The sequence below is a fragment of the Parasteatoda tepidariorum genome, chromosome 10 (genome assembly GCF_982258835.1).
Source record: "Parasteatoda tepidariorum strain Cologne lab strain chromosome 10, Ptep-v5.0, whole genome shotgun sequence".
Lineage (NCBI taxonomy): Eukaryota > Metazoa > Arthropoda > Arachnida > Araneae > Theridiidae > Parasteatoda > Parasteatoda tepidariorum.
The window spans coordinates 48,200,605-48,344,783 of record NC_141764.1 but is presented as its reverse complement, the minus strand read 5'-3'; the positions used below and the strand labels follow the sequence as shown (position 1 = coordinate 48,344,783).

Sequence of the window (144,179 nt, the reverse complement as noted above, 5' to 3'; positions counted from 1 at the left end):
GGTTTACCATTTTTTACCCAAAAAAACATATTATGGAAAGGTAAAGTTTTTTTTTTTTTAATTTCTTGATGGCCTCAAGCGAAAAAAAAATTTAAAAAAAGTGTTTCATAAGACTGTCGAAAACTAAAGATTTCAATTTCTCTGTAATTTTAGAAATTATGCTGATAAATTCGAACATCCTCCAAATATATTTCGCTTAATTTGCCTTTTTTTGGGGAAATATAAATTAATACAAACAATTCGTGTTTTCAATCTTCGTCAACCAACTTTCAAATATTTGCCAATTGGAGCTAATATTTCAATTTTTAATTCCTTTTATCCATTGTGTTACTGTTGAAATTCAGATCAGAATTTATTTTTCACGCTTTCATTGAAATGCAAGAACATCCTGGAGACAAAAATTGACAAACGGAATAAGTGAATAAACTTATATTTTTATTCAACCGTAACAACATAAATTTTGAACATAAATGTCATAATAAAAATATGTTTCTTGGGAAACTAAGTATTTTCCTGGAAAAATATTTTAACTATTATCAATTTTATTTTTATTAAGTACACGATAACAATTCTTAGTAATAGCTATTGCTTAAGAAACAAAAATTCTTGTTCGGCTATTGATTTATGCATTTAAGCATACTCTTCAACTGCTGCGGAATTTCCGTAGCATAAAAAAATAGTTTTTTCTTGTGGTAACATTATAGTACAGTGTCCAAAATAAAAAACGGACCACTCTTAATTATTTCTGATCTAATGATCAGATCTTCACGTTCTAGGACTCATTCTAATGATTTGAAGGAGTGATCTCAAATATGCTAATTAATTAGTGGTAGACGTTATTTTAAGTGTAAAATCAAACGCAAAAACGTACTTTCTTTTTCCGACGGATTAAGCCTCAATCTGGGAAATATGGTCCCAACAGTTCGGTCAAGAGAGCTGTCTAAATTTCGGACCTTTTAATGTTAATTTTACTTTTTGCCATATCTCGAGAAATTCTTAAGCGAAAAAAAAAGGCGTATTTTAAAACTTCGATTTCTCAGGAGCTCTTCAACCGATTTCATAATTTTATATTTTGCCTCGTAAAATTATATTCTTCAAAATGTTGTGAAAAATTGTGTAGTCTACAAAACTATACAAAATTTCATAATTTGAATTATAATTTATAAGTTTTTTGACTTTTATTATGTAATTTTTTATTTATTTATTAATTTTATAATTTTTTTTAACTTAAAAATTTTGTATTTTATGACTCTAATATTAAATAAAATAATAAAAAGTGATAAATATTTATTAAAATTTATCTTTTACTTGAAACTATCTTCGGATAAACGAATTTTATTAAACTTTTCAATTCGCTCTAAATGTTCTCTCGAGATATGGCGAAATAAGCGAAAAGTAAAATTAACATTAAATTGCCCAAAATTTGGACGGCTCTCCTGACCAAATTATAGGGACCAGATTTTCCAGGTTACGGTTACCCCTTATAATTTGGGGGTGAGAAATCCGAATCCATCCAAAAAAAGGAATGTTTATTCAATTATGTTTTGTGTCTGATTTCATTCACACATCGCTTCGTAAGCATGACATAAGCAGTGTGATAAACCGGAAGTTTACTAAATTTCTTCCGGTTTTAGGAAACTTGTTATTGTTTATATTCCGTCAACCATCTATTAACACTAATGTAAACGCTAAATCATTTAAATTACAAAAAAAAATATTTTTATATGTTAGAATTTATAAATAAATTCTTCTGAATGGTAAAATTACGCGTAAATTTAAACACAAATCGCAATAATAAAACTTTATAGAATATTAAGCCTGTTCACACATCGCTTCGTAAGCATGACATAAGCGATGTAATAAACCGGAAGTTTACTAAATTTCTTCCGGTTTTAGGAAACTTGTTATTGTTTACATTCCGTCAACCATCCATTAATACTAATGTAAACGCTAAATCATTTAAATTACAAAAAAAATATTTTTACATGTTAGAATTTGTAAATAAACTCTTCTGAATGGTAAAATTACGCGTAAATTTAAACACAAATCACAATAATAAAACTTCATAGAACATTAAGCCTGTTCACACATCGCTTCGTAAGCATGACATAAGCGGTGTGATAAACCGGAAGTTTACTAAATTTCTTCCGGTTTTAGGAAACTTGTTATTGTTTACATTCCGTCAACCATCCATTTAACACTAATGTAAACGCTAAATCATTTAAATTACAAAAAAAAATATTTTTATATGTTAGAATTTATAAATAAACTCTTCTGAATGGTAAAATTACGCGTAAATTTAAACACAAATCGCAATAATAAAACTTTATAGAATATTAAGCCTGTTCACACATCGCTTCGTAAGCATGACATAAGCGATGTGATAAACCGGAAGTTTACTAAATTTCTTCCGGTTTTAGGAAACTTGTTATTGTTTATATTCCATCAACCATCCATTAACACTAATGTAAACGCTAAATCATTTAAATTACAAAAAAAATATTATATATTAATTGGCAATAAAAAAATACTGTGGTTCTAAATATATAAATATTTTAAATTACATAGCAGTGACTTTGGGTAACCCATCATTTAGATGTGTTAATCATTGGATTGCAAAGAGTTGAATTGTAATATTGTTTATAAACAAATCAACTTCCAAAGAAGAGTGGTGATTGGTATGAATAGTATGCAAAAACATGCTCTGTCAGAATGACTTCTTTAAGTAATTTCTTCATCATAACCTTGCACATTTCAGATTGGAATTGGACGAGTGTCGACATATTTTAATCAAAAATCTACTTCAAAGCCACATTCCATAGTCGAATTATTTCAATAAAGCACTTAATATCTAACATTTCACCAATGGATTTGACCCTCGTTCATTTTTTCTTGTTGTATGTGTTGGTTAACTTTTTTTTATTTCCATTATCTTCATTAATAATGCTTTTAAGTGATCGATGCAAAGCAAATTTTGTAAACATTTCTGCGTAGTTGATGAGTTTTTTCTTTTTTTAAATGCTTAAATTTTCCGAAGAAAGTTTACTCGCAATTGCATCGGATAATCAAGTTCTTAATGTATTCTTAAAAGTTTGTTTTCTGGCTTTATTTCCATCTTTCGATGACGAATCGCTGTTTTAATCATTTGACATATAATGTTATACTAAATTAATATTTAAGCAGATAATGAACATTTTCATAATATGAGAAAAATATTTTCATTTTTTTTTTAACTATTGTAGTTTTGTAGTTGTTGTTTTTTCTAATGACAGGCGTAGAAGAGAAGCTTCATCGATTGGCCTTTTGCTAATTATGTAAGGAAGGTTCGCCTTTCGTTTGACAAGAGAGCACCGCATGGGTGAAAGCACGTCTTGGCTCAGAACCCCACGGATAAATTGCAGCACCAGTCATTCGTGAGGTCACTTCCTCAATTTAAACATAGATCTGAAGGGGAAGGAAATTTTCTCCTGATCACCGTAAACATAGTACTACTCAGAGACCGACCACAGGACTTTTGAATCCACAGATTTTACGAGCACGTATATCGCATGTTTTCGGTAAGTTATAGAGGAGTCAAGGATCGAACCCCTGCCCTAATGTAGTTTATAAACTTTGATACAATAGATCTTATGCAATTCAGCTTTACGGAAAAATGGTTTAGTGAGCATTTAAAAACCAAATATATGCAGATAGATGGCAATCAGCGGAGAAACTAAAAAGTGGCAGTAAAAATTTATGTTGACTAATCTAATATAGGGACTGCAGTATCCTATTAAAAATAGGAAGTGGTGAAAAAGTCAAGATATTTTTCATCAATTTCTGGGTGAAATACAATGTTGTTACTATTAGAACATGCTGTTAACTTAAAAGATTATATTAAGTTCCGAAACTCATGCTTTGAATGAATGCTATGCATTTTTCTTTAACCCCTTCCTTCTCACTCCCGTGAAAATGACGGGGTGAGGTTTTGCCCTCTATTTCTCGCACCCGTGATATTGACGGGCTGGAGTGTTCACTAGTAACGTGGTAAGAAGAATAAAAGGAATTCATTTCTTTTGCCCGGAAAAAATTTTATTTCTCATTTTACACACCAGAAGTCAGTATGAGGATATTTTTAAGGTAATTGTAGGTTATTAGTTTAATTTAAACTAGGTGTCAGCACTAATCAAATACGTAATACAAATACAAAAGCCAAAAAATAGTCACTTTTATGACCGTTTTCTTGAAAATTGACCGATCATTAAGGGGTTAAACATAAATTGTCAGCCAATTCCTTTTTTTTTAATAGGACAGTGTGGCCCCTACTTACAGAATCTAGCATACCTGATCCATATAAGTTTTAAGTAAATGGAAATGGTTTTTATTTTGAAATAAACAGTGATGAATAAAATAAGTTAAAGAATTTTTACCCCGCCTACGAACAAATTAGTAGCGAAATTTAAAATGCACTGTAAGAATTAACTATTCATCGCTGGTGTTGGTTTTTTTCTTTACTACGTAATTTACGTACACAGAGATCATTCGAAATGTTACCAAATTTTCCTGTTTTTCAATTTTGCTACCTTGAATGCATAATGCGTCGTGAGAATCATCACTAACGATATTTTTCTTTCTTTGTTTACATAACTTACGTACATTTAAAACCGTTTTTTTTTTCTTTCTTTTTTAACAAGAAAAGAAAGAAAATAAAATAAAGAGAATCTTCAACTGGATATTATTAGCAATTCCAGTTTTAAACTGTAGGTTCAATGGTCTATAAATTTAAATTGAGACGCAGATACTTTCCCTCTTTTCGTTTTTTTTTCCCTCTCTTTAGATTGACAATTCTCGATGACATCATAAAGTATTGGGCAAATATCCAATCTGCCGTCTTCAGAATCAAGCTTGACATAAATCGCTTCCCCTTTTTTGCGCGGTAGCCGCATAATACTTGAAACACGTCCAAAACTCTCTTTGCTAAGTGAAGAACAGAATTTAAGACAGCTGAAAATTCACAGACCGATTTTTAAAAACTGTTGAAGGTCAAACATAAATTTTTAAAAGTTTAGAATTGTTAAAAATGTACTTGCAGTATTAAATGCACAAGTATTTAATATCCAATTTACAGTTTTAGATTTTCAACACAGAGTAAGAAATTTAAAAAAGAATGATAATTCTGACTATTTGATCTTATTCTTAAGCATTGAAATAGTTTACTAGTTAACAAAACATAAACTTACTATGCTGAGTCTAAAACCTTGATATTTAAATTAAAAAATGAAAGCTAATGATAGAAAATTTGAAACTTATGCATGATACGATTGGCACCATTTTTTTAATAAGCTCCATGCACAACAAAATTAATCTCTCACAAAGTTCAAACGGTCCTTAAAAAATTTAAAAAATGTTAGCAAGAATAAGAAAATAACATGTATTTTTATAACTTTGTATCACCACAACTTTTCATATATTCAAATGAATATATTTAGTCAGAAAATCCCCGGTTTACTGTTTTTAATTTTAAGGTATCAATAGAAAGCCAACCAGACTGTGTAGAGATCAGGTAGCTGACTTCACACCAGATAGGTCCTGGGTTCGAATCCCTGACTCAGCATGGATGCTCTTTTATTCTCTGTACTACATGTCCTTACTGTGGAAGCAACGCTGGCCCACCTAATATGATGCCCCTGAAAGAGTGGCCAACAAATCTGCCCCACTGATACCTGAATGATGATGAGTGTTAATAAGGTGGGCATTGAAAAAAAGAAAGTATTAATGAAAAGAACTTTTGATTTTTTATTGCAATATGGACACGACTTTTTAACTTCTTTCAAGGACCTTACGAATCAATGTGAAAATACTAAATTGCTGTGATGTTGTAAATATCCTTAAGAAAAACATAGTCATATGTTTATACTGGATTATCACAAGACTACAAATTTCAAAAAGTGGTGACAAAAATTAAGAAAACTTTGATACTTTAAATACATTTGTTAATACCGCTGCATTATTATTATTATATATACACCGAAGAGCCATTACATTATGACCACCCTGCTAATAACATGTAGGATCACCTTTAGCCCTCAAAACTGATCACCCTCACATTGCTAGAGGGTAGCGTGGCAGCACGAATACGGTTTTCCAAGTCGGGCCACAAATGCTCTATTGGATTAAGGTTAGGTGAATTTGGGGGCCAAGACATGACTTGAAAGTCACTGGAATGTTCCTCGAACCAATCCATGATGATTCGACCCTTATGACACGGCGCATTATACTGTTGAAGAAATTTTTAAGACTTAAACAAAAATTAGAGCGAAATTTAACGAACTAAATTGATTTACATAATATTTTAACTGTGTAAAAAAAAAGCCTTTTTTAGTATATAAAAAATGTATCCCATGCCAAATGACAATTCTCTGTACTCAAGTATTAATCAATAGCAAACTATAATTATGTCTGTGAAGTCAAATATGTATAAATTTAACTGATTCGCAAAATATTTTATTTATCTAGAAAACGCTATAGCATTTTATTCTTACGAATAAAATATAAAAATTATTATTCTTAGAATACATAATGTTCTACCATATAATATACAATAATTATTTTTAAGGATATTCTCTAATGGTAATGACTCTTTAAGATAACTCAGAATAATCATGAGCATGACTCCTTTAGCAAACTACTTCTTTATCAAAAGTCTACTAGATAGGACCATGTTTAAAATTTGATTTTGCAATCGCAGATGAGATAAAAACTACCCTGATATTGATAGTACAATCAGTTTGAAAATACTACGATAACAACAGTGAATTAATTGACACCGATTGACAAGCATCACTCTATGATGGTCAATCTTTCTTCTTCTCCTTAGAACACTTGAAACAATTGCTTCTTCTGTTTTTCTTCAATTTCTTGCTGAGAGAAACGGAACAAACTGTGAAAAACTCAGTTATTGATAAAGTAAAAATATTGTTGCTGTGACTAGTCAAGTATTGAGCAATAGCAAACTATAAATATGTCTGTGAAGATAAAAATAATTTTTGTATGATAAAGACGTGATGATAATAATGAAGATTATTACTTCACACTCGCTTACTTTAAGCCTTTCAGGGCTGTTTGTACTTTGGAAAAGATAAAAAACTGGTAGTAAAATCATCTCATATCTATGTTAATTTTGGAAAAAATAAAATAAAAACTTAGGCTACAGAGACTTATCAAAAGAAAACGTGTTGTCAAGACTGTTTTCTTACATAAAAGAAATTACTATTAGTAAGTCTGATTATTGTGATAACTTCACAGTGCCAACTTTATGCCTTTGACAAGACTGTTTGTTCCTCAGAAAAAAAAAGCTGGTAGTAAAACTATTTCATATCCATATTAATTTTGGTAGAAATATAAAACGTAGGTCACTGTAGCGTAATTAGCATATTTTAACAAAGCGGAGCTAAGAGCAGGTTTTCTTAAAAAATGTCTCGAGATATAGTTAAATATAGTATAGATCTTGATCAAGTTAAGCACGATCTATCATGTTTTGTTTGTTTTTTTTTTCTCTTCTGATTTTTTTAAAAAGTGAAAGTTTGTTCTTTATTCCACATTTAAGAATTTGTGGATTTGTGTATTAAGTTTTGAAATAAATTATAGAACTCTCGTCGTATTTTCTGTCAGTTGTGACACTACACTACCATGACTTATTAAAAGTTATAATGTATTCACAAGACTGTTTTCTTATTTAGAAAACTGCTGTTAATAAATTTGTCAATAACTCTGATTATTGTTATAACTTCACAGCCGCCAACTTAAAGCCTTTGGCAAGACTGTTTGTTCCCCAGAAACGAAAAAAAAGGTGGCAGTAAAACCATTTCATTTCTATATTAACTTTAGGTGAAGTGAAGAACGTAAGCTACCATGACTTATAACGTATGAAAAAGACTGTTTTCTTACATAGAAAATTACTGATAATAAATCTATTAATAAGTCTGATTATTGTTATAACTTCACAGCCGCCAACTTTAAGCCTTTGGAAAGGTTGTTTAGGCCCCAGAAAGAAGAAAAAGCTGGTAGTAAAACCAATTCATATCTATTGATATTTTGGGGGAAATAAAGAACATAGGCTGCCATGACTTATTAAAAGTTATAACGTATTCACAAAACTGTTTTCTTGCATAGAAAATTACAGTTGATAATTATCACGAACATTATCATGGAGTTAATTATAACGGACATTTATTTCATGGATAAATACATGAGAAAGGAAATATTTTTACTACAAGGGTTTTCTCGTTTCCGGGGTACAAAATTCTCGATCTTCAGTGAAAATTGTTTTTCAATAGCAGTGAAGTAAAAACTTTATTAATTCGTTAGTATTGCGATTGTAGCGTAACTACCACTACCAATATTAAACATCAATTTACTGGTATATAAGACATGCTAACTTGATTCAATCACGAGGTACCTTTTGATAGATGAAGGTTGGCATGGTCGATAACTCCGCCCCCACAATGGTGATCCTAACGTGATACCAGGATGATGCAAAAAGTGCTTTCACGAAATAATTGGTGACGAAATTAAAAAGTGAAAGCATCATTCAGTTAATGAGTGCATTCACATACCTGCCAACTCTTCCGGATTTTCCGGAAGATTTTATTTTAAGTGGTAATAATTTATATACTATTTTTTCTTTTATAATCTTAATTTTTAAATGATATTGATCACCACTATTCTTACAAAAATTAAGCACATATATTAATATGCATTACTATCATGGTTGTAAACTTAAGTTTTCTCAAATAAAACGTATTTGTTTGCTTAAAATTGAAGTTTTAATTCCACTTTAATACCACTGGGAAAAATGATAATGGAAGGGATTAAAAGTTGGCAGGTATGCATTCAATATATTAGATTACTAAATAATTATTTGACAGATTTTGGATTTCCGAGTTTCAAAATATAAGAATAACCGCAATCTGAGAAATATGGCCATAACAGTTTCAGTAGCGCCAGAGCGGTTAGCATGCCTGACTGCGATTCCAATGGCTGCGGGTTCGAATCCCGCTCTGGACATGGATGTTTCTATGTGTTGTCCTCTGTTGTGTGTGATGTGTGAATGTGGCCCACCCTATGAATGGTTATTTGTGGCAGTGCGGCGTGGGTAATGTTGCTCGCCTCCATGACTTAGGTTCACAGGTGCCCACTGGGAACGTTAAATGAGCAACACTTCCGGCATCTTCTGAGATGAAGAACAAAAGTTCAGTACCTGCCGTTATTGAAAGAAACCAAAAGTTTTAATAGCTTGACTCCTTTAACCTTTTTGCACTTCGATGCTTGCACTCTGAGGTACCATAAGCAGTCGCCACACTAAAATTAAAAAATTTCATACCTTAATAACAATTAGTAACCAAATTATGTTCAGCACATTAGTCTTGAAACTAATATGTTGAGCACGTGATTCAATGATTTTAGTTATTCATTCATTTTAAACTTCTTCCAGTTATTTGTAATTCTTTTTTATATTCAAACTCAGGAAATAATTTTGCTAACACAAATTAATAATTTAAAATTTTCAGTAGTTGTACCATTGTAAAACGCCTGAACTACATTTCATGTTTTTTTTTAGATTATTTTTCTCTTATTTTTTTCACTTGTTCTAGATCCTAATCGAATGCAGTTGAAACAGTAACACTATATTTAATTAAAATAAACTGAAAATTCTGTTAATAGATATTGAATAGAATAACCTAGATCAAAACGATACAATTCTTCACATTTTTTATCCATAAAAAGTATCGCGATTTCTTTTAATAGATCACAAGTATTTAATTCACCGATAATAAAAACGTTTAAAAGATTTCGATAGCGTTAATGACGCAATTCAAGTTTGACATCCTTTCGATGTGCGTCAGATTAGCGTTATTATAATCAAGTGTAGTAGAATATTTTTATTTCCCTTCTGTTAAATATGAATCAACAACGTCACTTAGAGTGGTTATCTAGAATATTATCTACAGTGTATTTAATATTTCAAGGGGAAAAAATACTTATCATTAGATAGAATATGACTTTAAGACAGTAGATAAGAAATTCTGATATGGGTATTCCCTGTTAGGTAATACCCATATCAGTTTATACCGCTTTGTTCTGCTGCAAAAAAAGAAAGAAAGAGATTACTTTCTTTAGATATGATAGAACGCGTTTCAAAGACGTTTTGAAAATTTATATGTCTGCACCAGATTTTTTTTTCAAGTTCACATTGATCAGGACACGGTTTTTGAGAAAAAAATTTCTTGTGGCAGATAAGTTTATGGTTTAACGCATACCCTCCAACTTATGCGGATTTTGAAAATAATTCTTTCTAGTGGTAGCGAACCAAAGTAGAAATTTTTAAAGCAAATGGATCTCTTATCAAACTTTTATCAGAACTTAAGAATCTAGCCATATGGCCTGCACTTTTATAAGTAATAGTGGACAAGTTAGGCTAAAATTAATTTTTTTTAAATATTAAGACATTAATTTTGCTACCGTCTGAAAAGAAGATTTCTGAAACTACGGAAATTCCGTAGCAGTTGGAGGGTATGGTTTAACGTATTATTCTTTGTTTTGTAAATTTGATTTAAAGTTACTTTTCGCACATTTAAGTGTTGATTATTCAAAAGTTCATATGGAACGCCACTTAGTTGTCAAGCTTTCTCGTTCTGAGGCTTTTTAAAATGTTGGCAAAATTACCAAAAATTCTGAAAGATTTACTTTATGATTGTGTACCACTCTACAAAATATTTTGCTTTAAGCGTAGTTCTTGCCAGCCCTGATTATGTTGTATTTAATTTGCTTTATTAGCATTCACTTCGATAAACGCCTTTTGTGAATTTTAGTAAGATTCAGATGTGTTTTTGCTTTTAATTTCTTTTGCTTGAAAAATACCACAGTTTCCTTGTTAGCAACAAAATGTTTCTATTCCACGTGATACCATCTAGTAGAAATTTCAAAAACTTAGAAAGTACCTATCAAGAAACAATGTTAAAGAACAGTTAGGTGTAAAAATCTTACGGTTTGGAAAAAGTGTTTCTTTATATTTTATTTTATATTTAATAACCGTCGTTGAACAGCCGACCCAATTTTATGGGTTTACGACTACTAATGTTCAACTCCGTAACCCTGTAATTTTGAACACAAACCAGAGGACAAGGGAACTCCTGGATCGAATATTGGGAGAAATTTTACCTTCGTGGAGGACTTTTTGATGGAGCTAATCCGCATTTGCGTTACATGGAGAGGAAGACAACGAGAACCTCCCACGGTTAGCCTGACGGCAAGGGGACTCTAACCCATAATCCGTCTACCACTGAGGATATTTCACGTCAGCACTATGGTCGGTGCAAGCCGGATGCGGAATTCGTATCGACTGGGATTCGAACCCGGTTTGCCTCATTGGAAGGCGAAAGCTCTATATCCTGAGCCATTGCTGCAAAAAGTGTTACTTATCACTATATTGCATCAAGCTTTGCCATTGTATTAATATATATTAAAATATAAATGTGCTATATTATATTCAATTTAAAAAATTGGCCCTAACTTTCCGGACATTCAGTGTTTTTATTTTATTTACATGTTCATAGAGTCAACTACTGACGTTCCATTATATTGCCATACTATGATATTAATCTCATTTCTTCATTTTTTTTTCAATATCATTAAAAACTTAATGCTTTTTTATTAAATTTTTATTTTTGTCATTTGAAAGTGTATCGATTTGACGTACGGTAACTTAATTACATTACTTTTTACTTTGTATTTTTTTTTTTTTTACAATTGTTTAATTTTAATCACTAGCGTAAATCCCTTGAATTAATATTACAGTGATCTCTCACTTATGCACCACCTCTTTTATGCACCTTTTTCATTTATACGACGATTTTTATAGGTCCCAGTACATTAGATAGGAAAATAATGATAAACATCCTTCGTTTATGCGTCGCTCTAAAAGTCAATTTTTCAATTATGCGCCGAAATTTTAGGCTAACATTTTAATTTTTTAATCCTTTAAATATTTTTTCTTATTTAAAAAAAATGTCTTAAATTAAAAATGAAGCAAATAAGCAATTCTTGTTACAGATAAAAAGAAATATATGTTGTTAGATCCTATTGAATTTGCTTCCCCCTGTGACCTTTTCATTTTTGCTGTTTCTGGAAAGACATTATTTCTAGAATTTTGAATAGGATGTCTTATCTGTTGCACCAACAACAATAAAAGCCCATTCATCTTTTAGAAAATGACCATTCCTCTTGTCCGGAGGTTAGTTTTACTCCCATGCTGTTTTCTAGAGAAAAAAAAGACACCTGGAATACGAAAGATGAAAGAGACCGCGATCACTTACTTGCAGTCAGATGGACATTATAAGTAAATCAAAGGAGGCGATCTGTTTAGTGACATTAGTAATCGAACAACTTATTGTGCAGCATATTATGACATCAAGTACTTTTCTTAGAAATTTATCACGTGATGTTTCAGCCCCTCCCATAAAACTCAAATTTTTTGTGAAGAAGTGTTTATTTATATCTAACTAAAACTTGTGGACGATGAGAATGTGGTGGATGATACTGACGAGGATGATAAAGTTCCTCCAAATCACACAACAGTATTGGAAGCTTTAGACACTATTTGTGACTATTTACAATTTAATTTTGCTTCTGAAACTCCCCCTTATCGCATTTATATGAACTGGAGGAAACTGTTTTTGAAATAAGTCGGGAAAAACAAATACAAACATGTATTAAGATTATTTTGTAAGGATATAAATTGTCTTAAGGTATGTTAAATTTTTTTTTGTATAGGGGAGAGTCGGGTAGCCCCGCTCACTTAAGGAGTATTGCTTATATTTCTGTATAATACTGAGTAATAATCAACATTTTTGTATGTTTCTATTGTTTTATCATCTAATTAAATAATTCAAAAAGAATAAGCCAAAAAAAGTATAGTTAAACTTAAAAAAATAGAAATTTAAAAAAACATGTTTTTCAGCTCTTTTCAAAATGTGTCGGGTAGCCCCGCTCAGTTACAAAAATTATGTTTTTCGGTTATTTTTTCAGGTGTAAATGAGAATGACCAATGTATTGACAATAGATAAACCTCATTTATCATTTTTATCACAAAACTATTTTATTTATTACATATGTATATACTTTTAGTGAATTCTATCGTTTAATAATAACAAATACCATACTTTTTATCATTATTAATGTATATTAATATATTATAATATTAATATATATTTATATTAAATATTTAACGAAAATAACTTAATTTAAGTAACAATAATTAATAACAATAGTTGTTTTTCAATATAAACTTATTTGGTTGATCTCTTCTTATAAACTTAATATAAAATACTTCTTATAAAATTACAAATTCACTTTGTATTTTGATTGCATTCAAATGCTTCTGTAAATTGATTCGTTCACAAATAAGTGAAAATAAATAAGTAAGCAAATAGCTTATCATAATATTTATGATTTCTTGATATTAAATTTAATTTGGATACATCAATTACATTTTAAAAATATTTAACTTTTCATTTTTAAATATATAAATTTATGTTTCATATAATATTAAAACATATATTTGTTGTTAAAAATGCATATAACATTCAAATTTGAAGCAATAAAATAATAATCTTTGCAACCGTACATTTATCGACGAAATAAAATTGGGCAGTGATACCCGAAATCCAATTTTTTTGTAAATTTGTAATTACTCGAACAATTTTTTACATACAAACTTCTTTCTTCGTGCAAATTAAACTGAAGACTACATACTTTAATGCTGTAAGTATAGAAAAAATTATTTTTTTAGTATTAAAATGAAGCTTAATCGAAACATTCAACCAATTTTTCTTAATTTTATGACAATTGTATTCATTATATTTTCAAAACTATTGTTTACCATGTTACCAGCTGCATAAATACTTGAAACTTTGAAAATAATCTTTTTTTAATATAACAATTAATGTCCGATGGCCCATTGACTTGAAAAAATGTTCTATGCATATGAAATTGACAGTGGGCGGGGGTACCCGCTGGGCGGGGCTACCCGACTCTCCCCTAATTATATTACTAAATACCAAAACAGTATAAATATTAACGTTTAATCTTTAGAAACATATTTATTCATATTGTCACTGCAATTTACATTGCGTTTCAGAATTTTGAAGTTTTTCACTTATGCGCCTTTTTCTCTTGGCCCCTTACACCGGTGCATAAGTGAGAGTTCACTGTATTTCATTTATGATTAATATCATTATACTACTAATCACTGGCAACTTATAAGCTCATTGAGTTATATAAATTGAAAAAATTATTAAATATGAACGAATTTTAACATTTCAGCTGCTATTATCTGATTCTTCTTCTTATTATTATTATTTACAGACATTTATTCAGTTAATGTATGTTCATTGAATTAATGAATGAATGACGAGTTTTCATAACTTCAAAACTTTGAATAATTACAAGTCTTTCTTTTTTTAATTTGATATTTGAATTTATTAATTTGATATATTTTCTTTATCTTGCAGAGATTTCAACAAAATATTTTCATTAACGGTGAAGAACTACCAACTAGTTGAACTTTTACACATACCTTAGAAAGTTAGCAGCCTTGCATAAGACATTTTGAGACAAACTTTGTATTCTGATAAATTAAAATTACCTTACAATTCAAAATTTCTTAACCATTCTTAATTAAAATAATAAAAAATAATAAATATTTTCTAAAAGTTATATTTTATACGAATTATCTTTGGATAAACGAATTTTATAATTGTGTGCAAAAGTTTTTCAATTCACTTAAAAAAATTTTAAAATATAGTGAAAGGCGCAAAATGTGAAATAGACATCAAGGGATTCAAACCTTGGACCGCTCCTCTGACCAAACTATTGGGAGTATATTTCCCAAAGAATCCGAATCTATCGCAAAAAAGATATGTTTATTCAGAGAAAATACGTTTTTGTGCCCGTTTTCGTAACTTAAAATATCGTCTGCACTTATTAATTAGTATATTTGAGTTCACCTGTTAGAGCCATTAAGATTGAGTTCTAGAACGTGGTAACATTAGATAAAAAATTATTCTGGGAATTCCGTCTTTTTTTTTTTTTTTTTTTCGTTCTGTACGTCTATGTAGCATTATGTGTCCTTTTTTCACGTAGATTTGTTTCACTCATAAATAATAACAAAAAAATTCATTCATTTCATTCATTTTGTTTTTCAAAATGGTACTTTTATTAGTTTTTTTTTGTCCTGAATGTACAAGTTTATAAAGAACATATAGGTTTGTATGCATAACACTTGTCTACTTTGAATATAACACTTGACACACAAAGCATGTGACTTCATAGTATCACATCATGAACAGAAATGTATTATTGCCTTATTTTTACCACACCCTAAGTAGCAGAAAAGTGGGGACACTAAGTATTCACTCGAGTGAGTTTTTAAAAAAAATACTGATTTGGGCTATATTAAATATCAGAGCCGAGATGGCTCAGTTTATAGAACGTTCGCTTTCCAATGAGGTGAACTGGGTTTGAATCCCAGCGATGGATGCTCAATACGAATTGCGCATCTGGCTTGTACCGATCACAGTGCTGACGTTAAATATTCTCAGTGGTAGGTGGATCATGGGTTAGAGTCCCCTTGTCGTCAGGTTAACCGTGGGAGGTTTTCGTGGCTTTCCTTTTCATGTAATGCAAATGCGGGTTAGTTCCATCAAAAAGTCCTTCACGAAGGCAAATTTCTCCCAATACATGATCCAGAATTCCCTTGTCTTCTGGATTGGGCTTCAAATTATAAGATTACGGAGTTTACCATTACAACTCATAAACCCAAAAAAATTGGGTCGGCTGTTTAATGACAGTGATAAAAATATTAAATAGCAGGGTAGTAGTGGCTCAGAGGATAGAGCGTTTGCCTTCCAATGATGTGAACCGGGTTCAAATCCCAGCAATGCCTGGTCGATACGCCTGGCTCGCACCGACCACAGTGCTGATGTATAATATCCTCATTGGTTGACGGATCATGATCTAGAGCCACCTTGCCGTCTGGCTAACCGTGGGAGGTTTTTGTGGTTTTCCTCTCCATGTAAAGCAAATGCAGGTTGGTTCCATTATTAAATCCTTCATTAAAGCATATTCCTCCCAATACTTGATCCAGGAGTCCCCTTGTCTTCTGGATTGAGTTCAAAATTACAATATTACGGAGTTGAACATTAGTAGTTGTAAACCCAAAATTGGGTCGACTATTCAACGACGGTTATAAAAGAAAATATATTAAATTGCATAAAAACTGTAGCTTGAAAGATTTGAATGATATACGAATGATTTATGTATTTGAATGATATACGTGTAAGAATATCATGCTACAGAAAAAAAATTGCTCCCCTGTGTATTAGAAGAGCTGGTTAGATAATTTTCTAAGTGTGATTTTAATGAATTTAAGCAAATTAGCTTTGAAATTTATACATTTTATTTCATTTTTGTATTAAAAAATAAAATTTATCCCTTACTTTCATTTGGTAAACTTCCAATTTCTAAAATATATAAGTATGTAAGACTCATTTGTTACTCTCGTTTTTATATTCTACCGAAAACTTAGTTTGATAAACTCATCGTCGATTGGTTGTTGCCAAATTCGTTTGATATTTTCTTCCCCTCTAAAAACACTCCAATATTGTCACTTTCTCCGCAATACTTCTCAAACGGTCACTTAGAACCTTCTTCCACCAAATTGTTCAATTTACTCTCAAGTAAAATAATTGCTTTAAGAAAAACCAGCACTTCCTGTTGAGACATTACAAACAACAGAATTATTCCAAGTCAGCTGATTTGCAACAACTGCACAACAACAGACAAAACAGCACTCAGCCATTGATTGAGAAACCAACCACCCCAAACCCTTTGCAATCTCAAAGCTTTCTATCAATACACAGTAATTTTATTAATTTAATCACTACTTTTAACTAATTTATCATTAATAATTTAATTGATATCTAAAATAAATATCTGCAATTTAAAACCATAATTTTCATTTTATAAGTATTAATAATTCATAACTAATTTTAACACCAACCAAACTCCCCGATATGGCCCAACGAACAGCTACCATAATTCAAATCCGTAGTTCATATATCAAATGTTTACAAATTAACCTATATTTTTTTATTTGATTTGTTATTGTGCGTTGACATGAAATATTATTAGTTCATTCTGTTTAGCACAAAAAAAGCAAATTATCTCGAAATATCAGATAGACACTTTTATGAAAGTGAAAGAACGTAAAAATCAATGCGTTTGCGTTAATACATTTCATAAGAGCTTTAAACTTTTGGCTTATTCTTCTTTTCTTTATATGCATGTCTGATGGAATTGCAAATTAAGAAAGCATAGTCAAGCATTTTATTTTTATCTTACTACTACCCTATTTTCATTATTCATATGACTACACATTTTTAATCGTAATGATTCGAACGTGAGTATTTTCAAAACTGGATTTGTCTGGATTAGAAATAATATCCGTAAAGTCTCCATTCAGAGCTAGCACGTGAGTTATCTGGAAAAGTTTTCTCAGACAAATAATTGCAGACCACCAGACACAAACGATTAAAAAATCGATTGCAATGTCTGCTGCTATTATCATTGATTTCGCAAAATTTCCATTAAGGATTATAAATTATCTTCCTTTCAATGCTGTTTATAAAAACATAAATAAATTAGCTAGAACATATGAATGACTATTTTTATTTCACATTTTATTTAACTTTAGAATCAATAATTATTTTAGATTAAATGTGGGATAACTTCCTCGGCATTGTAATCTAGCGAGACAGTTCTATTTTCTCATTAAATTAGTAACAAGATATTGAACTAATTTAATTGAAGTTGCAATTTAAATATTTCACTGTAGATAGTGAGTTAGAAGTCTTTAAAATAAACCTTTTTTAGAACCTCTCTAAAGGATAGGATGTCTAAAAGGAAACAAAATCTGAGATTCTATCTCTTTAAAAAGGAAAAAAAATAACTTGTTTTATTTTTCACTGATGAATAATTTTAATTTTTCATTGCAGTTTTATCAAAACTTTGGCTAAAATTACAAAAGTTTAAATTAATGTTTTTTTACAAGATTTAAAGTTTCCTTTGTTTTAATCAAACTGTAAATGGCACTTTTCTTTTTAGTGGTAGCAAAACAGTTGAATTATTGTTAGTTATATGAGGAGTAATAGTTTAGAGCTCGAATACAGTTAAAAGAGTTTTCCTGTAAACTCAAATAATTTTTCAAAACTTTAGAAACTTGTGATTTTGAAAAATGTTTTATTGAGTCTTTTTTCCCAGACATGAAAATAAATAAAATCTTACAAATTTTTAAAACGAATTAAGCAAATTAAGTAAAAAATGAATTTAAAAATTTTAGACAGAAATCAGTAATGAATATAAACAAAGAATGTTTTCGTATTTCTATGATTTTGTAATAGTATTCAATAGTAAATTCTGACGACTCCCTATTGAGGAATGCGAGATAAAATAATATAAAAACCAGTTTGATTGTTAGATGAAAAACAAATGCTTTTCTATTTATTTTACGTTTCACTTCCTCACTGTTTCAAACTGGTTTTAATTTTAACTAATATGGCCTTACTCGTTATAATTCATTTAATTTTGATAATGATTTTTTATCTTTAATAATGATTTTTGAATATTGATTTTTTAATACGAATTTAAGACCCCAATGTATACATTATTTTATTTTACTTTTTGCAAGAATTCTTAAAATATATGTTAGAGTAGGTTGTACTGTTTATATTTATTTTAAGCTTAAGTACGAATTCAAACATAGCATCATTCTTATTTAGAAAAATCTAGATTATTAATAAAATGTTAATTTTCAACTTTAAAGATGTCTACCGATTAATATCAAATCAAAATTAAATACTTTTAAGATTTCAGATTTATCTTTTCCCAAGACATAAAAGCCAGAAGCTTTTTTAAGCAGTTTCACTTCTTAATTGTTTGCTTTATAAATTTTTATTGTGTTTCCGTTTTTTGTTTATTTGATCTTTGAATAGCATTATGATGAAGTCTGTATCGTCTGCTGCATTATAAATAAATAGAAAGAAATTTAGGATTGTGTGGCAACCGCTCTAATTCACCTCTCAGTCATTGTCATAGTAACGGCTTGGAAAAGGAACAATAACAAACATTTTACGTTTGTTGAGAAAGAAATGCGTTCCAATTGTCAAACGCGCATATGCGCGAATATTTAAATTTTTCTGCTTTATATTACAATTAATTATTTTTGAAAGTCACTAAATCGTAAAAATGAGTAAAAACCACCTAAATACCGAATAAAACAGGGAGAAGGCACATATAAAATCCTTAAAGTCTTATTAGATTTCAGTAAAAATAGAATAAATATCTTCTTTGCTTAATGCGTTGTTCACACTTTATTTGACGATCGTTTTCAGAAATATATTTTATTTCTAAATTGTTCATAAATGTCATATGAAATTTAACGTCAATCATATGTTTGGTAGTAAGTGTCACATTTTGACACAGTTTTTCCAATAAAACTCTCGTTAGCTGTAACCGTCATTTACTCATCACGACTTTTTAATATTCCCAAACAAACGAACGAACAAATTGATTTGTTATGTGAAATGTTACATCTTTTTTTTTGTATTACTAAATAATTAACAAATAAATGCATTATTTCACTTCGTACTAATGATGTTCAAATTTAAAATGGAGCACAGCGCTGGATGACAGTGCGTGTTTCAGTCATTTCCTTACCTTTACTCGCAGATTTTATCACCATGCACAATTTATATGATTAGCTGAAATTTCCGACTATGTCGAGAGCTCAAATTTTGAATTTGAGCACACGTACTGTTTGTACGAGTAAGTATAACTGTCCAACTGTTATATTAAAATTTATCAATCGAAAGTCCATCACCTTTCCGCCATAAACGAACAAATAGAAGCGAAAATTTTAAAAACCATTTCTTTAAAGTAAACTAAAACGAAGATAATAATTTTATTTGTACCAGTCCAATAACAAAAACATTGATTTTTAAAAAGTATTATTATATATATTGGAGCTATTATTGTAGCAAAAAAAAATTATCAGAATGAAATTTCATTTTAAAAGTCGTCATATTTTATTTCAATGCTCTGTGCTTTGGTTTTTCAAATACGTGGGTGTTTTTTTTTTTTTGTTTTTTTTTTTTTCATAACATTAAAAAAAAATTGCTCTACATTTGAAGAAAACTATTTATTTTAGAAAGTGGTATGCAAGATAAAGCGGTTATAAGATATCACATTGCTAAATAACATTCCTGAGATAACTAATCAATGAAATATTTGCTAACTTAAAATCTTTCTGATTCCTCAAACCTCACAGAAAGCGAAATATATTTACTATTTTACCAGTTCTTATATCTTATCTTTTTTTCCGTTTGTTCTCTTACAGTGTTTACAATGACATCATAATCAAATAATTCTGTATGGAATGATTAACCTCTTTGACAGAATTATTTTCTACCGTTATACAATTATAAATCAAAAGGCTGATCTGGACTGCGTAAAATGAATTTCATAATCAAAAAATTACGGCCTTGAGGATTAAATTTCTACTACTTCAATATTTTTGATCGAACTTTGAGAGCTCTGAAAATAGGACTTACATTCTTTATGTATCTTAATTTCGGTAAGAAGCTTTTAGTTGGAGTAGTATATATCTTTAAAGTAGGTTGTGCACAAATGTATGTTGCACATGAAGAAATATGCATCATGATGTCTGAAAAACATATGACCCATATGCACAAACATTTAATTCATTAGTGTAGACAAAGTTTGAGTCTCAATTATAAAAATAACAAAGGAAAAATTATTTGTAGAGCAGTAATTATATTAACAATGAACAGAATTTAGATAGGCTTAAAAAATTTAGGCGGGCTTATAAATTTACGTTTTATCCAGAAAGGAAAAGGAATCACTTTTTTTAAGACTACACTTTAACATTTAGAGATCTGTTAGGCAAATTTTTTAGATATTTTTCTTACAAAATAATATATAGTGGTAGTCACAAATATTTCAAATGATCGAAGTTCATCCCATTTCCGTTACCGCTATTAAATTTTTCTAAGGCCCATAGTAACTTTGAATAAAACTTGAAATGCTTATATAACAAATGGACTATAAAATACTGTCAAGGATTGAAACAATACTTAATTATTAAAAAAATAGTGCGTGAAGTCCCTCCTCGCGGAAGAAGTTAAACTTCGCAACCTGCGACGTTAATAGTAGAAGAATCAGCAGTCGTAGAAGGATCACTAGTTCTATTCAACTACTCTTTTTCCTGCTCCGTTCGCTTCCGTGCTCTGTAATAACGGTAATATTGTGCATTTTTCCCTCGTGGACCACTTGAACCAGTGGAAGTGCTTGTGGTTGCCTCATCGTCTCGCCCAGGAAAATGTATTTGTATTAATAATGTATGTGAATGCGTCATAATGTAATTTCAGAAGAGAAACAATCAATTGATATTCACAAGAGACGTACCTTGACATAACCTTAAATCCGTCGCATTGTCCGTGGGATTGCTTTCACTCATTTTTTACAATTGTTATCCACTAAATTTGAAAATAAAAAATACTACCCTATTAAATTATATGTGTATCAAAACAAACTAAAAAAAATATTTATAGAAAAACAATACTTTTATGCTAGTGAGAACCAAAACAATATAGAAATGAATGAGGGAAAACTGGATCCTACCACGTGATTTCCCGGCCAATAAAAATGTAGCGTTAAACATTTAACGCAACCTTGTTGGAAGTCGCATAAGAAGTATAACTTCAAAAAGTATTTCAATTCATTCAATGAAACTCTAATCATAAGATTTCAACAACTAAAACATGATTCCCACGACCTGGAAAAAAATAAATGAACGGAAACTAAGATTTTTCGAGACTATTGAAAATTTTCATCTTTCACTCACGAATTACAAAATTATTCGCAAGTTATTTTCTGCACCCATACATGTTTACTTTGTGCTAAATATTTATTGATATCTTAAAACCTCTAGATATATATCGCTATCGCTAGCACTTTAAAAAAAATTCTGGGAACCCTGTAAATAAATAATTTTAAATTCATTGCTAAAATTCATCAAATATTCAGGTTTTTTTACATGGTGCAGTCCCGATCTTGATAATAAAATTATACAAGCAAAATTAAAATATAATAAAAACGGAAATAAAAAAGTAGCATTTATACCACCTTTATATTATGTCGACTTTATTGAACATTACCGAATTACACACATTAATAAAAAGAATTCATTAATAAAAAGAATGTACAGAGCCTGACTGAGGCAGGGGCATACGGGGCAGTTGCCCCTGGCCCCTACATCAGAGTGGGCCCCCAAATCGAATAGAAAGCTTATTTTAAGTGTCCTTCCTTAATGAAATTTTTTTTTAAACAAAATATCAATACAGTAAAAAAATCCGTCAGTTTTATGTTAGCTTCTTCATTAATCTGTAATATGAACACAATCTATATTTCGTAAATCCATGGCTTTTCTAAGGAAAATTCACCTAAATTTTCCCAATCACGATGGACACATTTTATATTTTATAATTTTATAACCGTCGTTAGACAGCCGACCTAATTCTATGGGTTTGCGACTACTAATGTTCAACTACGTAGCCTTGTAATTTTGAACCCCATCCAGTAGACAAGGGAACTCCTAGATCAAGTATTGGGAGAAATTTGCCTTCGTGGAGGACTTTTTGATGGAGCTAACCCGCCTTTGTGTTGCATGGAGAGGAAAACCACGTGAACCTCCCACGGTTAGCCTGAAGCCAGGGGGACCCTAGCTCATGATCCGTCAACCAATGAGGATATTATACATCAGCACTGTGGTCGGAGCGAGCCGGGTGTGGAATTCGTATCGACCAGGCATAGCCGGGATTTGAACCCGGTTCACATCATTGGAAGGTAAACGCTCTATCCCCTGAGCCACTACTGCTCTGCTATTTAATATTTTTATTACTGTCATTAAACAGCCGACCCAATTTTTTGGGTTTATGAGTAATAATGTTCAACTCTGTAATCTTGTAATTTGAAACCCAATCCAGAAGACAAGGGAATCCTGGATCAAGTATTGGGAGAAATTTACCTTCGTGGAGGACTTTTTGATGGAGCTAGCCCGCATTTGCGTTACATGGAGAGGAAGACCACGAGTACCTACTACGGTTAGCCTTACGGCAAGGGGACTCTAACCCATGATCCGTCTACCACTGAGGATATTTCACGTCAGCACTGTAGTCGGTGCAAGCCTGAAGCGGAATTCGTATCGACTGGGATTAGAACCCGGTTCGCCGCATTGGAAGGCGAGCGCTCTATCCCCTGAGCCATCGCAGCCCACAATGGACACATTGGGCCAATCAAAGGCCTGTATTTTTTACATATCGCAAAATGCGGTATGTTTGCTAAAATAGACTTTTGATTAACTTTGATTGAGCCATCGTAATTGCGAAAATTTAGCTGAATTCCGCCCTTATGTCAGCAAGGACAGTGGCGTACGCAAGGGAGGGGTTTAGGGGTTTAAACACCCCCCTTGAGCTCTGACAAAATGGCATAAATAAAAATTTTAGTAGAAATTATGCGAGCTATTATTTTTTAAGACTATATATTTTTATTAACCTTATGCCTACTTTTTTCTCACGGTATTTCTCAGAATACTGAAAAAAACATTTACTATAATAGGGTTGTACTTTTGAAACCAAATTCACGTGATACTGTTATGGACTAATTCCTTTCTGTTCTGTCAGTCGCGATAGTTTTCGAGACTGGCTGTCATTCGCGAGGTCTTTACGCGATGATTCTGGAATCCTAGACGTCTTGTCGTCTTTGAGACAATTCGAGAATTCTGGAGACGCGGAGAAAAATTATATAAAAGGGGGGGAAATATATACAATAATTAGTAACTTGTATATATTTTTTCGCTTATTCAATGTTTCACTTATTTATGTACTCTTCCTTATATATTATTTAACCCAGACAGCGACATAGTGCGCCACTTATTTTAATTATTTTAATTATTGTAACTTATTTAATGCAGTACGCCTGCACACCCCTGACCCCATTCCTCCCTTATTGTTATTCATAATTCGACGAAAATGTAGATAGCCCCGTGGGCTAGTAGCATTGTAAAATTAATTTTAAATTGGTAGTCGTGACCTGTACAGTGGAGTTAGTTAGTCAGACTAAGAGTTATCTCTTCCGTTTGTCTTTCGGAACTTGTCGCTAAATCTGTTTTGTTTTGTCTTAACAAAAAGTTCATTCAATCGCCGAACCCGTCGTCGCCAGTATTTCGACTAGTGAAGAAATCAGTAACAATACCATAGATACTGTGCTCGTTGAAGTTATTCATTCCAGTTCGAAACTTTGAGATCGTAGCATAGCGGATATTTCTGTGCCAATATATACATATATTTGCTGTTCTTGAATCTTTAGGATTTAACCATTTTTAACGCAAGAATTTAGCAATTTTTAATTATTTTGAGAAAAAATCACGATCTGAAATTAGTGAGGTGACAGCATCTAATACCAATGTAAGTTTTTCTGTTGTACAGAAATGTGATACTTCCGTTGAAGAAAACGTTTCTAGCATAACAAAATCTGATGAATGTGAAAGTGGCCCTCAAAGTGTTACTTTCCACCCATATGACATTAAACTTTGTTCAGAAAATATTACATTATGTTCTTAAACTTAAAAAATTAAATCAAAATTTAACTAAACAATGTTGTCGAAATAAAAAGTCAAAATTGTCTAGCTGTCTAAATTAGGGAAATAATTGTGCTTTATAACAGATTCGAATTTCTTTTAGTAGTTTCAGAAAATTATGAACACCCCCTTGAAAAAATTCTGCGTACGCCTCTGAGCAAGGATATGAATTTTTCGTGGCTAGATGACTGAGTTAACAATCAGAAAACTACACCTGGTATGGTGGACATAGAATTGTCAGAAAATCAATAAAATGGACTGAACGATATTTCGTCTGACCATTGGAAGGAGGGGGACTTTATAGCTATTTTAGGTTCTAGTCAATCTTCTTTTTATTTATAATGAGGTGAAAAATTTAAATACTTCCATAAAGTTCGGTTCTTCATTAGTGAAGTAGAGGTGGGCCCCCAAAGAAGTTTTTGCCCCGGGCCCCGATTAGGCTAAGTAGGACCCTGAATATGTATTTAAATGATATAATATGCGTTAAGACGTTTCTGTGAAGTTTCACCGTCAATTTTTTACTGGTTTCAAGGAAAAAATAAGGATCAAATAAAATTACAATTTTTAATTATCTTTAAAAAAATGGGAAAACATTTTTAAAAATTTAAAATGGTAATAAAGTTATTAATCCACGAAAAAATTAAAAATTGTGACTAATTTGTGCGAATTAATGATACCTTTACGACAGCGAACAATAGTTTTTTTCGTGGGAAGATGAATATAGTGGATGAAGAGTAATTTTTTTAGTATTTATAAATCTATCATCATTTATTAAACAATACACTATTTTAATTTACCTCAAGTTACGAGGTGCGAAATTGCGTAAGAAACTTTTGAACGTACACGTAACGTGAGATGAACGAGCCAATGAAATGCTTTGTTATTTTTTATCAGAAAAGAGCGCCACCGAGCTAGAAGCACTGAACTAGAAAAGATGCGGTAGACATCGTTCGACTTTATCAAGAGAAGAAGTTCTTTGACTCCCGTCTTTTTCTTTGTTTTTCCTTGCCTTTATTTAGAAGATGGATAGCTGATGCTCTTCTGAAATTTTCATCGAAGTCAAAACATTATCTCTCTGTAATTTTCACCAAAGTTGCCTTATTTTTTTGCTAACTATGCGGACTTTAAATAGTGAACTTCGTTTTCAAAATGTTGTGGTGCTGGTCAGAGCGGAAACGAAACCTGGCGAGACAGTTTTTATTTCAGGAAATTCACCTGAATTAGGATCATGGAAAGTATCAGATGCTGTTATGTTAATGAAAGTATCGCCCGAAGGGTAAGTGAATAAAATTTTTTTTAAAAAAATATTTTAATACGTATGAACAAATTATTTTAAAAGATGTCTGACACGATTTGCTCGCTCGCATGTCAAATTTTTTGTGACCGATACGAGATTTATAATAGCAATGTTATTGTGCTTGATACATTTTTTCCCCCTTTTAAAAATGATATGTTAGATATAATTAAAAACATTTAAGTTGTGTGGAAATTGAATGATATTATTGAATGAAATTTCTCATATTGAGGGCAAGGTTATGACCGACGAATAAATTATGAATATATACAGGCAATTAAATTGTGAGCAAGTTTGATTGCAAACTATTTTTATTAAACTAATTTTAATATATTACGTTATTAAAAATGTCTTTTTAAAGCTATATGACTTAGTAAGGAGAAATTAAATAAAAACAAATACTTCTAACTATTAATGTTTATCAGATAATTTAATCAATTAAAAGTCAAAAAATATTCATGATTATTAATGCTACAAAAACTTTTCGCGTAACTAAGTAGTGCCGATACTTTCCAAACTAGATATATTTTTATTTAAAAAAAATTAATTTAATTTTTATATTTCTAATAAGTTAAATTCATCAAAGCTTAGGTACTTGTAAGCATTTTGTTTCTTCCTAGCTCTTTATTTCAAACTAAAATCACCGATTTCTGTTTACTTAAGATTATTCTTATTCTTCTCTATTATAATGTCATTAAATCACTTTAGTGTAATTAAAAAGTAATATTATTGTCTTCCCTATATAATTAAAACTAATTTTAATTTAATTTTTATATTTCTACAGAATGACAGTAACTTTGTCAAAATTGTTAAACTCTTCTGATCTTACTCTTCAATTTAGTTAAAAATGAATTATTTATGGGAAAAGTTTTGGTTACTGACATTTTAACCTGCTGTCTTCTCCACATAGCAAAACCAGTATTTCCATGTTATTAGATAAGAAAATAGTGTACAATGGACAAACATACTCCCAATTTTGCCCTTTTGCTTTACTGCCAGTGGGTTAAAGTGACAATAATCAAAGAAATTATATTTTTAATTATCAATATGCTGCTTGAAAAAAGCATTTTTATATAATATGTATTTTAGGTCAAATTGAAATGTCAATTTGTTAATAATGGGATTTTCCATTGCAAATATTGTTATATTTATCTTTTTTACTAACAAATTATTGACTTTCTAAGACAATAAGGCCTCTGAAACTTTCTTTAAATGCTGATGGTAAATTACTGGTAAAAATTTTTTTTTAAATTTTTGCTTTAATTTTATATCCTATCCTATATCTTGATCTGTCATAAGAAGGAAATTTTTTCTGTGTGTTAAAAAATTATTTGGTATAATATAAATTTTCGTAAAATTCTATATTTTGCCATTATACAGTTCATAAGTATACTTTAATACGCTTTTCATGATAATTATTTTAGTTTACTTTAGACAGTATTAATTCCCGAAACTATTAAGTTTTTATTTAAATAAACTGCTTAGCATGCCACAATCTTTCAATATTTTATTTATACTATTTTTCAAATGCACTTCTATATCACATTTCAAATAAAATACTCTTTTTTTTGAAAATTTCCTGAATTTTGATTTAATATTCAGGGTTCTGTCCAGGCCGAATTTACTACCGTTTAGCGGTACCTTCACAAATTCAATTTTAGGTGAAACGGTAGTTTCACAAATTCAACTTAAGGAAAAACGGTAGTTTCACAAAATACTTTTTCTTAAAATTTTATTTTTGTATCCCTTAAGAAACAATAAATCTATATTTTTACCATGTTTTTGTATTGATTTTGTAATATAATTTTTAATTTTTCACAAATTATGTCTAAATTTTCACAAAATAGGTACCTTTCAGAAAAACCTAGACAGACCCCTGATATTACTTCAGATCATGGTTGGGAAAAACAGAGGCCAAAATCCTTTTTCTTTTCACAGGAAAATTGAAAAAACCTTTGAGGAAACTTTTTTTCTGATTTAATTCTTTTTCTATACATTTTCTTTAAATTTCTGTAAATATGCTGTTTCTGTAAATTTAGGATTTTTCAGAGAGTCTCTGTTAGAACTTTTTTTTACCTATTATATCTAATTTTGTTGCCAAATTACCGACTACTGTTTAAATATATAAGTATAATTTTTGTTGTAGATAATATGTAAATGCTGTTTCAGATCTCTCTTTTATTAAATTTGTGTTTTTTCTGCTTTCATAATTCTAAATTCAATTCTAACCTATGAATGTATAAGTTAGAATTAAAATAAGATAATTAGTAAAAGAATATTCTTATATTTAGAAATATCATTCAAACAAATGCCAGAAGCTTAATTACCTGCAAAATAAGCTTTTGAAAGTCTACAAATCCATATTTAAAACTAAAAAGTCTGTTCATTTAACCAACATGAGATTAAAATAAGTTTCTAATTTGTTTAAAGAGTTATCAATCATATTTAAAGAAATAGCTTTGTTATTCTATAAATAGAAAAAATACTGTTAAGCTATATTTTATTCTTAAAAAATATCGAATTACTTCTTGTTGAATATTAGGTACTGTAATAGCTAGAGCCTGGATTTTGATGACTTAAGAAATCTCAATTAACGCCCTTAAAAAGTACAAAAAATCCCCTTACAAAGTGCTAAAAATACAAAAATTGCGCTAAAAAGCCTTATGAAATGACTTAAATAAAGTAAAAATACTGAACTAAAACAATGTTTTACTCTTTAAAATTATTATGAGTCATTTCAAAAAATATAAAGCAATGCAACACATGTTCTACGCTCATTATAGTTTGAAAAGTATGTTTTATATCCTAAAATAACAATAAAAAAAAGGAAAATTTATTGATTCCAAAACATTTTCATTTTGTATAGAAGCTTAAAATAATATAACAACTTCCATCTCATAATATTACTAAATATCAGAATTACCTTGGATTATTAAATGATTTTTGATATTTTGAAATGTAAACGAGCGTCTCTTGTCTGAAAGTAAATTTTTATACCCAGAGAAGCTTCTTTCAACGTCTAGTGATGTTATTGGTGCGTACTTGAAAAAGACGGTCTCACTTACTGACAATTCTTCTTCAACTTGAAAAGATGTTGCTTCACCTGTTAATATCCTAGAAATTTTCTTCATTGTTTGGAAGCCAGTGTTCTTCTCCAAAAATTTGTTCAATTTAGCTGCTACACTTTGTGCTGTCTTTCCCCTTGCTTTTTGCAACACTTGACTCACTACGTCAATGTAATTTATTGCATCGCAAAGTTCCAATTCATATTTCTCCAATCTTGTAATTGTGGAGGACACAATAGCAAAGTTAGACTTGATAAATGATATGTTTCCTTCGATTTTGTCAGAGGCCAACACGTTTTGCCCTATCTTAATTGATGCAGCATCTTCTGCATCAAGACAAGTCTTGCATTTATGTAATGAAAACGCCCCCCAAAAATAATAAAAATTGGAAAAAATTAACAAAAAACTTAAAAAATGCTTTAAAATGCAAAATATGCACCAAAATTTTTAAAAAATGCCAAAAAAAGGACAAAAAATGCAAATGTCATCAAAATCCGGGCCTTAGTAATAACTAATCTGTAAAGGTTATGGTTATTAATATATTCATTATAAGAATAAATATTTTGATATTCATACAAATGACTTCAAGAAAACTGATTCCATAAATTTTTATTTACATTAAGGTTAAGCTGTTATGGTTCACTGCCTTAACCATTAAAATGGTTAAGGCACTGAACTGTCATTGTTCAGGACTGGCTTTGAATCTGCACATTGCCATTGGTCATGAAATTGTCACAAATTTACTTTTAAAAAAAAATCGTTTAAAAAATTTATCGTGTATGGTGAGAAAAGGTTTTTAAAAAAATTATGAATTAATAATTAAATGAAAAAAAGGACATTATTTTATTTTTAATCTTTTAGAAACATATGGACAGGCGTTATTACTGTTCCTAAAACTCAAAATGTCCAATACCGTTATCTCATCTGCTCAGTTGTGGATAATGATGGGAAACAAGAAAATATTGTTCAGCAATGGGAGAGCCATTTAAGACCTCGTTTATTGACTCCTCTTAATCATATAGATGGAAAATGTGACTTGGATGTGTTTGGATATAAAGGTATGTCATGAATATACAGGTAGTTTTGTAATGTTAATTAAGTTCATTTTAATGATAATCTTGTTGAATCAAATATTGTCTGTTATGTTATATATATGCTATTATTATGTTCTATATCCTATTATTAATATTGGCAATAATTTCTTTCTATGGACTTTACACATTCTATTAAAAAACATTGTCAATTAGTAAAAGAAAGGGGAAAAAATTTTACTTTACTAAAAGTAGTAAAGCAATCATATTAATTACTAATTTTCATAAATAAATTAACATATATATCGAGTTAATGAGCTTAGTAATTTATTTAAAATGCATACATATATTAATAAAATAATAAATGTATGTTATGATTTAATAATTAAAATGATTAATAATAATTATGATTTAATGATAGTGGAAGTAACTGCAAACTTTCAAAGACAAGTGCAGCAAGGGGGTGTGATGGCTATTTTTCCTTTCCCATATAAATCTATGTATTGACAGCAATGACAAACTAAAAAAAAGTTGAAAATAACAAAAGTCTAAGAAATCCATTGTAGAGTTTGGGGGGAAAATAAAGAAGGGTTGAGGAAAGAAAGGACAAAAAGGATATGGAGTCTATTTAATCAGGGCACTAATTTACTTCAGGGGCAACAAAGTGGATTCTTTTGACTAAAAGGGCAGCAAGGTGCTGCACCCTGTTTACCGTGCCTAGAATGAGCTCTGGTGATGGAAGTCAAACTTTATATTTAAATGTACTCATTCTTGAATAATATGAATCTCATCACTGTATGTAAAGTAAAAAATTTCTTAATATCTTTCCAATCTACACTGGTGTAAGAAATTAAGAGAATTCTCAGACTTGGGCGATTATCTCAAATACTACTGAACCGATTTTAATGAAATTTGATATGTAAATACATTGATACAATACAAAACAGGTAACCATTCAACAATTGTAATACAAGCTCATGTAAAACACTCGTTAGAGTCAGAAGGTATGAAACAGTGGTTGCAGAATAAACCAAAAAAGAACGGTTTAATGGTCCTCTCTTACAGATATAAAAGTCTTGCAACGTGATTTCATATTTGAAAATAAGGCAGTTTATCATTTCCTGAAATTCTCACAAAATTGACAGATTTTCTTCCACAGTTGCTAGGCAACAGGTAGGTTTAATGAAGAATGTATTTTAACACTATAAACTGTTCTTTTGTTATTGAAAACTGAAGGACTATACATGTTTAGTAACTTATTTTTTATTGTGTATTTATTTAATATAAAGTCTGTGTATAATTTACTATTTGTATATGATGGATTACATTAATATTTTCCTTGTGAAAAGAAGTTTAAAAAACCTTAATCTATGTTAAAGTAGCTGCCAGTTTTATTTTATTTATTATTCATTATTAAAATTATTTCATTTATTAAAATTACTCTTGTATAGGAAGTTTAAAATAGATATCAACCAGGGTTGGCAAGATTTTGCCGCAGGTGGAAAAAACCATGGTAAATACCGGTAAAAACCGTCCTGGCAAAAACAGGTTTTTGCCAAGCAAATTGGCAAAAAGTGGCAAAAACCTATATTTTCCAAGATGAGAGGACAAAAACACATTTTTGATACAAAATTATTCCTAAAATTGAAATATATACTATAAATATAAATAATTACAAAAAAATTAATAAAATTATTATTCCATAATTAATTCATAATGTAATAATATATCATTTTACTAGTTTAAAACATTATTGATTGGAAAATTTGTGATTATTCTCTTTTTTCCAGTGAAATGAACTTATTTTAAATTAATAAAACTATACTTTAAAGCATAAAATATCTATCAACATGTGTAGTTAATTGTACAAATAATAATTTTTTATAATAAATAATAATAATATTATACAAATAATATTTATTTATTTATAAAAAAACATTTAATAAGGATTCTAAAATGAAAAGAGGTCAAAAACTTCCAATCTTTTAAAAATTATTACCCTTATATTAATTATTAATATGTTAAAAATAATTTTTTCCTGTAATGTAGCAAAATTATTATTCCTTATGATTGATTTAAATTTGTTTCAAGTATTTTGTAATAATATTTAATCAGCAATTTAGATAATTTGGTTTTTGCCGGTTTTTACCAGGTTTCTGCCACTGTCCTGGCAAAAACCCCTTTTTGCCGGCAAAAACTCCAACCCTGATATCAACTATAAAAACTATTTCTCCTCTTACAATTAAAGGGCTTTAATTTAATCAGATCATACTTTACTTTTTGATGGTTTTTCTGTTTATAAGAAGAAAGAAGAAAGAGAAAATGTTCAATAAAAATAGCTAATACCTTATCTTAAATTTAGAAAATTGAGTAGTTTTAGCTAAAACATATAATGATTTTGTAACAATATTGATGTTATTTTTAGATGATGTTGAAAGCATTTCGTCTGGCTGGCTCACCGCAGAAACCATAATTCAGTTAAAAATGTTCAATAATCCAGTCACCATCTGGAAACGCCGCTATAAAGAAAAACAAATATCTATTCATGTTTCTACGATTGATATTACCAGAAAAGATTCTACCGCTGCTGTGAGTTAATTTTTTTTTATTATTTAGGAACATTAAATTTGTGTAAATTAACTTCAAATGTAAAATTTCTCCATGCAATTTAACTTTTAACAGATTTCTACATTTTCTATGTTTTTTTTTTATTTATTGAAATTTAACCTAACTAACAAATGATTTGTCTGTGTTCACTTCTGTAGCATTTTGAAAAGAAATTTATTGTTATTATGGCTAATGTACTATGTTTCTTTTGCAGAATTAAACTATTTGTATTACCAATTGCACTCACAACTATGTTAATGCTAATTTATTAAAAAACATACTTGCTATGGCCTTATTAATACTGCCAAATCTTAAAATATCAGTAAGAATAAGAACTTAGTGATCATATGATTAAAAGGCGAAAACTATCATTAAAAATCACAAGTAATATTAAAATAATTCAAAAAAGCATATTAGGTTACAGTGCTATAGCATAGCTGAGTATCATTCTCATTGTAAAGTAAATGTAGAGAAATTAAAAAAGTAGTTATTAATGACTAGAAGAAACTAAACTAAATCAGTCTGTGGGGAAAAGAGAGTTAAATCTTAAAGATACATCAGTAGTTCCATCAGTAAACAATGGAAAAACCAATACAGAAAAAAACACACTTGTAGTGTCTTCTACCATTAAACATAAAAAGAGAATGGTGGTAGGTTAAAGAATAGAAGACTTTAATATATTGAAGAAAAATAGTTTGTGTGATAGAAGAGTCATTAACTAAAAATATATTATTTTTTTTTATGTGATAGACTTCCCAAAAATCTAGTCTGCAGTAATACATTTTTGAATTGGGTTAAAATTAGTTTCTCGGAATAACAATGAATAAACAACAACGTTTTTTTTTTTTTTTTTTTTGTAATTAATATTTTCCTAGAGTGAGAATTTCAGTGAGTATTTGGTTGGATATAGAGCTAACCACATAAGCAAATAATTTTGTAAATTCTCCTTGTACCTCTTTGCTTTTAAGATTTACTTGTGTAAATTTAATTATTTTAATATTTTTATTTTAGCTTTTGGGATTCGAAGAAGACAGTACTCTAACAGAAACTCTTGTTCAAAGTTGGCCTGTTGTTGAAGTTGCTGTAAGTCTCTCTTTTTTTATAACTTCTCTATTCATAAGAAAACTATTTTCCTTTTTTTTTTTCCCTTGCAAAGTTATACCTTCAAAATTTTAAACAGCTCATTCTTTCTCTTAGTTTTGATAGAATTGATTATTTTTCTTGATGCTTTGTTTTTATATTGAATAACTCCTTAGGTTTTTGGAATGTAAGCAGGTTGATTTATAAAATAGTATAGGGTTTAAAAAAAAGTTGTAGATCTTTTTTTACTTCTCAGATCTTAGATTTTTTAACTTGACAAACAATCACTGGTTGCACTTTATACCTACAAACATAAAGATAAATGTTAAACATGCATAAACATCAGAATATAATTAGCTGGAGATTTTAAAAAATTTGACTCTTGAATTTGTTATTAAATTCTTAATAGTTATGCTAAGATAATTATGTTTGCAAAAAAGACAATTAAAGGGAAATGTATATTAGAACTGTCCACTATTAATGTAAGCTTAAATAATTTTATTTTTTAACTTTCGTAAATTGGTAGTAATTATATCTTTTTAAAATATGTATTTCTTTGCAAGTAGAAAAAATAATTTCTAACACGAAATATTATGAATCCATTGTTCATTTCATTAAATTTCGATGTACAAGGAAACAAAAGTTCTGTGTATATAAATATTGCTTTGGGTAATGTTCGTAATCTGTCTTTTAAAAAAAATTTCTTCACTGCTATGACAGTGAAAGATAAGCAATTGATTGTAACATATTTATTTCAGCAAATGAATGATACAGGTTGGCAATTCAATCCTCAAAGCCAGTTCGGAATTAATTATGACCCAAATGATTACTCTATTTTTCAAGTGCAGATGCTAAGTCCAGAAACTATTGTAAGTAACATTATGAAAACATCATTTATTTTCAACCTTTAAAATTATATATGAATGTTCAATTGCTGTATGAATGTTAACAGTTAACTACTCTATTATTCAGTTAAAAAGAAATAAGTTTGAATTGCTGTCTAGGAGCTCTGGACTTGTAACTGACTTAACATTCATATTACATATCAAAGTTTAACAGCTTTTATAATAAACTGGCTTTTTTCCAGTACAGGCTTCTATCTATAGATTTGATGATTTAATATTCTCGCATTTTATTGTCATTCACAGGCCAAGGTTTACAAGGGGTGTGCTGGGACATAATTGTCCTGTCGCACCCTAAAGATGGACATACGAAGAAAATATCAATTGCAGCCATCTAACTTATGCCACGACCAACTAACCTGTCTTCTTCCTTCAGCAAGCTGCACATCTGTTGTTTTTAGTTTTGCCCCTGGAATTGGAACTGGACTTTCAATTGTACTGGACTTGCTTATTTGATTTAAATGTTTCCAGTGTTGCAAGAAGAGAGGATTGGGTGCATCTAGCTTAAAGCTAGGTGTTTTTGGTGTTGAAGAACCATGGTTTTTACCAAGTTGTGAAAGATATAAAAATAAATGAAATTTATTTTACTTTTTTTCTAATCCTTCGAAAGATAATTCATTCCTTGTAAGTAGTCCATTATATTTTAATCTTTCTCAACTTGTGTTTTTTTCATGGATTATTTTCTAAAGTGTTCTGTGCAATTTTTCTACTTCTGGATTATTTGCTCATTTGTTTTTACTTTAGTGATAACCAACATTACGAATATTTCTGTTAAAAGTATAGTTTTAAAATAATTTATTAAATTAAAATTATCTTAATTTTAAAATTATGATGCTGATGTAATAGACATTTTTCTGTATAAGTGCTTCAATTTATTTATTGCAATTTTTGATATTTTCTTAATATAACTTTTATTTTAATTATTCCAATCATAAATCGAAAAGGAATCAACTTTTCAGAATAAATTTTTTTAACTATATAATGAGTAAAATTGATTTCTCAGAAAGTTTTATTCACTCTTTGGTGCATGTGTGTGTGATTTTTTTTTTTTTTTTTTTTTTTTTTTTTTTTTTTTAAACATTGTGCAAGAGATTTACTATTGAATGTTTTTAGCCACTTCTTCCGCTACATCACTCATGAGATTTTAAGCTAATTAAAAAAATATCCCTGTAATTTTTCCAGCTTCAAAATGCTTTTCAATAACAGTTAACAAAACATAGCTAGAAAAAACTATTCGAAGGCACCATGCCTTATTATTATTTTTATTTAATGACTTAATGATTTTAATAGATTGTGAGATTTTTAATTGTGTTGCTGCTTCTCACACCTCTAAAAAGATTAGTTTTTTTTATGTAAAAATTTTTTAAAAAAATTTTAAGTTTTAAAAAAATGTACAATAAAAGAGAATTAGAATCAAATATATGAAACTTATATCAATTTTTTTTAATCAGTGTTAATTAAAAGATTTTCAATGTCTGAAATAAAAATTCCTCCTATAATGTCAAAAAATATATAAGAAAGTACATTTTTGTTATTAGTTAAAAATGTTTTTGTTGGACGCCCGGTGGCTGAGCGGTAGCGCTGTCGTGCCACAGGTCCCTGGTTCTATCCTCGGGCCGGGCAAGGTTGACTCAGCCTTTCATCCCTTCAGTGGGTCGATAAATTAGTACCAAGCATGCTTGGGAACTAAACACTGGGGGTTTCGCGTTCGGCTGACCACCTAACCGGAATATCTGCTCCTGCACCCCAGAGCCCAAAGGTCAAGTTAACTGAGATGGGCACAGTAGGCCTTGGCCCTCTTTGGGCTGTTGCGCCGCTGAGTTTAGTTTAGTTTTTTGTTGACTGTTCTGTCAAATTTTTTATGCTCTCAATTTAACTTTTATCTATTTGGTACTCTAGTGTTATTAGTAATTACTTAAAAAAATCTTTTGAAAGACATTATTTTAAAACTAGTAATGACTAAAAGTGTGACTGGAAAAATGTTCTTGAAGATTGAATATGAATTATTATTTAAAAGTATTTTTATTTTCATTAAGTGGATATAAACTCATTGATTTATTTTAATCTGATAATGTGAATTATGTCTGCTTTTGTGCTGCAGAAATTATTGATAGAATATTTTATATTTCTTATCTGTTACATCAACCACGTTCTTGAGATCTAAATTTTTTTTCTTTCATTTAAAGAGAAATAATTTTGTTTGCAATTTATTATATGAAAGTGAAAAAAAATTTAAAAGATTTATTAAGGAGTGACTATAGTGTATCAAATTTAAAAAAAATTTAAATCAACAAAAGTTTTGCTGAAATATATTGAAGATTGTATAAAATTTAAGATTCAGATTATGTATTTTTTTTATTTTTTTTTTGCAAGTTTTATAATGAAAATCATTTTATTTACTAGAAAGCGTTAATTTTTAGCGAATTTAAGTTTTCATTAAAATTTTGTTTGCATGCACTGAGAGTGCTTAAAATTATTTTCTCAAAAATCACATTTTTTCCCCTCTCCTACAATGTGTTCATTGCCCTTTCAAACTATTTTGCATTTTCACAGTTATTCTTACCTAAGCATCTTGCTGGTCTAAAAGTTATTTTTTAATGTTTTCTTTCTGATTCAAAATATTTTTTGATATTTATGTAACAAATGTTTATGCATTTTTTGTGAAGCACACTGGATTAACTTTTGTAAATTTACCTTGTTCTATTATAAAGGAACCTTATTCCATTATAAAGCTATATTACCTTACTCTATTATAAAGCCATTTTACCCAGAAAACTTGAAACTTCCTATGACTGTTAAAAAAAAAAAAAGTTATTAATAAATATTGAAAATATATTATTACTACCCTGTTCTTCCTCTTCGAAAGAATTTTAGTATTAAATAATTATTAGTATATCATTTTAACTATTACATTCAGCATCAATATATTTAGTTTTACTATTGTTACTACTTATAATAATTTCTCCAAAATCATTGCATACAATTTGTACTAAAAATAGATTGAATATTCTTTTGACTATTTATTGAATATATTTTTAGTACGTAGTATATCTTGAGTTTAAAATGCATATATTTTACACTGCTAATTTTTAAAATTCAAGCATGCCAACTGGTCATTGTTTTATATACTATTTACAATTCTCTGTTAGGCTTTTTAGATATTAACTTGCTTTATTTTATCTTCCTTTGATGTTTATTTGTTCCATTCCTTCATTTGATGTTTAACTGTCTCCCTTTTTATTTTCCTTTGTTTTAATCCATTTTGTTTCTTTGCTTTAGTTGCCTTTCTTTGGATTTATATCAGTTGTTTTATGTCAAGACTGTTCTAAGTCATTCTTGTAAGGAATAAATCTCTAAATATGTTTCTGAGTTCAAGAATCTGGTTGTAAAATAAAAATATCTAAAAGTTTACTCCTTTCTTGATATTTTAATATTTACCCTGCTCATTTTTTATCCTTTCCTGAAAGTATCTATTTTCCTAATTGTTCCAGTTATAATTTTTGCTTTCATTTTAGCATTGTCTTTCCTCGTTGCCATTAAGTATCATGAGAGTTTCATTTTGATTTTTCGCTCCATTATTGTTGTTTTAAAAGGTAGGATAAAATGTCTTCCTTTATTAAAATTCAATACTATTTTTTCGGTTTGAATTCTTTGGTTTATACTTTCTTTTCTATTTTAGTCTTATTTTTGTAGTGTCTTTCATTCATTAAGGTTCTTTAAATTGATTGCTCTTGTTATACTTATTGGCATAGCTTTTGTTTATACAAAATTAAATAAACTGTCTGCTTTTGTACTTCAATCATTAATGTCAGTTTAATATATTATAGATTTAAATAACTGTTCTATTATTTATGATCTTAAATTTTTGGAATAATAACTTCTTTAAAAAGTAGTAAAATAAAATCTATTTATATTAAATTTTATTAATTTGTTGTATTACCTTATGTTGCAGGCTTATATGGTAGATTTCTATGTTCATGAAACAGACATTCCAGAACACATAGGCTTCTGTTACATTTTGCCCAGTAATATGAGAGACACGTCTGGTACGTGTAACATGCCCATATCTGGCAAAAGGCAACAGCCAATAGGGCAATTATCAGGTATTTCTAACTGTTTAATGGAATTCTAAAATATAATTTCTTATAATAAGATATTAAGAGAAAATGCTATTTTTAACCTCATTTCCATTCCAAGACATGGTAAGGCATGTACTGTTACGAATTTCTGCCTAACCAGAAGAGGGTGTTGTAATCACTCACAATAATTCTGTAATCACTTATGTGGCTGGCAATGGATTGAATTGGATGGCTTATTAACGAGTCCCATTTCGTATCATGTTGATTTATTGTTTCTTAAATTTGTCTCTTTCTAAATCTCCGCAAAATATGAAAATGACTATTTGCAAATGACTGTGAAGGAGAAACTTGATCGTGGAAAAGGTAGACAAGCTAGCACACTGCAGCTTGACATAATAAACAATAACCAGAACACTATAGATGATATTACAACATCCGAGGTATTTATATATAGTACGGTTGAGCCATGAACTGATTCGTAATGTCCTAAGCGTTGTGCATATCATTACAATGGGAGGGGGGACTTAACAAGTTTAGTTGTCTGCATCCTTATCCTTAAATTAATACTTAAAGTTAAACAAAATGTATGTTACTCCTCTAGAAATATAACATAACCTTGAACTTTAATCTTACATTACAAAGCATCATACAAAGGATGAGCCGGCTGATTAGTCTATTTCCAACAATGTGCTCGACTTTGCACACGCAGGTCATTGAATAACCAGAGCGGGGAAGCCATCCCCTTTGCAGGGGATCATCCATAAGGCCGTAGAATTCCCAGACCATAATAGTATATTGTGTGACGTAAATAAAAACCAACTACTACTACTAATTATATTCCTTGTCTAATATAAAAACAAGCTGATTGCTTTATACTGAAACCTTATCCTTAGGCATTGATACTGTCTTGCACTCTACTAACTAATATATGTTCAAAATTTTGCTTATTTTGAAAATTGTTTTTATCTTTACCAATCTTGCTTAATTCAGCCAAATACTTAATTCTGAATGTTATGTTGTAGTGGATTATTTGATAATCCGTCCTATGAAAGACTTTGTGTGTGATCTCAGTGTATCCTATGCAAAACATTGGAAAAGAAGTGAAAAACGCTCCTTAGATGTGGGGCACAGAGGGGCTGGAAATGCTCGCAGAAATGACAAGTAAGCAAAAAACTGAATTTTTTCTGAACTTACTTTTATTGAATTACTTTAAATACATACTTTTAACCATAGAAGCAAGTTTTATTTTGAAATAACTTAGTTTAAAAAACTAATATTTGTCTTAGAGTTTTAAATAAGTCTCACCTTTTATGCATTCATAATTAATTTTATTTGGAATCAATGCTGATTAAATTAGTAGTATAGTTTTTGTACTAATCTTAAAGTTGTAACTATTTTTATCTTAAATTTTTTCATTTATTTATTTTTGTTCAAATTCATCAAGAGTTCAATATTTATTTGTTGCTTAAATGCTGAGTTGGTTGCTTTGAAAACAAGAACTTGATTTATCGACAAATTTATAAAACCTACTTATATTTCTGTTTAGAAAGTGCAGATTTATGAAGTTAAAAGTAATATTAAGCTTCATGTTCAAAAATGGCTTTCTGCCTGGAATGTTGTACCAAGGCTTTTCGGCCTCACTATTCCCCCGATTATATTTAAATTGGTAATCTTGAAAGCTTTTTTTGAAAAAAATTTACATTTTGCTTAACATAACACTTTACTAAAATAAAATAAAATTTTACTGAAATAGTTTAATAGATTTTAAACCCATCCAAAAATAACTTACATTTATTTAAATCTACTATATTGAATTAAAACTTGCTTGTTTGTCTTTAATTTTAGGGTTGAAAATGTTCTTGAAAATACTGTGGCTTCTTTTAATTATGCTGCAAAACATGTAAGTTAGATTACTTTTGTGTATTCATTAAAGTACTTTAATTTTGTAATTATTTATCAATTAAAATTTTTATTCTAGGGAGCTGATATGGTAGAGCTAGATGTACAATTGTCCAAAGATCTGGTCCCAGTAATATATCACGATTACTACATTTGTATATCCATGAAAAAAGTAAACATGTCTTTTTTGTGCATTATGTTAATATATCAGTGTTTGGTACATGAGCTGAATTTAACATTGTTTTCTATTCTGTGATTTAAACTCAAAATTAGTTTTTAACTCTTTCACATTTAACCTGGTGAACATGTTATTTTCTGAAAAGCTTTTTAGTACTAAGGTATTAAAATTTTGTGTTTTTCTTAATAGTGCCAAGTCTGAAGTATTTATTTATTTAGAAAGATAAATTGGTTGTTATTTGCTAAATGTACATTTGTTTAGAATTTATTAAGCATACATTTTTTAACTATCAAGCTCTGTGATATGGATGTATATATATACTGGTTAGCTAACTTTTTATTAACATTAAAAAAAAGTAGGTTTTACTGTGTAGTAAACTAAGTCATGAAATATTTGAACTGTTAACAATGATAAATAAAATGATCAATTACATATTTTTTTTAATTATGTATTGTCTATTACAGAAAAGAACCCCTAATGAAGATGAATTACTTAAACTAGCTGTACAAGATCTTACTGCTCAACAGTTGCGTTTGTTAAAAGTATGTGCACTTTTATCAATCTTTTTTATGAAGCTTGTGTTTGCATAGTCATTGCTTTGTGTTTTTATTGTTTTGCTAATTTTTTTTAATTATTTTATTATGAACTTATCGTATGAAATTTCAGTTCATATTTGCAATCCAATGCCAGTTAGTTGCCTTTTTTTAAAATTTTCTATTGTAAAAAAAGCTTTATAAAAAAAAATCATCTATTTATTCATAATAATTAACTTCTTTGCTCTTTAATTTTAAATAGTCTATATAATAATGATTTGAAATAAACTAATAAATTTTATTTTGTGAAGTTATAAATGTTATGCAAACTTATTTCTTTACTAACATTTATATTGTTATTTACAAAGGCTGTAAAATTAATATCCAGTAATTTAATTTGTTGCTTGTTGATCAGCAACAGTGTATCAAATTATATTTTTAAATTAAATATTTTCTTGTGATTTTTCCCCTACATAGAAATTCTAAAATTTTGTTTAATAATTTATGTTTTTGGATGTTAATTATTATATATAACCTAAATAAAAATATGCATAAATGTTCTTGCAATAATTAGTGTCTATTTTAATGACTTATACTTAATATTAATTTAGTCACAAAAAATCATAACAGGGTTGTGTAACTTTCAATACCCCTTTAATAATAAAGTAATCTTAACAAAACAAAACTATATTAAATTTCATTTTATAAAGATATTCAATTCTAAAATAATTTGCAATATTACATTTTATTTGAAATAAAAAAAATAACGAATTCATTAAAAAAAATCCATTGAAATTGCTAAATTTAAATTGTGCATATAATACTATATTGTGAATCTTTTTTTAAAAAATTCACTTCATGCTTTCTTTAAATTGTAATTATGTGAACTACTTAAAGGCTAAACAAAGAATGTGGCGAGGAAAAAAACTTAGTAGATTCCTTAAATAATTTTCCTTTTTTGATGTTTATTGACCAATTTTTTTTAAAAAAATTACATGTATACAATGTTTAATGTACTTCAAGTTTTTTGTTTTCTCACAACAAACATTAAAAGTCATTAAGAAAAATGTTTCATCTTCAATAACAAATCAATAATTCAAAAACATATTTGAAATATGATCTACTAGTTAATTAGTTATGCTTTTAAATATTTCAAAGTAGATTAATTTTTGAAGAATTCTTCCTACCTATTTCACTACCTCTTCTTAAAATCATTCCCTGTAGCCATAGAAGTTTGGCACATACTTCATAAGCCCATTCATGGTTTCATGGCTCATTCACATTATGTTTTTAAGAAGTGCTTATTTTCGATTTTTAAAAGCCCTTAAAGGAGCTTTTTTTCATTGGGTGTTATTTAAAAATTGCTTAGTTTTGTGGTTTCAATAAAAGTCTCGTTTTTTGCCATGTATTATGCAAAAGCGTGCTTTTCACATTGTTCTATTCAACGAATGCATCTGTTGATTTTTAAATGCTGTATTTATTAATATTGTATGAAAAATAAAAATTAATCATGTTTCTCTCTTATTTCAGCTCAGTCCTGCTGAATCAGGTATGAAAAATTCATTTAATAATAATCAAAATTAAAAGTAAAGTATTAGTCTTATTTAAAGTATATTTCTCAAATTTTAGATGATAAGTATAGTTTCCATGATGACGATTCAGAGGACAATCAGCCTTTTCCTACTCTGAAGCATGTTCTTGAAGCAGTTGATCCAAATGTTGGTTTCAACATTGAAATAAAATGTCCAATGCTTCAATCAGTAAGTCTTGAACTTTTATAATAAGTTAATATTATTGGTTTATCATGTTTTTGCTGTTGTCAAAATAAAAACACTTTGTTTTAATGACTTTTTATCTAATCATTAGATTATTATTATATATTAGCATGCAACCTCAAAGAATAAAATACTTGTAATGTTCCTCTCACAATTCATCATATTTTAATAATGTGTACATGTTTTAACCAACATCGTTTAAAGTTCTATTTTATGCATGCTAGATTTGTTGGTCGACATTCATCATCCTGACATTATAGCATATTTACGTGCTATTGATATTTTTAACAGTATATAAATATTTATCACCTTCGGACATTTTACTTACTTTGTACATTTTATACTGTACTTATTCATACTATTAATCTTGTTTTATTCACTTACTGGTACGTTTTATTCACTTACTAGTACTGTTTTATCAGTTATAATTGTGCTACTATTAAATTTTTATATGCACTTAGGCTTTTGAAATGTTTCACCATATTGTTTAGCACAGCATGTCCTCATTTGTGCCACTAAACCCTACATTCAATCAATCAATCAATGAATAAAGAAAGTAATATGCCAATTAATAGATGCAGGTGATATTTAACTTAAGAAATCAGGCATAAAAACATGTTTTCTTTGTATTAATATACCTTTTTTTATGGATTCAGAATCTTGACCTTCAAAATATGGAGATTAGCCATGGTTGAAAAAGTATGGTCCAATAGTTGAACCAGGAGAGCTGTCAAAAGCTTTGTCTTCTTAATGCTAATATAACTTTTAATATATTTCAGCATGTCTCTGGAATTATTTTAGTTAATTTTTAAAAAAATTTTACAAATAATTGTAAAGCTCGTTAATCCAAAAGTATTTTTATATATACATATTTTTTTTTTTTTTATTTCCAATGGCAGAGAACTTGACATAAAGGGAAAAAAGACATGAACAGGGAAAAAAAAGTCATTGTCTCATTCGGCCTCGAGCCTCCCAATAATGCTCGACCAAGGAACTCCCACGAATCGCTCTGCTGTGTGAAATGTGATGATCATCCATGATGATGTGATCCCCCCTTTTTATAAAAAAAAAATGGAACTTTAGATTATTCAATTATTTTTATTATTTAACTATTATAATAAGGGGGAAATATTTAAACTGTAAGTTATAAATATTTTTATTTCATTTTAAATGGCAAAATCCAACATTTGGCCAAAATTGGTTAAGTTTGCTTTTTCTCATTCTTGACTATTATTTTTAATAACACCATATCTCTAATAAAAATGTATTTTGTTTCTCGGACACAGTTTTTTCTTCTTTCATAATTATGTGCATTAAAGCTGTTTTTAATCCTTCTAGGATGGAACATGGGAATTGGATCTTAGATTTGAAATGAACAAATACATTGATGTGATTCTAAAAGAAATATTAGAGAATGCTGGTAATCGCTACATTGTACTATCTTGTTTCCATCCAGATATTTGTACCATGTAAGTTTATAACTATAGTTTTAAAGATACTTTATCTTAACAATATAGTCATTTATAAATTATTTAATAGTATTACTTTAAAATAAATCGTTAATTGATAAATCTTCAGTTCAAATTGAATATTGCATGTATACTTCTTTTTTGAAAAGTAACTTTTGACTTGTGTATATGTCATCTCTTAGGAAAATTATTTAGTGATATAATAATTCCCTAATCTAGTTCATCATAATCTATTTAAAATTTCTATTTTGTATAGTGTTTTGAGTTCGTATGTATCTTAATGATTAATGAAGTTATTTAAAGTTACATTTTATTGAGTAACTTAGTATTTAAAATAGTTCCCTAACTGATAAATCTTAATAACTTACTATAAGTTAATTTCTAGTCTAAAATCCCCAGTCTAATTTAATTTTTTTCTGATACTTTTTGGGGGTAAGAGAGGCTATAACTTTCAACTTAATTTGTCTGTCTTGACATGTAAGAGTTTGATAATATGGTCTAATTAAATTTTATAATTTCTAATTTTAATAATTTCCATACTATTGTTTACAATACTAGTTCTATTGAATTCTCTGAATTAACATGATATCTAAATGGCATAGAACTGTTCAAATCATTATCCCATCGTAACATATTAAATTCATTGAAAAATGTGTTAAAAAGTTGATTATGTTGTAAGTTTTGCAAATTTTTCTTTTATGTATATTTTTATTTAATTTTTGTATAGAAGAAAATAATATGATGCTAGAAAAATGTTCTGCATTAAGTACATATAAGGATTCTTAATGCCACTCGTCTCTGTTAAATTATCTAAAATCTAATTTCAGTTTTTTTTGTCAAACTTTTTTAATTACATAGTTCAAAGAAGAAATAATTCTCAATGCATTAGTTGGCTCTTTGAAATATGAAATACATTAACCCGTTAATGGCCAATCTTGTGTAGAATTTTAAGAGGAAAAAAATTTCAATGTATTCTTTCAACATATTTATGAATCATAATTTGGAAACTTACTGCAGTTTTACTTCTAAATATGGTTGAAGATTTCTAATAATGCTTTAAAATAATTTTTAAGTTATATATCCACTAAAGGATAAGAACAATTTTAACTATTCAGGTATACTTTAAACTAGCATACTTCAAAGAAGGAACCTGACACAAAACATGTGTTTTTTGTACCAAATTTAAAATGTATAAACTTGTAAATTGCCAAGCTGTTGTAGAATTGTACAAAAAAAACCTGTGATTCCTTGCAAAATATTTATTAAATATGCTTGAACTTTTAAATCAAATTTAATTTTGTTGACAGTTCAACCTGGCTATAAAAGTGATAAATTGAGTTAAATACCCCTTTAATCACACTTGATTAAAATTCTTTCTTTTTTTCCCCTTATTTATTTTCATATTTAATGTTGATATCTTAAATTATTTTCTTTGAAATGGTTTTAAGAGCAGTTGTTTCAAAATTTAAATTACATTGTTATCATTTGTTTTTCTCACATAGGGTAAGACTGAAACAGAACAAGTACCCATTGTTGTTTTTGACACAAGGGGAGACAGACAAATACCCACCTTACTTGGATACCAGAACCTCAAATATACCAATGGCTACATATTTTGCCCTGAACACTGGTCTTTTAGTATGTATTTTCATTTCCTTTCCTGATATTATCAAGTTGGAGAGTTTGATTTTTATAAAATAAATATATATTACTTTTAGGGTATTGATGTCCATGCTGAAGATCTGATGAGAGACCCATCACACATACCGTTTGTAAAAGATCGAAATCTTATTCTGTTTTGTTGGGGAGAAGATATCAATAATGGTGATGTCATAAGAAAATTTAAAGAACAAGGCGTTGATGGAGTTATTTACGATAAGTAAGTTTTAAGAGTTTTATTCAATTCTTGTCTTATTATGCAATACTTGTTAATTGTTTTTCCTATTGAATCATTTAGATTGATTTATATGTAAAGAGTTACTCAAAAATCCAAACTACTAACATTACTGGTTTTATTTATATTGTATGTGGTGATAAATAAAGAATAACTCAATTAAACTAACTCACATAATTCAGATTGTGATTGCATGTGGTGATATATAAATAATAACACAAAAATACAAATTAACACTCTATGTTTAGGACTGCATGTGGTAATATATGATAAATAGTTCAAGACGCCCAACTAACACTATACTCATTTTTGCAATTTTTGGTGAATAATTTAGAATTTGTATTGATTTACGAAATATCATTGAATATGCCTTTGACATGCTTGATATATTTAATAATGAATTTAGTTAGTTGTAAATAATTGCTTTCTTTTACAAGATTTGGGACACATGGTACTCAGTTGAGTTTTCCTCTTTTTGTAAAATTTTAGTTTTCTTTGCATTTTCCTAACACAATAGCAAAAATATCTAGCAAGTTCATAATACAAATAAGTTTGTATGAGCATACTAAGATATACATTATAATGAATCTTTTGTGTTCATAAGCTTAAGCTAAAACACTATAATCAAACGACTTGAGTCCTAGATTTTTTTTTCTTGTAAATTTCACCATTAAAATTTAGTTCATTTTGCAAATAGCAAATTTATGTTCTTGAACCAAACTATAAATTATCTATTTCTAATTATTTTACATGTCTTATATGAAATTATCATGATTAAAATACAAAGGTACACTTCCTCTAATTAAGACCAATAATTACGCTTAATTAAAATTTACATTACAAATAAAAAATATCAAATTTTAAAATAGTTTATAATTAATAATTATTTTTTTTAAATTCAATTATATGTTAACAATGTTCCTAACTTTTGCTAATTTAGAATTTGCCTTTTTATTATAATTTTATACTAAAGCCAGTTTTATTTGTGTTTGTATCATTTTTAAATTCTTTTGAACTGCTCAGTTCTATTGTTGCATTTTTATTTATAACAAAGTAATACTTTTTACAGTTTCACAAAACTTAATAAACCTCCAGTTAAGGACAAATCAAACTGCTGATGCAGGGTTCCAATTTCCTCAGTTAAGCTGCTTAACAGGTTAACAAACAAAACTATGATTTCTAGGCATTCCTATTTTTGCACGCATTTTAGTAACTGTTTTTGCATGTCTTTTTCTCCATATTTTACCTAAGAACTTTTTTCCTTATTTTGCTCAAAAAAACTCTTACAAATTTAATTGTTTTTCTTTTTAATTATTAAACTTATAAGTTGTCAATCATGATAAACTTCTTTAAAATGCTGACAAAAATTTTATTTTACTGATTCGATTGAGTGTAGTACCAGATTATACCTTAGAGACACATTTAGAGAACATGATTTGAATTATACTTTTAATCGTGTATGTTGCACATTGAAGTAAATCTGTATCCTTTAATCTCTGTATCCTATTATTAATTATTATTTGAGCATTTTCAATTCTACAGACAGAAGTTACATATTGTTGTGCAGTTAATAGTAGTACATCAAAGTCTTTTCATAAATATGCTCATAGTACAATCCCAACATTGAAGAATTGAATGAAAATTGATTTGTCCCATCAGTAGACTATGATTCAAAACTATTATTCCTATTAAATTATTTGTTTTAGAATAACAAAGCTATTGAAGTAACTACATATACCTTTTTACCAGTTAAAATTCCTGTTGGCCTCTTTTCAAAAAGAATGAATTTGAACTATAAATTGCTTTGAATATAAATGTGGTTTATATTAACCAAATACTGAACTTGTTGGGGATCTGGTTGAATTTATTATTCTTGACCGTGAATAAAGAATTAAACTGATGAAAATAGAGAGATTTTGCATAGTTTGCCATTTGTTAATTGTAACAGTAACCTTATTTTTTTACCCCTTAGTGGTAGTAGTGCTTTGTACGGAAAATTTTTGTGTAGGTGTTGTGAAACTCAAATAGCATTTAATATTAGATTTAGGGAGAGCTGTACCATTTTGAAAAGTCTCTATTAAACCAAGATTTAATTTGAAAATATTTATATATTGAGTTGACCATTTAACTATATAATATATATCTTAATTAGAAAACAACATTTTTCTTTTAATTTATTCTCTCATAAACTATTCTTTATTCTAATTCATGCATGGTTTTGCATATTTAGTTACAGTTTCAAAATAATTTCACATTATATTTTAAAATTTAAAAAGATGTTTTTTTGAAAGAAGAAAGCTAAAAATAAGCTTGAAGTTTTCCCTCATTCAAAAGAATTGTTTTGTTATTTGTCCTACAAAGCTGAATTTTTTTAGAATGTTAGAATTTTAACTAATCTACTAACTAATTAACAATGAGTTAAATTAAATATACCAATGTATGGAGAGAAAAATAGTTCAATAATTATGATGATCATCTTAAATCTTTGCGTATAGTCAATGTTTTGACAATTCAAATTTTTGTTTAAGAAGTTGAAACTGATAAATCACTTAATTTCTTGTTAATTAAATTTTGAGTACAAAAGAATTAAAGCAGAAATATTGCTTTTTGTTTTGCTACCATAACGAAGAAATATAAGGAAACTCATCTTTAAGTAAACATTGACACTAAGTAGCCGATGAGATTCAAAATTAATGAATAAATAAGTGCAATTTTTCCAATTTCAAAATATTGGTAGTTACCAACAAAAAAAAAAATTTCCAGTTTTAAATTATTTGTTGAAATTTTCTTGAAAAACCTGAGCAAGTGTGGAGCATTTTTATATTTTCAGTAAAAACCCTGCTTTTTTTTCAGGGAAAAAATTCGTCAAGAGTAAAAGATTTGGTGATTAACAACAATGCATAAGAAATAATACTTCAAGAGTGGGAAATATTTCTAAAATAATTTTAATTTCATGTCGTTAATAAAAGTTTTCTAAACTGCATGTGCATGCATTACTTTGAATGCACTTCATTTAAAGCATCACAGCTTTCATAGAGTATGACTTGATCTAGATTGGTTAGTTATTAATTTTTTGAAAATTAACAGTGGTCTTCCACATTGGCTTTATAGTATTAAAACACTACCATTTTATTATATTTTAGTAAGATTTTTTAATAATACTTTTAATTCATTTATATAATCACAACATGAAAAATCCTTCTCCTTTTTTTATGATTATAAGTTTTCATTTCCTGTTTTTTAAAATGTTAATACAGTCAAACCCCGCTATAGTGAACACGGTTTATAGTGAACTCCCGGATATAGTGAACGAAATGTTCGGTCCCGTGCCTTGCTATACATGGATAATGTTATTTTTCGTGGATATAGTGAACCAAAAAAGTGAGGAAGTTGGATATAATGAACTTTTTTCTGTCTTCGACTGATTTCTTAAAAAAAAAAATTTGTAATAATTTGGAAATTTCTACTTCAAATTAAATACATAGACCGATTTTCAAAACCATCTATAGAGGGGAATGTAGCGATAAGCATTTTTTCTTGTTTGCTTCTTTTATCTCACTTTCCCATCCCTAAGCAAACCAAGAAGATGTTTCCAACCCAGGTAGACGATGCATCTGTAAGGTGTCAGTGGGATCAATATGCATTTTCTGTCAGAAGGAATGAGTAATTATTCATTATTGGTCAAAGGGATGTGATGATAACTAATATGTGACACTAATATGTGATGATAAGGCCCTCATTTCAACTCCTTTTTGCTCTCAGCTCAGTTAAAAAACTCCTGCAAACAAGTGTCTCAAATTTAACCATGGCGAGCAATAAACGTAAAACGTTCTCCATTGAGAATAAAATGGGCATAATCAGAAAAATTGAAAATAAATGCAATCAAGCTGATATTTGCAGGGAATATAAACTATCCAAATCTGAAGTTCGCAACATGTGGAAAAATAGGCAATTAATAATTTCTGCTCACGAAAAGAATTAAGATGGCGGAAAAAAGTTGAGAAAAGCAGATCAGAAGAATGTTGAAGAAGCATTATTGAAGTTGTTCACCAATCGAAGAAGCCGGAATCTTCCAGTATCTGGACAAATGTCGATGAATTTGCAAAGCGATTTTATGAGACTACTTTTATGTGCTCGAATGGCAGGTTAGACAGGTTTAAAAAGCAAGAAATTCGGGAAAAATTATATGAGAATCGGGAAGTGTTTCCATATCTGATGTTGAGGATTGCTCATCAGCTAAAGATTACTAATTTTTTTTGTACGCAAGACGAAGAGTAATGAAAAATAACATATTTTTTGCCACTACATAATATTTTCATTTATTTGATTAATGTGTAATAAAAGGGAGGAGTTTGGGAACCATTAGTTAAATTGCCTGCGTAACGGATATAGTGAACTCCCGGTTATAGTGAACCGAAATTTCGGTCCCTTGAAGGTTCACTATAGCGGGGTTTGACTGTATTTTAATTTTTAGAATTTTTTTTTTAATTGGCACCATATTTGTTCCTTTTATTTTGCCATTCAATGTTTTGATCATTATTTAACTATTTGCATATTGACCACGACTGGTTAATGCATATATTTTGACTGCTGGAAAAATGCTTAATTTGTTAGATTTAATTTTGAGGTGTTCAGTCTGCAAAGGACAGTCCCTAAGTGACATTTTACATAAATTTTAAGATTTCTCGAGGGGAGATATTAAGTTATTGAATTCTACAATATCTTAAATTTTTATTATCAAATAATTTGGATATTTTACTGTAGTTTGATTTGTATCAAGAATTAAACCTGTTTAGTTTTTCCACAATTTTTTTTTTAAAAAGTTGTTTTTGTTCATGCTCCATCTAGTAGGGCTAGTGTGAGCAAATTTGATAACGAATTATGTGTTTGTTTATTATAACTCAGATAGGTATATTTAAAGCCAAAATGAATTTGAAATTTCAATCTAAGCCTTATTAGTGAATGAATTTTGACAAATTTGAGTTAAAATACTAATTTTTAATAGAACTTTTCACTATATTGAGAAAGACATTTTGAACACAAATCAGTACCTTTGAGAACCATTATTAAATCTGATTTATTTGAAAGCACTGAATCAATTTTAAGTTTAATCAAATTTAATAACATGGTCATAATGGACAGAGCTGGAAAAATGTTACTAGTGCTTCACTGGAGTAATGCAAACAAAGGGAAGAAAAAAAAAGACTGAACTTTCATTGTCATTCTATTTTAGTTTAATATTAGGCAAAAAAAGAAATATTTATTTCTTTGGTTCATCTTTTAATATTTACTTTAAATTTTCTTAAAACCTGTAAAAAGTTCATTATTAATTAATTTTTTAAAGGTTTTAAGAAAATTCAAAAGTTATTAAAAGATGATATAAAGAAGTAAACATTGTTTTTAATAAATATTTTTTACCCTACATTAATCTAAAATAGAACATCAGTAAATAGTCCTGTCTTTTTTGTGACTTGTTTACATTAAACCACTGAAGCTCTGGTTACATTTTTCCAGCATTGTCCATTCCGTCTATCCGTTTTATCATCAAAATAAGACTATAATTATTGAAATTGGTTCTGTGCTTTCAAGGAAGTCAAATCGAATAATGGTTTTCAAATGCACTGATTTATGCACAGTTTGTCTTTCTCAATATAGTGAAATACTCTATTGCAAATTAATAGTTCTAACTCAAATTTGTATATATTTGTTCTCCAATAAGAGTTGGATTGAAATTAATTTCATTGTTTTTAGATACGCCTCTCTGAGTTGTAACAAACGACCACTTATCAAATTTGTCGTCTCCACCTTGTATTAAGTGTAAATAATGTGAACGAAAACAAGCTTTAAAAAAAAATTGAGCAGAAATGAAACAAGTGTAATTCCAGGTATAAACCAAAATGCAGGTAAATGACCAAATTATTGTTTAAAAAAATCTCAGGAGTTATTATTTTTAAGTGATTAAAAAATATCCACACAAACCTCCCTCTCTCATATGAAATTAATTTTAACCCAAAATTTAAGAATAGAAGATAAATATACCAGTTGCTATGAACAAGATTAGTTACAAGATAGATTACTATGTTATGATTGAAAAGAAAAACAAACTTTATTTATAATCAATAGTAGGTAGAGCCTCCACGAGAGGCAATTACAGCGTGAACCCTCCGGAGCTACAAGGATAGTGGTATTTTCTTCCACTCGGCTTGGAGAAGACGTGTAAGATCCTTAATCGATTTTGGGCGAGTAGTACACCCCTTAATTCGGCGACCCGACTCATCCCAGAAGTTCTCTACGGTTCAGGTCTGGGCAGGCCAGTCCATTCGATTAACCGCATTGGCACCATACCAAGCCTTGGTGACCCTCGCAACGTGATAGCTGGCATTGTCGTCCTGGAAGTAACGGGGTCCACCCCATATAACTGCCACAACGCAGGAAGCACATTGTCATCCAAAATAGTGCAGTAGGCATCGGCGTTGAGCTTACCATGAATGGGGACCAAGGGTCCCAATCCATACCAGTAGAAACACGTCCACCGAGCTTGACTGTTGGCACAATGCATTCTGGCAGGAGACGTTCTCCAGTCATACACCAGACTCTGCCATCCGAACGGTAGAGGGTGAACCTTGATTTGGCGCTCCAAAGAACCGCTTTCCACTTATCTACGGTCCAATTTCGATGTACTTTGCACCACATTAATCAAGCAGTGCAGTTGGACTATGTGATCAAAGGCTTATGAGCAGCAGCACGACCATGAAAACCAAGCAGATGTCCTTTTTTACGGATGGTATTAATTGAAACAACACTCCAGAATGCCTGTTGAAACTCCTGGAGTATGTGGGCCATCAGTTGGGTGCAGTTCCGAATTTCTCTGGACAACACCCGTCGGTCTCTGTTTTGTTGATCTTCCGACTCGGGACACTCACTGCTCACCTTCCACTTAATCACATAAGCCACTGTCGATTTTGGGTAATTCAGCTCGTTGGATGTGTCCTTCAAGGATCGGCCATTTTTGTGATACCCGACAATTATACCTTTTACGAAATCAGAGAGCTCCGATTTGCATGGCATCTTGCATAGGACTAATGCTGATGTTGTTCCCTACATGATATATACCGGCGGCGGGCGTGACATATCTCAGTACCGCAGATATGGTCATTTGCATAGGTAGATAGTGTACTACATATTTTTTTAAATATTATGCAAACCTAGATTTTTTTTTTTTAAAAAATCAATTAAAGACCCTATTTAGGTCAAAATAGCAATTTTTATATAGTTTGTTTACTAATATTAAATATCATTAAAATAAAGGAACTAATTTGAAGAAGAAAAATCCATTTGAGAAGAAAGAGAGAGAAATTCAAAAGTTTAGAGGTGTTTAATAACTTTTGGCATGGGAAATTGTGACTAAAATGCGAAATTTAAGGCAAAAAGTGTTTACAAAAATTTTCACTAATATCTCTCCATGAGAAACTTATACATTTTTATGAATGTCACTTAGGGCCTTTTCAGACCTCAGATTTAAATAAAACAAATTGAGCATGTTTTCCATCCAGACAATTTAAACTGAAGTCAACATATATGCATTGACCAGTGGTGGTCTATATCCAACAGTAGTTAGTATGCAAATAATTTAACAATGACCAAACAATTTAAACATTGCAAAATGAATGGAACAAATATGACAAGTAAAATTTAAAAATAAAAAAGGTCTAATTCTAAAAATTAAAATACTATAAACATTTTAAAAGGAAATAAAAACTTAAAATCAACTTACCTAATCCTGGTTAATTGAAACTATACAGCTTCAAAAATTATCTAAGTAGGTAAGAAACTGTATAATATGTCAATAAAAGAGTTGAAAGTTACTTTTGCACCTTAAAAATCAATGTCTTTTTACAAATTTCTATTGTGGTATTCACATATGTGATTATGTAGCTGCACTCGGAAGTGTATCAGTGTTGCCGAACCATATCTCAAAGAAAAAATTATACCAATAAAGTTATTTAAGATGTCTAATTTGCCCCCTTACCCCTACCCTATAGCAATTTACTAGTAGCACAGCAAGACAAACAAGATGGCGAGCATGTTTGAGGTTAATTCATTTCCATTCTAAAAAAATTATTTAAACAGTCATTAAAAAGTTATGAAGACCACTGTTCAATTCCATTTTTAAACTTTTAATGGTAATTTGTATTTTATTTTTAGGGTTGATGAATTCACTACAAGTCATGAAAATATTTTTCTTATGGAGACTAAAGCTCGAATGGGATTCCTTGAATTAGTTGGTTGCACTGAAAATATGAGCACCTGGTCATCAAACTCTACTAACTAATTTATTTGCATTTTTTGTTTGTTTAATTGTTGAAACTAAGTGTTCTTGGTGTTTAAGTAGTTTAATAACTTATGGTCCTTTTTTTCCTCATTTCTCATCTTGTTATTATCCATTCCTTCAAAAAATTTTCTTGGCTCTCACTGCTTTGTAAATTTTGCTGAAACTGTACATATAATAACATTTGTTTTGTATTATAGAATTAAATTATAAATAAATTGTTTTTCTGGAGTTATTTCATGTTAATATTAAATGCTGCCTTAATAAATTTCTAGGTTTTAAAAAGAAAAACAATGCAGGCACAACTTCAAAGATTCAAATTGTAAGCTTTACCTGCCCAGAAACCTGGTTTTCCGTTATTAGTTATTTAATGATACTTGCATGAGTAAATAATTAGTTGAAGAGTTAAACAATTTTATTTAAAGACTAAAAATTGTCTGACTAATTAATCTTTTTTCAACTGTTAAATAATTATTAAACAGTAAAAAATGTGCCCTTTTACATCAAATCAATTGAAAGGTAAAATCTTACTGATTCTATATCGAAAACATATTTAATATAATTATTGTTTATGATATATTCAATAAAATACTAGAAATAACTTAACATGCAATATGATTAACTGATTCTTAGGTTTATGACAGTTTAAACTGATTTTGATGCTATTAAGTGAGAAAATTCTATTGGAACTTACCTCTCAATAAAGCTAAAAAAAACTTATCTGATGCTTTAAAATAAAAACGTTCCTCCTTTTTTACATATTTATTTCAACAAGCAACTTGAAAGATACATATTTATATTGCCATCATTAAAAAAATTATATTTACAAAATACACATAGAAATTGCATTGAACTCAAACTGCTTACTTTCAAATTTATTTTTTTAATGAAAGTTTTTACTAAAACATCAGTATCCGTAAAATTTTGAATATTTCATGGAGAATATCAATGCAATTAATTATCGATAAATAACATTTTGAATATGTATTAAAAAAATATCTTCACAAAATACAAATAAACTAATTCTCTTTTTTTTCCCCACCAAAATCTTACTTCTCTTAATTGAATAATCATACAAAAACACTTGAATTTTGCATAAATGTTGAAAAATAAATAAAACCTCAGCCATGGGATATTTCGAAAAACATTTTAGGTCGGTATATATAACAAATTTTAACAATATTTAAATTTCATTATGTGCCATATAAAACCTAGAATGTGTTAACTATTTTACTTACTTCTCCATTAAAAACTCAACTTGTTATCAAAACAATTAAACTCTTCACAGAAATTTTACTTTAAAAATAATGTTAATCAAAAATTCTTTTTTTTGTGATCATTCTAGTAGTAATACGTTTGTTGATGTATACTTTGATTTCACATAAACAGAAAATCTCTCGTAGGACTTTGATACAAATCAGCCTAAGGAATGTATTTCGAAACTTTTTTTAAGTTAGACACATGCTTATACTTAAATTGGCATGAACGGTTGCCAGACGTATTCAGGTGTAAGTATGAGACCTTGCTAATTCAAGTAAAAGGTGTATGGATAAATATTGAAGAAACAATTTATAGTAATTAGAAAATCTTTTATTTTTAAATTGACAAAGATATGTTTGCCTTTAGAAAAAGTTTAATAATTTGTCTATTTTTTTCTTGTTTTTATATATTTATTAAAGCTGATTTATTTTTGTTTCATTTCAATGATAAATAAACAATTTTTAATGTTTACAGTTCGATTAAAAACACTCAATGCTGTCACTTTAACTATTAAGCCTCCAAATGTTTCTTTACAATTAAAAATATTTATAAAAAAACACTTCCAAATACTTGTATCTATAATAATCAGTGTGCTGACCTCGCATAAGAAAGGTCCTGGGCTTGAATCCCGGACAGGGCATAAATGTTCTTACATTCTCTGTACTATCTGTCCTTACTGTGGGAGCAAGGTTGGCCCACCTAATATGGTACCCTGAAATAGCGTCCAAGAAATCTGCCCTATTGATACCTGAATGATGTGTATTGGAAAAAAATTATTTGTGTTTAATATAAATATAGGTATCAAATATGGATATATTTAAGAAAAGTTGAAATTAAGCAAGTGATATTTAAAAAGAAAATTATATGTACACTGCACAAAAAAGAGGAACACCCTGAATAACTTAATCCCCACTAACCAGATTTTCACAAATTAAGACTATGTCCTAATTATGACCTAAAATAAGAGTCTAACTCCACAATTGCTTATAAATTATTGCAAAGAGATACAAAGGAATTGTCAATAATCAAATGTAAATGCATTTGAAAATAACTACCCTGCTTAATTCTTTATGATGATTAAATATATATTCGTAAAAATATAGTTTTAAGTTGTTTAATATATTTATAGCAAGTAATAAAACTAAATTGCATACTATTGTCTTTTCTTTGTACAAAAAACTCATTCACGATAATGCATTACTTATAAATAGCACATAAAAAAATTTAAATATTGGGTTAAACTTTGTTTTTGAAAGTAACTACCATGCTCAATTTTTTATATTGTATCGATAATAACATTAACACAAAGTTTGTACACAATATAAAATTAAGTTGGTCCAAAAAACGTTCAGTAATAATTTAAAATAACTATTTCCAAGTCATAATTTTTCTTTCCTATTATTATTAATTGACTTCTAAATACAATCGAACCCCATTATAATGTGATCTCATTAGTAAGTCCACTATTAACAATTGTTCACTACATCCAAAACCTTTAAATAAATAGCTAGATGTTGTCGTATGGTTAAAAATAATAATTATTTAGCTTTATCAAGTTTTTTTAAGTTTCCTAACAGCGAATTTCTTTAAATTTCAATTGGAACGTAAAATAAGAATTAAAATATTCTCTTTATAACAAAGTAGTTGTGTCTCTATAACTGGTTTTTTAGAATATCTATCCAAATTTTGGAATTTTTTAGATGTTTATTATTTTAATTTTCATCATACTTGAAGAAAATTGCACTTCTTTAATCACTATAACAAAATGACTCGGTTTTAAATGTTTATCTATAATATGTATTACTTCATTTTTAATTAAAATCCTTAATTAACTCACGAGTTATTAAACTATGACTTTTTAAATTATTGCACAAGCTAAACATTTTAAAATGCTTATTTAAATACCTGTAAAAAGAAAATTTAACTACTAATTTCTTAGCTATTTACCATAGCAATTGAACTAAAAACATTCATTACATAAATAACTTAAGTTAAATATCAGTTTAGACTAAAAACATTTATTACAACTGAGTTTCACTTTATATTGGAGTCATTATGGCAGAGTTTGACTGTGTTATTATTGAAATATATACAATGGATAAAAATTATAAAAAATAATAAATTACGTGTGAATAACTAGATCATTCCACTGAAAATTGTTTTACATAAGTCCATTTGTGAGGTTCTGGAGTTTCTATTTTTCTGAAAAATAAATATACATTTATCAGATTAATACTCTATTTTACTATGATTAATTCTTCTAGCAATCAGAAATGTAGCAATTTAAATAATACAAATCACTAGAAAAACATTATAAGGAACTATAAAAGAACAACAAAAAAAATGAGTTTACTTGTGAGAAATTTGTGAAATTTCCCAGTACAATTACCTATTCTTATAAAACATGTAACAAATATTTCGTTTTCTTTGTACTCTTGCAACTCAAAAAATTAAAAAAGTAAATTTTATGAGCAGGAAAATTAGCACTTTTAAGTGAATTATTGATAAAAACACACTTTAACGATCCAGAAGAATTTCATGCAATTTCCCTCGTGGGCAACAACAGACAAATGAGACAAACAATTGCAGTGTGGTAAATAAATATGGATAATATAGGTAAAAATAATAGCTTAAATCTTTTTTAATTTTAAAAATATTTTTTTATGTTCCCTCGTTATTCATAAAATTATAAGTTTTATAGAAATAGTACCCCCCATAATTTGATAAATAGTTTTCACTAATTTCTAAACTATTTTTGCACAAAATATTAAAACAGGACCCTAACAAATTGGATTGGTTCTTATAATAAATACACAATAGACATGAAACATGCGGAGTACCAGTTCCAGAGACCCAGGCCAAGACAGGCTTATTGGCTAGAGAAAGTTTTCGGGTTCCTTCTAAAATTTCTACATACTTTCTTTTTACTTTTAAACTTTCTTTTACATAAAAACTTGTTCATTTAGTCATTAAATATAAAAAATAATTAGGTAAAGTTTAAAACAGTTCAGATATTTTATCTGAAAATACATGATCACAACTATGTATTATAACATGTAAACAAATTTTGGCTTTATATATTTTTATAACAAACTTTAAACGGATGCACCACACCTTCAAAGGGATTGGTCTCAAAAATATTCTATCAATCTTAGGTTAATTTGAATTAAAAGTTTTCGGGCTAAACCTCCTAAAGTGGTCAGGTTTAACAAATCTTACAAATTCAAGTAGGTCAAATTTATAATCAATAAAAAAATAAAAATTTACTTTTGAGTATAAGCTGTATTGTTAGGCATAGGCCAGAGATCCACCAGGTTTTTAGTTAACTCCACATTTCGGACACTACCAAAGAAATCTGTCAATAGAACCTTATCAGGAGAAGCAGGAAATAAATCTTTCCTGGAAGTTACTGTGGAAATGCACACTCTTTTTGGACAAACTTGGAGCTGTGAAATATTATATAAAAATAAATAAAAACATACAACTACTAATATGTATAATACAAAATGTATAATACGAAAATAAATTAAACTGATGTTTTTTTTCCATAATCATTACAAAAAGGAAAATTACAGTACTGCCATGATATTCCCCACTTATTTCATTTCCATTTATCCATTCTTAAATCCAATTCTTTTTTTATCTCCCCAATTGTTTAATCAATATCTGTGATAATTCAAGTTTTCCATTTATTATTGGTAAATGAACACAAGGTAATGATTTTAAAAAGAATAATTTTATTATTGAACTACTTGATGCAGTCAGTTATAAAAATTTTAAACACCAATTCCTTAATGTGTTGTGATACATAATAATTTCATTATTTATGGTATATACAGTACCATGACTTAAGATTTGAAAAAATAATATTAATTTAAATACAAAAAAATTACGTCCTAAAATATTTCATTGTGCAATGTGTTTATGTAAATAATATTAATATATTAAATACAGATGCAGAAAATTTTTTTATTATATGTATATAATATATTAAATACATATAATAAAAAAGTTTTAAAATTTCTTATTATATGTTATTATAATAAGAAATTATAAAAAAAAAAATTTATATTTCTAATTATTAGAAAAATTTACAGTTTGTTTCTTTTTCATTATACAGTCAAACCCCGCTATAGTGAACCTTTAAGGGACCGAAATTTTGGTTCACTATAACCGGGAGTTCACTATATCCATACTGCAAACAATTTTAACTAATTTTTTTCGAAACTGAGCCGTTTTGTTACACATTATTTAAATAAATGGCCAATAAAAAGCAATACAAAAATGATTAAAAAACAATATGTAGTAACAAAAAATATATTAACTTTTATTTTTTATTACTCTTTGTCTTACGTGCAAAAAATTTAGGAATTGCCTTTATTTAGGGATGGGAAACTGAGATAGAAGAAGTAAACAAGAAAAAATTCCTATGGCTACATTCTACTCAATGATAATTTAAAAATCTGTATATGTATTTTATATAGAAATTTCAAAATTACCAAAAAATGGAGACAAAAGTTCATTATATCCAATTCCCTCTCCTCTTTTGGTTCACTATATCCACAAAAAATAACATTATATGTGTATAGTAAGGCAAGGGAGCGAATATTTCGTTCACTATATCCGAGAGTTCACTATAAACCATGTTCACTATAGCGGGGTTTGACTGTATATAGATATGTTTGATTATACAAAAAATCGTATCCACAAGGAAAAAGAGATTATAAATAACATTTTTGACAATATTACCAATAAAAAAAAAATTTTAAAAAGTATCTTAATAAAATAATTGAAATTGTTTTGGGCATCAAAAAATTCTGTTATTGAACAATAGAAGGATTCTATTTATCAACCTCATATGGAACTACTCTTACACAAGTTTGAAAAGAATTTCAGAAAATATATGATTCATTTAAAGACGTTTTGTTCTTATCAGATAAATTGAAAAAAAACTGCATACTGTTCACCGTGCACACTTAATATAAAATATTACAATACAAGATTCAATTTTGGATCAATAAAATATTAAATTGTAACATAAATACAAACTATTAAAAAAAAAAAAATACTTACAAACTGCCCAATAGTCTTTGTGCTACCCTTCTGGACTTTTTCCAAGAATTCCAAAGCATAATAAGTGTATCTATCAATGACATACACACCAATTGTTGGATCCCCATGATGCTAAAAAATAAAAATAAATGTCAAAAAAATCAAATAAATCTAAAATAGGGTTGCCCCTCCACAGAAAGAATTGGGAAAACCTGGAAAATACAGGGAAATTTTAAAAAATCACCGTTACAAACTGGGATAATACAGGGAATTATGTTTCTTATTTTAATCTTTAGAAAAATTATGATTACTCGAAGTGCAATCTAAGGGACATTTAAGGATATTTCAGCTATACTAAATTATTTTATTTACTATGGCATTATAAGTATGTTCAGCAGTTCCTATTTTTCTCTAAGTTTTTCCAGCAATTAAAAGTTAGCTTAATATATAAAGTTAAAATTAATCCAAAATAGCTAACACAGGAGCACAGTAATAGTTTTTTCTCTTAACATATTGTGTATAATGTGCACAGAGAAAAAACAGGGAATTTTATTTTTTTCAGATTTGAATGGCAATGCTGTAAAAGGCAATCAAATAAATAAGACAATTAAGTAAAACAAAAATGAAAGAAAAAAAATGTTTACATATTAAAAAATTAAATTTTGAAATTTGTGTTTTAAGAATTGACCCCATAGAAGTTAAGAAAACAAAATATTACAGAACAATAAATTAATATCAACTGCAGTACTTACAGAAAGGGAATCTTCTCCAACTTTGCTACTTGCAACAGCTAATATATTAGGTGAGTAAAAAAGTGCAAACATTGAGGCTGCTTGGCATGTGTCCACCATGAAAAAGATGTTGCGATATCTGTAGTAATATATAAAGGTAAGGAAAAAAACTTCATGACAAATCTACTATCAAAATCTAACATAAAATTGAAATTAACTAACAATTTGGTCTAATATATGTTTGAACAACATTAAAGAGAACTATGCTTTAAACTATAAATTACTTTGCATGTAAATAAATAAATTCACTGTGATACGTTTATAATATTAAATAAATATGAAGTTCAACAGTACATGAACTGAAAGCAGCTACATTATTCAATAATTAAATAATAAATTACTTAACATTAAAAAAAATCAAATAGTGTAACAAAATTAATCTGGTACATATGTAAAAACATACAAAATAGAAATATAAGGTATAACGAGGGTACCTCAAAGTTGGGTAATTTATCTTCACCATAAGAGAATGCTTCAAAGTTCAATTTCTTAATAAATCAATTAACCATGAGTTTAAAAAACATAGCAAATTATGAATCATTTCTTTGAGCAAATATTTTTTTAGCAAAATAAATCTTGATATATATTTACAGTTTCCAAAAAAAAAAAAAAATTATAGTACTATTTACAATATGTAAGACTTTACAATTTGTGATACTTGTTGATGAGTGTTGATATTTTAAACAAATTTCAATGGCATAAAATATATAAAGTTTTTAATACTTAAATAAGTAAATATTAATTTTTTTTAAGTAAATAAGATTTTATATTTAAATGTGCACTCTTAAAATCATTTACACATCATAAAACACGTTTTTAGCAAATTGTTTGCTTGCTTTTTCTATTAGTATTTTATATTTAATAGTTAAATGAAAACTTGTCAAATGCAATTTTTAGTTTTTGATTCATGCAAAATATTTTCATTAATTTTAAGAAGTATGTGACAGTTGACAGAAAACTATTCACTAGTATTTCCGATTGTTAAATGAAATTTTCAATTTTTGGTTTGAGCAAGATATTTTAAGCCCTTATTTGGCTCAAAAATGTATTGTTCAAATTAAAATCTACTGAAAAAGCAAATAAATTCAACAACATGAAACAATAATTTAGTTCTACAATATGGAAACAGTTTTTCATTAAAGAAATATGCATAATACTTTTGTGGTTTGAAGCAAAATTCATAACATTTTTAAAAAAAAGTCTGAGAGCTATATGATTTATGCATTCAAAGTGAGTAAACAAATTTTTTTTCCAGATAAATCACATGAAAAATATTAAACTAAGAGTCAAATTTAAAACATATATATATATGAAAGGGTGACAGTCATAATTGAGTGTTGTTGAGCCACACAGATAGCAGTTGGAAGCTAAATATATTTTATTTAGCCTCACATGGTATATTCAAAACATTTTCTATCAGTGGCGGAGCTCAAATTCGCACTCCAAAACTGTGTGCTTAAGTTTTTATCCTAGGGAAAGTAGCAAATGAATTTCCCTCTATTTTATTATATTTTAGGGAAAAAGGGAAACATTAATAATTACAATTGATTTATTAAATAGGTTGATCCCACAAAAGTTAAATAGGTTAAATCCCACAAAAAGTAAAGGAAAAATGTCTTACTTTTAATTAATGCATACTTGAGCCAAAAATAGATTTATGGATAGGATGTGAATTTAAAAGTGTGAGAAAGTGTTTCTATTAGAATAATAAAATAAAACAAAATAAAATAAAATAAAATAAAAGGATTTACAGAAAAGGAATAACATAAAAAGATTAATTGTAGCTTTTAAATTTCACAAGAACTTTAATAGAATTATTCACTTTCATCAAAGTTTATCAACAATATGAAAATTAAATAAAAAGAGAAATTAAATAAAATTAGAGAGGAAATTTTTAAAAAAAACTTTTCAAACAATTAAAAAAGGAATTATTCCTTTTTTATTTTTAATACTTTCATTAATCTAAAAAACTTTCATAAAATTAACATAAGCAAATTTAATTTTAAACGATAAAGAAATAACTCTTACCTCCTCTTTTCCCACATTTGTTCAAAAGCATCAGCAAGTTCCACATTTGTGATTTCTTCAGAATCTTGAAACTTCAAAAAACCTTCACCTCCATGACCTGCAAAAATAAAATCAAGCTAATAAATAATTGTTAACTGCAATATAATTATAGGAAAAAGATGGTTCTGAAAAAAGTAAAACACAAATGTAATGTAGTTTAAGTAAAGGAAAAAAAAATATCAGAATTTCATTGAAGGAAAAAAAGCTTTAATAAGAGTGAACTTCTTAAGTATATAGTTAACATACAACTCCAACTATAAAGTCATCAAAACTGCAAGGAAAATACCAAATTTTGATATTTTGGCTCTTACTACATAAAAGTGGCTAAAATATTGACTTCACAGAAATAAAATTACAACTAAACAAAGAGCAAAATGTTCTGTAATGACTGTCCTTAAAATATATATATAAAATTTAACAAGGATTCTACAAAAATATATCAAGAGTTGTGATTAGGAAGCCCTCTTGAGCGCACTATATTAGAATTTCAATAAATATCCTAAAAATAAAACCTAGAAACTCAATATATTTCCTTAAAAAAATATTTAAAAAGGTTCTTTAAAAATTTTTTTAAAAAAAGCTAAATCAATAAGATTATTATGCTTCTGAACAAATTTTATTATTCAAAATTTGAACAAAAATATATAAGTTTTATAGACGGTTTTAATTGTTATGGAATACTTTTTACGACAAGACTGACTTCAAAGAGAGGTCATCTTTTCCCGAGAATTGAAAATAACAATGTGAAAGCTAAGAAGAAAAAAATTTTTATTGATATTTATCATTTACATAAGATTGTAAGGTATAACACTTATTTATTCAAGAATAAAATATAGACTTTTTACATGGAACAAAAGTGCAGTATATCAAAAAATTGTCCACCAAAAGAAAAGACAATGTTCTAAAATGTGTTTTAAATGTGGGTTAATAAATAGGCAAAATAATATTCTAAAAAAAAAATTTTTTTTTTCATTTCTTTCAATTCTATAATGAAATATAATAAACCAATCAGGTCATCCAAAAACAGTCTTAGTATGCCATTCGGTGACTTTGTAAAAATAATATCGTGTTTTAGCTTGATTTCATTTTTGCTTCGTGTATAATAAAATCATGGTTGTTATGCACAATAATATAAATGGTAAATAAATCCAAAATTTTTATTATTCTTCACCTGTCATGTAAATCAAAATATTGCTGTGTTCGTCAGAAAGCAAGCGTTTGGACCTGGGAGTACTAGGAGATAATCTTCCGGTTAAAATTCGTATAAAATTCTCAACAGTTACCTAAAATTAAAGAAAATTCATATTATTTTGAGCTCTTTTGATGTGCCAACATTTCTGTTACTTTTTTTACTTGCTGTGAATAAATTCAACTTTATTGCTTTAATAAAAACTTAAGTGATGTTTCCATACCATAAAACCATTTATTTTAATAATAATTTTAAAAAATGTGCAGTAAATTTTTCTGTAATAACTAATTTTTACTCAATTTTTGAAAATTTTCTTTTAGTACATGCAAGTTAAATATTTTGCTCGAAATCCAGTATTATTTTTAACTTATAACTCTTAAGTTGATCTTATTTTTAAAAAAAATTAAAATAGATAATATTTCAATAACATTTTCTTAAAAAATTATGTTATAATTTTTTTTTTTGATTAAGTTCAAATAATTTAAACTTTGTTTTACTTAAGTGTTCAATAACCTTTGTTAGTTCTTTGACCAACTTTAAAAAAAAAAAAAATTATTTTAATGCATGTAAGTAAAATATTTCGTTAGAACTTCATTATTTTTAAACACATAAATCATAAGCCATTTCTATTTTCAAATAAGACAAAGTTCTATAAAGCTAAAGCAAAGCTTATTTTTTCTTTCAAAATTCTGCTTTAGAACAATCCATCTTTATTATATTAATTAAAAACCATTGTGTGAATTTATTGATGATTTAAAAGCAATTTTAAAATAATAATTTTTATTAAAGATGTTTTTTTTTAATTTACTTAAGAATAATTTTAGATTTCTAATAGTGTGCTTTTGTTTTAAAAGAAATTATATCTGAATTTATCTCATAACACGATACATCCTAACAATGCAATGTCTAACAGACAATTTTATCATGATATAAAATTTCTTACATCACCTAGTCCTATTCTTGGGTATAAATCTATTATTTTGTTCTGGTAAAAACTAAGAAATCTAAGAATAACATGATATAATAAATTAAAAAAAGAAAAGTTACCCCCCTCTATATTCTGACCACTAAATTCTAAATTAACCACAAAGCAATGCACTGTAATTGTTCAATTTACGCAGGTTACATTGTATGTATAATGGAAAAGAAGAAGGCAATGAATTCACATCTGTTCCCTTCAACAATGGGTTTTTTTTTTTATTTTTTTAGTGTGTGTGTGGGGGGGGGGTTATGATTGATGACAGTTTTCTTAAAATAATTTTAATTTCATTCTATATACAGTTATTTCAAATTTTTCATTTTACTTGTAAGTATGCTACAACATACAGAGATAACAACTGCTCCGGATTTGACAAAATATTGTAATTGATAGAGAACTATAAATTAAAATTTGTAGATTTTGGGTTAATTTTGCAAACTTCTTACAAAGCTCAACTGTAACAAAGTGGCGTATCACATAAGCCTTCAAATCTTTTAGAAATAGCTGTGAGTAAACACCCTATAAATAAAATTCACTAAACCAAGAATCAAACATTAGAAGACTACCGCTCGAAAATAGTTATTTGCTGTCCGGAGCAAGTTGGCATCTCTGAACAAATACCAAGAGATATAAAGTTTATATACTAAATTTTTCTTGAAACAAAATTTACCTCATATCCTCTATAATCTACTTCAACGTCATCCCCATATACATTAATATGATGATGAGCATTATTATAAACTGTAGCAGCTTTGGGATTACGAGGATTGCAAGCCATGTCATCCGCCAGCATTAAAATTATTCGGCTGAAAAATAAACAAACTTTAAAAAAAAACACAAAAAGTAATAAAATTCCTCAACAGAAAAATTTTAAAATACCTATCTGGAATACCAAGTCTCTTCACACTTCTGTAAATTGAAAGTACGTTGGAAACATGCCGGTAATTGAACCAAAATCGAGAAGTACATACTAGAACTGCCCAGTTATTTGTGTGACCAGTTTGAAAGAAATCTTCTAAATCTTCTTCAGATGCCTACCCAAATAAATCAAGAACTAATGAAAGAAAGAAAATATTAACTAGAATAGATATATTTTATGCAAACAGCACTCAAAACATACCTGTACTATATTATAAGAAGAAATTAAACATAGAAATAAAAGGGAACTAAAAGTTAAAAAAATATTTTTGTTAATTTTCATTATGTAACAAAGTTACTTCTTTCATTGAATTCAACGATATAACAGTGTGAATAAGTTCTTAGGATTTGTTTACACTGGATTTGAGATAAACCAATAAGACAGCAAAATTTGAGTAAATCTAAAATTTTGCTTATAGCTTTCTAATTAAATTCAAACGCAATTATAATTTTTTTAAGGAGCGTTTTCACTGCACATGTGAAAACTTGCATACTCGAAATTGGAGACGTGAATGAGAGGAGTTGAAATCGAAAAACTCGCCAATCAAATTCTAGATTGCATTTTCCAATTCGCTTCTATGCTGATGCTTTGGCTTTTGTGTAGTTATCCTTTGTCAGCTAGTGATCCAAAGATTTCGGTGATTAGGAATCGGGGAGATATTAGGCTGTTGTTGTTGTTGTTGTTGTTGTTAATTTACGTCGCACTAGAGCTGCGCAATGGGTTAATGGCGACGGTCTCGGAAACATCCCGGAGGATGATCCGAAGACACGCCATCACAATTTTGATCCTCTGCGGAGGGGATGGCTCCCCTGCTTCGGTAGCCCGACGACCTGCGCGCGAAGTCGAGCACTTTACGGTAGCACAGTTTAACGAGGACCAATACCGCACACCCTCGGTCCCTACGCAGACTGATCCAAGTGGTCACCCACCCGCACACTGACCGTAGCCAGTGATGCTTGACTTCGGTGATCTGCTGAGAACCGTGTCTTAACGATCAGTCCACTGCGGGACGGGGTTATATTAGGAGTTTTCGGGAATATAAATTTCTGTCAATGCTGTACATATTTTGACAACAGAGGTCCCTCGTATTAAAAGATTTACTGCTTTACATTTTTTTTTACCAATTTTCTTATTTTTATATTTAAAAATTTTCTTGCTTCATTTAAAATCAATCTAATTTGACAATCGTTTATTACACTAGAGTGATCATTCTCTATTACCAAGGGGCAACTTAGGCGACAAAAATTAAGTACAAGGTTGTATAAAAACTCGGTGTCACCTAAATGTTTTTTCACCCATCTTGGTAGTTTCGAATAACAAAATAAAGTATTCTTTTATTTCTTTAAGTCGCCTTATAAAGTATTTTACCACTTAAGTATTTTACCATTTAAGTATTTTACCACTTACTTAGTCTTACTATGAGTCTTATATATCATTAAATTTTAATTCATTTATTTTTACTTGGTAATATTGTATGCATTTTAGTCATCAATATACTTTACCCTAAAGTATTTGTCAGCAATAATAATTTTTCATAAACTGAAGTTTTCCTTAATTAATATTTAATGAACGATATTTTTTTTTCAAGTGTTGATGCCTTTTCCTCGCTATCACGCAAGCCCCCCACAATTTTTAATACAATTTTCATGAGATTGCTTTACTATTTTATTCATCTTCGCCTTTATCTTATATTCTTGAATTCTTGTTTGCCTTAATCTTATTCAATACCCCCCTTTTTTATACTTAAATAGTTTTAATATTCTATTTAAAAAATATAATAGGCAAAACACTTCCACTCGCCATCATTCATTAACCCAATGAACAAGCAGTCCTTTTAAGATCGCTTTGATCGTTCATTTACAGTAGGGCAGTTTACCGATAAAGCGATAAAAAATTAAGATATGTGTTAGGGTTAATATTTGTAACTTTCGTTTGAATCATTGGATTTCGTTAACTTGTAAATTAAAAAGCTTTAAAAATTTACCTGCTTCAGTGATTTGAATTTTATTTTCTCTCTTAAGTATGGATAAGGGCATTTTGCCAAGCACCGAAGATCATTTTAAAAGTTCATCGGGAAAAAAATAAAAGTTAAACTTCGTTAAACTTTTATTAAGAAAGTTAAACTTCGCAATCTGCGACGTTATTTGTAGAAGAATCAGCAGTCGTAGAAGGATCACTAGTTCTATTCAACGACTCATTTTCCTGCTCCGCTCGCTTCCGTGCTCTGTAATCACGGTAATACTGTGCATTTTTCCCTCGTGGACCTCTTGAACCAGTGGAAGTGCTTGTGGTTGCCTCATCGTCTCGCTCTGGTAAATGTATTTGTTATAATAATGCATGTGAATGCGTCATAATGTAATTTCAGAAGAGAAAACCTAACAATCAATTGATATTCACAAGAGACGTACCTTGACATAACCTTAAATCCGTCGCATTGTCCGTGGGATTGTTTTCACTCATTTTTTACAATTGTTATCCACTAAATTTTAAAATAAAAAAATACTACCCTACTGAATTATATGTGTATCAAAACAAACTAAAAAAATATATGTAGAAAAACAATACTTTTAGGACTTTTATTATTTTTATGCTAGTGAGAACCAAAACAATATGGAAATGAATGAGAGAAAACTGGATCCTACCACTTGATTTCCTGGCCAATAAAAATGTAGCGTTAAACGTTTAACGCAACCTTGTTGGATGTCGCATAAGAAGTATAACTTAAAAAAAAAAAAAAAAAAAAAAAAAAAAAAAAAAAAAAAACAACTCGTTTGATACTTTGTCTTAACTAATTTTTTTGCGAAAATTGTTAGATTTTCACTTAACTGGCTGTGACAGCTGTGACCAATTACCGACGTCATTTTAGGGGAAGAATGGTATTGGGAATTTAGTTTAACTTTATTTTGATGAGTTGAACTTCTAAAAACGTGTACTTTTTAAACTAATACTGGTCATTAGGATGGGAAACTAACAATAAAGCTGAATAAAAAAATTAATTATTTTAACTTTTTTAATATAGTCGGTATGAATGGTTGGTTTAATATAATTATGTACGAATGAGCAAGTTTGAAATATACAGCAATAATGTAAAGGGTTCACGATAGATTTTAAGAATATTAGCTTTACAACTGTTTTCTTTGCTTTTTTTTAATATTATTAACGCTAAAATAAAATTTCAGATAATTAATAAAAAAAACTAATTTTTGAAGAATTTTTTTTTTTTTACATTACACTAAAATATAATAATGGAAAAGAGACACCTTTTAGCTTTCAATTTTTTTTTTAATTTCTCAAGAAATACTTAGAGCACTATTTTGCAATTTTAGAAACGTTTAGTTCATGCAATTTTTCATACTTTGCAATAAGCTTTCAAAGGTTTGACGGACCGATAATAAATTATGAAAGAAAACAAGTATTTTGAACACCCTAAGTCAAAAAATCAAGCAATAATCTTGTAACTTGTATCAATTACTCTAGTTGTTATTTGCAATAATTGCATAAAATTTTGTAAATCTAGCTTAAATATTTATGGAGATATAAACGTTTTTATTGAAAAAAATTTTTTTTTCTTGTCTTATGTTTTTTTGTTATAACTTTAAAAATATTCAGTAAAATTAAACAAAATTTTTGAAACAATTTAAAATTAAAAACAAAATTACTGTTTTATAATTGAATATATATATATATATATGTATGTTTGCAAAATGCTCAAGATATGAGTATAACGAATATATGAGTAAACGTAAAAAGTTTAAAGCAATTTTCGTAGTAGTTTTTTTACTTTCTAAAAGAAAGCTCAAAACGATTATAAGGTAGTGTAATTTGAAATACTACATAATGAAATGCGATTACAGAGTTGAAATTTAATTTGCTAATAAGAGGGCCATATTTTACTAGTGAATTTGACATGAGTTTTTTTTTTCGAAATTGTTTGCTTGAAAATTATTGTAGTTTTAAGAACTTTTTCGCTCACGTTTTATTGCGTTAACTAATGACTATTTATCCATTGTTGTAGAAAAATTTAATATCTCTCTCTCGAGATCTTCATTTTATAAGAACGTGCTTGAGAGAGAGAGAGAAAGAGATAAAAAAAACTAACATAACATCTTGCCAAAAATAAATCTTAACATTACTGAAACCTTTAAAAATACAAAACAATTAATTCAAGAAAGATAAAAAAAAAAAAATTAAAAAAAACTTTTCGAGTTTTAATAAAATAAATAAAATTAAAAATTAACAGATATAGTGATACACACGTAAAATTATAATTATTCATTAAAAAAAGAATTTTTTTTTATTAATAATAGTATTGACTTATAAGGGGTGAAGAACTATGATGACTAAGGAACAATCTAGGGAGTTGGTGAGAGGAGCTTCCTAGTTATTAAAATAATAGTTACAAGGTATTTTCTATAATCTATTGAAATAGGAGGATATGTTTGAATTTGAAGGGTGTCCCCATCACTATTAAAAGATAGGCACCCTTTAGTTGCATGATCCCCAAGCACCACCTTCAGTGTGCTCCCCTCACCCCTCGGTGCATTCCATCCCTTCTATGTGCAATTAGTTATTATTTATATTTATTGAGAAGTTATTATTTGCACATTAAAACTTTAAAAATGGCAATTTTTTAGGAGCTTATACTCTTGTGATAATAATTCTGACCCGGTTTTAAAACCGGAAAAACAATCTTAAAATTCTTCTTCGGGAGTTAGAAGAAATTCACTATAAAAAAATCTCGGATGGTCAGAAGAATACAGAGGAAGTGTCACTCATTTATCGTCTGCTAAGATGGTCGAGCATGCGCTCTCATGCATATGATGGACAATCGATAGTTTTTTCGTATCCATAGAAACGGAAGCCGCTATCTGAAATGGCGACGACTTTAGAATTTCAAGGACGAATATTTTCCACTTCAATACTTTTTATAAAATAGCTTAATTTATATGGACGTCCGGAAATGAAAATACCTGTCAGAATTTGAAATTAGAATATTCTATGCGAGTTATTTTTGTTCCAACAGCTGGTGTATGTTACTGAGACTTAGAATACCGGTACAAGAACACGCGAAGGACTTTTTAATGCGCTTAGAACGTCATTCGAGTGAAGATACTACTCCGAAGAGATAAATTTTTTCCCTATACAAGTGATAGAATTGTTCCTTCTAAGATAAATTTTTAAGATGAATTGACAAAATGGATTTATTTTCTTTCAACTGGTGAAATCGTGGTTATTGTATACTCACAAAAAAAAACGGATATCTAACGCCGGAAGTCACGTGACTGATGTCCATTTTCAGGCAATTAAATGGTAATTATTCTGCGTTTATTTGTAAATTATATTAAAAAAAAGCTCTTTTAAATAAAAAAAAAAAAGTAAGAGATATTTTTCATTTGCATGTAAGGATAAATTTCTTATTGTTATTAAGAGTTATAAGTCGAAGTATTTTTACCATATGCTTTATTTATGTAAATAACTTACAAATAAAAATTTTTTGTCTACAGATTTCTATATTATGTTAAAATAATATATTAAAATTTTAGATTTTATCTAGAAATATGTGCCATTTTTTTTCTAATCTTTATTGACGTTTTTTTTTTTTTTTTTTTTTTTTCATTTGGAGCCTTATTTTTAGCTGAAAAGTACGTGTAGTAATGAATTTTATAAGTTCAAAAGAATATTAATAATGTGTAATCATTTTATAAGAAATCTAAGATCGGAAGTCACGTGACTGATGTTCATTCTCAGACAACTGTTAATGGTAATTATTCTACATTCATTTGTAAATTATATAAAAAGCTTTTGTAATTAAATAAATAAAATATATTTTACTGCTACATTTCAAGATATATTTTCTTATGGTTAGTAAGAATTCTAAGTAGAAAAATTTTCACCATATGATTTAATTATGTGAAGGACTGTATGTTTTATTTATGTAAAAAATTCATTTCTACATTATGTTAAAATAGTAGCTTAAATTTTAGATTTCGTTCAGAAATGTGTGAAATTTTTATTCTAGTTTCTATTGACGTATTTAAGTATTATTATTTCAAGTCATATTTTTAATTGAAAAGTATGCGTTTTAATATATTTTGTAGTTCAATAGAATATTGATAATGTTTAAACATCTTACAAAAAAAAAATTATTGCTCTTTATAAATTATTATTGTCTCAATATCTACACTGAGACTGCAGCATTCTATTAAAATTAAAGGTAGTTAAAGTTGCCCGGTAGTTAAAATACTAAATATTTTAACTACCGGGCAGCGATTTTTCAATCCATCAGCATTTAATGACTTGCTCTCCTGTTTGTCATTTCTTTAAATAAAAAAAAAAAATTATTAATGATTTTTTAATTCGTGTAAAAATTTTTTAAAGAAATAAAAGCTTGATCTATAATTGGGACAAACTACAGCCAATTTCAAAAAAAAAAGAAGAAGAAAAAAGAAAAAAAAGAGCGAGAGTCGTTAAAAGTCACTGGATTGCAAATTAGCTACTGGGCATGTTAACTACTTAAGTGATTATAAAAAGTTATAAAACTCAAAAAACTTAAATATTTTACTTGCTCATAATTTAATTATACCTTTTGTTTGCTAGCTTAGTATATAGTGCAACTTGGCTACCACTTTAAAATTTTTAATTGGGCACTTTGACGGCCAACATACATTCTAATGTAACGATAATCATGCATGAATTTCAAACATTACATGTAGGTCATGTATATATCATGTAAATATTGTATGGGTAACAATGTATGGGTGAATAATGTATGGGTCATGCAAATATTTGCATGTAATTTCTGCCGACAAGTGGTTCATGTTGGCTCAGCTTTCATTCCTGATTGTTAGCTCGTGACATATCTGTTAGCTCGTAATTCGATATCGGAATACCCTTCAGACGCTCATCTCAGGATCTGCCTACTTAAAAGAAAGATAAAGGTGCATCGACGTTCCTTGCTTGTTTCTGTTCTCTAAATTTATATGATCTGCCCCTGTAGAACAACAATGACGACACAAAGGTGTAGTAAAAATTGATATTGGTATTTAGTTGTTGAAATAATTTGTATTTTTTTTTATGCAGGGTATTTCATAAGTATTACCCTTAGAATTAATTTTTACAGTCTTAGTCAAAGATGAAGTTAAAAAAAAAAATTATAACAAGTTTTGCAGTGAAAAATAATTTTAAATTAATTCTACAAATCTAAAGTGTGGTAAAAAGTTATGTGCATAAATATTCCAATAAAATTAGGCGTATACAATGGGGATGTTTTTTTTTATATTTTAGTTTATAACCGGCGTAGAAAAGCCGTCCTAATTTTAAGTTTACGACTATCAATGTTCAACTCTATAGTCTTTTAATTTTGAACCCAACCCTGAAGACAAAGGAGCTCCTGGATAAAGCATAGAAACAAACTAGCCTTCGTGGTGGACTTTTTAAGGAAACTAAACTGCAATTGCATTGCATTATGGAGAGGAAAAGCACTAAAACCTCCCACTGTGAGCCTGACGACAAGGGGACTCTAACACATGATCCGTCTACTACTGAGGATATTTTACTTCTGCACAGCGATCAGATCGAGACGGGTGTGGAATTGGTATCGACAAGCCATCGCTGGGATTCGAACCTGGGACATTTCATGGAAAGGCGAGTGTTCGATCCCCTGAGCCACAACTGTTCAGACTCAATATTTTATTCATTTACATTTAAGGTTCTTTCTACAATTAAAAAAAAAAAGAACACGGCCACTAACAGTTAATAATGCAAAACACACAGTTGGCACAATTGCCATATAACACATAGGGACTATTAAAAAAAGTGGTTATTGAACAATAAGGTGTAAAATTTGTATCGTTCAGAGTGGTAGATGGTGACGGAAAAGCACCCTCGAGTACAAAGTGTTAAATGAATTTACTTATCTACTATTTATTTTATGAATCTTAACCATAAAAGAAATCTACATGGAAAGAATAGAACAAAACATTATCCAGTGTTACACTATCATGCTACATACAATTTAAACTAAAAAGAGCTAAATTCATGTATAAAATTACATCTGCATTTATTATAAAAGCAATTTTAAACGTACGCACCACATCTTAAGTGTTCTTAAGTGTAATTGCAACTGATAAAATCCATTTTGTCTGAGTTTTTCGTTTGAAATGCTAACAAAAAGGGAAAGGGGTTTTACTTATTTCTGTAAAAATTAAGTGGCTGCAAAAATCAATTCAAGGTCATTTCCCAAATAAAATGAGTTAACAAGTTTGAAATGTTCTGAAATATTTTGGGAAATAGTGGATCTCAAAGAAAAGTTTGTTAAATAGAAAATTCACTTCTATTTGGAAGTTATTTTACGAAGAAATTTCCAAGATGTATTTTGGTTCCTCGAAAAAAATCGCAAAATAGAGAAATTCGAAAAATGGAAGTTCATCTAATAGAAGTCCAACTGTAATTTTTTTAATTACTTATAACTAACTCCTAACAACAATTTTAAGTCTATTTTATTTTGACTAATTCTATTTTATTATCATAATAAAAACAATGGAAGAGAATAGTGCAATAATAGTTTTATGCAATGTGCGTCGGTCAAAGTTGCGTGTTTAAGTTGCTTTGGTTGGTTAAAAAGAAAAAAAAGCTTTCATTCATGCTACATAAAATAAGTCACGTTAGCTAAAGAATTCTGGAACTCATTCACGATAAGGCTATTTTCGTTTACAGTAATTAGTAAAAAGTTCTGTTCATTTTCAAAATTTTCGCTTTCTGCTGCCAGTTGACACTTGTTTTTTCTCTTTTTAAAAAGAGAAGTTGTATCAAGTTGCATTTTCAGGAAGAGATGATGCATATTAATTCATCATTCCAGTCTCTGTTTAAAATAGAAAAACTCTGGTATCACATACCAGATTTATTTGTGAACTAGATAGAGAGTAATATTTTATGAAACGAGGTGTGTGATGAAAGAGGAAAAAAACCTTGAAAAAAAATTATTTATAATCTGTAAGTCCTTATCCAGAATCTAAAGCAGAAAGTGTTAAAAAATGCGACGTACTACGCAGAATAAAATCCGTACAAAAAAATTTATATTTATAGCAAAATTTCTTAAGTCCATCTTCTTACAGAACATTTTATGGCCAATTCTGAATGGAAAATTTTAAAATGCAGTTTAATTTTATAGCAGTTTGTTTCATTGAGTAAGAATTTGGTTAATTAATACTCCTTTTTCTCAATTTTTTATCGTTAAAAAATTGAATGTTAACAATTCTAATGAGAGTTGTTTAATTTTTACTGTGCCCGAGGAACAATGGTAATTACCAGAGCTAAAATGTCAATACCTAAAAAATTCTAAAAAAAAAAAAGGCTCGAAAACCATAAAAATAGCTTTAAAATGAAAAAAATGCCTTTTAAATTATCAACTTTATGTCGTTAATTAACTTTAAAAAAATATATAAATCGTATCCTGTTTTTATGAATTTAAAAAAAAGAGTAAATTAGTGATTAAGATAAATTAGCAGTTCATGCATTAAATAAAATGTAAGTAAATAGCTAATTAAAATTTTTAGCTGATTAAGATAAATAAGAATTTATTAATCTTCAATTACTATCTTAAAGAACATCAGAATTTTACTGTACTATTAAATGCTTTTTGATGTTCCTAAAATTGAAAAAACGCCTTACATCCATAAGCTGATCTCTTGAAAAACTCCAATCAATATCCACATTTGTTATTGAAACGTATTTAATATACAAGATTAAAGGGCAAAAATGTACAGTAATTTATAAAGAAATAAATTAATTCATAAGCAAAATGGATTTTAAATTAATTATGTCAATCAAAATTAATAAGAAAAATTGACAAAAAAAAGAGGGAAGAAAAACTTCGAAAATAATAAAAAAATGAACATAAAATGACATGAAGTAATGACATGAGAAAAGAAAACTAACCAAAAATATTTATTATTAATATTTTAGCTCTAGTAATTACCATAAGTCTGTTAAAAATACGACTTTTTTAAAATTCGATTTCTCTAGTTCACCGATTTCGCTCAAATTTTGCATTTTGCCCTGCATAATTACATTCAATATATGGCAAATGATGTAAAAATTGTATATTTAATAATTGAAAATTTCGTCGACTATTATTAAATAAAATAATAAAAAGTACTGAATTTTTAAAATTTATTTTCGGCATGGATTATCTTTGGATAATCGAATTTTGTAACTATGTGCAAAATTTTCGATAAAAATTTTCTCGAAATATGACAAAATCCGAAAAAGTAAAATTCGCATTAAGGGGGCCAAACTTTGAACCACTCTAATGACCAAACTATTTGAACCATATTTCCCAGATTGTGGCTATCTAGAAATCCGAATCTGGCAAACAAAAACTATGCTTAATCAGAAGTACGTTTTTGTATCTGATTTCGTAACTTGAAATATCGTTTGCTTTAACTAATTAGCATAATTGAAGTCTCCCCCTCAAACCATAAAGATTGGGTTAGAAAGTTTATTAATAATAGCATACAATTAACCTATTGAATTCACATAGAATTTAATTTCTTTAGTAGGGTATCCTTTTTTTGTTATCAAATTTTAAAAGAGTTTGTTTGTTTTTTGGATAAATAAACATTACTACATATATTTTTAATTCTATCCATTTGATTAAAAATGGTATTCAAATAGATATTTTTAGAAACTTTCAATCAATTAGTTTATTTATATTAAAATTAAAATCATTTCTTTCATCGTATAAGTCAACAAAGCAGATGTTTTCTTCTTTTTTTAGTTCCCAAATCCAAACAAATTAAAATTAATATTATTATCATGATTACGAAGCAAAAATAATTCCTCAGGGTAAATATTATTTGATAAAATTATATAACCTTGAAAATTAAAGATAATAAAATCATCAATTAATCTAAAAGAGTATAATTTAAGAATTTAAGAGTATTCATTAAGAGTGTAATTTTTTTCAAAAAATTGTAAAAATAAGTTAGCTAAGAGAGATGAAAAATTAGATCCTTGTGGCATTACATCAATTTGAATAAAAATATCTTTTCCATTATAAAGATAATTATTAAATAGACAAAAATTAATTAGAATTTCCCAATAATCAAAATCGTAACTATGGATATTTTTAAAATCATAGTAATAGCTCAAAGAACTTCTTTTAGTTAAAAAAGGGGAATGCTATTGAAAATTTGAAAATTCTTTTTTTCTTTATTGTGCTATACATATAATATAATTTATAATATAACTTATATAATATAGCTTATTTAATATAACTTATATAACTAATATAACTTATATAACTAATATAACTTAACTACATAGAAAAGGAAAACAAATCACGATCCTTATCTTTTATTTTATAGAATTGATAAATTGTAGTCAAACTATGAGTCAAACTAAAATGAAATTTTAAAGAATTATTTATTTCATGTGAATCATATTTGTTTCAAAGTCAAGTTCGTATACTTTTTCTTAAAACTAATGCTATAGCTGTCATTTAATCTTTTTGTAAAATTTAGATTAAAAACAGCAATATATCGGCTTTTCTTTAATGCTTGCCATACTTGGAGTTTTTAATTTTTTTTAAAGGTTTTCAAACATGAATAAGGAAAATATTTCTAAAAATTTTAACTTTTCTTTCAAAAAAGATTTTTTTTTTAATTACAGGGTTAGACTATCTTTAAAACTAAAAAATGTATATTTTATTATTATTTATTTATTTACTTCACATTGAAAAAAAATTACTTTACTCGCAATTCAAACATTAAATGAATTTTTTATAAATTAAAAACATACAGAGAATAACAAACGAAAAAAATATCAGAAATCAGATCAAAATAAGAGTTAATGTTTTGCGTACCCTTTTAACCCCGGAAAGATTAGATTTATAAATTCAATTAGAATATTGTATCATGTACTACTTTTATTTATTTTCTGACATACTTTTTTATTGAATTGCTTTTTTGTTATTCTTTTAGATCAAAATTTTATTAATTGTAGCCTCATTAAACTGGATGAGGTTGTTGATTTTTTACGAAACTACACAATCAACAAAAACTATATAGCTGCATAGGGAAATGTTTTCGCTTGATTTTAATTTCAGAAATGACAATAATATTTTTAAATGATACTGAATACAGTTAATCTTTACTCTGATACACAGTAAAAAAATCCTGATCAAATTACGGTATAAAGTAACAGTACTTTGTGTGTATCATCCGTAAAATCCATTTTTACCGATTATACAAAAATTACGGTATAACAGATTTTTTGTTCCGTAACATGTTTCGGTAAAAAATGAATTTTATAGTATGCCGTAATTTGACTCGGAATTTTTAAGTGCAGGATGGACTACTAAAAACGTGTTTTGTTCAATCTCACTGGGTATTTGCAACTAATCACATGATTTTGTCTAATCACGTGTTTGTGCATGGCGTGTTAACGTTAGAGCTTTAAGGTTCGGGTTTATTATAATGCTTAATTATTTTCGTATCAGATTTAATTGGATACCTGCAAGCGTCGTCACGCGCCTGTGTCGAACCTGATTGGCTATCCCACTCGTGACGTGGCTTGTCAGTTTCAAATTTCAAAAAGCGACAAGAAAGAACAACAAATCTAATAATAAATAATAAAAAATACAATCATTAACGCTTTAATTGTGCTGGTATTTGTCTTTCATTTTTGTGTACGTTTTATTGTCTTTTCTTTTTGTTCAATTTTTATTTTAGAAAAGTAAAACGATCATTTTCAGTAATCCTTTATAAACAAATTATTATTCTATAGTTAAATATTGGTTACATACCAGAATTTTAATTGTTTTATAGCTATTCAAAAATTCTTATGCTAACAAAATTTTACATTATGTATTATATTATAAACAACTTATAAATTAATGATGTAAAGCAATTTGAAAGAAAAGTTGTATTCATATGCAAAATGTTTGAAATTTTTCTATAAAGAATAAAATTTTGTAAAATTTTTATCATCGTTAATAATATCAGTATATTTTTCATTTGATTTCAATTTTAGAAAGATGAAAATGTTATTTTCTGTAATCCATTAAAAGGAATAATTATTCTGTAGTAAAATATTGGTTAAAAAATAGAATTTTATAATCGTCCTTGCATTGATTCAGAAGCTTTTATGATAACTAGTTAGAAAAATAAACTTTTGTAAAACTATATCGTCCATAAGCAACATGAGAAAAATTTTTATTAAATTTTAATCTCAGAATGGAAAATATTATTTTCTATTAGTCTTTAAAAAATTATTCCATAATTAAATATAGGTTAACTGACAGAATTTTAATTGCTTAAATTGAATTAGAAGATTCTTTTTTAACTAATTTTTAAACCTCTTAAACAATTTTATCATCAAAATCACAAAATTTTGATTTCAATTTTATTAAGAGGAAAATATTATTTTCCACTGTTCTTTACCAAGAATTATTATTCTATAATTAGTTTGCTGAATACCAGAATTTTAAATATTCTATATTAATTTGGAAATTCTTGTGCTAACTAATTATAAAACTTGTATGATAAAATCTTATTGTGTAGCAAGGATAGTAAATTTCTTCCACTGTGGAAAAAACCGCCTCGCAGGAAATGGGATTTCATCGAAACCAAGTAACAAAAACGAAAGACATTTTATTTCAAGAAGAAATTTCGAATAATAAAACAATCTTTTAAACAGTTTATAATTACAATCTAGCTTTAATAATACTAATGAATATTTGGTATATGCTTAAAATTATATTTAAATAAAAATAATGTATATTATTTCAAGTATTATTTTAGCTATTTCTCTTATTTCTAGTGATTTTTCTAAATTTTTTTATAAGATTTATTTTGTTAAATAAAAATAAATTTAAATAACATACATTGAAAGAGAATTTCTATACATAGATATAAAGAATTTTGTTGTTAAAGATTTTCCAATATTTTCATGCAAACTTTATCCTACTTTATTTTTTAATAACTTGGTTATTTGAGGAAACGATATTTTAAGTTATGTGTTTAATTCGTTTCCTGTATTTCAAATGTAACTTATTTTTCAATTTTACTTTTTATTCATTTTCAGTTTTCTCTCTATGTCAATTAAATAGAGTAAAATTTCTTTTGAAAATTACTTATGGTTCAAAATTACAGGGTTACGGAGTATTGGGAGTCGTAAATTCAGAATCGAGCGGCTGTTCAACACGGGTCATAAAGTAAAATAAATAAAAAGATGTTGAATTTCTATTTTAATGATCTAAAAATTAACATAAATTAATAAACAATAAACAAAGATTTTGGTATAAAAAAATGAAACACCCACTTTCGAATGCTCTAAAACGTTAAGTCAAAAACATTTAATGATATTTGGAATGTTAAAATTTCAAAAAATGACGGAAATTTTGTTGCCAACCCCATATTACAAAAAAATCACTATGTTTTTAACTGTTTCGGTAACACAGCAAGCCTAAAAATGTAAATTATATTTTAATATATATAAAAACTTTCCAGTAATTAGGCTACGAAAAACAAACTACTTTTTTCACCTTTTTTTTTCTATTTAATGGGAAGATAAAAAGATGAAAGATCCAATTTCGATTAAAAATGACCCTGAGCCTAAAAACAACGGAAGCTCTTGATGAACGAAGAAAACATGATAAAACGAAGATAAACCTCCAAAGAATTTTGAAACTGGGGAGGGAAAGCACTCCAAAACAGAAATTAGTGTCATTAAAGGGAAAAAAACTTATCTTAAAACACTCAAATTTCTATGAAGTACTGTGGGACAATAAATATTTTCGATCTTAATTACCCGTGACCTGATAAATTATTATATAATTTTATTTCCATGAGCTTAATAAAATTTTAGTTATTATGATTTATTTGTGCTTTTATTGAAAATGCATAATTTTGCTAATAAAATACTAAATGTATAATTTCACTAATAAAAAATTTATTAAATTTTTATCCAAGATAATGAACATAAATTATGCAATTAAATTCATAAAATTGCTTATATCAACCTAATTATGTAATTATTATATTATAATTATTATCAAAGAAATAGTTAAGTATCCATTCAAATAAAATAAAAGAGAATTTGGGCAGTTTGAATAGGTACTTAAAGGTACTTTCGAATCAATAAAGCGAGGATTCAAGGGAAAAAAAATCTTTTTTAAAAATATTAGCCCATTTGAAAATATGCTTAGAAACGTTAATTTTGGTTGATGTAAGTCAACATATTTCGTTAGTAATATTCAGGAAACTATTGCTAGTATACTGACCATAAAACCGATCTAAACTGGTAAGATTAAATTGCTGTCATGACTGTAAAATATATTTACATAGATTAACTCATTTAAGCTTAAGTGCCAGGGAAATTTTTTCAAAATATTAGTGATTGGTTGCTCATATATTTAATTCTTGAAATTTATCCTTTAGAAACAACTTATTTGTGATTACCATCATATATTGGTATCATGTATTCTAATCTAAAATTATGCAGCATCGATATTTTAAAACAGAAATGGTAGGCAAATAAGAAAAAGTAAAATGTGGATAAGGAAAAATGTCCTACCACTTTTTTATAAAGGTAATTTTTATTTCACTGTGGCAACATTAGTCCGTGCGTAGTATTATTCCGGAATGGGTTAATATTAAAATATGTTTATCTTTTTACCAACTTACGTTGCTTTTTTTTTTTAACTGCCTAGGTAAAATAATTTTTTTTTATTGATAAGTTCATATTTTAGTTATTAAAGCATTAGGTACCGGGATATTAAAATAAATGATTATTACACGGAGGTAAAAATTCTGGTAAAATTACCGTACTGTATAGTAATGACATTTCTAGCAAAAAATAAATAAATAAATAAAAAAATTTAAAAAAAAAAACATAATTGTGGATTATGCGGTATTTAAACCATTCATTTGGTATTTTTTCCGTTTATACGATATTGATTTATCGGAAATTTTTGTTTTCAAAATTATTGATCTTATTACCACACAAATAGTAAAAAAAAATACAAAACTGTAGAAGTAAATTTAACCAAATAAATAGTTTTTGTGTCATACATACTCAAAGGCATCAAGATAAAATTACCACGTTTACCAAATTTAATCACATGTTATAAAACCATATTTTATTGTTAATTTTACCAAAATCATTACCAAAGAGCTTCAGAAAAAATTACAAACCTATTTGATGTTCCCATAGACAGGACATGCGTAGGGTTTTAGCGGCCCTGGACAAAACATTGGGGCATTTTATCATGATTTGTTTAACAAAGTATATATCAAACATAGAATTTTTTTTATTGTAATCACATTTTTTTATTGCTTTCGCGTTTAACGATCAAAACTCTGACAAAATGTATAAATAATACTGAAATGATTTAATAACACTGCGACTAATTCTAAATACCACTTATAATAAAAAGTTTAATATTATTATTTAATTATTGCAAACTAATTACTGAATAAACAAAGTCAGGTAGTATTTTTTTATCAAATTAAAAACATTAATGAATCGCAAAGGCAGAGAATCAACTTGTCGAATGAAAATTTAATCAATTCAGACCAGAAAACATTTTCACAAATAAATTATTCCCGGCAGAACAAGTAGACAGATCAAGTAGACATTTAATAAGTTTTAAAATTACTTGTATTGAAATAAATGTCTATAGAATTAAATAGGTATAATTGAAATAGATTTAATAATAATAAAACAGCAAATTATTTTAATTATTATTTATTATATTGAGCACATTAGAATATGAAAATGATATGAAATAAATAATGAAAAGTTATAATTTAAAAGTTTCATTCTTATCTATATTTAAGCTCTTAAAAAAGGAATAATATTTTGTTTCTTAATTTATTAACTTATTTTTTGATTTTATGAATAAAACATTTATTTATGAGATTTGATATCAATGGTTTATTATCACAGCTTTAGGTATGATATATTAGCTAATGGAATACTGTATACATAATATTTTTTAGATAAATCTATGATTATAAAAAAATCATGTGATTCAAATCAAGGATTTTTTTTAATTAAAATTTTTTAAATCATGCTAACACTGCTTTTCATTTTTCTTGACAATTTCCGCAGCAGTTCTTAAGGATTGCTCTACACACACTCACAAATCGACAATAGTTTAAATTTTTAATCGAATTCATTTCTATGACATAAAAGTTGAATGAGGACAAAAAGTTTCATGTTGTAATTAAAAAAATATATATTAATTAGTCCAGAATTTTTGGCTGCCCTGGGCGGACGTCCATTCGAAAACATTTACCTTGCCCGTAGAGCCGGAAACACAGTAAATTTTACCATATTCTGGTAGTTTGGACCATACTTTTTTTTCTCAGTGTCGGCTAAACCCTAATTTATTACAACGAGGGGTAGAATAAAATATTTATATAGCAAAAATTTAGTATTACTGAAACTATCACCTCCTTAATAATGTACAGTAACTAAACAAATTTTTTGAGCAAAAATCTCACTGTTTAATTTAAGCTTTTTATAATATTTCAGTTTTTGTAGTCTTTTAAAAATGTTCGAAACGTAAAAAAATAATAAACGATGTTGGAGTATTGTTAATAGTTTAGTTGTAAGAAAAAATCTAAATCAAACTCATCCGAAATCTTTCCTGTAGATCTATGAAAAAATTCATTGCAGTAATGATTAAATTAATCAAATTGCCTGAAATTCCACTAAACTATTTAACTGTTAATTTATTTAACCCTTTCAGTACCGTCATCTCGTGATTCTCCCTTCACGACATATGAAACGAGCTTTTCTAATTCTAGCGGCCCAAGATTACACACACGTGACCTCAATGCTGCCCTCTCGTATTATTACATATACGTATTCTTTAGTATGTATACTTTCGAAGTATGTCTGGAAAAGCGCTAATTTCTCACCCTGAAGAAGGTTAAATCTCCGTTCAAACCATAGAATTAAAAGTTACCGCATTGAAATCTGTCCTAATAGATATGAATATATAAGCATTTTAACATATTCGTAACAGTTATAACTACAAAGATTTTATTTAGTAATTACTAAACTTTTTTTTTTGAAATGTCTATGCAGAACTGAAAAAAAATTTTAATAATGAAAATAACTTATTATAACATCGAGAGAATATTTACTGTGCATTATTGAACTATACATTACAAAGAAAATGCTTATAACAGTGTATAGACCTCTTAGGGGCCGTTCAAAAAGTACGTACGTAAATATGGAGAAATTTTAACCCCCTCCCCCCCTTCGTACATTACCGTACATAAGGTCTTACTTCCCCCCCTTAGAGTACGTACGTTTTATTAGTCTACCCCCCTTTTTCATAAAAATTAAAATAAATACGTTTTAAATAAAATTAAATATTTCTTTAAAATAATTTATTCATTTAAATTATTCATGCTTATAATGTACGTACTTTGTATAATACCTCCTCCTTCCCCATCGTACAAAACCGTACAAAATAGCAAATCCCCCCCCCCCTTCGGGATGTACGTACTTTTTGAACGGCCCCTTACTCGTTAATCACCTCATAACGGTTTTGTTACATATTGCAATCAAAGAAACTGAATACTAGTTACAAAATAGATTTAAGCAATGTGTAGCACGAGGACCGCGGAACCTGGTAGGCACACAGTCCTTTCTAATATTACAATTTTTCACTCAATAGTTGTGTCATTAAATTTACAATTAAAAAAAATATATACTTTTTTTTGCGTCTGAATTTTTAAGGTAAAAAAATTTATCTATTTCAAGCGATCTTTAACATTTTCATGGCGAAAACTGCTACCATCATCTCTTACTCATCCTCCAGCAGAAAAAAAATATACGTCCCTATTGCTGACCGATGGGGAAAGTCTTGGCTTCAAATCTCCCAGCGAGCATAATTTAAAAAAAAAAAAAAAAAAGAAAAAAGAAAACTGTGTAACAGAATAAAAAAAAAAAAGTTAAATGAGAGATAAATAATTTACACGCATACAATTTCTTTTATTAATCTTATTTTAAAACAATTTGAATTACGAAGTTAAAATTTCAAGTTCGAATTCTTGATTGTGAAGTTCTGATAATTCTTTTATTAATGTTATTTTAAACAATTTTAACAATTTCTTTTATTAATTTTATTTTAAAACAATTTGAATTATGAAGTTAAAATTTCAAGTTCGAATTCTTGATTGTGAAGTTCTGATAATTCTTTTATTAATGTTATTTTAAACAATGTTAACAATTTCTTTTATTTATTTTATTTTAAAACAATTTGAATTATGAAGTTAAAATTTCAAGTTCGAATTCTTGATTGTGAGATTCTGATAATTCGAACCCGGGTCGTATATATATCTATATCATATAAGGGGAGAGCCCCCCCCCCCACTCTTGAGTTACTTTCGTGGTCACTGTTATAAAGTGTGCTTCTGATTTTTTTAAAAACATAATACAAAAATTTTATTTTATAACCGTCGTTGAACAGCCGACCCGATTTTTGGGGATTTACGACTACCAATATTCAACTCCATAGCCTGGTAATTTTGAACCCAATCCAGAAGACAAGGGAACTCCTGGATCAAGTATTGCTGGAAATTTGCCTTTGTGTGGGACTTTTTGATGGAACTAACCCGCATTTGCGTTACATGGAAAGGAAAACCCTCGAAAACCTCCCATGGTTAGTTTGATGGCAAGGGGACTTTTTTTTTCTTCCTTTCCTCCAGACGTGGACACGTACCTAGGCTTGCAAAACCCTTATCCGTATAGTTCACGTCTGGCTACGAGTCCAGCTCGCCACAGTCCCGGGAGCAAGCCTGATCAGCTGGTATTTATTAAAATAAAATTGCATAGTACATAGTAGCTTGCTGTAGATAATTTTTACAATAAAATTTAGGATACAACAACCAAAAGTCTTACAGATGACAAAGGTGTGCATCACATTTGCTTAAAAAAAGAAACAATAAATGAAGCAAATTTTGTTATGTACATAAAATAATTGAAAAAGAGATATAAAAAGAAAAAGGAAAAAGAATAAAAAATTTTTTTTACATGAATGAAATGGATCATGTAAGACAAAATAAGTACTTTATATATAAATATATATTTTTTTTATGTAAGACAAAATATATATATATTTTTAAGTAGGCAGTCCATAATCTTAATAAGATTAAAATTTTATTAAATTATTATTATTGGATAGAAAATGCATTGTGTTTTTAAGTTTAGTATTTAATGTCTTCTAAGACATAATCCGTCTACCACTGAAGATATTTTAAGTCAGCACTGTGGTCGGTGCAAGTCGGATGCGGAATTCGTATCGACCAGCCATCGCTGGGATTCGAACCCGAATCACCTTGTTGGAAGCCGATCCCCTGCGGCTCACAATAAGAAAATTAATTTTTTTTTATAATAAGAAAATTTTAAAAAAGAAAATTAACAATTGTTTTAATTCTAAGATAACAAGCTGTTATATTTTTGCTTAATTCTAACAAATGCTCTCACTATGTTTTAAATTACCTAATATCTATTTTTGTCTTTCAGTGGCACTACTGCACTACTTATGTAAATGACGTTACTCAAAGTAAAAGGAAAGGTCACCTTAAAAGGGATAATATTTTTCCTCATTTCTCAATTGACTGATTTTCGATTTCGTTCAGACGGAAGAGTAGCTTAGTACTTCAAGTGCGAAGAGGAAGTCAAGGTGGTGAGAAGGCAAATAATAAAGTGAATTATCGCGTTCTTTTCGTTTCCTGATCATAAGAACAAATCAGAACATTATTTTTTCTAGAACACGTATATCGACACTTATCCGGATTAATAATGATGCGTACGTCACGATTCTAAGGTGGTTTATGAGTTATGAAAAGATAACATTCCTTGAGTTCTTCCTGTCAGGTAAATTTTTTCTCACTCGTCTTATGGCACCTGATTGACATGGACACTGGGCTGGGCGTCCAGTGGCCACTCAGCCCTTTCGCCACTGCGATCGCAACAGGGGCGCTATTTGCTTTCTGTGTTACGCTGTGGAACAAACGTCCGAATCGCACCCCACCCCAGGACTCAATCGAACATTATTCTGTAGGTCAGAATGTCACTTGTCGGAATGAATTGCAAGAATGCAGTGGCACCATTCAAAGGCATGTTTTGAAGCTGGAAATACCAACAGATATAATCGATACATCGGTATTTAGTTTCCCATCGATATATCGTAAATCAAACGAGGAGGAAGAATCTAATGCTCTGGTTTTTGCACTTCCTCGTGTTAGTGATTCGAGTGGTGTCACAGTAAAACTGATCGATTTGGATGGTAGATATTCAAAGCTCAATATTGGACTTTGTCTGAAGGAAAAAGTTACATTCGGACGGCCTTTTCCTGTTTTGGGAAATCCATTGGTATATTTTCCCAAACCGGATCCAAGAGAAGCATTGCGATTTAGAATCAGCGTCAATTCAGTTCAGTTCCATCAATTAATGAAATTTAAATACCCATATATTTATCGTAATTTTTCTCGAAATAGCTCTCATGTTTTCAAGAAGTACATTTATATTAATGATAGATTTTTAGATGCTGAATGTGCTGGCAAAACGCAAAGTAATTTACTTGAGAAGAATGTTGTAGTTTGCCTTGTTTCCAAGACACCTAGTTGTACGGCTGACGCTGAAGTGCAGACTTGTGAAACCGCCTTCGAAATAGAAAAAAATCAGAAGACCCTTAATTTAGAAGCTATTGCATCCCGAATGGAACTAAATGAAACAGATTCTGATAATGAGAATTGGAGCATAAATACTGTAAAAGCTGGTATTTCTGAAAAACGAGATTTAGGAAATAGCGAGGATGCAATAACCAGTTTTGATTATGGCAATTTGGACAAAAATACGTTAAAAAATACAATTTCAGAAGAACAAGATACAGTAAAGAATGGAAACGAAATAATCGGTCATGATTATACAATAACCAATAACGCTGATGATAAATTGAACACAAACACGACAAAAGCACCTAGTTTGAAAAAGCCTGATAGTTTCGGTGCAAAAGAGGATAAAATTGCTGGAAGTGAAGGAAAGCAAACTATTTTCGAAGATGAAAAATCTTTAAATGCAACAATCAGTAAAAAAATTCTATCCAAAGATAATATGAATAAGAAAACTCAAAGCATCGATTTCAATCAAATTGAAAATAATAAAATAGAAACTAAAGCAATTAATGGCTCAAAATCAAATAGCAATTTATTAAATGCTGATGAATATACCGACAAAAATTTTCCAAATAAAAATTCTAAAAATGGTTCAAAAAATGTTACGGAATTCGAACAAGTTAGAAAAGAAATATTAAATAAAACGTTTAATAAAAATATTAATGTGAACGAAAAATATAATTCAGTGTTTACAGAGAAAACGCTTAAAAAAGAAAATGCCCCGATGCTGTTATCGGTCGAAATCAATGGAACAACATATGGCGGGAACAAGTGTCAAGATGTCAACTATGACGAACCCACACGTGCTTCTTCTAGCATTGGTAGAACTGCTGATGTGAAAATGTCGATAAATTACCCCAAAGTGAGCATCCCGAAACATAGATCGATGAAGGAGAATTTGGAAGAATTCCAAGAAAGTGGTGATAAGGAAGAAGTAGTGATGACGCCGCGAAAAAACGAAGAATTATCGTTTGCTCTTGAAACGAAGCAAACCTATACAATAGGGAGAAGATCTAATAGCTCCCAAAGCTTGATCGACTGTAAAGAGGGGGTGGCGGGGAGCGGCGGCACTACAACAAACGATCGTGACGTAAAATGTGAAGGAGAGGGGGAATGTTCTACGTCACGCACTCGAACGGCTGATGAACGAGAGGCTCGCTTGGAGTGTTGGCAAATGGACCGGCGGTCGGGCGAGAGGTCGGATGGCGGAGTAGATACTTCATGCATAATCGAAACTTCTATTACTAGCGAAACGTTGATACAGAAGAACGGTGGAACGCGCGTTTCGAGTAGCGTTACTCTTGATACGTCAAATGTTTGGCTATCGGATACCACTTGCAGCAATGGAATGGTCAAAACAGTGGTCACTATGGATTCTAAATATAACGAAAATAAAAATGATGAGTTTTTCAGACCCACTTACGAGGAATTTATGCCGGATGAGAGGAAAAGTTTAGATGCGACTATTAAAGAATTGAATGAAATTGCGGAGCGGCCGCTTGTTTCTTCTGAGCCTTCATCCCCCCGTGTGAGCCGGTTAAAAGCTCTTCTAAGTCGGGATGAAGAAAGACGCGCGAGAATGAAGTTCTTTCAAGAAAAATCCTCATCCGTGAATGGGAGTGGAGGAGCTGGAGCATCGATTGACGGGGAGTGGGATCGCATCCTGCGCGATGTCTTGGCTAGTGTTTCCGAGTTAGAGCATTGGGAAAAGGATGAAGAACAGCGCCGGCGCTGTGACGTCACTGTTTCGGAGAGAGAGGATGCGGATAAACATTCTCAGCATCCTCACTCTGATTCTTCCCCCAACATGGAAGGGGAAGCTGCCGTTCTGAGCCCGAGCAAGGGCGAGACTCCAACAAAAGTGAAAAATCTGCGCTTCAAACTCGATCCCGATGTTTTCGACGTGCCTTCCGATGATAGCTTTTACGGTGACGATGACGACGACTTCCGACGGTGGAAGAAGCAACCGAAGTATAGAACTTTCTCTTCTCTCGAACTTAGTGATGAACCTGTCAAACTCGTGTCAGTGCATGCCAGTGTGGTACCGGCCGGCCATAAAATGGTCGCTCGGCCAGTTGGCATTGATTTAAGGGTTCGTTTGACTGAAGAACGCCAAAGTAAAAGAGCTCATGTTGGAACCTCGCCTTCGCAGGTTAAGAGACGATCTCCAGTTTCAGATGCCAGAGTCGGTTGGTGCCAGGAATTGTCGCCTGTCACTGAAAATGTTGATTGGCGAGAAAGTTTTACACCAGTTCCAAAAGATACTCCAGAAATTACAAAAACTGTGCCGAATGGGATTTTAAAATCGCCATCTCCGAAAATAGAAGTTCGAGATTCTGCTAATCCTTTCAAAACTGAACAAAAATTAAGTAACGGTACACCGGTGGTTACTACCAAAAAAATTGAAAAACCTTTAACGAACGGTGTTGCTTGGAAACCTAAACCTCCAGAAAAAAAGTTTTCTCTGCCACGAAAAAAATTCACACCTGATCCTGAAGCTGTTGACCGCATCACAGGATATAAACTTGCTTTAACAAAACCTCCGTTACCCCCACCAGTGTATCATCGCGTGACATCTCCAACAGTGAAAGCTAGTCGTGCTGAGATTGCCAGGAAACAGTATCTGGATAACAAGGCTTCTTTATCAGCACCTAAAGTGGATAGTAATACCAAGTTCCAACAATTTGTATCTCAAGCACAGAATGATCGTGCTCGCATTGTGACTAGTGTTCCTGATCTTGTAGCAATAGAAAAAGCCGTTAGTGAACAGTGGGCTAGAGAGAGAACTCCATCCTCTCAAAGAGAAAGTCCAGCCAGAGATGATGAGTCAAAATATGGTGACTCGATATCATCGAGAGGTAGTACTCCAGATGATGCATGGGCTAGCTATGTTCAGTCTTGTCGCAAGCACTTAGGCCGCAGAAGTCAAAGCATGACTTATTTAGAAACTGATGTGGACGTGGTTGATATTCCACTTTTTGAAAACGATGATAAGTGGAGGAGCACGAGTGCTTTAGGTGAACCAGAAAATAGTGAAAGCTCTTTACCTATAGAAGACTCAGATTTGGATCAAAGTCAAGACGATTTGGATGACTCTGGCCGAGCGAAATCTGAACACGAGTTGCGTATTCAAAGATCTCTGCAGAGCCTACCATTACCATCCTGGTATAAGCAGTCCGAAAAACCCAAAACTGGATTTTTATTAGGTTCTGGTAAAAAAGAAAAGCGTGGTTGGGCAGCTGCTAAATCCCTAGCTTCTTCTACGTCTAGCTTGGCATCATGTGGACTTAAAAGACCAATACATTCTTTGAGGTCTTCTCGAGAGAACATTCCATGGTCTAGAAGCTCTCCATCTCCTGATGGACCTGCCTTATCTTTAGCGCTAGCTAGAGCTTTTCGTGAACCTTATCTTGGTTGGAGAGCCAGGACATCAACGACTAGTAGTGGTGTCTCTAGCTCTCCAAGGACTTCTCCACCTTCGTGGAGTGTCGCTACCACAGATGAGGAAGCAAATGGAATTTCTTTTGATGGGGAAGATGCCTTTGGAAGGACTTCGTCTCAGGATGATCGTCGAGATGATCCACCTTCACTGGATGACACAGGTGCCGATGCTGTAACGGTTTCTATGGATACCGGTGATCTGGGTAAACTTCCTGGTGGCGAAGACACCTGTGATGACATAAACAATATGTCGATGGACACTTGCGAGTTGTTTGATGTCAGTATTGTGCCGGACGTGGAAGAGCAGGATGTATCTCCGCAGGCGGACACTGGTGATGATATCGATAATCTGTCAACGGACACAATTGAGGATAAACGGAAAGATCCTAAGTTTAAAAGATTCTCATATAGCCAGAGTATTTATAACAGTGAATGGGACGATGAAGAGGAATCGAGAGGTGATCTTAAATCGATGCAGAAAAATCGTGAAATCAGCCTTTCATCGGACAATAACAAAGTAATTTGGATTGAATCGTCATTTGTTGGATCGAGGACTACCACATCCATTATGGTGCTACCTGAAGACAAGAAAAAACGTGAAGGAAGCCTTGAAAGGCCGGCTTCCAGATAGCAGGGTAAGCTTTTTCTTCTTCTTAATAATTAAATATTAAGTTCTAGGTAAATAAAGTATTCATCTATAGAGTTGATTGGACATGTTAAACGTAATTAAAAAACACCAAAATTCTCTAGTCTGTATTTTAAATGTTAAAAGAAAAATGTTTTTTTCAAAAAATTTCTTGATGCTTACATATATTCTAAACCTGATTTTCTTAATTTACTAAAATGTGTCTTAAATTGTTCTACCATTTTTTTTAAATTGCTCATATTTTGTATATGGATGTTTCTTGCAACTAAGAAAGTTGTAGCAAATTTTCATTTTAATATATAATGGTTATTAGAATCATTTTAAGTATATTTTATCATTTGTTGTCTTTTTTTTAATATAATTTTTATTTTAGAAATGAGCACTTTTCAAAATGATGCTTTTTAAGATCTTTTATTATTAAAAAGTTTATTTGCATTGTCGTAAATTTTTCAATTAATATGAAGCTCTGAATTCCTTTAAAAAAATGCTAGTTTGAAAATTAATATTTTTTAATTATTCTTTTATTTTTGTATAAACAATACTGAATATCCATAGATTTTTTATTATATACATTGCTTAGTTTTATACTGAAACAATTTTTTTGATTGATTTACTTCTATTATATGAAACCACTTAATTTGTTTTAAATTCGAATTTATATACATATATAATTTTTTTAATGAACTACTAGTACTATAAAAATTTTGAGTAGAAAATTTTAAGTTAGGGCCTAACAGTCATATAATTATAACAAATTATAGTAATTTGCTAATTATTATATAGCATCTAATAATTAGCAATTCATGTTCGAATATTTTTTTAAATTTTTTTTTTAAAAAATTTGTATTTTGGATTTTTACCAAAATAAGGATACTTATTATATTTTGATGTTTACATAACTTGATGTTATTTATTTCTATATTTCAACTTCAACAACTCATTTTTTTTTTAACTGAACATAAAATAAACAAAAGCATATTTTAGCTTTAAAAATATATTTTAAAATTATTTCTTGAAAATTTCCATTTTTTTTTTAATTAATTAATTTGATTACAGCGAAAATGTTAATTTGTTTACTGTTTGTACAAAATTTGCATCGTTAATATTCTTAACTAATCGATTTTTTCTTGAATAACATATCTTCGTTTCATATATTTTATCAAACTTTTTATCTTAAATTTAGAATTATAAAATTTTTTATAATTATTGCTCTAGTATCAATCACTTAATTACATATAATTTAAGTAAATTTATTTTCATTAAAAAATACGTTTATTGTTAAAAACTAAGAGAATACTATATTGATAATCAACTGATGAAAAGTCTTCCTGTTGCCTCGTGTTCTATTTCGAATAAAAGAACGAAAATAAATATTTCGTCATTGTTTTCAATGAAACAATATTCAAGGTCAATATGCATTCCTCTGAGAAATTTAGATCAAATCACACTGAATATATATATTATTGTAAGTAAAAGCACCTGCTCTTATTTTTTAAAATGTCTATGTTTACATTAGGGTTGCTTTTAAGCTAAGATGCCTGAAAGAATGTGACTTTATCTCTAATCATTTTAGTAAACAAACAGGGTCTAAGTGCCTGAGAGTCGTATTTTATGACAAAAAACGAAAATGCAGGAATTCTTGGGGATAAATGTTTATTGTGCTTTCTGTAACTGGTCTTTCAAAAGAAAGTATGCGACATTTATTGCGTTTTTACGCGTAATTCTTATTGCGTCATTTTAAATGTCACGTTGCACTATTTAAAAATAAAGCGTATGAGACAATTTCTGTTCTGAGATTGTTTTATATACGGATACTAAATAAGTGTTTTTTGGACGAACTTTTAATTTTTAAATAATTGTTAGCGTTGTATTCAATTGCTTTCAAACTTACAACAGGCTTTATTTGTTATTTTATTATTTTTGTAATAAAACAATAAAAAATAAAATTTAAAAATTTTTCGGGGATGAATATTTCTTGATTACTTTGAACTATTATTTATATATTTATTTATTTTGCCTCTTGCGAAGAAGATAAATTCATTTTTTAAATAGAAAAATTTTATAATCTTCATTTTTTTTTTTTTTACGTTAACACTTTATTTCCTCATAAAATTAAAACTGGATAATTTTTTTAAGGTAAATGATTTTTTCTTTTAATGTTTATCTGAAGATAATGGTTTTTATTATTTTACCACTTGAATGAATTTTTTTTTACATAAATTGTTGGTTCGGCTAAGCGATTTGTCACTTGAATTCTAAACACAAATTCTTAAAGCCTATTCTTATAGCAGGGAACAAAAGCCATAATGCAAAAAGAAATTTCATGATTAAAAATTTGATTCTAATCACTAAGACCTGAATTTCTATGAAATTTGCATTTTTAGATACTTTTGCCCATCAGAACAACTTATGGCATTTTTTGAGATTACTTATTTTCTTCTTCTCATTTTTAAGTACTTTTCGGGCATTCCTTTTTAATATTATGGGTGATTTGTGACACTTTTAGAAGTACAAGCTCATTCTTACAATTTGCACACATTTTAACTCCTTGTTGGTTTTAAGCTGATTTAAAAAAGATACACAGCCTGTTTAAAAAATAGCCTAAATCTAAACCATCTAAATCTTGTCATTTGCGTAAGTCAACTTCTGAGTTCTAATTGATATACAGTGTACAAGTATCAAAAAAGTTTTCCATTCTTTTTTAGTAATTGTTTTTTTTAAACATTAATTTAATATTTTCGTAAAAATAAAAAGTAAGTTTTTCTTTATATTGTTTTAGTTTTCATGCAATTATATGTTATATGAAATTTTAGTAAAGAAAGATGTTTTAAATTGAAATTCTTGCTGTTAGGCCAGATGATTTTTATTTTTTATTTTAAGGACATTTTTTCCTATTTTAAGGTCATTTTTAGGGATTTTTTTAAGTTATCAAAATCAGATATCTACTTGTCTTAATACAACTGATTAGTTATGACATTCTCTTGATGTATTTTGACACATGGGCTGAAAATACATTCTTGATATTAATGCGCACACATAAAAATGTGAAATCTCGTCATGAATCGAAATGTTATTTCTTAAGGGAAAGAAAAAAAGGAAAAAAAAATCTTATTCAACTCAATGCCAAGTGCCACATTCCGCAAAATCTTGTTGCCAAAATGATGGATTCCTGCTACAAATAGATGAATCCCTTCTTTTTTTTTTTCTTCCCCTTTCTCCGTCTTCAGATTTTAACCTTTGTGTTCATCAAAATATTTTGTAGATATGAATCATTCGGCTTTTGGCCAAATAATTTTCTGTTAGTGAATCAGTCATTCTTCTGGTAAATTGTAATTTCTAATGTGATTTATAAAACGTTTCAAAATATTTAAAAATGATCAAAAAAAAATTTTTTTAAAACACATTCACATTTTTATTTTAAGTGTTACTTTAGTAGAAGCTATATTAGTTTGTATTTTACGATAACGGGGATTTAAAATTCAGGGCAATTTTTTTGGAATAAAAGGGGGTACAAATATTTGAAGAGAAATAATTGAAGTTGTTTTAAGTTAGCTCCTATTTTTCTCTTAAAATAGACGAATGTGATTGACTTGTTCAAATATGTTTACCTACTTTATGTTGTTGGTTGTGGTTACGGATTTTCTGTCAATTCTTTCAGCTGTATCAAACCATGAACCTAGTTTGTCATCACATTGAATTTTTTTTTAAAGTTATTCAATTTTTTTTAAGATAGCCCCAACGTCTGATTATAAACACCTATCTGAATCTCGTAATTAAATTTTTTTTTATAGTTAATTATTTTCAGAAAATATAAATCTTTTTTAAATGTGTATAAAAATTCTAATACGGAACACTTAGTTTTGATTTTTATTATACCAAACACTTTTTTTAATTTACTATTAAAAACAAGTAAAAAAATTTTTTTCCCTTTTACTATTAATTTATAAAAGAGCTTTGAAAATCTATAAATCTTAATGTAAAACAGGAAATTTTTTCTTTTTCAAATAAAACTATAACTTTATTAATTTGTACTCAGATTTATTCAGCCTTTTATTTTTGCTTAAGATTGCTTTAAAATAAGTACATTTTTTTTCGTGTAGTTAAAAAATTTATATTTTAACAGTATAATAATTTATAAACTATTTGTGTAATATTATATTTTAATAATAAAAATGCTGTTTTTATACGCACCGTTTGCTAAATGATATCTCCCGTATTTGTTTATTTTTGATGAAACATTATAAAAGGTAGAAAAATAAGTAAAAAATTTTTTTTTTACTTTGTGTTAACAGACAGTATTAAAAAAATCTGACATGTATTATATTATTTCTTTTCTTAAATTAAACAAAGTTTGTTTTAAAAAGTCTTTCTGAACAATTTACCTGCTATTTTATAACTCGAAAGTTGTTTTGTTACAGAAAATTTTTTTCCGGATATCTCATAGTATTAAAAAAAAAATGCAACTCACGACCGAAACAGTTCTATTGTGAAAGCATTTAAATTACCTATAAATCAACATTTCTGTTTCTTTTCACTTTCTTTCACTGATAAAAATACAAAAGACTGCTCTTATTATTTATTTATTTTTTATTCTAAAAGAATGCTCTTCTGTTATGTCATTAAATTTATCGCGATTTGTAACGATTCTTTCACCTGGAACGAATGTTTTCATTTTTTATTTTATTAATCAGTTGCTAAAGAAATAGAGTTGAATACGTACCTGCATCTTTTAAGCTTGTAAATGTTCTGTATTAAAATGCAGACGATTTCTTGCGTGACAAAAAACATTCGTTTGGAGAATTTAATTATTTTCTTTTTGATGATTATTTTCCGTTTACTTCATTTCAACTCTTCTACTCTTTTTTCTTAGCGTTTTTACTTTACATTTCTTTTTAATTATAGAATTTTTATATCTTTTTTTGTATTTATATATATATATTGTCTTAATAGAATTTATTTGTAAATCAATTTATTAAAACAGGATTTATCTTTTCTTTGAAAAACATATATATGATCTGAATATGTGATTGTTTTATATGTTTTAAATATTTCCTAAGATTTATCTGATTAAATGCAATGATATTCTTGAATCAAAAATTTTGTTTTAAATTTCATGTTGTATACTGTAATTAATTAAATCATTTTTGACTAGTAGATATACAATTTTATTTACATTAGAATTTTTGTTTTCTTTGTTTATTTGTCAGTATTTTTTACTATACAGTTTACGTTTAATTTTATTTAATTGCACTTTATTATTATAATCAGTGTAAAAATGTGAATAGAAATTAAAATGTTTGTTTTGTTAAGCTTGTGAATGGCAGGTGTATGATAGATTACTGTCTTTAAAACGGTTCTATTGTTTTATCACAGGTTTGGAAAATAATGCTTTTGTTTAACTTAACGTTTCAGCAATGTCTTTTGCCGTTGCATTCATCAGTGTTACTTGAATAGAAAATATGATTCATCCGTGGGTATCAATATCTGACAGTCAACGAAAGTAACTGATAAATGCATCATTTTGATTACTCTGAATACAATGAGGAAAATAGTTTTCTGTTGCTTTCGAATTAGCGATTGTCATGCATCGGTACACAAACTGCGTAGTTAGGAGAAGCTATTATATAAGATTCTATTTAAACTTTTCTAACTCACTATCAAGTAACATCTCACATTTTTTTCCAGATCAGTTTGTCTTTTTATTGCGACGAATTTGAAGCTTTTTTTTTCTGTTAATGATATGAAAAGTGATAACTAGAGCTAGCCTTGACAAAGTGCGAAAATCGGGGAAAAAAATTTTTTTTTTTTCAATTTTGCCATAACGATATTTTAAAATGATTTCTCATGACCGAATCTAAATATCTTGTCTTACAATAAATATCAAATACTTGATATAAATCGTAATATTCGATAATGATAATATTAACGATCATTGCCGACAACGATAATATCGTGATTATTCTCGTTTAAGGTGTATATCGAATACGATAATATCGTGCACTCGAATATAATACTGATATTATCGTTCATACGTTGATAAATTTTATTTTGGGTAACCAATCTAAAAGAAATCCTGATTAGTTAATCTTTAAAATATTGCAATTTATCGCGAAATATCGATATTTTCTGATGTTACATCGCGAAGTAGTGCCGAAAAGTAAGAACATTGCCCGTAATTATTAAGCGTATATTTTATTAAAATGATTAATTTTTCAATTTGCTGACAAATGTAATTTTTTTATCAAATGTAAATAAATAATTTTTGTTCTTATTGACATTTTATTCCAGATGATTTGCGTGTTATGTAGTACGTGTTTCGAATATTTATTGTCACCAGAGGTGCGTACGCGCTAATCATAGTGTTGATTAAAAATTCTCCCTTAGCCTTCGAGCTAACAACTGGTGGTTTTCGTTTTGTTTTTATATTTTTGCAAGGCAAATGAGCGGCAGTTTTTCTAAATAAGTTATTAGTTTTATTTAAGTGTTAAATTGATATTCTTGTATTTTGAGTGGGTTTAATCATTACAAGAAAACCAAAATGAGATTTTAATGACTCAAAATCTTTCATTGTGTTTGTCGAACCATCTTCAAAAAGAACCAACCAGTTTCAAAACAAATTTTTTTCTCTCCAAATTGTGTAACGGCCTGTCCCCTAAAAAGATGTAAATTTTAAATGGTGGGAAATTTCAATGTGGTTTGATTAAAATTATTTATGTTGCATTCAGGCAAAAACTTAATTGCCGATTACCCACACTGAAAAAGAATGGTGAAAACTATCAGAAAGTGGTAAAATTTGCCGTGTTTCTGGCTCTATGGGAACACCAAAAAGCTCAGTAATTTTTACTGAAGCCCTTTGGTAATGATTTTGGTAAAATTAACTATAAAATGTTTTATATTATGTGACAAAATTTGGTGAATGTGGTTCAATTAGGTAATTATATCATGAAACCTTAGAGTGTGGCAAAAAAATCATTTATTCGGTTAAATTTACTTTTGAGATTTGTATTTTTAACTAAATGTGTGATACATAACATGAACTATAATTTTGAAAACTAGAATTCACGTTAAATCGTTATCATATGAGAGAAAAAATTATGAATGGTTTAAATGCCATATATTTCGGTTTTATTAACCAAAATTATGTATTTTCTTTCCAGAAATGTCATATTGCCATACAGTATGGTAACATTACCAGAATTTTTTTTTCTCAGTAAAGGCTTAATGCACACTGCTCTTACGAGACAAGATCATATCTTAATATTGTACTACTTAAAACAAATGTTTTAATACTTTAATTCGTTTATTATCACTATTTTAAAATAATAGGGTTTTTTTCTACATCTTTTTGGGATTCAAAATTATACAACTGGATAAAAGTGTTTATCTTATAAGTGCGTATTATATTTTGAATCCAACGGAAGAAAACTAACCTAAATTGCTCAAGTGCACGTGTTTTGGCACAAAAACTCATAATCGATCTATTTTTCACCTAATGACTTAAAAAAAAAGGCACAAAAATGTCTAGTCGTGAGTTTGGATAAGGTGGTTTACCATCGATTTTCGATGGCTTGTCGCAAGTGCTACGTCATAAACAGCGTTTTTTTGTGACGCAGCAAAAATTTGTTTCAGATGAAGAAAACGGTTGAGTCTTAAGTATTAAAAATGAAAAAAAAATTTTCCGGGAAAGAAATTAGTTTAATGTTAGAGGGAGTATATTTGTAAAAATAGGCCAAAAGCTGTGTAAACATAGCGTCCAAAACTACCGTTACGAAAGATATGATAATGTGTCTAATAAATGCTGATAATAAAATGAAACACCTTTTTTTTAAAACTTGAGTTTTCTAAACAAATGCAAGAGCGAGCTATAAGATTATAAATGCATACGAAGTAGTAATTGCATGTTTTAATGTTTGGTAGGATTTAATTCCATTTATCTTTCAATTATATTATTTATTTATTTAATTATATTTATAAACCTAATATTCACAGCTTTTTCAGGGTGTTTGTAACATAAATTGGTGTAGTATACGTAAGAGTTTGTAGTAGTTTCCTTTTTCCCTGGTTTTCGTAACTATATAATATTGTTTATTCTAAATTTTTGTGGACCGCGGGAACCTCTATTATATTATAACACCAATTTTATCAGATTTATTAAATTTTAAAACCTTTTTTGATAACTGCGATTTTTATAATTTAATTGTAGCCTCCACGTGAATTTAAATTTTATTTATGTTTTATATCATTTAAATAAATGTGGCGAATGCTATTTTAACGATAGTAGATTTTAAAATGAGTAATAAAGCTCTTTGTGAAACAAGATTCTGTCACATATTTAACTCTCGTTTTCTCTCATTAAAAAATAAATTAGATTAAAAAAATTGAATTGGGTACCAGCAAGCGACATCACGCGTGAGTATCGAACCTAATTGGTTGCTCCATTGCAGCATTTGTTTACGCCACAATTCAGCAGCCATCAGGTACAACATCCACGCGTGACGTCTCTTGCAGGTACCCAATAAAATCTGATCCGAAAGTTGATTTAGCGTGATAATTAACCCCAAACCTGTAACATTAACACGCCGTTTTGTTTACACACAACTAGCTGATTTATTGGTCTCTTTCATCAGGAGTAGCATGTACCCGATTGTTGAAATAGGCAAAACTTTTCTAAATTTATTTGCACAAATAAACTAGTTTTTTTTTAATTGAATTTAAAAAAAAAAATTTTAGTGAAGTTTTTTTTTAATAAAGTTTTTTAGTTATGTTTTTGAAAAGTTGTAATTTTTTTCTTCATTTTTTAGTTTTAAAGAGAAGCAATAAAATTTTTTTTATTTGAAATTAAATTTGTTTTTTCTTTCACGGCTCTGTAGAATGTTAAAATGTGCTTGGGGGGCCATTCAAAAACTACGTACGTCCCGAAGGGGGGGGGAGAGGATTTACTATTTTGTACGGTTTTGTACGATGGGGAGGGGGGGAGGTATTATACAAAGTACGTACATTATAAGCATACACCAAATTTAAATTTGACTTTTTCCTACACATGTATTAATACATATGTTTGTTCTTGTATTTTTTTTTTCACACGGCGACCACTTGTTAGAATGAGTAAATCAGTTCTCAAAAAAAGTTGTCTCGCAAAATAAAAAATTGCAAACACCAAACTTTCCCCGGAACTTTTAATTATTATAATTGAATAATAATTAAAAATAAATTATTTTAAATGAATATTTAATTTTACTTAAAACATAATTATTTTAATTTTTATGAAAAAGGGGGTAGACTAATAAAATGTACGTACTCTAAGGGGGGGGGGTAAGACATGTACGGTAATGTACGAAGGGGGGGGGGTTAAAATTTCTCCATTATTGTGTAAGTACTTTTTAAACGACCCCTTGGGCATTAAGAGACTGATTTTCTAATGCTTTTTAAGGCCAAGTAGTAATTGTTAGTTTCTTTTAAACTTAATTATTTAAAAAAACCTTTACCGCCTTATTATACAAGGTGCCTAGGAATCAATTCTCTTACGTAAATTAAATACATGATAAATAGTTTCTTACAACTTATATTTTTAATTTATTTATTCAATTTTTTGTGCATTCTTGCACATTAAAAACTAAGAGGGATTCCATGCATGAGATTCGTTTGTCTTACATTAATAAGATTCATTCATGAAGGAAACAAGCATGACGGGATTATTCACCGATGCATGGTTTGATTCACTACATCAATTAAAGAATGATAGTTCTATATCTGAGCATATTTTACTTAAGAAACGGAGCTTGAAGTTATGCATACTTAATAACACGAATAACCCTTTATATTCAATTGCGCACAATTAAAATATTTCCTTTATTTAATTTGTATTCTCTTAATAGAACGTGTTTATATTATTTGTCTTTGAGTATCCAGAAAATATTCGATGAAGGTTCCAGTAGCCAAATTTTTAGTCACGAAATTCTCGGGGCATCACACTGCATGTTATGTTGCTTGTTTACATCTTTTTATTGAGTTATAACAAGAGAATTTTGATTCTAAGGGATATTATAGAAAAAGAGAATTATAACATAAGAGAAGGGGAAAAAATTATGAGTTACATTTGTAAATGATGCATAAATTTATAGAGAATCCTTTGAAATTTGGATGTCTTTAGTCCGGGTTTTAATTTATTTCAGGTTGTTAGAAAGATTTATCGGAAGCGTCGCTTAATTGCTTTCTGACAATTTAATCACGTGCATAAAGGTGTTTAAATTTCATGTCGGTAAAATCGCTGGTTTTATTTTATTTCGTAGCCAGCGTTGAACAGCCGACTCAATTTTTTAAGTTTACGACTATAAAGGTATAACTCAGTAGCCTTGTAATTTTAAACTCAATCCAGAAGACAAGGGAACTCCTGGATAGATGATTGGGACAAACTAACCTTAATGGAGGACTTGTTTCGATGGAGCTAAACCGCTTTTGCGTTACACGGAGAAGAAAACCACGAAGACCTCCCACATTTAGCTCGCCGTCAAAGAGATTCGTACCCATCTCAGGGATGTGATTCTTCCGCGGATCCGCTGATTTCCGCTTTTTTCAGATTTTTCCATATCTTCCGCTCTTTTTTCATAAATTTCCACGAGGAAAAAATTTTTATGCAGTAAATGATATTTTGTTGAAATTTTTTTTCTTTTGTTGAAAATCAATTCCCATTCACGCAATTTAAAAATTCAATATCGCGATTTGTATTTAAGCGTTTTTAAAACCCAATATCGCGATTTGTATTTAAACGTTTTTAAAACCCAATATCGCGATTCATATTCCCGCTAGTTTAAAATCCAATGTCGCGATTCGTATTCAGATATATTTTTAAATTTCAATATTGCGATTCGTTATCACGCGGTTGTAATATCAGACATCGATATTCGAATTTATACGCGGTTTAAACATTACTCGTTGCGATAAGTATTCAAGGACTCTAAAAAATTATGCATAAAAATTCAATACCGCTATTTGTATTTTCGTGCTTTTAAAATTCAATATCGTGATTCTTATTCAAGCGATTTTAAAATCCAACATCGCGATTCTTATTCAAGCGATTTTAAAATCCAACATCGCGATTCTTATTCACCCTATTTTAAAATCGAACATCGCGATTCTTATTCACGCACTCTTAAAATCCAACATCGCGATTCTTATTCACTCTATTTTAAAATCGAACATCGCGATTCTTATTCACGCAATCTTAAAATCCAACATCACGATTTTAAAATCCGATATCGCCTTATTCACGCGATTTTAAAATCCGGGATCGCGATTCTTTTTCACGCGATTTTAAAATCAAACATCGCGATTCTTATTCAAGCGATTTTAAAATCCAACATCGCGATTCTTATTCACCCTATTTTAAAATCGAACATCGCGATTCTTATTCACGCAATCTTAAAATCCAACATCGCAATTTTAAAATCCGATATCGCCTTATTCACGCGATTTTAAAATCCGGCATCGCGATTTTAAAATCAAGCATCGCGATTCTTATTCACGTGATTTTGAAATCCAACATCGCGATTCTTAATCTAAGGCCTCTAAAAATTGTGTGAGAAATGAACTTTCTTGTCCTATCAACACTGATGATCAAAAGTCTGCAAAACGCAGTCTACAGATCAGTCATGTTAATAAAAGACCATCGAAAAAACAAAGAATTGATGAGAAAGTCCATAAAGGTCCTTTGACCATTAAAGAAATGTTTTTTAAAATGATGTGATACATAAAATCCTGCTTATGCATAGTTACTCAAAGTTATCTAAATTATTAAAAAAAAATTATTTTAATCAAGATTTTATTTAAGAACATAATTACCATTTATTTATATTTATTTGAATAGATAATAATGTAATCATTATCAGATTGGCTATTGAATTCATATCATTTTTTTTTTGCACGTTTAATACTACAGTTATAAACTTCCTCTTTTTTGTGTTTTTGTCAATCACATCCCTGCATCATCCACCTTCCACTAAGGGTATTTTGCGTAAGCACTGAGGTCGGTGGGAGCTAGGATCAGAATTCGTAGAAAACCAACCACAGCAGGGTTTCGAACCTAAATCGACTCTTTGGAAGGCAAATGCTCTATCCCCAAGAGCCATCGCAAACTCATGTAATCAAGCATTGGGACAAACTAGCCTCGGTGGCTCAGGGGATATGGCGTTCGCCTCCAAATGAGGAGAACCAGGTTCAAATCCGAGCATTGGCTGGTCTATACAAATTCTGCTCCCGGCTCGCACTGGCTACATTGCTGACATAAAATATCCACAGTGGTCGACGGATCATGGGTATGGATCCTTTCACCTTCGGGCTAACCGTTGGAGGTTTTCGTGGTTTTCCTCCCCATGTAACTCACATGGGGGTTAGTTCCATCAAAACGTCCTCATCGAAAGCTAGTTTTATTTTATTTCACAACCGGCATTGAGCAACCGACCCAATTCTGGGCTTACGACTATCAATGTTCAACTTTATACTCTATCCTTGTGATTTTGAACCCAACCCAAAAGAAGAGGGAACTCCTGAATCAAGCATAAGGACAAACTAGACTTTGTGGAAGATTCTTTAATGAACAAAACCTCCTACAGTTAGCCTGACAGCAAGGGGATTCTAACCCATGATCCGTCCCCCAACTGAAGTTAATTTACGTCAGTGCTGTTTTCGGTGTTAGCCGGAAGCAGAGTTCGTATCAACCAGCGACCCCTGGGATTCGAACCTGGATCACCTCATTGGGAGGCGAACGCTTTACCCCCTGAGTCACCGAGAATCCCCGAAGGCTAGTTTGCCCTACTTGATCTTGGAGTTTCCTTGTCTTCCTGGATTGGTTTCAAAATCACAAGTCAGGATTGGATCATCGCTTAACGCCGGATCATCTGTTAAAAAAAATTTATAGCTCAATTTTTTTAAAAAAAGAATGCATAATTATAGTTTTATTTTTTCTTTGCTGATTTTTTTTTCTTTATGTCATTTCACTTTTTTTAAGCCTAGTTAACCTTGTTTTATAAACGTGAAGTAGCAGAAAAACTGAAGGATTTCCTACCGTTTCTTCCGTGAAATCAAGAAAATATGTAGTTATGTTTTTATAAGCCCTCGGGAGCCTATAAATGCAGAGTTCTAAATCACGATGATCACGATTTACACAAGAAATTAATTTCAAGCAGCTGTTTTTCCACGCTTTTAAAATAAGAACTAGAATTGTTTCACGATTCATAAGTCATGGGACGTGATTTCTTTTGTCAGTTGCCTTCTCTATAGCTTAATTACGAAATTCTTCAAGTCCAATTCTTTTACCGCCAATTTATTTCGTACTTTTAATTTTTAAATATCATTTCCATTAGGTTGGTGTATTATGAAAAGGGAAGTTCGGAAAAGTAAGCTTAAACAAAAACAATAGGGTTTTCACCAAAAAACAAAAATTAAATTTTAGTCATAAAAAAATTGTTTCTGTGGTCACATAACATAATTACATTTAAGTCTCTAAGAATTGACATAATAACCCAACCCATTGAGTTGAAATTTTTTTAAATATATCCTCATTTTCTAATGCAAATTAAAATTTTAGTATAGATTTCGAGAAACCTAAATATTTTCCCATTTAACTGAAGCAAAATGTCGATTGATATATATATGTGACCTCAATGACAACTTTTTATACCATTACAATTATGAAATTCGAAAAAATGTTTTTGCAATAAAACCTAATAAATAGTTAAGAAGCAGTCAAGTGCTTAAAATAGTTCAATAAGTTAAGTTAATTTGACTAGTGAAGCACTCAATTACATCTTAAAATGAATTGCGTACGATAGGGCGTTGGGCCTATGTCCAAGAGGTCGTGAGTTCCCGCCGGCTGAAGTTGCAAATGGTGACTGGTGCACGTTAAATCTGTCAGGTTACAAAGTCCTCCATGTTCCCATAACAAATCATACCTCTAGGGGTATTGAACTAGAGATAGATCGTTCTCTTGTTCAGGTCAAAATTACGATCTGTGAATGTATGAATAGATGTATGACTGGTTGCCCGCCCTATGACCGGGCTGTGACGTGTGTGTGGCTGAAGTTGTATTGGCCATAGATGGCACCACTAAAAAAGAAGAAGGCACCCTCTGCCTTAAATTTGGTTTCACCAAGCAGGCTTGTTGGTATTGACGAGTGGCATTAGAAACAACTATACTATTAATACAACAGCAATAAAGTACATTAAATGAACATTTTCATAATGCCAGTATAACGAGCACTTTTTTTTAATTTTTGAGCTGTTTACTTAATTATTCTAAACAACTTTATTCGATTTTGTGTAAATTCTTTCTAATACCCGATAGAATAATTATTAAATATCTATTAAAGGCAGTTAGGTATGTCATGGACATACATGTATTAATAACATTAGTCATTCTCATTTGATTTAACGGAGAAAAGAATTTTTATAAAATTATCATATTGATAATATCACATTTCTGGTTAAAAATAAATAAATAAATAAACATGAGTCTGGAATAAAACTAAAATATATGGTATTTATAAACCATTAATTATGTAATTTTTCTGTAACTGGTGTACTGAAAATTCTGGTTTTCAAAATAATAGTTCTTATTTCCACACATTTAGTAAAAAATACAAAACTGAAATGTAACTTTAACCGAATAAAGGGTTTTTATGCCATGCTCTAGAACAGTGTTTCCCAAACTTATGACTTTTGTGTACCCTTTCTAAATTTTTAATAAAAAATGAATGTACTTTTTACTATAAAAAAATTGCACAAAATTTAAAAATCACCACTAGCTGACACCACTAATTATTAACTGTTAACTCTTCAAAAAATAGCCAATTGAAGAATACGTAATCGTAAATTTTCATGCCTAGATTTGTTTTTTAATAAATTTTTTTTAAATTTTCGTTTGCTGCAAGATATTTCGCATAGGAATGCATACCCCCGCTAAACTGTTCCCCTGGGGGTACGCGTACCACACTTTTGAAACACTTCTCTAGAAAATCAGTATAAAATTGTCGAATTTTGCCACATTAACTAATGTTTACCACACATTATAACATTATATTTTATTTTGAGTTGAACTAAAATCATTACCAAAGCGCTTCGGTGAAAATTATCGAACTTTTTGGTGTTCCCAAGAGTCAGAAACACGGTAAATTTAACCATATTCGGGTAGTTTCGGCCATACTTTTCTCCTCGGCTTAAAATAAGAATCAAAGTTTTTGCAAAAGAAAATGTTAATCATTTTCATAAAAATTAAACCGGATTATTTTTCAACAGCAGATATTAAATTGCAGCATTAGTTATAGCAGCTTATGCTTACGAAATATGTTTAATAATTTTTTTCGTATCTTTTTTTTTCTTCTTTTTTTTTCTTCAAATTTTTTTATTTTTCCCTCAGAGCATACATTTTCAACATGTTTTAAAATGTTTATTTATTTATTTATTTTTGCCATAAATCACAGTTTAAGAAATGCTCAGCGATTCGGAAAGTCAACTTGTTACAAAGCTTTTCTATGCTCTATAAATTTGCAAGTTAAATACTTAATTTAGCTGTCTGTTCCAGCTTTGAACATTTAGTATAATCTATGCCTCGTTTTTGACAGGAAAAAAAAATTCCCACCTGAGGAAATGTTAAGCTGAAAATAATGCTGTTTAACAACATATTTTCGTGTTTATCCCCTATAATACTGAAAATTCAGTAGTAGTTAAAGATGAATGATCGATTTATTATTATTTTTTTTAAATAATCTGATACGGTATTTTCTATTGTAAGGTTTCCTTAACAGCTTTTTTGCTTTATCTTATCTGATTTGAGTGGAATAATATTTTATCAGCCCTTTGTTAACTTTGTTCGTATGTGTAAGAGTAGTTAATGAGGCGTGTGTGTTTATACTTTGGCGTAGTTTTTACAATTGCTTTTTTAATAATTTTTTTTTTTTATGTTATGCATATTGTAATTTTTATTTTTTAAGTGTGAAATAATGTCTTTTTCTTCTATTTACCACTACACTTACTAATTTTTTTTGAAAAAAATTTGACCAATTTTTTTTATTTCATTAATAAGTGCAAGGAGCTAAAACAAAACATAATACACTAGTTTTAAGTTGAAATTTTAATTTTTTTTATGTGTAAAAAACCTTTTATTTACCATCAGTTTACTATACCTAGTTATCTGGGGCAATTGAATAAAGTTAAATACTAGTTTCTACGCCATTTTTTTAAATTCTTTTTTTCTGTGTAAATTCAGAAACCATCGTATATACCAGGGGTTTCCAACTTACATGAGTCCGGGGGCCGCAATTAAAAACACCAGTCAATGCAAAATTGGCATTGCAAAATTGCATTGGCACCAAATGCGGGCCAAATGCAACCTTATCAAAATTTTATATAGGACTCTTTAATGTTTGAAGGAACATCAAATATTACTGTCAGATTTTTATCTAGTTTTACTAAACAAAAAGTATTGAATTACAAATAATAATAAATATTTTCTTGAATAAATATTTTCTTTTATGCAAAACCTGAGAAATAAATTTTTTTGCACCATTGGTATGTTAAATTTCACAGAAACGAAGAAATTAGGTTTTTTATAAACGACAGAAAAGTATTTTAAACCCATATAGATTTTTTGCGAAAACTGTCCTCAAAAAATAACAACTAATATATTTTAGTTCGCGGGCCACAAATTACTTGAAATTGAATTTTATATTAAACTATGTTGGAGAAAATATATTTAATAAAGTCATAAATAAGCTAAAAATTTTCCTTAGTATAGAATAGTAAAGTAACAGCTTTTATGAATTACAAATACGGTAATTTTATGTAATAGTAATGAAACAATTTTTGTATAAATAAAAAAAATATAGAATAGTTATGAGGTAGGTGGTGGAAAAAAAAGGTTTTTTTGTTTCTTGGGCCTAAGTCAGGTTTCAAAAATGCGTCATCTCTAGTAATAGAGAAGTGCAACTTCACTGAAAAAGACATGCGGTCAAAACTACCAGAATGTGGTTAAATTTACCGTGTTTCTAGTGTTCTATGGGAACACTAGAAAGCTCGGTAATTTTTACCGAAGCGCTTTGATAATAATTTTGGAAAAATTAATCGTTAAAATGTTGCGTTATTATAACAGGTGATAAAATTTAGTAAATGTGGCAAAATTTGGTAATGTTATTTTGATTTCTTAGAGCATGGCATAAAAATTATTTAATCAGTGAAATTTACTTTTCAATTTTGTAATTTTTTCTAAATATGTGGTAATAAAATTTCTAAATACTATGTGGTAATTTTGGCAACCATACTTTTCAATAAAACCGTTACCATATGAACGGAAAAATTACCAAATAAATGGTTTAAAAACCTTATATGTATTTTGGTTTTTATTATCAGAATTTCGTTTTATTTATATATTTTTTAAATTGTAAATGTCATTATTATACAGTACGGTAATTTTACCAGAATTTTTTTTCTCCGTGCGAGTGTGTGGAGATTTTTCTGTATTGCAATTAATGTAACATGTATTCTTTTTAATTGTTTTGTTTCACTGCGAACTACGTGTGTTTCAAAGAAGAAAAAAAAATACGTGTATTGTAGTCTTGAAGTGAAACGAATTTCTTTTCCTCTTACTGTGAATTAATACATTACATTATCAAAAATTGCAGCGGAGCTATGCGTTGTTATTTTTCAATCATTATTTAAGGTAGAAATTATTAAAAAAAATATTATGCGAATATCGCTTGGCAGCTTCTCTATGGTCACCGAACAAAATAAACGAAAACAATACCTAGCTGGGCGACATTTCAATTCATCTAGAATGTTTTAATGCATTCCACGAAATTCACATTCCTCACTCTCGAAGAAAAAGACGTGAATTACCCATTTCTCTTCAAAGTACCGGTTTATACAGATATTTATTATACCATTATAATATTCTGATCTTCACCTCGCGCGTGATAGAAAAGACCGAATGTGAAAATATTTTTTCGCCAATTCACATTTCCGTTTCCTTGTTTCTCATCAATATGCGATTTTTCGGACATCGAGCATAAATTAACATAATGACGTCAAATACACCTTGTTTTTCATGCAAATTAAATCGATTTTTCTTTATTTTCTTCCATACCGGGAAAACCTACATTGTATCGGCTTGTAATTTAAAGTTCATGGGTTCATTCTATTTTGACTATTTCATTATTTTTTTTATTATATTGATCTAATTTTATTGTAAAAGTAGATACAGCTTTGCATACGTAAACGCGTTCTGTGAAATAAATAGTTTTTATAAATGTCTCATTTTCATGCTAATTGCAAAATACAGGAAGTAAGTAACGTTTATTTAAAATAAGAATTTTTTTCTTCTAGTATTTGTGGGGAAAAACTAGTTAAGGTGATAATAAAAGTGAGAAACAAAATTAGGAAAAACCTCAGTAGCCAAGATAGAATAAAAATATATTTTTTATTATAATAAATTTTTTTTTATAATAATAAAATTATATTTTTTGATAATAAAAGTATATTTTTTATTTTTATTCTTTTTAATCAAGTTAAATCTTACCGATTCAAAAACTATGACTCTTTACTTCTTGATTCAGTGTCCGATACTAAGTGTATTGTTGAGTCGGTTTTGTTGAAACTGTCGTAATTTTGCTTGGTTCTCAATGTGTTTAACCCTTTAAGACAATTCGGAAAATAATTCCAAAAAGAAAACTGGGTAAATTTTTGCTACCTTTAGCTTATTCATGACAAGAGTGATAAGATTTTTTTTGTTCGGTTACACAATAAATGTTATGTTATTTTTAGTCAAAGAATTAAAATTGTGAGTTTTCAGAGGGTTAACTCGCGTGTATTCACTGCTGTCCAATCCATATATTTTACAAACATCCCTATTGAGACGCTGTTGCTCAGAGGATACAGCGTTTGCCTCTCAATGAGGTGACCCGGGTTCAAATCCATCCCAGCGATGTCTGGTTGAACGATCTCTGCTCTCGGCTCGTACCGACCGAAGTGCTGACGTAAAATATCCTCAGTGGTTGACGGATCATGGATTCAAATCACGATCCGTCTACCATCATTGATTTCGTGCTGTCGGAGAAACCGTGGAGGTTTTCGTTGTTTTCCTCTCTAAGTAAAGCAAATGTGGGTTAGTTCTATTAAAAAAAATTCCGCGAGGGCTAGTTTCCCAGTGCTTGATCCAGAAGTTCCCTCGTCTTCTGGGTATGGTTCAAAATTACAAGGTCACTTTATCATTGACTAAGATCGTAAAAATAAATTTTAAGGATCGCAATTAGAAAACACCCTATATAAAATGAATACCAAAGATTTCAATTACTCTTTAGTGACCAATATCATTTTTACTATACCCTTGTGTCATTATTGTTGTTATGAACAAATCACGTAAATTTCGAGAGCAGAAAAAGGAACGTCGATGCACCTTTATCTTCCTATTAGGTAGGCAGATCCAGAGATGAACGTGTGAAGGGTGCTCCAATATCGAATTTCGAACAAACAGACGTCAATCAGGAATGAAAGCTGAGCCAACATGAACCACTTGTCGACAGGTACAGAAAAAGAGGAAAAAAATTGCTGAGGTATCGTTTTCCTCTCTCGGCTCGTTGAGTTTACGATTGTCGTGGTTCTTGCCTGCTGACATTGGCCGAAATAAATTTAGCGAGCTTAGAAGGTCTCTGGGTTGAATCCAAGTACTGGAAGAGTGGGTTTCTTTGTCTCCAGGAGACCTTTAGGAATGAAAACAGGAAAAACCTCGTCAGGAAAAGTTTCTGATTTTAAAAGTGCACGGGGTCTTCGTTATTTTTTTTACTTATTTTTATAAGCACCGAGGTTTGTTGAATTTGTTGACACTTTTAATTTCTCGCTTATTTTCGTATTTCAATCAAGGGAGTGAAATGAAATTGTTGATTATCGTCTGCATAGAACAGCCGGTCCATAACGAATTTGTAATCAAATCCATACACGGGGTAAAAAAATTTTTGGTGGTAATGACTTTTCTGGTTAAAATATATATATGTATTAATATATTATATATAATTCTAGTATTAAAAAATCAAAATATAGGGTATTTAAACCAGTCATGTGGTGATTTCTTTCGTTCATATGGTAATGGTTTACCGGAAATTCTGGTTTTCAAAATTATATTTTTATTACCACACATTTAGTAAAAATACAAAACTAAAAAGTAATTTCAGCCGAATAAATGGTTTCTATTCATGCTGTACGACATCGTAATAAAATGATCAAATTTTAACACATTCACCAAATTTTTTCACTTATTATAAAACCATATTTTATCGATAAATTTTCCAAAATTATTACCAAAGCGCTTCGGTAAACGTCGGCTGTTTGCCAAGAGCAGGATTATCAATTCAAATAAAGATAGAATTAAACCTTAAAAATATAAAACTCGGCAACTGTTAATATTCAACTGCACGGAGTAAAAAATTCTGGTAAAAATGCCGTACTGTATGCTTAAAAAAAAAATAATAATATCCGGTTTACTAAACCAAATTATACGTTATTTAAACCATTCATTAGGTAATTTTTCCGTTCATATGATAACAGTCTACCGGAAATTCTGTTTTTCAAAATTATAGTTCTTATTACCTTACATTTAGAAAAAAATTACGTAACTGAAAAGTAAATTTAACCAAATAAATAAGTTTTTATGCCATGCTCTTAGGTATCATAATGAAATTACCATGATAGGATTTAAATTGCAAATTTTTACTGCATATTTTAAAACCATATTTTATTTTAATTTTACCAAAATCATTACCAAACGTTTCGGTAAAAATTACCGAGTTTTTGGTGTTCCCATAGAGCCAGAAACACAATGAATTTTACCATATTCTTGAAGTTTTGACCATACTTTTTTTCTCAGCATACCTATTCAAAATACTTATTGTATAATTATATTACTTATATTTCTGAGAAAAATTAGTAGAAATTTTAGAAGTTGACAAGAGCTATTTCTCCTAATCTAATAATGCAAGCCTTTATTTTTCCAACTTTTTATTAAAAAAAATATTTGGGCGCTTTTAAATCCAGTAATTCTAGTTATAAAATAGTTACAAATATTTCTAGTTACAAATTAGTTCTAGTTATAAATTAGTTCTTTGGATTTTTTTTACGTAACTATTATAAAAGGATTTTTTTAAATAGTTTATTTTCATTTTTTGCTGCACCGTCTAGAAGTGTTGACTCCCTTTCATATTTAAATAAACTCACGCAACGAAATAATTAGTTTCATAAACACAAAAGAAGGAAGCATAGAATAAATTGCACGAAAAATATATTCTGTGTCGTATTGTTGCGTGACTTTATAATAGGCTTATGCACATTTTTTGATATCGTGCATGTATTTCTCTTACCTTATTTAGAATTGAAACGTTGAAGTTCTTTTTCCTGCATCAGTTTCTATAATGACCAATTTGGATTTTAACTGTTTATTTATTATTTAATTTGACCGAGTTTATAATTTATCTTGGAGTTAATTTGGGAAACTTAGTTTTTACTTTTTATTCATGAATACTTTGGTCGTATTAACAAGGATGGGGTGGTTAGTTAAAAAAATTATTTACTATCTCGGGGTTCAAGAAGTTTTCCATACAAATCTTTCGTATCATTTTCACAAACTTATTTTTTATTCGCTAACTGCTAAACCTAGCCTAGAAACCTAACCTTAACCTAACCTAACCTAAACCTAGAGTGCTAACCTAACCTTAACCTAACCTAACCTAAACCTAGAGTGCTAACTGCTAAACCAAACACTTGCCACCGAGGTGAAGAAAATTGGAATCTTAAATGCTAAAAGAAGAAGAACAAGTATTATATAAAAGCTTTAAAACCGTTTTTTTTTTCTAACGTAGCAGAATAATTTTTAAAGTTTTTTCACTAAAAAATCTTAAAAAATTACACTGATTAAGCTCACTTGTTTGATAGCCTCACTTGTTTAATCGAATTGTGACATGCCTACTCATATGACTCAAACTTACAGCTCTTAAAATAGTTTAAAATGTTGCTATATTCGAAATTTAAAAGTATCTCAAGGTAAACTAGTCCTATGAGATATATTTGAAGCTATGCTATACATACACATACATCATTACGTTTTATATGCTTACGCTATCTAGCAAAAATATTAAAAGTAAAGTGGTGACAATGATGTAAACGTAGCTAATATGCTTAAAACCCACTAAGTACTTAATTTATTTTATAAGGTAATTTTAGTAATAATCTATATTATCAGAAGCAGCAATAATTTAAAAAGAAAGTATAAGACAGCAGTATATAAAAATATAATTTCTGTTACAAAGGAAAAAAAAAATTATAGTGATAATTACTTACCAAAAATATGCCCAGTTCTGGTTACTTAGGAACGAAAATAGTTTTTTAAAAAAAATAATTTCTTTAAATCTTTAATAATTTTCTGTGTTATGAAAAGCCGATACAAAGTTTATGAACATTAAAATAAAATTATTTGAATTATAAATACGTTTGAAATAATATCAAATAATTTTTAATTTGCATTTTATAATTGAAGCTTTTAACAGTATCAAAAGTTTTCTGATTTCAGGAAGAGGGCCCACTTTGTAATAAACATTTCCCGATTGAAAAATATTAAGAAGACGCTCATCAAATAAAAATTCGAGGTAATTTTATGAATATTTTCCTTTCTTTTGTATCTTGAAACCATTCAACATTAAAATTTTTTTAATTGTTTATTTAAATACTTGCTTATGTAACTTAAATTGTGAATTTCTATATAATTCTTGTGAAAAAGCCTGAATTGTTTTTCAAGTGAATACTCTGAGAAAAGAAGTATGGTCAAAACTACTAAAATATGGTTAGGTTTACCGTGTTTCTGGCTCTATATAGACACCGAAAAGCACGTTAGTTTTTTACCAAAGCGCTATGTTAATGATTTTGGTTAATTAACAATTTAATATAGCATTAAAATCTGTGATAAAATATAGTAAATAAAGTAAAATTTGGTAATTTTATCATGATTTCTTAGAGCATGTGGTATAAAGACTATTCATTCGATTAAATTTACTTTTTGTATTATTTACTTAATGTGTGGTAATAAGAATTAAAATTTTTATTAACCTAAATTTCCGGTATACAGTTACCATATAAGCGGAAAAATTACTAAGTAAATGGTTTAAAAATTTTTACTTTATTATTAATAGTTTATAAATATTAAACCATGTATTTCGGCTTTATTACTAGAATTAGATTCTTATTTGATTCTTAGCTACTTATAAAACTATTTTAAATATTTTCTTAATAAATCATTTAGCAACATTAACGAAAAGTTAACTCTTAATACTTCTTTATAATTTTTAATTGTTATTTTGTATTCATTATTTTAAATACATACATTGTTTGAATACTTTTACCTAAAATTTATAATAAAAGACAATGTAACTATTTTACCGTTTAATAATTATAAAACGTTAACTACATATTTTTGTATTAAAATGTTGCATAATAAAGTTATATCGTATTATTACTTTGAAATATAATAAAGGAAAAACTATTTTAGTTTTAAGTACTTTAGTTTGAATAATAATTAAAATCAAAACAGTAATAATAACAGAGAATATTATTAAAAAGAGATGGAAAATAAATGAAAGGGAAATATCATTAAATGACTGATAGTTAATAGTTAAACTCTCTACAGGTAAATACCATTATAACTTTTATAAATTTAATGTTTATGATAGCTAAAAAATATCTAAATATTTTTTTAGTTTTTTTTTTTAAAAGCACTGTTATTTCTTCTGTCCAGCAAGAACGTTCGAAACGGTTAGGCGACAATATCAAATAATCTTTTTATTATCTATAGAGCTATGCTGTTTATATTTTTCTTCGGATTCTTAGAAATTGAAATTATAATAACACTTAGAATTCATGTTTTTGAGAGACAGAAATCTGTGAGATTTAACGAGTTGCAAAAGAACGACGCGACCCGATTTAATAAGACACGATCAATATCCCTTTCGATAAAACCAAATCACTTCGGACTTGGAAAAAGTTTTGGGTCTAATATATTTTCTTTTTTCTTCGCATCTAAAACAAACAATAAAAAAAAGACACGTTCTAGTGAAAATTGCGGATGCCCTTAGTGACGTTGGTATTCGAATCATTTCCTTTTTACGGCAAATCCTCTGTCACAGATGGCCGATTCTAAATGGAAAGGCAGGGAAGTGGCAAAATCCTCAATTAAAATACCGCTGTTGCCCTCATGACACACACTCACTTTGTAATGATACCTCTTTTGCCCTTCACACTTTCCATTTCATATGATGAGATACCCTTTCAGTTATCGTTTGCTTTTATTGAATATCAGACGATTTTTGAAAACATCATCACGTGTCTGTTAGTGTTCTATATTTTGTTGGTTTGTTCTATATTTTGTCATCGGCTATCGTTTTTCCCCTCTTCCTTTTTTTTTATTACATATACCATATCACGCAAGGAGTTTTCAGATATATTACGACATTCTTTTCATCATTTGTTAACTACAATGTAATTTAAATTTTTTCTAAAATCATTAAAAATTAGTACAACGTACAAGATTAATAAGTTGAAATAAAGTGCATTAATAGTGTTTGTTAAAGTATATATTGACTGAAAATCTATTTGTTGATAATGTAATTAATTTTTTTTCCCTTTCAAATTACACGAATTCAATATATTATAAAAGAATGTTCATACTAATACTCGTGACTTAGGTAAAAATATCAAAAACTGAAAAACACAATATATCTGAGTTACTTAATTTTAACTATTTTAATTTATTTTTGTGATTGATTGTCTTTAAATAAATAATTCTGTTTATCTTTCACACCTTGAGATGATTATAAATTAATTCCAATATGTACAAATACTAAATAAATAAATTATGAATAATGAGCAATAATTCGAAGAATCATTTATTGTTTTATGACAGTTAGTCTTATTTAACATTAAAATAATTTTGTTTATACTCTTTTGGTAAGATGAATAGAAATAATTAAAACGTGTACAAATGTTAAATAACTATAATTATAAATTGTGGTCAATAATTTGACAACTTATTTATTATTTTATAAAAATTTATCTAAACATAAAAAAACAGCAATTCTATTCAAACTTTTTTTGTAATTTGAATACAAATTAATTAAAATGTGTACAAATATTAAATAACTTTATTTAAAAATTGAATAAATAATAGTGTGCAAATAAATACAATTTGACAAATTATTTATATTTTTATAATTCGTAGTTGCTCCATGTACATGATATCTTTACCGTGAGTGAATAATTTCGTTTCTTCTGAGAGGAATACGAATTCATCATAATGTCTGCAAATATTCAATAAATATAATATCTGAGCATTATTATGTTTCTGATAAGTTAATATCGAACAAAAAGGTTCATCAACCAGCTTCTTGAACGTCTTTGAAATGGTGTGATAAATAAAAAAAATTCCCCCCAGCAAAAGATACATCAGATTTAACGACACAAGGGAATAGATCCGAATTCTCACACGCACCGCGATACCATACCTATTTCCTCTTTTAAGTTCAGAGGATCGGCACACAAGGTTACTAATGGGGATATGGGGAGTGGTGTGTACCTGGCAGGTGTATATGGGTAGCCTTGACTGCTGTCGGGGTTGCATGATGGGAAACAAAGACTCGATTCACTAGAAACCTGCATGCGTACCGAATTGTTGGTGCTTTTCCAGATTCCGATGCTCTGTATGTGTTGTTTTTCCGTATGGGGAACAGTAGTCCGTTGACTGTCTAAGTCTAGATTTTGATTGGATTTTGAGATCTTATCTTGAGATTATAATTTCATACGGATAAGTTGATATCCACAAAGATGTAGTGATAACTATCTAAGGACTTAATTTAATATCGATCAACTTCTTATAAGAATTTTTAGGGTATTTAAAGATATTTTTGGATATCTTTGTTGTTTTTCCGCATGGGGAACAGCAGTCCGTTGACTATCTATGTCTAGATTTTGAACGGATTTTAAGATCTTATCTTGGGATTATAATTTCACATGGATAAATTGATATCCACATAAATGTAGTGGTAACTTTTTAAGGACTTAATTTGATATCGATCAACTTCTAGCAAGAAATTTTGGTATGTCTTAGTTGCTTTTTCGTATGGGGAACAGCAGTCCGTTAAATATCTATGTCTAGATTTTGAATGGATTTTAAGATCTTATCTTGGGATTATAATTTCACATGGATAAACTGATATCTACATAAATGTAGTGGTAACTTTTTAAGGACTTAATTTGATATCGATCAACTTCTAACAAGAAATTTTGGAATATCTTTGTTGTTTTTCCGCATAGGGAACAGCTCTCCGTTGACCATCTATGTCTAGATTTTGAAAGGATTTTAAGATCTTATCTTGGGATTATAATTTCACATGGATAAATTGATATCTACATAAATGTAGTGGTAACTTTTTAAGGACTTAATTTGATATCGATTAACTTTTAGCAAGAATGGAATGTATTTTTTTCCGTATTGGAAATAATAGTCCGTCGACTGTCTATTTCTAGATATTGAGATTTTATCTAGGAATTATAATTTCATACGAATAAGTTGATATCCACATTAAAATAATAGTAACTTTTTAAAGACTTAATTTGATATCAATCAACTACTGGCAACAAATGTTGGGATGTCTGTTGTTTTTCTGTATGAGAAATAATAGTTCGTTGACTGTCTATATTTTAATTTTTAAAATCTTATCTTGGGATTATAATTTCATGCGGATAAATTGATATCCACGGAGATGTAGTGATAACTTTTTAAGGAATTAATATTTTAATATATTTTGATAGTTTTGCTTTTGTATGAAACATAGCAGTGATTAATATATTTCCCATTCGTTGATACTATTTTTATAATAATAAAATCAATCTTTTGCATTATCGGTTTTTAATCCTTATTAATATTGTAAAATTCTTCAAATATATGATGTTAATATTATCTGGAGCTGTCTAAACTGAAGTTTTTATCTTAAGTGTGCACATCATATCGCTGCTATCAGAATGACAGCAAAATCTTTGTCCCTCACAACTATCAGTTAAAAGCCTTTCGTAATTTTGGACTTATAAACAAGCCGAAACTGCAAATATTTTTATAGTTATTACCAAAGCCGTTTTTTTTTTATTAATGTTTTAAAATAGAGTTGACGTTAACTCTACTGCTATAATTATTCTTAAAAATTTTGATTGACTGATTTGAAATAAAGTTTTAAAAAAAAAAGTATTTTTTTTCATAATTTATTACATATTTCGTGTTAAGTTCATAATCAATTTTAAAGTGTGAAGTAAAGTAATTATTTCCACATGCTTTCGATGAGAATTATAAATTTAATTAATCGGTAAATAAATACAACAATGAAATAATTATTACCCAGGAAATAAATTTATATTAAACTGAATGAAACGTATAACATCATTGTATTTGATATACAAAAATAAATAATCAAAAAATAAATAATTAAAAAATGAATAGTTAAAAAATAAATAAATAATACACGTATGGTTTTGATGGTAATTTTGAATAAGTTGAAAAATTCCTTTCATTAAAATTATATCATATTTTTTTAGAATCGGGTAATACATTTTTGTTTACTAAAATATATTTCACTATCAAAAAAAAATTACAAATGGGATGCATTTATATATATATATATATATATATATATATATATATATATATATATATATATATATATATATATATATATATATATATATATATATATATATATATATATATATATATATATATATATATATATATATATATATATATATATATATATATATATATATATATATATATATATATATATATATATATATATATACAAATGGGATGCATTTATATATATATATATATATATATATATATATATATATATATATATATATATATACTTTCACAAATTCTTATTTCTTATTAGTAGGGTTATTAGTACAATCTGTGATTGTTACATAAGATTTGCGAGGACTTCTCTTTGTGACAATTAAATCTAATCTTCCGTAATAATATATCATAAACAGTGATTTAATAATGAAATTTTGAATAATGATTTTTAGAAGTAATACTTCGTGTTTTTATTACTTATTCTATTTCACTCTAATAGTGTATCAGGTAATTTTTTTCAGTAGCCTTAGAACAAAATAAATATCTCAATTACTTTTAAAATAAACAAAAGAAATGCAATCCAATTCCATTAAAGCTATTACAGCGTAGTTTTTCGAAGCGATTGATGTCTTCCTCTTAGTTTAATACTCACTAAGCAACTCTAATGTGGCTATACAATTTCAGGGAACCCTTAAAATAATGCGGTTCGGGCGGCATCAAGTCTTTTTAATATACTTGTATCTTCTACGAAAACTCGTTTAAATCGAAATTGCGTGAGTCGTGATAGAGGATAGGCGCGGCTGAAAACCCATACGATAGATCGATCGGATGGGTGTAGTATATGGATTGGAAGTTTTTTCTCTTTATTTTTTTATTGGAATTGAAAGACCTACCCTCTCCATCAACAAAACAAAATAAAAATATATTTCCATAGGAAACATCTGAGGGAACTCCGACTCAGCTAAGAAATAATTCAAAAACAATTTGTCATTTTTTCCCCCTTCTTTTTTTTTCTCCCTTGAACCTTACTATCCATATCTGTTTTGGATATCGATTTTTCATCAAAAAGGAATCGATTTTCAATTCACAATAAAAATTTTCAACAAACCTGTTTATTTTTTATTTTTTTAAATTTTATTTTTATTATTTATTTATTTTTTGCTTAATTCAACAGTATGCACTTTTGCACTTCGGTTTTTCATCAAGTTGGAATCGATTTCTCCCTTGAACCTTACTATCCATATCTGTTTTGGATATCGATTTTTCATCAAGAAGGAATCAATTTTCAATTCACAATAAAATTTTCAACAAATCTGTTTATTTAATTTTTTTTTTTTTAAATTTTATTTTCATTATTTATTTATTTTTTGTTTAATTGAACAGTATGCACTTTTGCACTTCGGTTTTTCATCAAGAAGGAATCAATTTTCAATTCACAATAAAATTTTTAACAAATTTGTTTATTTAATTTTTTTTAAATTTTTTTTTTTTTTCATATTTTTTTTTTTTTTTTTTTTGGATCAATTGAACAGTATGCACTTTTGCATTTCGGTTTTTCAACAAGGAGAAATGAACTTACAATTCAAAATAAAATTTTCAACAAAAATCGGTTTTATTTATTTATTTTTTTAATTTTAATTTTTTAACAGAATGTACTTTAAGGCTTTGGTTTTTCAATAAGGAGAAATCGACTTTCAATTCACAATAAAAAGTTTAAAAAAATCGGTTTTATTTGTTTTCTAAATTTCATTTTTTATTTTTTTATTAATTTTTTTATATAATTCAGCATACTTTTGGGCTTCGCCTTTTGATCAAGGAAAAATCGGCTTTTAATTCACAATAAAATTTTCTATAAAACGGTTTGATTTAATTATTTTTGGACTTAATTTTTTATTAAATTTTTGCATAATTAAACAGTATGCATTTTTAGGCTTCGGCTTTTCATCAAGGAAAAATAAGATTTAAATACACAATAAAATTTTCAATAAAACGGTTTTATTTAATTCTTTTTTGGTTTTATGTTGTATTTATTAATCAATTTTTTGCATAACTAAACAGTACGCATTTTCGGGCTTCGGTTTTTCATCAACTAAGAAAAAAATTTTCATTCGCAGTAAAATTTTAAAAAATTGTTTTCAATATTTCTGCATAATTCTACAGCATGCACATTCTAGAATATTTTCTAATATTATATAAGTACAATAGAGAAAAGTAGCATTTGTGTTAATAACTTATATGAATAACTTATATGAATATTATCTTTTTCTGTAAGTTTCTTTTCTTTCTCTTTTTAATAACTAAATTACAATTTCCTTTTCGGCAAAGATTAATCTAATTTTTTTAAACTTAAATTTTCATGATCTGCATTGTTTTTAAAAACCAATTTTGAATTGTTTACACTTTCATTTTATATTTTCAAACGTTTACATTTCAGTATTGAATGTAACATATGCTCCTTTATTTTAATATATATAGTATACTATGCGTAGTATATATATACGTAGTATATATATACTATATATATACTACGTTTTCTCGCTCTCTCTTTTTTTTAATTTCAATTATTTATTTATTTATTTTTCTTTTACGAAAAACTACTTAACTGTTAGAAATCAATGTTCATTTAAATATTTGTACAGCTTCTTTTCGTCGAAATAATTTAGATTCCTAGAAAAATTCATGAAAAGTACCTTATTTTTGATTGCTTTCGTAGTTTTTGTTGAGCGTAAAATCTGGAAACAAAGCAAAATAATTTAATTTAAAATTAATTACGAAAAACTACTTAACTGTTAGAAATCAATGTTCATTTAAATATTTGTACAGCTTCTTTTCGTCGAAATAATTTAGATTCCTAGAAAAATTCATGGAAAGTACCTTATTTTTGATTGCTTTCGTAGTTTTTGTTGAGCGTAAAATCTGGAAACAAAGCAAAATAATTTAATTTAAAATTTCCGACTATTTACAAAGTACATAATGTTACATACTGTAATATAACTTAATTTGTTATTATAACATAATTTGTAATCGCAATTATTGTTAATATTTTTGTTTGTCTACAATTCATTGTAAAATTTAGACATTATACAACATTTCTCTTCTTGCTTGAGCTTGTCAGATATGTGGCATCTCTGCATTTGTTGCATTTTGTACCATTTATACAACATTTACTATTTTCAGAAATGGATTAAAAATAGTAATAAAAATGATAGACTCTTTTTCCTATTACAAATACAATTTATTATATATGAATATTTTTATGTTAACTTTAAATATAAGAGAACTGTTTACTTTTATATTTAGTTTATTTTATTTATTTCCGTGGGTTGGATGATTTATGATATTTCTATCATCATCCATGGAAGGAAAGTCACCCCCTCTTCAACTTCAGCTGGCAAGCGTTAGCTGGTAAGCCATATGTTATATGAGTTGACTCTTGATCGATTTTACAGTCCCCTTGGGCAAAATTCAGAAAGACGAATTTCAGGAGGAGACATCGAATTGCGAACAATTTTATCGTTTTTTAATATTTTTATTTATTTATTTAAAGCGTAAAAGTAGAAATTTGTGAATAAAGAATATCATATTATTTTATCTCGATTTATAATCAGTAAATTGTCATTTACAGATAAATTGCAGCAGAGTCAATAGATGTAAATCGCCATAAATATTAGGGGAACTGGAAAGTAATGTCGTTTCGGTGCATTTGATATTTGTCATCAAGATTTTATTTTTAATCAAAAATGGACCGAAAAAAAATGAATTGGTTATCTAAACTAAGGAATAATTAATGCTCAGAAACGACATTACTTTCCCCCTAATAATATAATAAAATATGTATTCAATATATTATATTTAGTACAGTATTATGGTACAGTTCAGTAGGATATAACAGTACATTTACAGGATTTAAATAGTGTTGTTGTTGTTACTTTACGTCGCACTAGAGCTGCACAATGGGCTATTGGCGACGGTCTTGGAAACATCCCGGAGGATGATCCGAAGACATGCCATCACAATTTTGATCCTCTGCGGAAGGGATGGCACCCCCGCTTCGGTAGCCCGACGACCTGCGCGTGAAGTCGAGCACTTTACGGTAGCACAGTTTAACGAGGACCAATACCGCACATCCTCGGTCCCTACGCAGACTGATCCAAGTGGTCACCCACCCGCACACTGACCGTAGCCAGTGATGCTTGACTTCGGTGATCTGCTGGGAACCGCGTCTTAACGATCAGTCCACTGCGGGACGATTTAAATAGTGATTTACATTCTAAATTCTATTATTTTAACATCACGAATATAAAATGACACCGCGATGCATATCTTTACTATTTTATTATTGTAAAAATATGTATCATAATATTATGTGTGGAACTACAGATGGTGACAAAATAATACGAACGGATCTATACTAATTCTATGTAAACAATCTTTCGTTTATCAGTAAATTTTTTGGAAGATTTTATGTGTCAAAAGAGTTGGCACATTATGAAAGATAATGCCTGATGTTTTTAGAAATGGTGTCCCTTTTACCCATGCAAAATTTGCATAGACCAAAATGAGCTTTGGAAGTTTAAAGCCGCTTATTTTTTTAATACCGCTATAATCCTATAAGTTTCCTTATATGAATGTCGCAATTCTGTACAATGATTTCAAATTTGCCGGTATTAAAGATAAAGATAGGTTATTAACTTTTTACACTCATTTTGCCGATCAAGTTTGGCTTGAGTAAAAAGGGCACCATTTTTAAAACTTCACTCGTGAACTTTTAATAGTTTTACCTCTTGAAATCTCCCAAAACATTTGCTGCTAAAAATTTTTTTTTTCCATATAGGTAGGATATTTCATTTTATAATCTTAGTTGAACAGCCGACAAACCTTGGGTTTACGATTACTTGTATTCAACTCCGTATCCTTGTAATTTTGAACGCAATCCAGAAGACAAGGGAACTCTAAGATCAAGTATGTAAAGAAATTTGCCTTCGTGGATGACTTTTTGATGGAGTTAACCCACATTTTAAGTTACATGGAGAGGAAAACCTCCCACAGTTAACCGGACGGCAAGGGGGACGGCCATAATCAGTCAACCACTGAGGATATTTTCCGTCATTGATGTAATTGGTATAGAAGTGTTCGTACTATTTTGTCCCCCCATCTGTATCTCATTATAGAATATCGCGATATATATTATCTATCCGTAATTTCATGCTACCAGTTTTTAGCACGAGTTAAAGAATTAAAAATAAAAGTAAAATATTATTTCTATTATAAATAATATCTCTTAACACTAAGAAGAGACAAGAGAAAGACTGAAAATTAGTATATACCTATATTGCCCTAAAGCAGTCAAAATGACTGAATTGTTAAAGAATAACTAATGTGTAAAGAATTTGTTTAAAATTAATATTTAATTTTTTTTAATATTATTTGCAGCTATATAACAAGTTATTAGTAAATATTAATAATAATAAAAAAATTATATGTTGTACAAAAAATCACAAAATTCTAAGAAATTGTGTCATTGTTTATCTAATTGAAATTAAAAGGAAGTCAAAATGACTTCCTTATGCAATCTAGTGTTAACTATTTATATTTTTATTTAGACACAGCATCGCTGGAATTCAGAAAATAAATCTAAGGATTTTTTTTTTCTTTCGAAAACTTCGCTATTTCGTCATGCTTTCTTATTGACTTTGACACATACCCTACGTGCGTCGTGCTGAGTTTCAGTAACGCAATTACATGAAAAACAAATACTACATTTTCCGCAAATAAAGAAAATGGAAAGAAATTAAGTAAGAAAGAATTCCATTGCACGTATATACAAAATTCTACTTCCTTATGCGAACAATCACTATCTTTTTTTTTAAAAGATAGTGATTGTTCGACTCTTTTAACTCTTATTATAATACGTATTTAACTCTTTTTATAATTTAAAAATTAAATGTTCAAATCCTTCTTGCCCTTCATGTATAAATTGTTTGTTTGCTATATCTCTTGCTTCGTGCTAGTTTGACATTCTGTGAATCGTCAACTTCACTAATTTCAAAACTTCAACTTCAAACTTCAACTTCATTAATTTGTTCGATTTGACGTATGAACAAAACTCAAACGATTTGACGTCGAAGCAAAACTCAAACGATTTTAGATTAGATCAGATAGATTTCAAACTCAAACAATTTGATGTAGAAACAAAATTCAAACGATTTTAGATTAGATTAAATAGATTTAAAACTCAAACGATTTGACGTGGAACTCAAACGATTTTAGAAAGAGAAAATGTCATAGTTTTATTTTATAGAAAAACAGGAAAATTATTTTTTAATGATTTTCGTCTTTAAGAAGGTAGCCAGGTACCTTACGTTAACTACACATTTCGTCAAACGATCTCCTCTTCAAGTGCTCTCAATATTTTCCGATACCATATTTTGAGAAAAGAAGTCATACTCTTCGTCCCTCTTAAATCTTCTATGTATCACCGGAAGCGGACGAAGCAAATTTCTAACTTCCGCCGGCAGATGCTGCTTTTCCCAAAGAGTAAAAAAAAATAGTCTTGGATATTTTTTTATTCCTTCGAAGAAGAGGGATGTTAAAGAAAAGGGCGGCACGCGTTTCTCAGGAAGAAAGGTCATGCCACAGAGTGCAAGAAGAAAAAAGGGGAATATGCTATTAAAAGAAGCTTTTGTTGTGCGTGGGTTGTTGATTGTTGCGATGTCACTCGTTGTCATGGAAACCAACAACGAAAATACTCTGTATCCCAATGTATTTTATCTGTGTTGAGAGTTTTAATCGAATACTGACATTTTGGTCGATGACTCACTCAGTCGCTTCGTAATAAATTATGGGTGAATTACCTTCGTTTTCCATTTAAATAGAGCGTTACTCCCGGCAGAAGATTTTGATGGGGCTTTAAATTGACTTCTAGTTATTGAATGTAAAACTGATTATCTAGCTTTAAAGCCAAAGCCTGAATGTAGCATTTAAGTTGGGGCTTTAAGTTAAGCATTTAAGTGAGTTTCCGAATACAATTCTAAACAAAAATATGAAGAAAAAAATTTAAACGTATTCCGCCCATGCGCAGTATGAAAGGGTTACTTTAAATACTCATACCTTCCGCAATTTGTAAGGAATTTTTTTTTTTCTTTTCAAATTTTAAAATGATATTTTTACTATTAGTTAAAAATTACTCAGAAATTTTTGTTAAATTTTACTGCAGTTATAACAAGAAAACTTTTATAAAAATGTTTATAACTCCTTAAATATTTAAGTTAGGTATACGAAATTTTGTGCAATTATTTCATATGATTATCTCCGGAATTGACTTGAGTTACAAGCTTATCGATGTATTTTTTTTTTGGCATAGAGTGTTCAAAAACATTATTTTTCGTTCGTAACTTATTGCCGTTCCCTCAAACCTTTAAACTTTATTCATATGCACAAGAAATCGCATGACTTGAACTTTAAAGTTTTAAAATATTCTCTAAATCTTGAGAAATATCAAAAAACTTAGTTATCCTAGAAATATTTCCATTATTTTGTCTATCACATGCGCGTTTCTCTTATATGATACCAAATGCCCGGGAATTTATCTATCTATTGGCAACACTATATTATTAATTTTGCTAGGCAAGTAATAATTTAAGTAATATTAAACAATTAATTATACCTTAAGTGTTTGTTTGGATTCATTTGTTTAGGTTGTCTTAATTACTTAAGTAGTGTTGAGTAGTTAGTTATACTGTAAGTATTATTAAGATTTATTTTATATTTTTATGGAAACAAAAACTTAGTTACGAAGTAATAATTTAGGATTAACTTTTAGTTATTTTGAAAATGCACGTAGAAATTTTTATATAAACGGTACTATGGTGCCGTATACTGACATACCTATTATTGGTGACGGAGCATATATATAATGCATATATATTATACGATATATGACTTGAGAGGTGCGTGAGGAAGTCGTACAGCACGTAATGGAGCATTGGGATGAGTTTTCTATCATATCTCACGAGAGAAATGTAAATAATTTGAATACTTTATCTGCCTACTATGCTGAAAGGTCTCAAACTCGCATTTACGGTGGTTTGTGTGACGTAGACACCTTTTTTAAAAATAGTTAAAATTGGAATAAAAATACTTCCTTGCGGGGGAATAGCCAGATGGTGGAAAAATTTGGGTTGTACGTTGCTTAAAACTAATTAAGGTGTTAAGATTGGATGAGGATTTGAAGAATTAGAATATTTTAATCCAAGGTGGCTCAGGGGATAGAGCGCTCGCTTCTCTGCGAGGTGATCCGGGTTCAATCCCAGCTATAGCTGATCGATTCAAATTCCCCACCCTGCTCGCACTGACCGCAGTGCTGACGTAAAATATCTTCAGTGGTTAACGGATTATGGGTTTGAGTGCCCTTGCCATCAGGCTGACCGTGGAAGGTCTTCGTGGTTTTCCTTTCCATGTAAAGCAAATGCGGGTTAATTCCATCAACAAGTCCTCCACGAAGGGATATTTCGCCCAATACTTGATCTAAGAGTTTCCTTGTCTTCTGAATTGAGTTCAAAATTACAAGAGTTGAACATTAGTAGCTGTATTGTATACCCTAAATTGGGTCGGTTGTTCAACGACGGTTATAAAATAAAATAAATTAAAATTAGAATATTTAAATACAGTTGTGTTGTGCATTCGGCTTGGTTCCCATTAAAATTTATATGTTGTACTAGATAATTTTGAAAGGTGACCAAGCTGGTCGCCAAACGCGGCTAACATTACTTAAAATCTTAATATTAATAACTATTTCAAATATTTTCCCAGAAAATTCCCAAACTAAATTCTGTAAAAAATTCCGAAATTTGCATTTTTTACAAACTTAAAATTCTTTTATTCAGATTCCCTCACTATAGCTTACTGATATTGGGGCATTTTTCTAATTAATTAGCTTAATTACTGACACTTATCATTTATGTAATATATATTACAAATAAAAATAACATAGAGCATATTCTTTTTGTATTGTTTGATATCATTAAAGCATAAGACAAAATATGAATATTTTTACAATACAACCCATATTATGCTTATCTTCAGAATGTTTGTTTATCCGTTTTCTCTTACTTTTTTCATTGCTTGTCTTGTGTAAGAATTTTATGCTGTGCACTATTTTTCCTTTCATTAATTTTTAAATAGATATTATTTCCGCACTTACGATTTCATAAATCCCAATCACGTGAGCCGCTTTTGCTCAGGTGATAGAACGCTCTCTCCCAATAATGTGACCTAGGTTCGAATCCCAGCTATGACTGGTCGATACGAATACAGCAACCGGCTCGCATCGATTCTAGTGCTGAGGTAAAATATCCTCAGTGGTAGACGGATCATTGGGTTTTGAAAACCTAGGTACGTGTCTACGTCTGCAGGAACGAAAAAAGAAAAGAAAGTCCCCATGCCGCCAGGCTAACCGTGGGCGTGGGAGGTTGTTGTGGTTTTCTCCTCCATGTAACGCAAATGCGGCTTAGTTCCATCAAAAAGTCTTCTACGGAGACAAACTTCCCCCAATACTTGATACTAGAGTTCCATTGTGTTTTTGGATTGGGTTCAAAATTTCAAGATAAAAAAATATATAATCCCGATTTAAAAAAAAAAATAATTATATTCACGACTAACATAAACTAATGACTAACATAGGAAATATTTGTTAACCTATTAAACTAAAATATGAAGTCTTGTTAAAAAAAAAAATGGTCCTAATTTTTTGTTACCTTGACTCAAGATATATTGACCTTGATTCTTGAAGATCAGTCCAGAAATTTGAATTCACAGTGCATAATTTTCTGGCACTGGCAAAAAATTTGTAATAAAAAGTGATCTAAATTAAAACAGATATTCGTACAAATATTCGTTCATTCCATTCTGTGCACTTGTCATGAAAATTGATTTTTTTTCTTCTTCTTTTTTTTTTTGGCAATCATTAAGGTTACAAGAAATATTTGTCTTAGCACGCCAACATATAATTTTCTCCATTCCTTGGAGATCTATCAAATATTTTTCACATTTAATAAGTTAATGTTTCTGTCTGTTGCATTTAACTTCGTCATCTCTTTTTTCTTGTAACTTGTAAGAAACTCTGAAATAAATCATTTTGTCGGGAAATGAGATAATTTAGTTAGTTCTTTGCCAAGCAATGTTTCGAATTACGTTTAGTGTTTCAAACCCCGTATAATTTATGAAATCATTTCATTCATTTTTTGTTTTGTTATTATTATTTAAGGTTCTCATATCATAGCTTTGAGTTCTCTAACACAAATGAATAATATTTGAGTAAAATTATAAAAAAAGATGATTCTTGATTTTTTTTTATTTCGAACTTTTTAAGAGAATTAATGTAATTTTTTAAAAAATTATTCTTCCAGTTTTATTAGTTTTAGAGGATTAACAATTTTCGTGATGTAAATTTAAACAATAATTTTCTTAGATTTAACTTTTTGTGTTTGTGGTCTCCACTTAGATATTATTGCAACGTCTCAGATAGAAATTAATGTTTCCATGTTACGCGTTATTAGCAGGGGCTCTGATAGAATATTCTCTGCTTTAGTTTTTTTTTTTTTTTTTTTTCTTTCACGAGAATTTTTTTATTTCTCAACTTTTGTTTTTAAATTTCCTTAGCATGTCGGAATCTTTATTTTCCTTTAAGTTTATTGTGTTCGACTTGTTTGTATTTTAATTTTATTTTTCCTTATTTATTTATTTTCTTAAATAATTTGATGCGTTTTAGTTAGTTTTTCAAACCTATGCTCTTGTTCTTTCATATTTATTTTTTTGTCATTTAATGTTCCTAGTATATTATTTATTTTCGTTTTTTTTTTAATTATTATAGTAGGGGAGAGTGGGGTCAATTGTAACAGGGTACGATTGTAACAGAGCAAAAATTTCGAGTGTCGGGTTCTAGATTTGGTTCCTAGGTGGCGCACAAGGTGCATTTAACAAATCTACATGTACACCCCTGATGGCAACCATTTTTATGTACTTTTGAAAGAGTTACATCGCAAAAGATATTTTCACGCCACGCAAGTACTTTTTTTGGTATTAGAATACTATATTATAACAAAGTAATTTTGTTTAAACAAATAAAAATTAGTAACCGAATATGTAAGTGGACACCTTAATTAACATTTCAATAAAAAGAAGATTAGTTTTGCTAATTAATTAGCATTGTTTTTAACAAATGAAGCTGAAATGGCGTCTTGGGGACAATTGTAACAATAAGTAAAGGGACGATTGTAACAGTTGAAAATAAATAATCTTATGTTTACAAACCATTACTTAACTCTTTAAGAACCACCAACAGTTTCCTATAGCATTTATATTATGTTGCATGTGCATTATTTTATTTGTCACCTTTCACAGTATAAATTAAAATTTTTAACCCCTTAAAGTTAAAAGTTTAACCCTTTAGGTCTCTGTTCATTATTATTTTTACTCCTAAAATATCACTACTATTTTGATCAATAAAAAATATATATCACAACTATGATAATATGTATAATTAACTATGTTTTAGTTGAATTTATGAACTGTTACAATTGACCCCGTAAGTGGGGACAATTGTAACAAGTGCACGACTGTCAAAAATTGTTAATAACTAATAAAATAATATTTAAAATCAGGTATTTATTTTTCTTCTAGTAGAGGATAGTCTACTTTACACGTCTGTCAATAAATACTAATAATATATTGGATTTTTTGTTAGTTAAAAATAGTTAAGTAAAAAATGTTACAATTGACCCCACTCTCCCCTACTTATGTCATGAAAAAAATAATATTGGCACTAATATTTTAAAAACCTGGAGACCAATTTTAATACGATTATAAAATAGGTAATGCTAAAATTTTGTTATGTGTAGCAAAGTTTTTTTTTTTTCCCATGTCATGAAAAAAATAATATTGGCACTAATATTTTAAAAACCTGGAGACCAATTTTAATACGATTATAAAATAAGTAATGCTAAAATTTTGTTATGTGTAGCTGAGTTTTTTTTTTTTTTCCAAAACAAAACTAGGAGGGACTTAACTGCTCGCTCCGCTTGCCAATATTCAATATTTTTTACAAAATCGTCAATAAAAAACGTCGTTACAAAAACGTTTTTTTTTTTTTCCCAAAATATATTATTATTAAAACTTTATGTTAGAACAATTATTTAACTTGTTAATCGTAACCTAGGTTTGAATAATAATCATCTGCACTCGAAAAAAAAATTAGCCTATGGAATACAGGTTGAGGGACTCAATCAGAAAAACAAATGAACCGCAACTCGTTAACGAGACTTAAAACAATTCAAATAGAAAACGGCATTAATCGCCCTTCAATAAGTTTTTTTTTTATTATTATTTCTCTCTAAATGTTGAGATTTATATTTCGCACTATGTAATCTCTCGCTCTAGATTTTTCCATCTATTCACTCCCAATAATTAGTAATTATTATTCGTTACTAATTAGTAGCTAATTATGATTCGATGCCCTTATTTCCCTTCTTCTTGGCATTAAAAATGAAGAATAAAATATCAAAGTTGTTACGTTTCCTTCTAAGGTATGCTTAACTAGTGTTTATGGATTATTATTATCTGAAAATAAGGAATTATTTTAAAATATTTAATAATCTGATTAAGTTTTTAATTTCATTTTAATCAAGTTAGCTTATTTAGATTTCTTTAGTATATTTTCATGTTAGTTTATTAATTTTTTTCTTTTAAACTGTATTTTATGCGATTTCATTATTAATATTATGATAATAATTGCTTTAAAGTTTTTTTTTCTTATTATTATTAGTTGAATTAAAATATTTATTTGTAATGTTGAAAATTTAATTAGCCGTTAAGGGAAATATCGTGATTAAAATAATTGTCCATTCGAAAGAGATCATGAAATTGATTTATAAATAATTGCTTGCAAGTCCTTTATTATTATTCTTATTAAAATGTGCGTTGTAGAACATCTGAGAAATAAATTTTTTTATGTTTTTTTTTTTCACAACTGGGAAATTTTAGATGAACTCTGTATTTTTGCAGTTTTTCTGTAAATTGTATGTAAGCTTTTAATCTAAATCATTAATTTTTATATTATTTATTAAATATACAGTGTAGTTGTAAAATTTAAATACTAGCTATTTTCATTTGCTAGTTATTTCAGCTATATTCAATGTTAGCTATTTTCATAATAGATTAGTTAATGGACGTGAAAATTTATTACCATCCTAGAATTTCGTCTAAGAATTCTAGAAATCTCTTTAAGAATTTTAAAAGCAGACATCTAGCTCGAATTCGGGGATAATTAATTGAATAATTTCCATTCTTTCAATCGTTGATTAACTGCTGCCATTTACTGATAATTATTTTGAATAATTACTGCTTTATGATTATTTGCATATTTTTGACAATTATTTTCCATCGTTTCCGTTTTTTAAATTTATATATTATAGCTGTCATTTAGTTTTAATTATTTTTAATGTTTTTTCTTACAGTTTATGTATATATTTGTTGTAATTAAGTACTAATAAGTATTATGTATATTTTTTGTTCTTCTATCTTTGTATATTTGTTGTCATCTAGTTATAATTATTTTGTACATTTTTTTTCTTTTTTTTTCCAATTGTCATTTATTGATAATTATTTGGTATATTTCCTGTTCTTCCAATTTTAAATTTGTTATCATTTACTGATAATTATTTTGAACCACTTCTGTTTTGTCGTTATTATTTCTTCTTAACGTAAATATAGTAATTCCACTCTCACTGTATTTGACACCTTATTGCCTGCCAAACAATATATATTAATACATTTTTAATTTAATATTACACACTAGTGTTAGCTTTATTTAGTAATAATTTTTTTAGATTATATTCTTAAATTTCAAACTTCAATATAAAAAACACTAAAATGACGTTCTGCGTGTTAATTGTTAATGTAAAATAAATAATTTTTTGAGTTAATAAAAACTGTTTACGTTAGCATTAAATACTTCGTATACAAGTAAAAATTCTTTTTTAAAAAAAGCTAATCTCTTTTACGTAAATTACGGATTACATTAAATTCCATTTTCAGGATAATGGTTCTTAATAGTAGCAAATTTTTGTACCATCTAATGCACTATTAAGCATTTCTTTATGACTTTGATATTTTTGCTGTTTTATTCAAACTATACAAGAAAATGTATAAGTTAAAATGTTCGTATATTAAAATTTCATTTTAAAAAAGCTAATCCCTTTTACGTAAATTACGGATTACATTAAATTCCATTTTCAGAATAATGGTTTTTTAAAGTCGCAAATGTTTGCTGAACTGTTCAAATTAAAATTCTACGTGAGTAAATTTAAATTTTCGAGGATAAAAATTAGGCTTTAAAAAATTATTAATTCAGAGATTAAAATGCTAATTACTTATACATAAATAACTGAAAATGTAAGAATTTCGTTTTCAGAATAACTGTGCTTATTAGTAGCACATTTCTACGTCTTCTAATATGCAATACAGCATTTATTCCACTTCCAATTCCTCCATATTTTTGCTGATGACAGCTGTTCTTTCCAAATTGTTCTCGCACAATTATTCTTTCAAGCCGTATCATTTGTTGTCAAGATTCAGACTCAGTCCAATTCCATCAAAATGGAACACTTGCGTTAAAAAACTTCTGTTGAATGTCTGGTTATTCACGCTTTAATGAAGTCAATATGTTTCCTGTCAAAACACTTTTCCAACGAAAACTAAAAAAAAAAAACTAAAGGTCTGCGTAATTGCAAATAAACCTGGTGGTCTTCTTTACAAAGGCAAGTGTATGGCATCTTGCCATTACGTTTGCAGTTGCCAAGACAAAATGGTATTGCTCGTCCCATCGAAATTGCCAGCTGTCCCATCAACTTTTTTTGCATTTTTAATTGCACCATATATTTCAGTTCTTCGCCAAACCTTCCCTTGAGAGTCAAATTGCTGCGTTTGTATCCTTTTCTCTTTAATTAGTTACTGACTTAGTTTGAGATCGACTTTGATGTTGTCAGATACTAAACAGGAAGTACACTAAATTTAAATGAGTGCTTTCTTGGCGGTGTTTGTTGTCTCTTCATTGTTATCGTTGGCTTTGACCTTTGGCGATGATTTCGCCTTGTTTTTTCTAAGCTTTTAATCCGCATTGTCATTAACATTCCTATGGACTGACTTTAATAATGAGATTGTTTATTAGAGGACTTTGATTTATCTTTAAAAAAACAAATGTTAGAATTGGGCTCATAAAAAAGTTGCTTATTGATTATCGCATGTTGGGTTGGGGACTATATTGAACTTGGTATTAGAATAATGAGTCTACTTTTAAAATATATTAATTAAAGTACTCTACCCTATCTAAATTGATTCAGTAGTATTTAAATATGAAACAGAAGATCGATAAAAAAAATCTATTGCTTTAAAACCAAGTGCTTTTCCATATCTTGTTTTGGTGGTTTCATTTGATGGTAGCTCCCTTTTATTTATTTATAAAGTTTTTTTTTGGGGGGGGGGGACTTAGCGAGAAACTTTATTGTTTGCATATTTGTTGTACTAAAAACTTGAAGAACATACAGCATGCAGCTTTATGCAGAGGATAGAGCGCTCGCCTCCCAATGAGGTGAACCGGGTTCGTATCCCGGCAAAGGCTGGTTGATTCGAAATCCGCAGTTGGCACAGTGCTGACGTAAAATATCCTCAGTGGTAGACAGATCATGGGTTAGAGTCCCCTTGATGTCAGGCTAACCGTGGGAAATTTTCGTGGTTTTCCTCTCCATGTAACGCAAATACGAGTTAGTTCCAACAAAAAGTCCTCCACGAAGACAAATTTCCCCCAATACTTCATACTGGAGTTCCCTTGTTTTTTTGGATTGGGTTCAAAATTTCCTACCTATTTGTTAAAACTCTAATTTGAAAATTTTGAATATGTTTGCTTATGTGCTTGAACTGTTGCGCGCACTTCGAACTTTCGGAGTGTCCCCGGATGCCCCCTTACGGGAGCGGGGCGGGGTTAAGCTAGTTATTGGTAGTCGTAAACTAAAAATTCGGTCGGCTGTTCAACGATGGTTATGAAATAAAATAAAATGTACAAAAAGATAATTTGAAATCAATTATTTTAAGAATACCGTAAAAAAAAAAAAAAAAAAAAAATTATTGTCCGTACCGTATAAATTTTGTCATGAGAGAGATTTCCCTCGCTTTACCTTGATTGTTCAATGACTTTATCTATTTGATCATACATACCATAATTTTTGCGTCTCATGTTGCATACGTTGCGTGATCTTACCGACTCGGATAAATGCTCTATTAAACACTCTATGAAGAATCATTTCCTTTGATGTTCGTAGAAAAGACAATGTATTGAAGAGGAAAACACCTGTCTGATATTCCATCTATTCGACCTTCAGCCTGGAATTTGAGTTTTCGTGATGGGTCAAGGTCAAAATTATATTGCTTATCTTCATATTACGACAACACTATTTTGACCATTTTTTATTGCGACGCAGTTGAAGAATTCTTTAAAGACAATAATACTATTATTATGCAGTGTAGGTGTTATATTTATTCAAAAATCAAAGGCGGCTTAAGAGGACATTTTTTTTTTTTCTTCTTTAGATATTTGTGGAAAATGTTCTGCTAAAATTAGGCACTTTTGGCACTGTTTACACGGTTTTTAAAGCACGTTTTAAAACTCCTGTTATTATAAAATCATTTAGTCCATTTTTTATTGCGACTTATATGAAGAATTTCTTAACTCTTTCTGACGCAGTGTGTCTCATCTAGCAACAAAAATTTTGCGAATCATTAAAAATGAGAAACAATTTGCTTTTAAATGTTCACTGTGTTTTAGCAATCTCTATTCAACAAAGATCTAAAGCAGCGGTTCTCAAATGGTGTATCGTGGAACTCTAGGGTTCCGCGAAAGAGTTAAAGGGGTTCCGAGAGTTAGGAATTTTTTTGACTAGAAATGTTTTACGAAACCTGTTATTAAATCTAATCCAATTAATAATATTTATTTAATATTTCTGTTATTTTTATGAAATTATTTAAATGAAATGCTTAAGAAGAAAGAAATTTTAAAATAATGTTTTTTTTCTAATAACAATATATTAAATGAATATTCATTTATGAAAAATCCCATTAGTATTTCAAATCGAATAAAAATACCTATATTGAACAAAGAAGAAGTATGTTTCTCACATAACCATTCTCCACGTTTATTTTCTTCTTTCTGCGTTTTTATGTAAATGTAAACCATCATTCATTTTCAGTTAATGTATGAATTAAAATCAAATTAAGAACTCGACTCCAGAAGTGTGAATTCAACTGTCTGACATATAAATTAATTTAAAGAGTAATATCAATAATACGATGCAATGAAAAAATTTCATTCTTCACTCATTCACTAAATATTTTCAAAATAATTAAAATTTAGATCATTACATATTTTCAAAATAATTAATAGTCTTTCGTTAATTAATATATTCACAATTGCTGATGAATATTCACAATTGCTAATGAAATTTATTCTTTAAATCCCAGGGTTCCACCAAAGGAAGCTTGATCATTTAGGGTTCCGCAGTAGAAAAAAATTGTGCTTTCTAGAAATGTTACTGACTATAATACTATTATTCGTAGTGTAGATAATAAGTATTCAAAAATCGGAGATTATTACATACATTTTTTTTTAATATTCTTAAACATTTCGGGAAATAAATTCCGCTAAAAGTAGAAGTTGGGAGTTCTGTTGAAATTCATACTTAACATATTTTAACTGTCAATAGTTAAAATAAAGCTGAACAATGTGAACAGTTAATCGTCAAAAGCAACATACTTAATAATAATATTATGAAAAAAAACTCATATAATGTCGTGTATATCTTGATTTAAGTTTTATTAATGTTTACTAGCTTTATTTTCATATATACCACAAACTATGACTTTTCTTCATTTGGTTTGTTAAAAAGGTTTAAAACGTAATTTTTGTTTCTTTTCATTCCAGAAGCCACCATGGGAGATATCCACCTATGTAAACCCATTGCTCTCTTCACGTTTCTCGAGTGACGTCATCACGAAAACAGGATCACGCCATGCTCATACGCAACTGATGACTGTAAGCACACAAAAATCGTGGCCCTGAACTTCTGAAAGAACAATTCAGAAAAGAAACAAGGCTTAGCAGTGATATTTATCTTTAATATTGCCCTCGTTATTATATGAGTATTACACATGCCATCTTCCTTCTGATGTTTTCTAGCACATGCACATGCGTGACTCTAGCGCACATACTTCGAACATGGTGCGGTGATTCTTTATTTTCCGCTTTTTTTCACGCTTCTCAACTTGATCAAGGTATCTGTGGTGTGCACGTCGTGACGAAATGAGAACTTGATGGAACTCCTGATGAAGGGAAGTTGAACTTGATTTTCCTTTATGATATGACTGTTGCCTGGCGCTAAATTCCGGTTTAGTGTTATCTGGTGCAAGCATAAATTGACTGGTTCAAGAGATTTTTTTTAATGAATTCTCTTTGTTAGAAGTGTTATAATTATGCAGACTATTAAAAACTATGTTCCTTTTAATTTGCGTTGTGTCATTTATTGATATACCAGGTGTTAACAATATTTTGGAATAAAACTTTAAGAAAGAATGTATACATTAAAAACTTCATTCGCTTTAAAAAAAAAATTCATATTGGAAGTAACAGTCGACATGTTTCAAGCTCTCAAAAACAAGCGCCCATTTTCAAAACTTGCCAGACGTGTTAAAAGAAGAAACAAAAGTGATTTGAAATATAAAACGTATAATTGCCGACAAGGGGAAGAATATAGGTGAGGAACATAATTAGAAAAACCACAGCAACCGAGAGCTCGAAAAACAGAAATAGAAAACCGCAATGGTCGAGAGGTTCTGATTTCAATCTTTTTTTTTTCTCTCTTACTCGGCTACTGTGGTTTTTCTAGTTTTGTTTCTCACCTCTATTTTTCCTTTTTTTGTTGGCAACTTTAAGTTTTATATTTCAAATCACTTTTGTCTCTTCTCCTTTTTGGCAAGGCTTGAAAATGGGGGTTGTTTTTGAGCTCTTCTCTAATTTGTGTATTTTTGAAGAGAATGAAGTTTATAATCAAATAATACCTTACCACTTCAATTTCTTGCCATTATTTATATAATATAGCTGTTTTAGTTTTATTATTCTTAAAGTCGAAGGACACATATAAGAAACGACTTTACTACGTAATGTTTACAAAATTTCTCAGCACATTTGTTGTTTATTGTACATAAAAGATTTTTTTTAAAAAATCTTCGATTTAGGTATTCATTTGTTGCAAAATGGAACATATATCTTTTTGATTGTGGAAATTCAATGTCGAAGGGTTTTTTTTATTGTGAAAGATATCGGTTTTATACTGGAAAGTATCCTTTTTCTTGAAGATAATTATTAATTTAATAATTAAAAGTATTTTTTTGCAGCTGAAAACAATTGTTATGGTGAAAATTACCGTCAGTGAAAGTCAGTTAAGCATTATGTTATAAAGAAAAAAGATCAGTTTTATACCCTTTGAAGCAGATAGGAGACCGGTGTCTCTTTTAAATATTTTTTCTGACGCTTTAACTACAAGCAAAAATAGGTTTTGATATTTATTAATTGTAAAAAACTGTCAAAATTTACTTAAAAAATTTGTTAGAATATCAGAATTATATTTATACTAAAAAATAAAATCCAAAAAAAGGTAGTTTTTTTTATTCATATTCAAAAATGTATTAATAATTAAGTTTGTAAAGTGAAGGAATTCAAATGATGAATAATTGTTTCTCTTAGTTCAAAAAACTGCAAATAAGCGTAAATTTGAAAAATTATTGTTTGGAAGTCAGCCGTGTTATCTTTAACGTAGAAAAAGACATCTGTGTTTAATGCTGTATTTCATAGTCTTAAATTACTAAAATGTTAATTGTAATATTTTTCATTTATTTTGACCTAAATAAATACAAAATATAGAAAAAAGTATGAAAAATATGTTTATTAAAAATTGTGCTTCAAAGGGTTGCAGAAGAACATTAATATACTAAATTAAAAAGAAGCTGACAGAAACAATGTCGGACTTCCATTCAGTTCATATTAGTTTCATTTATTTTTTTGCTCAGATAATTTATTAACACTAGACACTAGAAAGACCGAAATACCTATATTGCCAAAAAACAGTCAAAATGTCTGCATTGTAAAAAAATAACTAATGTATAAAGAAATTTGCTTAAAATAAATTTTTGATATTATTTTCAGTTATATAACAAGTTATTAGTAAATATCAGCAATAAAAATAATTATAAAAATCACAAAATTCTAAGAAATTGTGTCATTATATACATCATTGTTTTTATAATTGAAATTAAAAAGCAGTCAAAATGACTTCCTTTGACAATCTAGTGTTAAAGATCAAAAAATATGTTGAGAAGGTTGTTAAAAATAGAAGAACTTTGACCTGAAACAGACTATCTCCATTAGCTTCAAAACTAGGCGTTTACACATTAAGTTCGTGGATTTGATCCTCCTTAAGCAGTTCCTTAACAAAAAATCTAACCCTAATTAAGTTCCCTCCTGATATGCTTCAACTTCCATTAACTTGTAACAAACTTTAACGTTTCCATAGATTCTGGTGTAATTACGAACAACCTCACTGGTTGCTGTCAAACAAAATTACTTTTGATGTGAACTGGAGACACTCTTTGGTTCTTCAAAAAATATTTAGCACCAACTCTTGTTCAATAGAAGGAACATAAATCAGCCCACTTTTTTATCCTTGATTAAAGAAAAAGAGAAGTCAAAATAAGAGTGTAGCTACTTTTTCTGAAAGCATGTGATTTTCTCTGTCTCGTCTATTTTCGGGCTTAATTTAAAGGGGCCTTTTTTAAATTATAAAACAATGGCAATTAAAGAGAGACTGGATTCACAAAATGAAGAAAATCAACCACAAAATGACATTGATACTTTTTTTTTTCAATCTTCTTTATTTATTTATTTTTTTGGTTACTTGAGAATAAAAATCGCATTCATTGAGAATAGCAACTTTCCCTTAAAAACAAGCCACTCTTCTATTTATAGATAAACTAAAGAAATTTCTGGATAGAATTTACTGGAATTTTTCTTAAGGGTAATTTCGTTTACATCTAGAAAATTCTGGAAGCATTCAAAATACAAAACCGGAAGATATCAAGATGAAAGAACTGGCTTATAGCTTGCATAGATTAACTTAAGGTAGGAAACTGGAAGTTAACAAATTCTGATCGATTCAAATATTGCTCCCTACTCAATAAAGCTTGAGAAGAAGAAAAAAAACAGTGGTAGGCGGATTATGCGTTAGACTGCTCTTGGCGTCGGGCTAATCATGGAAGGATTTGATAGTTTCCTGTTTAATGCGAAGCAAATAAGAGTCAGTGGCATCAGAAAGTCCTAAAATGCGGGTTTGATTCAGCAGTTCGCTTGTCTTTCAGATTAGGTTCAAAATTACTGGACAACATAGCTGAATATTCATCAGGTTTATACGGCTGACAACAAGAAGGAAAAAAACAGGTTTAAAAGAAATTCCTCCGCTCCCAATGACTACAGTGGTTTGAATCTCTGCGAAGGTTTACTCATTTAATGTATTGCTCTCGGCTATAGCATTCACAACAGTTCTGATATGTAATAGTGGTATACATTAATGTATTAGAATCCTTTTGTTGTCAAGTAATATATTTGATGTAATATATATTTTCCCTACATAATAAATTTAATATAATGTATTAGTGGTTGTTAAATATTTAAGCTTAATAACTGCCGTGGTTATAATTAAAATAGTAGAGATAATAATTAGTGCTGTACCATATGTACCTTAAATTATATCTGTAATTAAAATTTATATTACTGCACTAACCGTGGGAGTTGTTTTTTAATATACATTTAAAGCAAATGTGGGTTAAGAACTGTTCTCTGCGGAGGTGAGTTGCCTTAATGCTTGATCTAAGACTTTCCTTGTCTTTTATGCTGTATTCACAATTATGAGACTATGGAGTTAAACTTTAAAAGCCGCTAGTCTGACTTGTCCCGGGTTGTTCAACGATGGTTATAAAATTGTACAATGAGTGGAATTTCTAAAAAATATTGAGAAATATATTTTCAAATGAAAACATATTAGATAAAAGAAATTGGAAATCATCGTTTGTAAAGATTGGATTCTTGTTATAGTCCCACAGGACGGGGGTAATGTATTTAACTCTTCGTTTATCAACGAAATTTGTAAGTCATAGTTCATTAATTTTTTTGAGAGAAAAGGAAGAATTAGTAATAAAAGAAAACTTAATTATAAACATTTAACCGAAAATTCTTATTCTTCTAGTATTTAGATTTGGATAAGATTTTTTTTTTTTATATATATGTATAACTTTCTTTGAACAGCCGACCCCATTTTGAGTTTACGACTATCAAATAATTACAAGCCTTGAAATTTTGAACCCAATTCAGAAGACAAGATAACGCCTCGGGGAAATATTGGGAAGTATTTGGGAAAATTCACCTCCACGGAAAACTTTTTGATGGAACTTACCCGCCTTTGTTACATAGAGAGGAAAACCACGAACACCACTTAAGGTTTCCCTGACGTTAAGAGGATTCTGACCCATGATCCGTCTACCACTGAGGATATTTTAAGTCAGCATAGTGGTCGGTGTGAGCCAGGTGTGGAATTCGTATTGACCAGCCATAGCTCGGATTCGAACCCTGCTTCCTTGACATTGGAAATTGACATTGAAAATGGTTATCAGAAAAGCATACATTTTCATGGTTAACTTAGGTTATTTTATTCGATGCGAAATATAAATACAATTTTACATAAATGCTTTTACTTCTCATTATTCATTCATTATATTGTTGTTAGAAGAAACTTTTATTTTAACTTCGCTTTTCTTTCTTTACAATAATAAAAATAAAGAAAATTATAGCTAAATAATTAATTGGATTTAAATTTAATTACGTATTTAAAAAAAGTGGTTAAAAAAGAGTCCTTTCGCTTGGAACGTGAGACTTACCCGGAACACTTGGGTTCCGCGGAACACCATTTGGGAACCACTGATATAGCACTCTTTGTGGTATTGAATCTCTTTTATGGAATGAACAGAATTATGAGCTCTTTCTTTTATTTTTTGATTTCATGATGTGATAGCAAGTTTTCGTTTCCTATCTTTTCACTGTTTATATGCCTTTCAAATATGCTAAGGATCAAAACATAAAAATTTACGATTTCAGTATGGTTAATTACATCACAATCTGGGGTTCATAAAGAATAAAGATAAATGACATTTTAAGTTTGCTTTTACAGGATTTTATTTATTTTTTTAAACAATTTACCGCTTTATTCACATAAAAATAAGCAATGCATTGAACAAAATAACAGTGCGGACATCCGTTAGCTAGCATGTGGCGATCTTGTAACAA

The 144,179-nt window shown here is 29.0% G+C and overlaps 3 protein-coding genes across 5 annotated transcripts; 2 read left to right on the top strand and 1 right to left on the bottom strand.

Moving 5' to 3' along the window:
- Positions 1-25,703: 25,703 nt before the first annotated feature.
- On the top strand, positions 25,704-55,181 carry LOC107451427 (glycerophosphocholine phosphodiesterase GPCPD1). Its single transcript, XM_087153579.1, has 16 exons — positions 25,704-26,087; positions 30,032-30,228; positions 32,627-32,790; positions 33,820-33,891; positions 34,647-34,757; positions 38,743-38,893; positions 39,892-40,030; positions 40,715-40,769; positions 40,848-40,940; positions 41,411-41,488; positions 43,010-43,028; positions 43,109-43,239; positions 44,593-44,723; positions 46,226-46,361; positions 46,442-46,602; positions 54,823-55,181. The coding sequence occupies exons 1-16, from the start codon at positions 25,927-25,929 to the stop codon at positions 54,947-54,949; spliced, it is 1,926 nt and encodes a 641-aa protein (XP_087009705.1). The 5' UTR covers positions 25,704-25,926; the 3' UTR covers positions 54,950-55,181.
- Positions 55,182-55,693: 512 nt separating this feature from the next.
- PIG-K (Phosphatidylinositol glycan anchor biosynthesis class K) lies at positions 55,694-67,674 on the bottom strand. Its single transcript, XM_087153581.1, has 9 exons — positions 67,405-67,674; positions 67,164-67,318; positions 66,955-67,090; positions 65,288-65,399; positions 64,078-64,174; positions 62,011-62,128; positions 61,280-61,390; positions 59,474-59,652; positions 55,694-58,408 (listed from the first exon to the last, which is right to left on the bottom strand). The coding sequence occupies exons 1-9, from the start codon at positions 67,483-67,485 to the stop codon at positions 58,348-58,350; spliced, it is 1,050 nt and encodes a 349-aa protein (XP_087009707.1). The 5' UTR covers positions 67,486-67,674; the 3' UTR covers positions 55,694-58,347.
- A 4,371-nt stretch (positions 67,675-72,045) lies between these two features.
- Positions 72,046-139,296, top strand: LOC107451426 (uncharacterized). Of its 3 annotated transcripts, none has more exons than XR_006225273.3 (4): positions 72,046-72,513; positions 87,751-92,980; positions 115,589-115,664; positions 138,717-139,296. XR_006225273.3 is itself a non-coding variant. In XM_043043376.3 (3 exons), exon 2 carries the CDS (start codon positions 88,144-88,146, stop codon positions 92,974-92,976), a length of 4,833 nt encoding a protein of 1,610 aa, XP_042899310.2. In that variant the 5' UTR covers positions 72,046-72,513; positions 87,751-88,143; the 3' UTR covers positions 92,977-92,980; positions 138,717-139,296. The 3 variants fall into 3 exon arrangements, 1 of the variants encoding a protein (XP_042899310.2); XR_015429839.1 differs by having other exon boundaries at positions 115,575-115,664; XM_043043376.3 differs by lacking the exon at positions 115,589-115,664.
- The last annotated feature ends 4,883 nt before the right edge of the window (positions 139,297-144,179 follow it).

Excerpts from the sequence above, each read along its gene's own strand:
- LOC107451427 (XM_087153579.1), top strand. The coding sequence starts at position 25,927 with ATGCGGACTTTAAATAGTGAACTTCGTTTTCAAAATGTTGTGGTGCTG. Across the intron at positions 40,941-41,410 it reads TTTGTATATCCATGAAAAAA|AAAAGAACCCCTAATGAAGA; the intron begins GTAAACATGTCT and ends TGTCTATTACAG. Across the intron at positions 43,240-44,592 it reads AATGTCCAATGCTTCAATCA|GATGGAACATGGGAATTGGA; the intron begins GTAAGTCTTGAA and ends TAATCCTTCTAG.
- PIG-K (XM_087153581.1), bottom strand. The coding sequence starts at position 67,485 with ATGAAAATTAACAAAAATATTTTTTTAACTTTTAGTTCCCTTTTATTT. Across the intron at positions 65,400-66,954 it reads TAGATTATAGAGGATATGAG|GTAACTGTTGAGAATTTTAT; the intron begins GTAAATTTTGTT and ends CTTTAATTTTAG. Across the intron at positions 61,391-62,010 it reads TTGGAGAAGATTCCCTTTCT|CATCATGGGGATCCAACAAT; the intron begins GTAAGTACTGCA and ends TTTATTTTTTAG.
- LOC107451426 (XM_043043376.3), top strand. The coding sequence starts at position 88,144 with ATGGACACTGGGCTGGGCGTCCAGTGGCCACTCAGCCCTTTCGCCACT.